General features: G+C 30.1%; 5 protein-coding genes, 1 long non-coding RNA gene and 2 pseudogenes across 13 annotated transcripts; 4 read left to right on the forward strand and 4 right to left on the reverse strand.

The window, feature by feature from the left end:
* The first annotated feature begins 9,905 nt into the window (after window positions 1-9,905).
* Window positions 9,906-14,276, forward strand: LOC114425204. Of its 2 annotated transcripts, none has more exons than XM_028392018.1 (4): window positions 9,906-10,362; window positions 10,447-10,538; window positions 10,683-11,840; window positions 12,806-14,276. In XM_028392018.1, exons 1-4 carry the CDS (start codon window positions 10,131-10,133, stop codon window positions 13,616-13,618), a joined length of 2,295 nt encoding a protein of 764 aa, XP_028247819.1. In that variant the 5' UTR covers window positions 9,906-10,130; the 3' UTR covers window positions 13,619-14,276. The 2 variants fall into 2 exon arrangements, with proteins under 2 accessions (XP_028247819.1, XP_028247818.1); XM_028392017.1 differs by having other exon boundaries at window positions 9,907-10,362; window positions 10,680-11,840.
* Window positions 14,277-23,540: 9,264 nt separating this feature from the next.
* Window positions 23,541-25,694, reverse strand: LOC114368405 (annotated as a pseudogene).
* A 990-nt stretch (window positions 25,695-26,684) lies between these two features.
* Window positions 26,685-31,101, reverse strand: LOC114366818 (probable fructokinase-7). 3 transcript variants are annotated; one of them, XM_028323813.1, is made up of 7 exons: window positions 30,717-31,101; window positions 29,398-29,606; window positions 28,913-29,125; window positions 28,632-28,829; window positions 28,326-28,466; window positions 27,874-27,990; window positions 26,685-26,974 (listed from the first exon to the last, which is right to left on the reverse strand). In XM_028323813.1, exons 1-7 carry the CDS (start codon window positions 30,739-30,741, stop codon window positions 26,837-26,839), a joined length of 1,041 nt encoding a protein of 346 aa, XP_028179614.1. In that variant the 5' UTR covers window positions 30,742-31,101; the 3' UTR covers window positions 26,685-26,836. The 3 variants fall into 3 exon arrangements, with proteins under 3 accessions (XP_028179614.1, XP_028179615.1, XP_028179616.1); XM_028323814.1 differs by lacking the exon at window positions 30,717-31,101 and adding an exon at window positions 30,540-30,642; XM_028323815.1 differs by lacking the exon at window positions 30,717-31,101 and adding an exon at window positions 29,901-30,340.
* A 6,322-nt stretch (window positions 31,102-37,423) lies between these two features.
* LOC114366954 (truncated transcription factor CAULIFLOWER D-like) lies at window positions 37,424-47,513 on the reverse strand. Of its 4 annotated transcripts, none has more exons than XM_028324012.1 (8): window positions 47,126-47,513; window positions 44,379-44,460; window positions 43,962-44,023; window positions 43,598-43,697; window positions 42,914-42,955; window positions 40,360-40,401; window positions 40,140-40,243; window positions 37,424-37,774 (listed from the first exon to the last, which is right to left on the reverse strand). In XM_028324012.1, the coding sequence occupies exons 1-8, from the start codon at window positions 47,305-47,307 to the stop codon at window positions 37,678-37,680; spliced, it is 711 nt and encodes a 236-aa protein (XP_028179813.1). In that variant the 5' UTR covers window positions 47,308-47,513; the 3' UTR covers window positions 37,424-37,677. The 4 variants fall into 4 exon arrangements, with proteins under 4 accessions (XP_028179813.1, XP_028179811.1, XP_028179812.1 ...); XM_028324010.1 differs by having other exon boundaries at window positions 40,339-40,401; window positions 47,126-47,511; XM_028324011.1 differs by having other exon boundaries at window positions 37,485-37,777; window positions 47,126-47,510.
* Window positions 47,514-58,156: 10,643 nt separating this feature from the next.
* LOC114368406 lies at window positions 58,157-64,730 on the forward strand. The gene is made up of 12 exons (XM_028325694.1): window positions 58,157-58,209; window positions 58,540-58,611; window positions 58,679-58,720; window positions 61,716-61,791; window positions 61,999-62,076; window positions 62,160-62,207; window positions 62,291-62,431; window positions 62,586-62,645; window positions 62,812-62,911; window positions 63,500-63,592; window positions 63,676-63,978; window positions 64,628-64,730. Exons 1-11 carry the CDS (start codon window positions 58,157-58,159, stop codon window positions 63,723-63,725), a joined length of 813 nt encoding a protein of 270 aa, XP_028181495.1. The 3' UTR covers window positions 63,726-63,978; window positions 64,628-64,730.
* A 309-nt stretch (window positions 64,731-65,039) lies between these two features.
* On the forward strand, window positions 65,040-67,025 carry LOC114367119. 2 transcript variants are annotated; one of them, XR_003657119.1, is made up of 3 exons: window positions 65,040-65,116; window positions 65,207-65,328; window positions 66,619-67,025. It is a non-coding gene; the product is annotated as an uncharacterized LOC114367119 (long non-coding RNA). The 2 variants fall into 2 exon arrangements; XR_003657118.1 differs by lacking the exon at window positions 66,619-67,025 and adding an exon at window positions 65,605-65,796.
* An 8,100-nt stretch (window positions 67,026-75,125) lies between these two features.
* Window positions 75,126-76,066, reverse strand: LOC114368407 (annotated as a pseudogene).
* A 36,866-nt stretch (window positions 76,067-112,932) lies between these two features.
* Window positions 112,933-115,022, forward strand: LOC114366987 (gibberellin 20 oxidase 1-like). The gene is made up of 3 exons (XM_028324044.1): window positions 112,933-113,751; window positions 113,865-114,186; window positions 114,426-115,022. Exons 1-3 carry the CDS (start codon window positions 113,192-113,194, stop codon window positions 114,690-114,692), a joined length of 1,149 nt encoding a protein of 382 aa, XP_028179845.1. The 5' UTR covers window positions 112,933-113,191; the 3' UTR covers window positions 114,693-115,022.
* Window positions 115,023-144,179: the final 29,157 nt, after the last annotated feature.

Here is a 144,179-nt window from a genome sequence, read left to right on the forward strand (position 1 = left end):
GTGAAGCTAATTTGGCTAATTGCTATCCTAGATTGTATCTAAACTCACATAATTGAGGTAGTAATTTGGAGGATATGGGGAATTGGGTGAATGGGTGATGGTCATGGGATCTTTGGTGGAGACGATGTTGGTTTGAGTGGGAACTTGACTCTTTGAAGCTATTGGAAGATGCTATAAATGGCATTTCTCTTAATCTGGAGGCACATGATTACTGGACGTGGAAGCTTGAATCTAGTGGAACCTTTTCTACTAGCTTTGAATACTCTGCTCTAATAGATATCAATTTTCCTTGCAATGAAAATCCTTTGCTTGAGAAAATTTGGCATCTTGATGTACCACCAAAGGTGTCTTTCCTACCGGGGCACTTACTTCTTAATAGGTTACCTACAGTAGATAACCTCAAGAGATGAAATATTGCTTTAAATAGGGGGATAGATGTGTGTTCTCTATACTTGGAAGAAGAGGAGACAATAGGACATTTGTTTCTCCATTGGAAGGTTATTGTTGAGGTTTGGAACACATGTTTTCGATGGCTACAATACAATTCCAATCTCCTCGAACATGTGACCAAACACTTCGAACATATCATGTAACGCTCTTGATTGGTGACTTCTTGGCAACTCACACACTACGACACTTCACACGGTGGTACTTCACTCAACATCCTTGTTGGTCAGAATCCTCCATTGGTCGGAATCCTTCGTAGGTAGCTCTTTCCGTGACCTCAACAATCAATTTTGTCTGTTTCTAGGATCAATGGCTGAACCCACAAACCAATCAAGACTTTTCAACGTGCTTTCTCCTCACTCACACTCTTCCTGGGAAACTTCCTAGAAGGTTGCTCATCCCATAATTGCTTCAAGCTAAGCACCCTTAACTATGGAGTTCTTAAGTGATAGGCTACCGAAAAGTAGATGCATATTGTTGGTATTAGTAGTACTAATTAATTCTTTTAAGTTATCCTCAATTGTATAATCTCATACCTATATTGTCTCTGGATCTCTCTCATTCTGGTGTGATTCGTTTGGGGTGTTACATGGTCTCTAGCTTCTACCTGGTTCATGCTTGAACCACATTATACTTGGAGAGAGGTTTGTTATGATACCATTTGTAACATCTCACATTATTGACTTCTCAACTGCTTATACACTATGACACTTCACACACTTTCATGTGACACCTTGATGAATCACACCAGAAAGAGAGAGATCCAAAGGTTATACAAGTATGAGACTATACAATTGAGGATGACTTAAAGGAATTAATTGGTACTGCCTATACCAATAAGATGCCTCTATTTTTCGATAATTTGTCACTTAAGAATTCTACAATTAAGCATGCTTAGCTTGGAGTAGTTATGAGATGAGTGACCTTCTAGGAAGTTTCTCAGAAAGTGTGTGAGTGAGGATAAAACATGCTAAAAAGTCTCGTGTTTGTTTGTGGGAGATAATCATTGATCATGAAAGCAACTGAAGCAGATTGTCAAGGTCTCGAAAAGGACTACCCATGGAGGCTTTTGACCGATGGAGGGTTATGACCAATGAGGAGTTGAGTGAAGTATCACCGTGTGAAGTGTCGTAGTGTAAGAGCCACTAAGAAGTCGACAATCAAGGGCGTTAAATATTCTGCTAAATCTATCTTCCAAAATAGAAAAGCATAGATGGATGGCACTGTGGGCTACGGTGGTTTGGTGTGTCTAGAATGAGAGAAACAATATTATATTCAATGGTGGAACACATAATAAGGAGGCTTTACTGCACAAAATTATTTTTCATGCATGGAGTTGGCTTAATACTATACCCGAAGACTTAAACTAATTTTTCTCAGTGGAGTGTGGATCTTGCACTGTGCATTTGCGTTAATATATTTTTTATTCGTTGATAAAAAAACACCTTCGCTGCTCTAATGGTAGTTTTATTGTCCAATTGTTCTCCACACTTAGTGAGGAGTTGATAACTACCAATAACTGGCACAATTTTCATAATTATTTTTAAAGTTACAAGGATGACTTACCAAAAACATTGTTTTTTTACAACATAACTTCCTTTTTGAGGAGGACTTTGTGTGTATAATGGAGGATTTTTGGGAGCACGAAGCCATTCCTAGAGGGGCTAATGCATATTTTATTGCATTAGTACCTAAAAAGGATAACCCCCAAGGGGTTGAATGATTTTAGGCTTATATTTTTAATTGGTTTATAAAGTTATATAAAAAATCCTAGCTAAAAGATTGGCGAAGGGAATAGGAAAGATTATTGATGTGAGGAAAAGTGTTTTTTTGGGAGGAATATTTATGCTTGACAGAGTACGTGTTGCAAATGAGATAGTGAGTGACATGAAGAGATGTCACAAGGATTATTTGATTTTCAAAGTAAATTTTAAGATAGCATACAACTCGATCTCATAGGAATTTCTCTATTACATGATGAGGAGGTTGTGTTTTTGCCAGAAATGGCTTGTTTGGATTAAAGTGGGAGTTGAATCGGCATCTATATCTATCCATGACAATGGTAGCCCTACCGAGGAGTTTAAAGCACAAAGAGGATTATGACATGGGAATCCTATTGCACCACTTTTGTTCCTTATGGTGGCGGAAGGCCTATCCGGATTGATGAGACAAGCAAAGGAGTGTAATCTTTTTTCAAGGTACTTGGTGGGTGAGCAAAAAGTACAAGTATCACTCTTGCAATTTGCAGATGATACTTTATTTTTTGCAAATGATTCAATGCAAAATATTTTTTGTATAAAGTCCATCCTTTGCTTCTCTGAACTTGCTTTGGGACTTAAATCAAAATTTTTCAAGAGTAAATTGGTTAGGTTTGGGGTTGATGAGGTTTCCATGAGAAGATAAGTCTAGGTACTTAATTGTAGGGTGATAGAGATTCCTTTTATCTACCTAGGGATACCCATTAGAGCAAACCCTAGAAAAACATCAACTTGAGAGCCTTTTTTGGATAAATGTAGAAGCAAATTAGCTATGTGGAAGCAAAAAGCTCTATATATTGGTGGAAGGGTAATACTCATTAACTCCTTCCTCTCTTCTTTACCTCTTTTCTTTCTTTCTTTTTTTTAAAATTCCACCTTGTGTTGTGAAAAAACATTGTTTGTTTACAACTTCTTATGGGGATGTGAGGAGGGTAGGAGGAAAATTGCATAGGAAGGGTGGGATTAGATCTTCCTATCAAAGGAGAATGAAAGACTCAGTGTGAAGAATATCAGTTTGTTTAATGAATCTCTTTTAGGAAAATAGAAATGGAGGATGCGCAGCAGTCATGATCGCCTTTGGTATCATGTGCTATGCTCAAAATATAATCATGGCAACTTCCTTCAAGTCAAGAGAAAATCTATGAGGGATTCATTATGGTGGAGAGATCTTGTTGGCATTTGTCGTGAGGGTGTAATAAATGGTTGGTTTGAAAAAATTATTGTGTGGAGGATGGGTAATGGGAGGCTGATTCAATTTTTGGAAGGATCCTTAGGTGGGTAATTATTGCTTATAAGAGAGGCTTGGGAGGGTTTTCTTAAATTCTATCCAAAAGTTGGAGGTGGTAGGAGTTGTAGGATATTAGATCGATGACACATGGACGTGGGATCTCATATGGAGACGCCCTTGGCTCCGATGGGAATTATCCATGGTTAATGACTTTAAAAATGAGTTGGAAATAATGGTGTTGTCAATGGATAGGCTGAATATTATGTTGTGGAAAAGGTCATCAACGAGGATATATATACTATGAAAGATACATATTGTCTTTTAATGAGAAGCTCTATTTTTGTTGATAACATTTTCTATAGAAGTTGTTGGAAGCTACTTATTCCCCACAACGTGGCAGTGTTCATGTGGAAATTAGCTAAGAACAAAGTGGCCACGAGAAGCAACTTGAAGCATAGGAATATCAACAAGGCAGAGCTAGACCATTTGTGTCTAATGTGTCATTTGGAGGAAGAGGACAATAATCATCTCTTATTTGCTTGCTCTTTCTCGCAAAAAATATGGCAAAACTGTTATAACTGGATTGGAGTACAACTAGCTCAACATTGTGAGCCAATACAATACTTCCATATGCATACTTGTTATTGGCTTGGGAAGAGTAAAACAATTATTTGGAGGGTGATGTGGTGTGCGATGGTGTGGTCCATTTGGTGTCACAAAAACAAAATAATTTTTGAAGGGGTAGAACTAGATTTTGATGATACAATGGAACATATAAGATTGAGAGAGTGGTCATGGCTAGCTACTAAAGTGAACAACTTTTCATACTCTTTCTATGAATGGTACATGAATCCAGCTTACTGCATAAAATTGTTGATGTTGTGAACTACTGAGGGTGTTAATATACTATTTGTGTTATTATGGGAAGTTGATTCCCATTATAATTTCTTTTGTATTAATCCTATATATCTTCAATGTTCTTTTACTTGGGAAGGTTTTACACACATGAGATTTGAAATTTGTAAGCCCCACGTGCTCTATGTAATCAACGTATGTACTGTTGGTGCTGCTATTAATGAAATCCTTTTTTTGCTGACCCAAAAATAAAATAAAAATGACTAACAATGAAGCAATGTTCAACAATGATATTAATTATTTCAATGCCAAGTGATGGAGTTATAGCATTGGAAAATGACTTGTCTCTTCCAACCCATAAATACACAATTTATGTCATTTTATGGGACTCATGCGTATGCTTGCATTGCTTTCACCAAATCTTTATATTTTCTTATTTTGTGTGTGTTGTTAGTGTGATAGAGGTTCTTAATTCAGCTTCAATTGCATGCTTTGTGCTTCAATTTTACTTCCTTTTGCTTAATGTTATTGGTGCGATGGAAATTAACTAATGAAACCTAGCTTAGGTTTAATATGAAAAATAAATCTTAATATGAATTAAGATTTTAGACACATGATTTGTATATGTTCTAAGAATGGAGGTGTGTTGGTTGTGTATATTAATTCTTTAATAATCTTGAACTTACCGGTGAAGGTGATAAGTGCGAACAGCTAAAGAATTGGGATTCTTGTTTAGCCATCTAGGACATGTTGTCAAGGAATCGAAATGATAATCTTGAGTGTAATCGAGCAATGAATTGGTGTGTATGTTTGAAATTTGAGAGAGAAAGAATAGGAATTAAGAGTAAGGAGTCATGACTTACATTTGCTTGTGTATAGTTGAGTCTTTGTGTATCAATTTGGTGAGCTTTGACTCCAATTTAGCTAGGTAGATTTTAATTCCCTTATTATTCAGTAACCGTGACAACTCAATCTTCAATTTGATCGAATAATGTAAAAAATTAGTATATGGTACTCAATCAAGTCTATGTGTGATGATACTATGTACTCATCACTCTTATTACTTGTTTATCATACACTTGTGCGTCGAGTTAGTTATTGCATAATCATTTTGAATACTTTTTCATTCTCATCAAACCATTTATTACACCTACACAATAAACCTTTTGTAATCAACCTAGCACAATAAAACCTTAAGTAACATTCTCTATATTCACCTTAAATTGTAGCCAATAATACAAAAATATAGTGACAATTGTATATATGATGATATAATGCATGGTCTAATAGAAAAACTATATATAAAGATGGAGTAAAGTTAATACTCTTTGTCAATATTCTAAATCTATGTGACTTAGCTAAGGGCAAGCCTCTAGTTTTTAGTCAATACCAATTATTTAGTAAGATTTAAGATTATAGCCAAAATCATAGTTTTAAAAGTTGGATCGGCTAGACCAGCTGGTTTGACTGGTCCGAGTCTCTTTTTGGACAGGTCATGTCATTGACCCGGTCGTTTCAATAGTTGAACTGGTAAATTGGTTTGGTTGAACTTATTTAACCAACATTAATTTATTTTAAAAGGTACACCTAAGAATTAAACCAAGAACCTAAAAATTATTGAGATAATCAATTTTTCACCAAACTATCATGATTATTTATTAAACTTATAACACAATTAATGTGCATATTTATATTTTTTTTTTACTTACACTAATTCGTGTGATTCAACTACTTACTCACTAGTTTAACTCGTGATCCATCAACTCGATGCCTTGACCAGATCAACAACCGGGTCAATTTTTGAAATATTGATCAATATTATCATGAAAGTCCAAATAGAAGTCATAGGAAGAGGATGAGACAACAATTGAGAACTTGATGCAAAGTTCATTGCAACATAGCGATGCTAACAATATTAAGGGTCATCAACCAGACACTTTGTCATGTTTATCTTTTTTTTTTCATTTTGATTTTTTTATTGTATATTTGATAATTTATTTTATTAATTAATTTATATTTTTATTTTATCACTTTATGTGACATATGTATTAATATTGTATTCAAATACATTTTCAATATTAATAAAGTATATAAATAATTCATAATACTAAAATAAGAGCAATGCATTTTTTTTAAAAAAAATGTATTGCTTGGTGACTACAATTGTGTTAGCTAACATAAATTTATTTTTTAGAATTATTAATAAAAAATTCATATTTAAAGACCATCATGATGATTGAAAAAGATATCACTAGAATTTTTTTTATTAATTCAAATTACCGGTTATCAATATTGCAAATGAATTGTAAATTGTGAAAGCAATTTAATTTTAATCCTTTCAATTACAATATTACCAAATGATTTAGTAGGTAATTTGATTCTTCTAATAAGAGATGATCAAAATGTTAGCAACTCATAAATATTTATGTTCACATTATTCTCACTAACATTATATTTGGTTGTAAGAAAAGAAAGGAAATGAAACAATAAAAAAAAAAGTAAAGAAATAAAAAGAAGCCAAATAAAGTAGAAAGGCACCGAAGACTAAGGTTGTTTAGTTGAAGTAAAATAGAGTAGAAAATAAAAGAAGTATTTTAATTAAAGTTATTTGGTATTTAAGAAAAAAGAAGAAAAGAATTTAATATTAAATAAAATACTCTTATTATTATTAATTAATTTATTATTATTATTATTATTATTAAACTTAAGGAAGGAGGGGGGGGGGGTGGATTTTACAAATCATGGCCAACAATTGTCGATTTGATCGAGGATTTTAGGGTAACTAATTGGATAAATAGGTAAATAATTCAATTGTATGAACCAGTATTAAATAACATAATGTTTAATTAAATATGTCTATATATATTGTTTGTTTCATACATTTATTGAATAATTTAGTTGGTGTATGTGGTGTAAGTGTAGTGTTGTGATTGTCCAATTTACAAGTTTGAAGCCTTTTAGAGCTAGAGATTTTAACATTTTTTGCACTATAAATATTTAAATGTAGTATAAATATTCCAATCTGATTAATGGCTTGAATTGGTTGTGCTATCAATTTTCTACCAATCAATTTTTAAAACTATGCTTGCATGGAATGGTAGAAGTGTAGGGTTCATTATTTTTTTAAAACTGTCCATGCTAAATCAGCTCAACCAAACAACTTTTTGTTTTCCACTCTTTAATTTCCATGCATTTGACTTTCTTTACATGCTAATTAAGCTAAGCAATACTAGTATGTAAGTGTAACTTATTATTTATTCAATTGCCAAACTAGTTAGCAACTAGATAATTTGCCACCATTGTTATCTAGTAGTCAATTCAATCACTAACATGTTTAACAATCAAATTTTATCATATAACGATAAAAAACTTTAGTTACTAAACATGTGTTAACTGTATTTGATAAAATCGACTTGAAGATAAAACAACTAAAATTTAAATTTTTGATAAAAGTATATTTTCTATTAGATTTTATAAAATAAAAAGAACCTTATATATTAAAAATAATACCACATTTGCTCACAAAAGCCCTCAAAAATAGTTCTCACATATTGAAAAAGTTTTTCTTAAAATTTGTTTTAGGCTTTATTGATTATGGGTCGGCCCTGTGTTCGATAGGTGTGAGTTAATTTATTGAAGACGGAATTTGTTACCATAGTTATTCAGTAGTCAATTCAATCACTAACATGTTTAGCAATCAAATTTTAACATACAACGATAGAAAACTTTAGTTATTAAGCGTGTGTTCGGTTGGTGCAAGCTATGTTACCTTACATTTGTAGTTTGGTCGGAGTGATTTTAGAAAGAATTAAGTTACTTCTTGTGGGCCTAGAATGTTAAATTTCCTATTTCATCTCTATCAAACAACTCTACAAATATTATTTTTACTCTAATTTATACATATTTCTCTTAAATCAAACAATAAAAAAATCATTTTATTTTTATTCTATTTCTTCTTTTTAAAATTATATTTCTTTTATTTTCATCCACTATATATTTATCTCCTCTAAATCAATAACAACCATTGACAAAACTAATAAAAAGAAAGCTTTAAATATTATAAGAATCACAAACAAACAAAAATGTGAAAACATGAAATTAAAAAGTGTTTAAGCCTAAAAGTATCATCTACTCGACGCTCCATTGATGAAAATTAAAATAAAAGTATATAGAAGTTAGTAGTATATCTTTACATGTTCTGCATGATGATAAAAAATAAACAAAGAGAAGTGATATCATTTCGTTTACAACAAGAATATTGCACATTATGGTATCATGTTATTAAAAGACAGGACATGATCGAAATTCAATTCAAGTTACAGAAAAAAGTTGTAATTATGTTACAGATATGAATCCAATAAATGACAGAGTTGTGGGAATCACACAGTGGTACAAAGCACCTGGTATTGGCAAGTGTACCTACACATCAACGTAGGATAATATTTGCTTCATAACAAATTAAGAAAGAGAGAGAGAGGTGCGTGGTCATATCGTCATATCTCTCCATTCTTTAATTCCTTAACCATTTCAGTTCCCAATAACAGAGCAGGCTTGGTTTCTGGTCTTGGTAAGGGCTTGGAAGTGAGTGCTGTAAAGATCAAAAGCCAGGTACACAAAGAAAAATTGTCTATTTCTCCAAATTTAAATAAAAAATGGAAACGAAAACAGATATAGAGGACACATTAATTAGAAATTTCCTTTCAAAAAATAACACCCGAGAGTGAATATATGCAATTAAAAAGAGAAGAGGAAGAAAAAAAAAAAAGAGATGTAAAAATGGGAAAGAAGAAAAATGAGGCGTTTACAAAAACGAAATTTTATGATTTATACTTTACCTACGCTTTGTTTTGTGGAGTAGAAACAGGGTGAAGAAGAAAGATATTTATCTTTTTTCTATATTTTTTTCTTGAAAATAAGATATTCCCACAGGCGTATAAATTATTAAAATAGATTTTTATTTCTTCTAACAAAAATTTCTGCATTTATATAATCAGAAAATTAAATCTCATATTTAAAAATTCAATCATCTACCAACTGTTTTCTATTTTTCTTATAATAAAAAAATTTATATTTATTATACGTTTAATTATTTCTATTCGCATTTCTTATTTTTATTCAGTTTATTTCTCACTTATTTTCTCCCTTTCTACAAATGTACCCTTAATGAAATGTAGTATATATATGTGTACAAGGAAGAAAGCTAAAGAGATAAAAGAAATAATAAATAAATTGATGGTGTGATGAAAAAGACTGAGAATATATGTAGGGATATAAGATAAATTTAACAAATAAGTGTGAAAAAATAAAAAATTATATAAATTTAGATATGAAAAATTAAGTTGAATTTCTTATTGCACACATAACTCAACGTTTAATGTGTTTATTTTTTTGTTTAAAAAAAACTATCTATATGTTTGATCGAGGTAATTTCTTATAAAATACTTTTTTTTCAAAAAAGATGACGTCAGTTTTCCAATGTTTATCATATTATTTATTGTATCTTTCAAACAATAAGACCACACATATTTTAATAAACATTTTGATTTTGTTCCCAAATTTTTTTTAAAAAAAAGTAATAATTTGTTAGAAAGATAGTGTTCTCAGCTCAGTGTACTTAATTCCTTACACTGTGACCGTTTTATGCTTCAAGGATCCGCTTTTCTCGCTTCTTCACTTGCAGATCCCACAAAGTTTTTCCTACTTTTTCTTACTCTCTCTCTCTCTCTGTGGCCACTGTGCTTATTGTGTCATTTTCATTCTGATTTCACCACTTATTTGACAACCCTTTTTCCATATCATTTTTCTTGTTTGTAAAGTTGAGCAAAGGCATAGGCTTGCCAATTATGGGCAAGGAGTGGTATTTTGCTGGAAGATCATCTAAGAGAGGTGTAGTAGGAGTAGGAGGTGAAGCTGAGGCTGAAACACAAGCCCCTTCTGGTTGCATGTGTGCTGTTTTTCAGTTCTTTGATTTCCATCCTTTTCACTTTCCCAACATAAACCAACACCACCAACAAGAACAGACCTCTTTCAAGCCACCCTCATGCACTTCAGAAGACCACACCACAGTCCCAAAAGGTATTATTATTATTGGAATACTAGTTATTATTAGCCTTTTTTTGTTTTCCTTTTTTCTCATATGGTATTTTTTGTGTAATTCAGGCGCTGAAGCACCTAGGAACAGCTTGGAGTCAGAGGATGGTGATGGTACAGTTTCATCTCTCTCATCAAAAGAAGAAGATTTTAAAATTCCTGTAAGTTTGCATTAGCCTGCCAAGGCTTGCTTTTTCACCAATTTTTTTCTTGTGAGTTTCACAAGTTTATTAGTTTATTTTGAAAAGTGAGTAATGATAGCACGATGGTGATTATTTTGACCACTTATTTTGAAAACCCAGAAGAATATTGTACAAATTAAGACAAGTGGAGGCACAAGAGCAAGTGGTGGAAATTTGAATGACTTGTCCTCAGAACTCACCGGCTCTCCAGGGACAAAGACACCAACTTTGGTGGCCAGGTTAATGGGTTTGGATCTTCTTCCAGGGGCAAACTCACCATCTTTTTCTTCATGTCTTTCAACTCCAAACACACAAGGCAATGTGTCACATCTTCACCACCACCTGAGACACAAGCAACATGTCCAAACCAAACACAGAAACAGCATAGACAGTAGTGACATAGCCTCCACAAGATCTTTGCCTGAGACACCAAGAATCTCCTCAGCAAGAAGATCAGATGTTGATCATCACCACAGACTCTCACTCCAAATCAACAAGGAAAACATGAACCTTGGTGAGGATTTGGAGCTCCCTAGGCTCTCATTTTCCAAAAGGAAGAGTGATGAGAACAATGGCAGGAGTCCAAGCTACTATGCCAGACAAATTGTCAAACAGGTTAAGGAAAGTGTGAGCAGAAAAGTTGGTCAAGACATCACCAACACTAGTCTCAAAACCAGAGAAGAAAATGTAGGCCAATTCAGAAGCAAAAAATCTCCCAAAACATCATCACTGAAAGCAATTGATGAAACTGAAACCAACCCTGATAAACAATCAAACCAATCTCCCTATTTCCCAAGGCTTAGATTCATTGACAAACACAAACCAAACACAACAACAACATCAACACCATCATCACTCACAACGAAAGACCAAAACATGCTGAAACTGCCACCACCTCCTCCAGTTAACACTCAACCACATCTTCCAAGAGTTTTAACAAAACCAAAGGCTCAAACATTGGTGCCAGAGCAGCAAGAGTTTCACCAGAACAACAAATCTGTTCCAAAATGCAAAAAGGCTACAAATGAAAAGTTCAACTCAAGGCTCATCAAAAGGCCTCCACAGACATCAGACATCATCAGAAACAAGCAAGAAGAACCATTCATCATTCTTCGTCCCACATCGCCTACTGGAGCCAGTGACATCAAAAACACCAAAAGCAAGAAAAATCATCATCCATTGTCAAGCAATATTCTCCTCAACAACATCAACAATGTACCAAATCTTCTACCTGTCAAGACAGACCCTTCTCCTCCAGCAACCAAAATTCCTTCCAAACAGGTACCTCATTATTGAATTTTCAATTATTTGTTTAGCTTTTTTTGTCAAAAAAATATTTGTATTTCGAAAGTCAGTTTTAAATTTTTATTATTATATGTGTTTAAGTTTTTGAAAGAAAAAAAATAATCTTAAAAAAAACAGATTTCTTATTATTTTGTAAAGTTGTTTTGAATATTTTCTGAAGAAATTTAAATTTATACTTATTTTATAAAATTATTTTCATTATTTTTTATAGTATTTATAATTACCTTTTAAAAGTAAAAAAAATTACTCTTTATAAAAAAAATTTGTTACATAAATACTCCTAACAAAAAAAAACTTGATTTTACATAAAATATTTAAAATATAAATTGCTTTCTTTTAAAATTTAAACAAACAGAATCCTTTAGTTTGAATCTCATTGTTGGTGATTGTACCCGAAAAAAAGTTAAACAAAAGCAGAACGGAGTCAAAACATGTTAATTTTTCTAAAAAAAATTTATACCTTTATATTTAAATTTTAAATATCTTCAATTGTTAAATTTTTCCATTTACTAGTATATTTTTTTCTTCTGTATTTTTAATTTTTTATTTAAGTTATTTAAAAATATATTTTGTTAGATTTTGATTTTTATATACATTATCAGTTTAAAGTTTCTATAAAAGTTAATATTTAATTACCTGCCAATCTATAACAGGAGGAATATGCTGTAGTTTTATTTTATTTTTTACAATGTTATTATAATATTGAAGAAAATGTTTGATGGATACTTAAAAAGATATTCAATGCCCAGAGAGAAAGAGAGAAAAATAGGAAAAAGTATAGTTACATAAACTTTATGATATGATAAAAAAAAAAAAGAAATATAGAAGAAATGCTTAAAATAAATGATGATTTATGTATAATTATTCTTATATTTAAATTAGATTCTTTGATTTTCTATTTTTGAATCACCAAAATGATTAAAAAAGTATATCCGAAACAGTCACAGGTCTGTGATACTTGTCATCAAGAGTCCAAAAGCAGTTCACAGTTATCTAGTTGTGCGCGCCAGAGGTACAAACAAGAAGGAACAACAACCACACTACTCGCTACCCGAGATAGATCAGAGAACAAGCCTAACAACGGTGCTTTCTCCTTCTCCTCCACCACCGTCGTCCAACCTCACACCCCACAAGAGCTTCAGTACATCACAGCAATCCTAGCCCGTACCACTGCCCTAAAGTCACAGGGTATCCCCACAACACTGTCCTTAAACCAAGGGTGGTTCTCTCCGACCAACCCACTCGACCCATCAATCTTCCACCACCTCGAACACCCAGAAAGCGACAAAGATCGCAACTTTTCCCCAAAAGACCAACTGGGTCACCGTTGGAATCGGAGATTGCTGTTCGATTTGGTGGATGAGGTTCTGAGGGAGATTTTGGGGCCTCAAGAGGGAGAGAGAGAAAAGAAGAGACTTTGGTTTTTGAAGGGTGGTGTTTGTAACCAAAAAGGGAGCGTTGTAGGGTTGGTGGAGAGGGTGTGGGAGAGGGTCGAGGAGTTCCCGCGTGCCAAGTGTGAGGTGTTGGAAGACATTGATGAGTTGGTCGACATGCAGAGAGAGAAAGATGGTGAGAAAATGGAAGAAGAAGGGGAAGGGTTGGTGGCAGAGATTGAAGGGAACATATGGGACACGTTAGTGCATGAAACTGTTGTGGTTATGGATTGTTGGGGAAATGCTAAAAAACAAAAATTATTACTATATGATGATGATTCCAAAATACCATCACATGTTTGTAGTCTCAATCAATTTTAACATGATACATAATTGAGTTTTTGATTTATGAGAAAATATAAGTAATAAGAAGATTCAATTATGTATTGTATAAAAATCAATTGTGATTATGAATGTGGGACTGTGGGGGTGATTTTGAATTACTATTATACAATAAGTTTAAATTTCTTGTGGAAAGTGGGTCCATGTTTGTGCTTGAACTAAGTACGGCGTCGTTTAGTAAGGAAGGGTGTCACGTGACTTTGTTGTGAGGGGTCGGTGTGGCCCACGTGCATGGGGTTTGAAGTTTGAACCCTTCGATTGTAGGGTCACATGAAGAATTTGACCCCTCAACAATTGCTCTATTCATTGGTCATTAAAAGACAAGATTTGACAGAGGAATCCATGCCCCACTTTAGTTACCCATTTACCCATTCTCTCTATTCAATTCAAGTGAAGTACATAATAGTATATTATTTTCTTTGAATTTGTTTTGGTGTTTAATTGTGTTTGTAATGAGTTAGGAACCCGGGATAGTTGCAAAAGAGTTTTTTTTATTTTTTTATTTGAGACTCCCACCAAAATAAATTTAGGACGATTGTTGAGAGAGTATTTAGAGAAATTGATGGTTACGATTAAATATTTTGTGAGGCTTGTAAGATATTATTTCTATGTAAGTATTGTTATTGTTAAATATTTATAGTTTGATGTTATTTCATAAATTTGTTGAATTATATGTTATTCTCATAATTATTGCACGAGTGACTCGTATAAGCTGAATCAAATTACAATCTAAAATAAAAATAAAGAACCAATAAAATAATTTAATTAGCCAAAATTTATAAGTCAATATTGTACTACCAGCGCATACTCTGATGGACAAGTTTATTTCTTTGTGTTTGGTGCACAAAGAAAAATAACCGGGTATCACAAATATTTCGGGTCTTTTTAGTTTTTTAACTTCTAAATATTTTATTTAACTGAACAGATAATGATGATTATGTCATCAATGAATTTAAAAGACATTATTGTTTTTCATGAAAGTTAAATGAAGATTATATCAACAAGTGGTTAAGTTGTTTCTTTTATGTAAGGTCAAGTTTAAATTTTGTGGATGAAAAAAAATAATTTTCATAAGTGAGTCATAACTAATTGGTGATACTATGCACTAATGCCATTTTATATATATAAAAAAAAAAACATAGCATGCATATCTCCATCGTTTATGGCACAAGGCCGCCATTGTTCCTCTGCAGGTCCAGCACCACTGGTTTTGTTGTCATGGCTCCTTTCCAGATCTCGAACACCGTAGCTATTGAAAATGCATAGATCAGAGAAGAAGAAGTTGCAGCATATGCGTCAATGGTAGCCATCCACCATTAGAAAACGAAGTGAGTACCAAAGACTCTCCAAAATTAGTTTCCCACATAAAAACGGTGCCGACGACCGACCATTACATCCACCCCTTAATAGACAACCAATACTCCACAAATCATAATTCATTTAAATTAAAAAAAATCTTAATGAAAGGAAAATTTTATCAAACACAATTACATAAATAATAACAACGAAGGATCGATCACACAAGTAAAAATATCTTAAGACTATTAAAAAATATTTAACTGTTTTACACAAGATTCGAAGCAAAGAATCAAAACATTCAATATTTCTTAAATTTAACTATCTAAAAAAATTGGACCATCATATACAAATTTATTTACTTGATCACGGAAGTCTACACCTGTAATTCCATCACCTCATTTTGATGTAACATGTGCTAGAGACATTTAATATACAACAAACGTTTTGAATATCAACTACCTAATAAAAATCATGTTTCGAATATTTAATATTTACATTAATATATATAGCTGTGTTTATTTCTTCACTATTTTTTGAGATAATTTTGTTCAAAATATTAGTAAACACTAAAAATAAGTGTCTTTTCTTAATTTAAACCGTAATTTATCATGTTAGACTAATTAAATAGATTTTCAAATTCAAAACAATCATTTTCTTTCTAAAACTATATTCAAAATTAAGACTAATGCACGTAAATTTTAAAAAAAAAGTAATACAAAATATTTTTATATTCTGATTAAAATATATCCTTATTTGATACTTATTTTTTAAATTTTTTAGCATCTATTCGTATTTAATAGAGATGAGAAATGATAAGTAAAAAAAGAGATGATAAGAATCACACAATTATAATTGATTGAAATAATTATTAAATGAAGGTAAAAGTAGAAAACATTTATCACACCTTAATTCAGGGAGTTTTTTTTTGTTTCCAAAATAACTTGATTGATTATTTTTAGTTGGATTTTGTATCATAGTTGCACTTTTTTACTGGGCTTGAGTTTGAGAGTTGTCTAAGATATTCCGAGTTCATTTTCAATAAAACTAAATGTTTAAAATCTGAGCTTTTTGCCTTTTTTTTTTTCCAATTTTCTTTCTTTAAATCATCATATTAATTAAACAATATTTTGAAGGTGTCTTAAAATAGTTAGATATCGAGGTTTTTTTTGTTGAAGCCATATTTGCTGAAATAATGATTCATAATATATAAAGCATAGTTTTTTGTTTACATAAAATTTTAAGGAAAGAGAAACTTATTTGAAAGTCAAGAAGACATCTAAAATAACTCAAAAAACTTGTAATATGCAGGATTTACGTACCAAGAATATATAGGTAAATGTCAAAATCAAAAAAGTTTTTGGTTGGCACAATTTTTTTTCAACAGTGTACTGTTCGATGTTATCTAATTTACCGAACCCTCGTTGATTACAAGTGTTCTGTATACACACGATAACACACAGGACATAAATGCTTACATCGCTTTTTGAACACAAAGGATAGGATAGAAAGTAGAGAATATATCACATTTGGCTCTTACCTCATGGAAGTTTGAGATTGTAAGGTACGTAGAGCAACCCTACAGCTAAGGTTTTCTCTTTTAATTTTATAATAAGGTGATTATTTTGCATGGAGACATGAACTTTAATGCCACCTTTTTCTTTTCTTTTTCTTTTTGCACAAAAGAGTGTTGAAAATGAAACCCGAGACAACGACTTTTTTCACTTATTTTTCTGTGAAAACTCAACTAACGAAAAAAAATCACATGAATGTTCTCGTCCAAGTTTCAAACGTTCAAAAACTTCGATCCAAAAGCTTGAGTTATATATATATATATATATAACCAAGTTTGATGTTGCTATCTATTACTTTTTTTTATAGTGGATAAGTAAGTGAAAACTTTTTTATTGAGAAGTGTGATAGTTGATGTTACCAGTAATTTTTAATGATTTTATTTATTTATTAATTCCTTAGGGCACGGTTGGTAAAATCCAATCAAATGTAAGATGTATTAGAATTTAGGCTTTTGTTGAATAAATTTTCACCACATAGGAATTGATAATATAAATTTAACTAAAAAAATTATTGAAATAAGTTGAAAAGAAAACTTATTAGCTAGAATGATAATTAATTTTATAAGAATAATAAATACGTTTCATAAACTCATTCAAGAGTCCCTTTTGATGAGTATGTTTATAATAATATACATATTTTGTGCTGTGCAAGAAAAAAAAATACACATTTTGTATTATTGGATCTTGTTAACCAGTTTTTGTTTAAATTTATAATAAATTTTTTTATTAGGAAGTACAGTAACATTGCATTAGAAATGACAAGACATGTGCTGCCGTGCTGGTAATAATTTTTCCATGAAAAATTTCTATATAATACTGGTTAGCATTTTCTTTTTCTTATTCTTATTTTTTTTCTTTTGGTTTTGGATCAACATGTACTTTAACTGTCGACAAAATAGATATGTAAAGAGAATTTTCTTTCATATATAAATTCTTCTGTTTCATCAAATATTTTCATTAATTAACATCAATGATACATACTACTACTAATAAACATGGTATGGCAGCTGAAGGCAAACGTGTTAGTGATTACGACTTCTGAAAGAAAATGAGCGGCAAATTCAAACACCAATACAATAAAAAGCTTAAGTAGTTAATACAGTGACATGTGGATTTAACAATGTCTCAGCAAAAATAGCGGAAACAGGGAAAGAGAGATTGAGATAGCTGTCTCCATTCTAATGATGTTTAGCTGTTAAGGATATGGCTTGCTGCATGTGGGTCTTTCATATATACAAATTATAATTCATCCACATATTTTAATACTTTTTTATTCATACATGTACATATAGGGAAATAGGAGTGGAAAAAAAAAGTGTATGAAAATGAATGTTTATTTATTTTTACATATTATTTTAAAAAACAACATAAAAACAATGTAATGAATTGAATACGCTTACAGATCTGTTTGTTTCTGTGTTTCCTTCTTCAACTATATATAGGGTTTGTGATTTCTTGGGTGCTCTAATTATAAATTTATACCTATTTTTAGAATCTGAACTGAAGTTTGCTGAGATGATATGAATAAATCATTCTATAATAATGAGTTATTGATTGCGAAAAAGGCTCACTTTGGAAAAGCCGACACCCTTTAATTAACGTTAAAAGGACAAAATAGAGTGCAATGGCTCTAACTTTTTTGTTTAGTGTGAATTAATGCAATTAAGTTTATAAGTACTGCTCTCAAATGGGGGATCTTTCCATACTTTATAGGGTAAAACAAAATTGAAAAAGCTCAAAGGCAAATCTTGCTCCGAATTAATTTCAACCTAGTTAAAAGCTGTTCAAATATTTTCTCTGAAAAGATAAACGGATCAACTATCTATTAACGACCTTAAGCAGCCTTGAAAGAAAAACGACAAAAGATTAGAATAGTTTTAGTCCTTTTATGAGATTCAATCTCGAATTTGTCTAACAAATGATAAGTAAGGGCAATGACCAACCAGTGGATCATTGTGTTATATGCATAAATGAGTGGAAGTATAGAGTAACCAAAAAGAAATAATAAACCCTACCTTATATTTTTTTTATCAGTCCTACCTTATATAAAGAAAAGTAAAAAGTAAATGTAATAAATATTTTAAAGGAAAAAGAGAATAAAATATAAGAGGATTGAATGTAAAAGTTAAAATACTACTTGAAGTAACATCTCACAAAATACTACAAATGGAAGTCATTAAAATAAACTTATTTATCAAATATTATCAATATGGTTCCTTTAAAAAAATCAATATGCTCAAACAATTTTTTTTTGCTAATCATAAAAGCAATAAGCTAGTTTAAAATACTTGCTAAAATACTCTAAATATAAAAACTATTAATAAATAATCAATGTGAGTTGAAACAAATGATTAAGAATTTGATATAAATTCTCGAATTTTTTATGGGTGTGAGAGTGAGATCAAATTCTCCTTAAGGCCACTTTCCTCACTTAGTGTGCCAACAACATTTAGTATTTGAAGGTACTTCCTTATTTTACCATTTTTTTTATATATGTACCACTTTTTTTTGTGAATGACAAAAAAAGAGAGGCCTAAAAGCCTCTAGGGAAACGAACATGAGCTACGTTAGCTCTAAGGGCGTTAATACTACACTGAGGAGGAAAGTCAAAAACTTGAAAGGGAATTAAAGCCATTATAGCTTGCTTTGCCAATACATCCGCTACCTGATTTGCTTCACGAAAAATATGATTGCAACATTCCCTTGATATGCATGCACTGCATGATTGATAGTACAAAATAAAAAATTGATAAATATATATTTTTATCAATTATTAATTTAATTGAAAATTGATTTGGATAATTGATACGATAATATCTCACTGTAATTTTGAGATTGATGGAAATCATACTTACAAGGAGCCGTGTAAATTTAGTGTCGTTTTTAATAACTGCTAAATATTAAGTAAAGTATCTTGAATGTTGTAGGTGCAGCTTAATTATCTTCATCTATAAAAGTTGGTTAATTGATAAGGAATTAAGGATATACTCATATCATATAATAAGAAAGTGAGTTTAAGTTTCGTTATTAATATAAGAACTTCATTACACAAATTATAGACACCCCATCTTATCTAAATTTTTTATACACACACAAAAAAGGTGCTGCTTATCATCCGGGTCACTGAGGTACAATAGAGGGACAAGCTACCAGACGATCATAATTGCAAGAAACAGAGTTAAGTAGAAATGAGTAAATTCTTCTGAGAAACGCAATTCAATCAGCAATTTGATGATGAAAACGGCTTGCCCCCACCATCTGCCAGAATTGAAGAGACCCATTTTGAGTACAATCGTGTTTTCATCTTCTTCCTGGATTCCTCGAAAAATTCCAATGACATTTACTTTGAAAAATGTCCACAATTTCAGTTTCGAGACAAAATGGGACCAATCTGAATACTCCCCGCATATTCGCTATGCAAGAGAATAGCCATTTTAATGCTTGATGTAATAAGTAGGGTAGAAGTCTGAATTTTAGACCAAACTTTTAAGTTTGTCATCTAAACTTACTTTAATAGGTTTGTGTGGTCACACCTAGATAGATAGAAAGTGTGTTGAAAGTCCCACATTGTGGATAATCACGAGAAAAATAAAATATGTTAAAATCTCACATCGAATAAATATAGTATCGAGATAAATTATATAAATAGGGAATAATCCTGACCTTACAAAATAATTTACTTTTTAATTTTTTAATTATTCAAATTAGTTTTTAAAAGTACAAACATAGCCATTAAATTTATCTTTTTCATTTGGCTACTTCATTATACATTTATCTTTTGTTCTTATCAATCAAATATGATATGATATTTTATACCATTTTTCTTATTTTTTACCGTTATAATAGTTCTGACTTGATACATGTTATATATGCGAGTATATCAAATGAGAATAGTTCTCATTTAAGAATGCAAATTTTTTAAATTTGAGTCATTCAACTATACATGAATTATAAGATTAAAAGTTATTAAATAGTCACATAACAACTATAAAAATTCATATATATGTATTTTTTCTTTTAATCCTAACTATTCAAATGATAAAGTTTAAGATCTAAAAGTGTATTGTTTTCATTTTTCGTAAGGAGAACTTTTCTAATTTTATATATAGGCATACCTATTGAAAATGGTTTTTATGTAAGAATGAGAAAAATAAATATTAATTTACAAGGTTCAACTTAGTTAATAAATTTATTAAAAAAAACTTAATTAATAAATAGTTGAGTTCTTTAAGTATGTTGGGGATAATGGGATATCTTTGGTGGAAAAAATGAGCGAGAGGGAAGGTGAATAGCTGCAAGAATATCTCATAACTCTGCTTGAATGTCGCAATACTCCAAGAATTTTGAGAAAGGTGAACTAAATTCACTTTGGTTATTTCAAACAACTAAACCGCGAGCTGTTTTTTGGAGGGTATGATTGACTGCACCATTCGAATTATATTTAAACCATTGAATGATTGATAGAAGCTTTACCATGGGCTAAATGATTTATTTGTAACATTACTAGCCTTAGGTTGATTGACTTCTTAAGAAACCGATGTTCGCTAATCTTTTTTAAGTTTTACTTCTCTCATTTTTATCTTTATTGCACAAAAGAACAATCTAAACAAACAAACCCAAATACTTTAAAGTATGTCCACACAATGAATTCCCCTCATGCTTGGTTCAAGATTTCTATCAAAATCAAGTTTATTAGTGTTGGTTCAAGAAATGTGAGTGTGGACTTAAAAGGAAAATTTTGAAAATTTAGGAACCAAATACAATAACAAAATTTTAGAGGACTAAAACGAATATGGGTCAATATTTATTTGTGCACCAAAATCATATTTAACCATTTTTTATCGATTATATTCATAAGTAGAAATTTGGTACAACTTGAATGGGTGTGGTTAAATCACACGTAAAACCCAAATGTTGAAAGGAAATGAACGGATCGGATCCCCCCCTTGAAAAAATATAACTTTTTTTCAAGTTTTCTTCGGAAGCTTTTGAACCAAACACGCACTGCACCTTCTAGAGATGTCTGTGAAGCAAAGGCAGTTGTTTCGTTTAATCAGAAGATTATCATAACATTTGTCAAGAACGAGCGAAAAAAGAGGGCGCGGGTCAATCATCAGTTCAAAACAAAGAAATTAAAATTGAGGTTTCAGCTTGCATACTCAGTAAGTCAGAAGGACGAATCCACCTTGATGAATTTATCTGTTCTTCCATGAAAATATCCTATCCACAAGTTTGTACAAGCAGTCTAGCACAAATAAATCATCAGCTCAGTCATTCTGTGTCAACTGTCAACAAACTGTTACAGAAATTGAGGGGAATTGAAGCTGGAACAGTTTGTTATTACCTTGTGCAGACCCTAATGACTTCTCAGCCAAAAATGTATTTAGTGCAGTAACGTATTACCATAGTACTCTCAGGTTCTTCCATCTGCATTAAAGCTGGAACCATGTCAGGAGTTGAAGACCTAGTTTTGGGCACTGCACCAATCCCTTTTCCTCTTCGAAAGTTAACTTTCTTTTTGTTTCTTCCTTCTCCTTCACTAGGAGGCTGCAGTTTATGCTCATTGGTCACTGGAACTTTCTGACCATTATTTTGGTATGGAACATTCCCAGCCGTTCCTCCATTTGATTCCCTTGTGCTGGAAACAGTGGAGCCATCTTGGATTGCACTATCCTGAGAAGAACTTGATCTCCCATCCTAGCATAATTCACATGCAAGGTTTTAACATTCACCATAAAAATATGAATGATTCATGGGACAAGTACCACGTATAGGACAGAAACAAATGATGCAAGATTATCTACATGTGTAGTCATTAGTCAACAATAAGCTGGAAAGAAAAATATTTTTAGTGGAGAAGTCATGCAACCAGTTCACATTCTCTTGTATATGACAACCCATTTGATGATAAAATCACTACAAAAGTTTTCTGGCAGTGATAAACCGTTATAAAAAACTGTAATGTAAGGACTAAATGTCTAAAACTTATAGTTTTCTTGTATCGAGACTAAAACTTAAAATAAGGATAACTATAGTATAGGGACAAAGTGAATAATTTAAACTAGGTTAAAATATGTTTTTCATTTTTAAAAATATTGAAAAGTTTAAAATTCATTCCTGTAAAAATTTTGATATGTTTTTTGTCTTTATAAAATTGAAATTTATTATTTTTTTGCTTGAAATTAGACTTGGACGAATCCAAAAACCTAAGTGTCATTTTTTAAAATTTAAATTATAAAAAACAATTTTTGAAGGTTAAAAACCGCCAAATATTGTAGTAAAAAGAAATAAAATTGTAGTATTTTTTTTTTTTGCAAAATACCCATTTCTCCTGAACCCATAACAGTCACCTCCCTTTCTTCCGTCGTGCCATCACTTGCACCATCTCCTCCACCGCGTGCCACTACCTGCACCAGCCAAACACCACCATAAAATCTGGTGGCGTTGGGGTCGGCAGCAAAGAGGGTGGCTCATGTGGGTAGTGGTGTGCAGTAGAAGAGGTGGAATAGGTGGTGGCGAGACGCAGAGGAGATGAGTAGGGTGGTGGTTGGTTGCGCGTTCGGAGTTGCAGTGGTTGGTCGCGAATGGTGAGGGGGTGATTTTTGGGTGCAGGTTGGTGACAACTCACATGTCTAATTTTTAGTTGACACACATTAGACACTTAGGCTCGGATTCATCCAAGCCTAATTTCAGCCAAAAAAACAACACATTTCAATTTTATGAGGGTGAAAAATATACAGAAAATTTTGCAAGGACGCATTCTGAATTTTTCGATATTTATAGAGACGAAAAATATATTTTAACTTTTAAAATATTGTTAAATCAATTTTGTTGGATCTGTAATGACTTTGATGTACCTTCTATTTTAATGGTTTGAACAGTACCTTCTATTTTATATGTATTCATGATTTTGATCTTGGAGGTAGGTTTGATAAGACTGAGAATAGACATCCTCATAAGACAGATGCAGACCAGTAAGTATAAAGAAGGTACCTCAGGTCAACTACCAATGTAAAATTCCTTAGGCTATCAGTTACATAATGCCATAGCAGTTAAAAGCTATTGACCATATAGATCTGAGAATGAGGAGTGTCATAAGAATAACATACACTATGAAGACTAGTTGAACATCGATTCGGATTCATAGCTTCCAATCGTCTTTTTAATTCCTCTAGCCTAGACAACTGAGAGTTATTGCTCTCTTTGACCTATAAAAGAATGTTACCATCAAAACACAAGATGAAAATGCAGAATATTATGATTCTGTTTGGATAAATTTTTCCATAAACACTTATTGCAAAAGAAAATAAGGGAAAAAAATGAAACAAGCTTAGTCTATATGATAAAATCAGCTTCTGCATATGTTAAAATCAACTTTCTGAAGAAGCTAAATGAGAAAAGCTTCTCTAAAAGACTGGTTTTAACTTAAGCATAAGTTAATTTTACCTCATGGGAGAAGCTTATTTCATTTAACCTTCTATTTTCTTCTCCTATAAGTACTTAGAAGCTTATCCAAACGGGGCTTATATGTCATTAAGTCTTTGTTTAACAATCTATTTACCAGTTTGCTTAACTCTTCACATAACTTCTACTTTATGGCCTCTTCTTCTTGCACTGCTTTTGATGCTGATTCCCACACCTGCAACACATGCAGTCAACATATACTATAATGGAAAAGGTATTTAATGAAGCTTATCAATGCTTTTGATGATCAATTCTCAACTTTTCCATTAAATTTCCTAGGGCTTAAACCTCTTATCTAAATCATAAGTCATCCATGCTGATTTAAATTTGTAAAATTTATAATTTAAAAATAAGATACCAAGGAGATCAACCGAAAAAGTAAATAATAACTTTATCAAAAAAAAAGTAAAGAAGAACCAATTAATGCATATGCATATGTTGTTGAGACAAAGAATGGTTAAAAAATCTTTATTTTTAATATGCATTTGGTTCAACTTATTTTGAGTAAATAATCACACTTACTTTGGCTTCCTAAGAGAGTTTTTGAAAAGCAAGCTATTATTAAAAAAGTTGTTCCAAACATGTTATTGATCAAGAAAAGGGGAAAACTAGTTAGGTATAAGTAAAAATGTCTTTTGTTTACCATGTAAACTCTCATTTTATCCATAAATCTGTTAATATCTGTTGTTTTAGTCCTTGACCTTGACTTTGCAAAATGGCATTCACTATAGTCTTTTTTTATGCAAAAATAACAGAGGAATATGAAGTGAAAAAAAGACTAAAATGAATGACTTTGTGAAGTCAAGAACTGAAGTGAGAATTTTGTTATGACAAGGACTAAAGTGATACACTCATAGAATTTTAGAGACTAGAATGAGGGTTTATTCTTTATTTACCATTAACAAATGCATTTAGAAACAAGAACAAGTGCACACACTTGTTGAGGTTACATGTTAAAAAACTCAAGTTATTTCCAATTTATGTGATTAAATGAGTTTTCGAGTAAAAATTCATCCAACCCATTTTTCTAATCCCTGATTCTTATTCAGAATGATGAATGCACTGCTGAGGCAACAATTCTGCATTTCTATTAGTCATACTAACTTAAAAGTAAAATAACATTTAAGAAAATCATCCAAGCTATTTACAAGCAGCACAATACTCTGTTAACATTTCTTTGTCCAGCCTCTTTGTTGATCTCATTGTAACCTCAAGAACTAATGTCACGCAGCAAAACGGGAGTTACACAGACATACCATACTACAAGTCACCTATACCTCAAAAATATAGATATCATTAAAGCAGCAGGAAAAAAAGTTTAACATTAGCACATTGAAGTAACATACCTTCCGTGCCTGTTCTTCATTTATCTTTGTCATACGAATTTTCTCGGTTGATGCCTCTATCTTCTCTCTCATATGTTCCAGCGCTTAAAGTAAGCATGGCATATAAAAATGAAGCAAAGTCATTTCACATTTCACTAATTACAACTAGGAGCAGCTCTTAATTTATGCAATGACATGTGAAAACCTGCTTTCTTTGGTCCAGATGTAAGCTTCATCTCCAATCCAAGATTTGCAAGCTCACGCTCCAAATCATGAATTTTAGTATAGTTTTCTTGAATGTACCTAAAAATATTTTAAAAAATGAAGGAAAAAAAGAAGAAGAAGATATTCAGTGATACAAAACAAAGGCCTCTTTAAACACAGAATATAGTTCATTTTCCCTTTTTCAAATACTACATCTGCTTAATGTCTTAGGTCATGTTTGGTTTCCGTCCAACTTGCTGTGCATGAATTCTGTGACCAAATACAATGGTCCACGCAAACTGAACACAAAAGGAAGGGTGAAGATGTTTTTGTAAACTTCAAAACGACGGGTTTGAACCCATTTTTTCTGAATCGGATCCACCAACAAGCCCTCTCTTCCACCACCAACACAACCTCAATATTTTCTTTCTTTCTTTCTTAATTTTCTTTCTAAATTTCTAATTCCTATTTTTTATCCCAAAAGTATATTTACTTATTATTGATTTTTCTAAACATAACATGTTTATTATTTATTAATATGAAAAAGTTTAATAACTTTATGCTTAATTGTCTTGAAAAAAATATGTATTCCTATTTGTAAAAATGAGAAACCTTTATTCTCATTAATTTATAAATTAGCATTTTCAATAATATATTATTCTTCAAATATATTTTTATTCTTTTCTTATTAAATATAGAAAAAAATTATTTTCACTTCTAGTAATATACCAAAAGTTACTTTATTTTTTTAACATATACAATTTTTTCTATTTTTGGATTATTTTTCAAATATTTCTTTTATCTTTTTTTTTTGAAGGATTTCTATTATCGTTTTCCTTCTAGTTACACGAATATAGATGCATACAATTCTTAAATTTCAGTATGCAAAATTTTATTACTTCTTGCCTTTAAAGTGCTATGTATAATACTGGATTTCCTCTTGTCAATATAGACTTAAAGTTACACTGTTAAAATATTAAGTCAAGATCCTGATGAGGTTTTAATCTATATGTTCATTGAATGTTTTCAAAAATAAATGTTAGTAACATTTTTTTAAGCCTCTCTTTGCCATAGACTCTTTTATTGAGTGAAATTCATGTGAGTTTCACTATATATGTAAGTTTCATTCACTATTATTATATGAGAAACTTGAGAGCAAAAGAAAACTTGTGAGCTCAGCTGTTACACATCCCAAAACTTGAGAGCAAAGGAAAACTTGAATTTATATAAGAAAATTACATAGCCAAAAATTTTAATTAAAAAAGGAAAAAAGAATACAGCATCACCTAAGCTATAGCTTAACAACAAATTATAACAAAAATCTGTCAATACTTTTAAATTACAGCTGCTTCTAGTAAGAATTGCAAGATAGCTTCCTTTGTAGGTAGTGCAGGAATTGCACCTCTCTGAGTTACAGTGAGGGCACCACATACATTGGCAAAATATAAAGCCTTTCGAAGACGTTTCTCATCCTGCCAACCAAAAATAAATGCATAAATTCCTATGCAAGAATGATGATAAAAGTATACATATATATAAGTGTGTGTATATAGTTAATTGACTGATCATATTGTTCCAATTCAAGAAACATGGTCTAAAAACAAAAACTATAATATTTTGCAAGGACAAAGAACTAAAATTGCTATATTTGCAGAGATATAAAATATGTTGATAATAGCAAGGACCAAAACCTGTGTGACAAACATTGCAGAGATAAAAAAAAAAGTCAAAATTAGAGACTAAAACATTTGTAGGGACCTTGAACATATTAAATATTTAAACTTTTTTTTTTTTCAAATCTTGCACGGTGCACCTAAACACTATGCCACTTAATTATGAATAAACATCTGGTTTAACGTAAGTAAATCTTCCACCATTGTAAGACTTCTATTTCTATCTAGCACACTTCACCTAAAGAGTATGGCACTAAATAATAAACAAACGTGTGGTTTAAGGACTTCCACCAGAATTCATGTTGCAGCATAAAACATTCTTGAACTGAAGTAATAGAAATCCTGAATAGCAATTAGCAGGAAATAATAATCCAATTCCATTTGCAACTGCTGATTCTCAATAAATAAATGTGATAAAAGTATCTCCAACTTCAGCTTCTTTATTCCTTAGTTATTTCCTTCATCAATTGATTCCAAAAGTAAAAGGATAAAGGACTCTGTCCTAGAACACTTTAGGAAATAAATGGACAACTGGACTGCACAATTATATAGCTTACAAAGTCAACATAAACGGAAATTAAGCCCACAAAGAGCAATATCAGAACATTGCTCCATAAATTTTTATTGTACTGTATGAGATACAGATGGAGCCAGGACAATTTAATCTAAAACCAGAACAAGTCAAAATTAAAAAATACCTGAAAAATAGTTTGGTCAGAAGCTATGCAGTGTAAAATCCCACTAACAAATGCATCGCCAGCTCCAGTTGTGTCTACAGGTTTAACTTTAACACCTGAAACCCTGCCTTTAAATGCCTGCATAGAAATTTTGGCAATCACAATTAGCGTAACAATGATTCACAAGGCACAAAAAAGAAGACATGGGTAAGTCCTAAAAAGAAAACTTCATATTAGTTTTCACTAGCTACTTGTAGTCATTAAGTGTATTGGTATTCATACTCACAAGTCACAACAATTAATTCAGCCCATAACTTATTAGTGTAAGGGACATATGATATTTGTTCATAACTGTACGTACATACAAGCACAGTAGCACACACACACCCACAAAACAAACCAAAGACGAAAAGAGAAATTGTGATTCCAATGAGATGGGTGACATCATAGTCAAATGGTTATGGTAAGCATACCTTGGTGTAATATCTGCAACCCTGTGAACCTTCAGTAACGATTAAAAGCTTGAGATTTGGGTGAAAAAGTTTCTTCAAAACTACATTATCATCATAGGGATCATCACCACCAGTCAAAAATGTAATCTCATCCTCACTTATCTGTACATACATAGGAAGATACCATGTCAGCACTATTAAGGAAAATAGAAAGGAATAACAGGATTCTTATTTTCAAAATTAAACAATATAGTAGAGTAAATTTAAATGGATTAGTCTAGTAGTATTAGAAGATCATTAAGAATATCTTGGTCACATATGTTATACCTTTATGACATCAGCTTGATCCCATATATCCATTATGCCTTTCCGAGCGGCGTCTGCAGAAGGCCATAGAGCCAATCTCAAATTTGGATCATATGATAGAATGCAACCAGAGTTTTTGGCAATGCTCATAGCAGCAAGGTGAGCTGACTTGCATGGCTCATCAATCAAGCTGATGGAGCCATAATGGAATATTCTAGCCTGAAAATAATATGAATATCCTGACTTAGACCAAAGATCTTGGGGGAGACATTTCATAAAATACAAACAGATATTCAAAACACCTTCTTTAGGAGATCTTTATCAAGTTCTGACTCTTGAAGGAGCATATCAGCGCTTGGATTGCGGAAAAACAAGAACTCACGTTCGCCATCCGCTCTAAGTGTAACAAAAGCTAATGCAGTTCTTGCATTAGAGTCAAACCGCATGCCAGAAGTCTCAACATTGTTCTGCTTTAAAATGTCAGCCAACATGTACCCAAATTCATCTGCTCCAACCTAATAAACAGATGACAATGACTTAAGATGTGATTTTCTATACTAGTAGTTCAAGCAAGCATTTTCTTTCCTCCTTTTTTTTCCTTCCAAGAACAGGTGTACAGGAAGAAGGTTTTTCATAACTATTTAGTTTCAAACATAGCATATTACAAATATGTATAAATATTCAGATTTGGCCAAATCATCCAGGACTATGTGCAGATAGATAGTAACAAGAAAGTGAAGAAATCATATAAGCAACAAGACCAATGAACATTGATTGAAAACTACACCTTGCCTATGAAAGCAGATGAACTTCCTAGTCTAGAGATACCAACAGCCACATTGGCAGGAGCACCACCAGGAGCTTTCTTGAAAGCGGGTGCTTCAGCCAGTGACACTCCTCCCACCATTGGAACAAAGTCTATTAACATTTCCCCGAAGCAAACAACCACTGAACTTGTTTCCTTGCAATCTTCTTTTGTGAGATCATTGGATTGACCTGCACGCAAGCAGTATCTTCAGACCAACATGAGCCATGGTTTGTCATAACTTTTCATTAGTAACAAAGTGATTTCAGACTTAAGAGAAAAAAAGTAAAAAAATTGAACACTTCAAGAACTAGAATAATCAACTCAGATGTGTTCTGCTATGTCATGTGCCCTTCCACTCCCATTACCAAAATTCACAAAGACTCAGAACAGATTGTATTTTGAATTTGAATACCACTTGTAAACAGATAGCAAACATGACTTTCAATTCTATTATTAATTCAAATTATGTACTTTCAAAGTACCCATTTAATCTCCCAATATATGCCCTGGACTGAATCACACAGATCCCATGCATACATGACATAAGAAATCTCTTCACCCCAAGGTTTTAAAAAGCGGTCTGTGACCGTGCTTTTCAGCCGCAAAGTTAAGGTCATTGGGCTCTCTGTGACAGCATCGTGACTGCAATTGCAGCCGCATCAGTTGCATTTTTCTACAATTGCCATTTTCTGCAATATCAAGGATTGTGGCAAAAACTACGGCTCTTCGCAACAGCATAGTGACCACAATTCCAGCTGCATTAGCCGCATCTATCTAGAATTTTCCGCAATACCAAGTAACACGATGAAACTGTGACGAGAATCGAAATTTAAAACCTTGCTTCATCCCAAATACAATAAACTGCAGCATAGAACCCCCCATACAAATGCTAACATCAGCAGTGATTACCAGAAAGACCACATCATCATGATTTCGTACCTCTGCATGGAAATCACACCCCAGAGGGGTCATTTCTCATTCACAAAACATGCACAATTGCACACACATTGACAAAAGATAAACAGTCCAATCAGCAGAACAAAACATTCACACCGACACACTCAACAAAGATCTCTCTATTTTGATTCAGTCCAACAAATCTCAAAAAGAGCAAAACCCACCATCCATAAAACCTCAAAAAATCAATCTTTATCTTAAAATTCTAGCTCCAACCCATATAAATAAACAAATAAATAATAACAATAATAATCATAATAGTTACAATTCAAGAACATAAAAAACAAAAAATGTGGGCAAGGGAAGAGAGAGAGAGAGAGAGAGAAGAAAGGTGACAAAACCTGATGATGAGGTGGGGTGAGCCATTTATGAATGATGATGTAATGAAGGTGTGAGATTTTGGTAGCAAGAAGAAAACAGAGGCTATTAAGTATTAACTAATAACTATGTTGTTGTGCTACAAAGAGAGAGGGAAAAAAAACACGAAAGCAGTGAGAAAAGTAGATGAGAAGAAGGAGAGAAATTGGTTGGTGTTTATAACAAGTGATATGGGTTCAAAAAGGAAGTCAATTCAACAACAATCAACGCCCATAGGACCCAGATTTTCACTTTCTCCAATATTTGTTCTCCAACCAGTTGCCAGAACAAAACTTTTCATCATCATCATAGTGTTTTCAACTTTTTTTTTCCCCTTCTTTTCCCGCAAATGTTATACCAGGGGCATGACGTTTTGATACAATTCATGTAGACAATTTATAGAATAGAATTGATAAATTGTGAATTTTTCTTTTGTACCATAATAATAATAATATTAATACGAAGTTGAATTCGAATTTTAGACCTCAGGTAGGTTTTAAGTTGTCGTAAAAAATGGTTTAAGTGGAAAATTATAAATGATCCCTTTTTCTGAAATTATTTATACAATTTGTATGTAAACATTAAAATTTGTACATATATCAGTATTATATGCCCGCTGCTGCAAGAAATTCAATAAATATAACGCTATAGCATATATAGGGGAGAATTCAGAAGAAAAAAATAAACAAAAAAGCGCACATATAGGGGAGTTATATAGCAAGAAAACTTTTTTTTATTAATAATAAAACAAATGTTAATTATTAGATCTTATTATTAATATTTAATATTAAAATATATATAAGTTATTGAGAATTTTAAAACATCTGGACATATAATATTGAAATTTGATTGTCTATTTATAATTATATAACTCAATTTTATTTTTCTTACTTTCGTATCAAAATATATAGTTCTTTCCATCTATATATGTACGGCTTACAAAGAAAGACTTGAATATAATATTTTAAAATAATATATAAACTGTTTTCCGCAAAATATTATTTTTACAAGTCTTACAAAGTATTGGGTTGTAAGAATTTCATTGGAGAGACATACATTACAAAAGTTGTGTCATTTATAGAATAATTTATTCGACAATTTATATAGCAATATTTTTATTATTTTTTGTCATCACCTATCCTATTTTTCTCTGGCTCTCTCTAATCATTGTAAATTTTATTCATTGAGAAATTGAAGGACTACAAATGATAACATTTATTTATTTTTTATGAGGTTACATTTCGTGCCGTTGTCTCTTTCAGAAAAAGCATAAATGTATATATGTTTGACAAATAGTAGGAAGCTCGTGATATAAAGTGGAGCGGTGGAAAATTATCAATTGACACTCTCTCTCTCTCACTTTTTTTTTTTTCTTTTCAAAATTATAGATAGCATCAAATTAATATCATTATTGTAACTTTATCAAAATATATTAACTCAAATACTAACTTTTTTTTTATCAAAATATAGAATCTTTTTTATCGAAGTTTATTTTTAGAGAAACTTTTTTAAAAATATCTCTCAATTGGTTTATGGTTTTTATCTTAATTTAATAGATTTTCATGATATCCAAACAATAAATGCATTCAAAATTGTTATCAATAAATCATTTATTAAAGTTTTCGTAATAATCAAACAAAACAAATTTTTTTGCTCAGCTATAATCAAACAAAATATGTATCAAACCTACTAGAGTTTAGGTGATATGCAAGAAATATAAAGTTCTGATTATTCTCTCAATGTCGTTGTTATAACAAAAATACATCTAAAATAATTATTATCAATAACTTATTTTGTTATTTATAATTTTAAATTTAATATATTTTTACGATAATCAAATAAAAAAATTTTCCAAAAATAATTATAATATATACTACTAGGGCCTAGATATTGAAAAACATGCACTTCTTAATCCTTAATGAACATTTTTTTTTGAAAGAAAATCCTTAATTAACATATATGACCAATAAGTAAAATTAAATCTGATAAAATAATTTAAAGCGCTGATATAGTAAAAAAATACATTGTTATTAAATTATCGATTGTGATATATAATAAATTTATTAACTTTTATTATAATTATTTTAAAAATCATACTCATCATAAATTTTTATTAGTTTATAGTATAAATTTTTATCTTAACATGAAAATTTAAATCATTAATTTTAATTAAAATATAGGATAGAATTAAAAAAAATGAATCCTAAAAGTTGGCCATACAGCCACCGTCAAAGTTAAGAACCTAGGATTATTCATTTCCGCACATAGATTCATGCATATTAGTAGATTCCAAGAATTAAAATAATTGGATGTGGACTCCACTCACATGCACAAAATAATTTAAGCGTCTACTGTATATACACACACTAGAGTGTATGATCTGTGGTAAATATTATTTATGAATGAATATTTTTATAAAATATTTTAAACATATAACCATTTTTTTAATTTTATATTAAAAATTATTTATAATTAAGTTTTTATTTATTTTAATTATGAATTAAAAGTATAATTCGTTTAATTATTATTTATTGTGAAGAGAAACTCATGCCAACTTATACTAAAAGAATGCTCATTTCATTTATGTTCTCTTTGCTTACAAATTTTTCATTCATAATTATTATCTTGCTCATCAACTATATGTATTTTAAAATACTTGAAAATATACTCTCTTGTTTTTACTAAAATATGATATTAAAATTATTTATTCTTTTTGGTACTTAAAATAATTAATTAATAAATTACATATCAGAATTAACAAATTGTCATATCACTACTAATTAGATTTTAATTATTTTAAACTTAATAGTCTTTGTTATATGAAAATTAAATCAAGCTTAATTTAGACCGTGTAACTTGTTGTATACTACATTTCTCTTGTTTTTAAATTCTTTAATTTTTTATTTAAATAAAATATTTTAATTTGCTACTTACTATCAATCAAAATACAAATTAATATATTAAGATTTTTTAATTAACTATTCTGTCAAATATCTTTCATTTTTAAATTATTTTAGTTAACACATTTTTTAGATAAATTTTGTTAACACACAATCATAGTCAAAACTACAATAAATGAAAATATCTAGTAATTATTATAATTATTTTAATTATGTGTTAACTAATATAATTATCACGCAATCAATTCAATTTATACGTTTTTAGTGCGGCCAGTTTTCTTCTTTTTTTTTTTTTTGTTACAAGGCAATCAATTTAAAATGCATATATTTTTAGATCCAATCTCATTTCAATAAATGAGTTTAAAGAATATTATTATCATTCAATGAACTTAAATATGACAATATATAACTTTTTAAAATTCATTTGTCATTATTTTATGATAGGAATTAAATTAAATTTTAGTAATAATAATTTTTTGGGTACAAATTCTAATCATATTAATTTATACGTAATATATAAATTTCATAGAAAATAAAAAATATTAAAATGTGTTATACACTTCAATAAAAATCCTTGCTGGGAAAAATTTATATTATATGATATCCAATTATTTAATGTATTATAATTATTTTTTGGGTACAAATTCTAAGCAAATTAAAAAAGCCTTGCTTGTTGAAATTTTCTGTTTTGCACTTCAATAAAAAAAAAAAGTCGTCCTCAGCAGTATCATACAAAAGTATAATTTTCATTAAAAAAAAAAAGCCTAAAAATGCTATTAATAAAGTACAAAAATGAGATTATTTTGATATCATAAAAATAATTAATATTTGAATATTATTTTTAAATGCTTAAAATCAACCATAAAAAAATATCATCAAAATTACTACATCTAATTATACTAATTCCAACCTTTAAAAAAAATTCCAAGCTCCGCCACAGCCTGCCTACCGCTTTTCCTAATTCCACCAAGTGACCATGTAAAAAATTTATCATATAATAATCATAGTGCATACTACAATAAATGAAAACACCAAGTTTCAGTAAAATAAAATATCAATTTAGCAATTATATTAATTACGTGATAATTAATATAATTATCATGTAATAAATTAAATTCATACTTTTTAAGCGCAATAAATTTTATTTTATTACAACACAATCAATTTAAAATGTATACATGTTTAGATTCAATCACATTGCAATTAAATGAGTTTGAATAATATTATTATTATTCAACAAACTTAAATATGATTATATATATAAAAAATAACAAAAAAATATAATCAATATTCACTAATTTTAGTCAAATTATAATTTAATTAACTTAAAAAGTGAGAAAAATAATACAAAATTAAAACTAACTCATTAAAACGTATATTTTAATAGTTTATTAATAACATTATAATAGGAAAAAATTATATTTTACCACTTCAATAACAGGAAAAAAAACAATTATATTTGATCCAAATTATCATAAAATCAGATTATTATTATTAGTAACATAATGCCCAAGTTATCATATTTATTTTCAAAATAAATTACTTTACCATCTTTTAAGAGAAAATAAATTACCTTAAGAATTAACATTCACTTTAATCACGTTTAAAAATAGTAATGTAGCGGGCATTAAGTAAATTAATTGTAATAATTACAGAATAAATGAATATTTCGATCAAATTAATTTATTTTGAGAATTTTAAATATATATATATATATATATATTTATTTAAAATAATTTATTTTATAGAACTCCCTAAGAAATTCATATGTCAATTTTCATTTTTGAAAATACTTTCGTATGTATATAGTATATATTATTATTACTATTATTATTACTATGAAGTGAGTGAATCATTGTTATATATCAATTATTTTAAACGTAATGCCCAAGTTGTCGTATTTATTTTCAAAATAAATTATTTTTTAAGAGAAAATAAATTACCTTAATAATTTATTTTTTTATTTGACTGAACCTTAAGATCGAATTTATATTCATAATAATCACGTTTAAAAATAGTAATGTAACTACATTTTGGTATTAAGTAGAATAATTGTAAATTTATTATAATTACATAATAAATAAATAATCAAATCAATTTTTTTTAAAAAAATGGGATGTGACTTTATTAATCAAATTAATTGTAAATATATTATAATTACATAAATTAAAACTTAAATCGGATACAAATTTTTAGACGAATGAGATGTCACTTTTTAATATTAGATTCATATGATTATTTGTTCTTTAAATCTTAATATCATATTTAAATTTTAAGAGCAATTTGATAAATATTAATATCGGATACAAATTTTTAGAGCAATGAGATATCATCTTTTTAATATTAGGATGACACGATTATTTTTTGCATTAAAGCTTAATATTATATTAAAAAATTTAGAAAATTTTGATTGCATTTTTTAATATCTGATTGATTTAATTTTTTGTTTGAATTAAATCTTAATATATCGGATACAAAATTTTAGACATTTAAAACTCATTTATTGTTAAGAAGCCAAACATGTTAGCTCATTTTTTAAAATTAAAATTAACGAACACTTAAATTATTAAGAACTTTGGAGAGAATGACATTTGTAAAATTTCCTTTTAGAAATCATTTTTGTGAAAAAAAAATATAAAAAAATATTCTTCTATGTATTGACTATATATAGAGTATAGACTATAGATGGGCTGCCTTCTACTATGGACAAGTATTTGAGTGGTCCTAATTAAGGTAGACCACCTTTGTCATTAGATATATAAATGAATGAATGAATGAATGAGATTATTAACTTACTTGATAATTGTAGATTATTTGGTAATGCGTTTTGCACTTTAATATATAATCCTCCTATTAAAATATTATTTGGATCAATTTGAAAATTTTAGTTAGATAGTTTAGCCACTATAGACCCTAGGAGAGTTTTTTAATTAGCAAAATATTATTGAACGATCATACACTAAAAAAAGGACATAAGCTACTGGTATGCACTATTGTATGAGAAGAATAAAATAACCGTGTTTCAGGGGATGAATGCAACAACCAATAAAGCTTAGAAAACATAACATACAAACAAAGTTTTAAAATGTGTCTTAAAAAAATTAGGCCAAGAGGAATGAATGGGTTGGAAGGGTAGAGAAGAAAAATGTTTTTGAAGCTAAGAAGGGAGAAGGAGACGGAGTGATGTTGAATGAATAAGGAACTATTTTGGGATTTTTGAATTTTTTAAAGATTAAATTAATATTTTATTCTTCTAATTAATTATTTAGGTTTGTTTAGCTTTTTAGTTTTTTTTTGTTTAATTTCATTTTCTTATCTTTAAGATCATTTCATTTAAATTAAACCGACAATATTAGAAAATATATGTTTGTGACATGATAATTTTAAACTATTACAAAGTGTAACTCAATTTTAATGGTAGGTTCAAATTGAATCGTTTTAGAAAATTAAATAATCAAATTAAATTTTAAAAAAATTAAAAAATCAAATTTAATCTAAAAAATAAATTAAAGAAAAAACTAATTTAACCTGTTTTTTTTAATACTGTTAAACATGTGTTTACCTTCTATTACTAGTAATTTTATGATACGTCTTTTATGACAAAGTGTTGTCTTAACTCAACACTTTTAAAAGCATCCTTGTTTAGTTTAATATTGCTAGAAAATTTAGCACTTGTAAACCTTAAGAGGCATGAAAGCACTACTAATAAAGGTCTTTGATGTAGTATATCACAAAATTATAAAATTAGGATAAAATTATTTCTCTCTACTACTAGAAACTGATTACAATGATGACGCCAATAGGTAAAATATCAATATTTAAGAAATTTTTTTAAAATGACAACTTATACAATGATAGATGAAATACACAATTCATCCCCTTTTCTGATGCATAAAATACATAATTTCTTATTAGGAATAATGTGTGTTTAGTAGAAATAACATTTACTTTATATAAACTATTTGTGTGAATACCAATAATGGGCATTATCCCATTAGTTATTGTGATAGGTATTTTTTTAGCATGTAAATTAAATGAATATTCATTACAGCCATCCATTGTTTTTGTTGTGACTGCTTTGACTATGCTCTGTCCTGGTATCAATTGCTTTTTCCTTAGAAACAACTTCTTGATGTTGAAACCTACTGCAACAAATATATATTATTTAATTTAATTAAATGTCAAGAAATTAAAGTTACTATATGATTTACACATAAATGACTCCACAATCTTATAAGAGACATTGAAGAGCCTTCACACAACTTGTATTTTGAAATGACGATGGTAATTTTACAATGAGAATGTAAATAAATCAATGCAGTTAACTGTAAATTATATAAGAGCATTTTGTGTATATAAAATTTGGATTGATTAATTGTGAATCCCTCATAGTATTAGTGATTTTAACATTCATATAGAATCTATTATGTGAGAAAAAGTTACATTATAGGAAGAAAAATATTTTCATATAATTTATCTTTAAGTTATCATGTAAATATGTTATTATAGTAGTTGTTGATTGGGTATTAATTTGTTAGTGTTTTTTTATCCGTGAGAATGGAATCAAATGAGTTAGAATACACATCATTAATCAACAACAATGGTATAAAATATTTATGGTATAAATTTTTTACTTAAATATGTTTTTAGCTTCAAAAATTTAGGATAAATTTATTTTTGGTCTATCAAATTTAAAGTTGATCTTTTTAGTTTTTATAATTTAAAAAATTAAATACTATCAAAATGAATATTTTAAAATAAAAACAAACATGTGGTAGGTGTTTGATGAAAAGAATACAAAATCAAAATAAATTTGCATGTAAACAATTTGAAATACTCCAGCCATATAAGTGAAATTTTTAACGGTTTTTTTAGGGGTGGATAAGCGGGCCGGCCCGCCCCACGTAAGATCCGTCCGCATAAGTTCGCATTGACAACGGACCGGGTCAACTCGCATCGCATTCTTATACGGACCAAATAAATTGGTCCGTCCCCGCCCCGCAGACCCCGCGGGTCAAACAGGCCGGTCCGCGGGCCTAGTTTTAAAAGAATTTCAATTTCAATAAAAATACAACACAATCAAATTAAGTTCAATATAAATGTAAATAAAATCTTAACAATTAGTCAATTACATCAATAAAATAAATAATATCTTAACAAAAGAAAATTCAAACAATAAATCTAAAATATGAAACTTAAACATATTCAACAACAAATGATTTCATATTTGAAGTAATAAAATCTTAATGTGGACAACCCGTGGACCCCGTGGGCCAAACCCGCATAGTCCGCGGGTTAAGCGGAGTGGCCCAAAAATATAACATAATCATAGACCATTTTAAAAAAATTAGTCTGTTACCCGCACGGACCGCGAGCCAGTCCATGGACCTGAACCTGTTTACCCACCCCTAATTTTTTTGGATAAAGGAACTAAAACAAACCTTTTCACATTACAAGACTAAAAATATCAATTTAAAATTTTGGAGATCAAAACAAACTTACCTTAAATTTAAGGACAAAAACATATTTTAACCTAAATATTTATACCAATCAAATTATCTATTAATAATTATAAATTTATTTATTATAGGAAATTAGTGCATATAATTAATCAATGATATAATAGTCATAGACCCAAATTATCAATGCTAAATAAATTAATTTTCATTATGAAAACAACAATATACTAATGATTGTCCGACTAATGACTAATATTTTTCTTTGTTTTGTATTCAAAGTATTTTTTTTAGTATTTTATGCATTATCATATTTATATATAAAAATAGTTATGGAGAAAGAGGAGATAGTCCACCTTGACAACGTTGAGATATATATGTGAAAACAATAGTCACATGCTTTCTAAACTGCAAGGTTGGTGTGATCACCCTTTTTTTTTTCTAAACTTGTTTTGGTTTAGTCTAGATTGGGAGAAGTTGAAAAACTCTCAAAGACTTCAATCTACAAGATACTATTGTCACTAACATAACCATAAAACCATAACCAAGGTAGTGATCATCAACCTATTCTAAACCTAGAAGGCATAAACATCCCCCAACAATGCATTCTAAGCTAAAATGACATCTTTTGTCACAGAAGTTTTTCTTTTGTTTCCTATTATAATGCAATGCTGTTCTAGTATGTCAAAATTGTTTATATCTTCCAAGGTAAATAATTTTTTCAATAGAACAAAAGTTAAAAGGGATGAATTTCAATTTATAATCCCCCTAAAAGATGAGGATGATAAAAAAATGTCATCCAATAATATAATTTAGGATTTTATAGGATCCATCGTAGGTGCAATTAAGCAATTCTTCAAGGCTTGCAAAAAGTTTTTTAGATATGAATTAATCTAACTATCCATTAAGTTTTTTTCCTTTTTTTGTTGTTCTTCGTAATGAGTTTCACAATCTTTAATGAACAAATTCTATACATACCATACATGTGATTATTGATTATTGGAAATTTTTTATATTAGCAAAATAAAATGCTAAGAAAAATAATGCATACCATGTGTTTAGTGCTGTCTCAGACTCAAATTGATCAACTTGTGTAGCATGCATTTGAATGTAATTGTTATTGTCAAGGATGAGACTCGAGAATTCATCTTTTTCCTACAAAATAAGTTTTAAAAATAAAAGTATAAATATATAAAAGGAATTATCATAAAAAACATTGAAATTATATAACTTTTCTCAACTATATTTACATGGTTATTTAAAGAGAAAACCTTGGACTCCAATTGTTTGTTAAGATCCTCCAACTTATGCACCTGCAAATATATATATATATATATATATATATATATATATATAGTTAATAAGAATTAATGACAACTCATACAAAAGTTTTTTTTTTTTTGGTGAGGATGAAGTTTGTTATTACTCAAGTTTCAAATGTTATTAATCTTTCATAATTTACTTTTATTTATGTCGTTAGATGATGAAATAAGGTGTTTGAACATAAAGATGCCTCTAGCTATATATGCATGCAAATTGAACATAAAGATGCATCAAAATTGTTTTAAAAAAAAAAATCTTTAACACTTTTTTTATGCTCATTTTTTTATTGAGTGACATTCACATGAGGCTTGTTAAATATGTAGGTTTATCCCAAAAACTAATGGAACTCACATAAGTTTTAAAGAAATAAAAGAAACCATGTTGGAGAATATGTGGTAAGAAATGTAACTGACACTTTTCTTCTTAAAAAAATTTTATATATTAAATGAAAGAAAATATTTATTTTATATATGTAACACACCTTCTAATTAAAAAAAATAGATACAAAAGAGCCTAAAATTGTTCAGATGTTTAATGTTACAGACTTTGGAGAGAATTCCAAAGTCAATAACTAAAATTATGTTCATTTAAACAATGAGTGAAGTAGTAAAAATATGAATTCTTTGTTTCACAATGGTGACAAGCTCAATTACACTTATACCAAGTTTGATAATTACCTAAGATAAATTACATCTTAGTTCACAATTTTATTTTTTTTTATATATAAACTTGAGGATTTAGAGTTTCGATCTTTGTATGCTTGAAAAGATATTGCAAGCATTTTACGAAAAAAAAAACAACAAAAAAGATAAAATATGTTTTTACTCTCTTTAAATTTTCAAATTTTGATTTTAGTTCCTTTAAGTTTTGTTTCTGTAGTTGACCTAATTTTGCAATGATCAACATTTGGTCCTCTAAGTTATCTAAATCACTTTTCATCCCTCATAAAATGATACGATCTAAATCAGTTAGAGAACAAAAAATGGTGCATTTTAAAATTAGAAGGACAAAAAAAATTAAAGAGACTAAAATTGAATTTCAAAAAATTTAAAAGAACTAAAAATATATTTTATCCCTAAAACAAGGACTAACTAAAAACACACATATGATCTTGAAGGACATATAATTAAGAAACTTCACATATTTGCTCTACATTTTTTTTCCAGAGAATTCCAAATTTAAATATGGTTTTTACTTTTGCTTGGCTAATTATTTTGATTATCATATTGACCACTCTTTGCTATGCCAGTAAAATGCAAAACAAAAATAGAAAAAATTGAACATGTAGAAAGACTAAAAATATGTGGGATCAAGCTAGAAGTGACGTGTGAGAAAAACAAGGAAGGTAAAAGTATCAAAGATTTACATGCTTGTTCATGATTAAAAATTATTCATCATTAAATAAGTTAATAATAAATTGGTAAAAAAAATTCTCTCAATTCGTATACTTTTATAAAATTTCCAACTAAGTCCCTAAAATTTCTTTTTTTTTTTTAAATTGAATTCCTGGATTTTTTTTTCAATTGGATCCTTCCATCTAATTTTAGTTATGATAAAATAATCACATATATTTATGTGGGTTTGGACTTTAACTCAACCCTACAAAATCAACTTGTAAGATAAGAATTGTTCTTCACTTATATAATTTATCTCGATACTATCTTTATTTGATGTTGGACTTTAATATGCCTCATTTTTCTCATGATTACCTGTCATGTGAGACTTTCAACACACTCCTCTATCTAGGTGTAGAAAGTCCCACATGGCGAGGAACCATGAGAAAAATGAAGCATGTTGAGGTCCTACATCGAATAAAGATAATGTCGAGATAAACTATATAAATTAGGAACAATCTTCATCTTATAAGAGAGTTTTGTAGGATTGAGTTAAATTCAAACCCACTTTCTAAATCCTGCACCACACTCATATTCTGTTAATTTCTATTTTTTTCTAACTATTTTAGTTATATAATGTTAGTTTCCATTTTTTTAATTCTATTTTAGTTATATGATATCATTATAATAATTCTAGTTGATTTCTAAAAATGTCTTAACAAGTTGAGTGTTCTCCCTCGCACCGAAAGCAAATAATTTTGTTTAGGTACTATACATAACTCACTTCTTGTAAACTTGTGAATACTTTGGGCATATATTCTTGTTACTTTAAGTATATTTGTTTTGCTGTTAAAAAGCATGGGATACAAGCATAAACAATGCATAAACCTTATTTTCTATTTTATGTTAAAATCTAATTATGAAAGAGAACAAATTATAATGGATGATAGAGACTTGGACGTCTAGCCCCACTTCTTTAAAAAGTATATCAATTTTCTCTCTATAATAAGATAAACAATAACTTTTTTTAAAAAAAAAAAAACAAATAGACAATAACTTCTGCAGCCCCGAGTTGTAAACAAGAAAAAACATAAACATAGAGAGAAATTCACAGAAAAACTTCACACGGAGTAAAATCAAACAAGTTAATTAGCATTTAACAACTTACCTTTTCGCGTAATTCATCCGCTCGTGCCATGAGTTTCTTCGTCTGCAATTTAAAGGTGCACCGAGATAATAATAATTAAAATAAATAAACAAATATGTTTTTAATCTTTATATTTTCATCCTTTAATTTTGTTGTCTGTTTGTGTTCTTCTTCTTATTATTTTTAATTTTTGTTCTTGACGTGACATCCAACTTATTCACTTAATTGTTTTAATCTTTTTAAAATTATAATTTATTTTATGCATCTCTCTTACTTTAAAAGATTTTCATTTTAATCTCTTAGGAAATATCAAGTCTATTTTCCAATCTTTGTTGACCACGTTATCATTTAATAGAAAATCTTAATCGCAGACACTAAAAAGAAACATATAAGATTTTGGATGAGGACAAAAACAAAATATTTTTATAGAGAAAAAACATATTTGTGCCATAAAAAATTGAAGGATAATCAATCAAGACAATTACAGATTACGTATTTATAACCAGAAAAAATGAAACACAAAACAAAAAAACTAACGCATTATCTGAATTTACATAAACATCAATTTGAACATACAAGAAAATATTTTGGCCCTAGAGTGTTTTAAGGTTTTTGTTTATTAAGAACACTACGGTGTTTTACCGGTTTCAATCAGATCATTTATATATTAAAATGCATTAGTGAATACTCATTTAGTGACATTACTTGGTGCTGTCGAGTTAGTGCGAGCGTTATGTCTAGTTGCTTCTCCAGGCTCTGCAAATCTTTAAAGCTAAGTGGCTCAAGGTCTTCTCCTTGAAAATGCCTTCAAACACACACACAGAAAAAAAAAACAATGTAAAGCATTTAGACTTATACAGTACAAAACATATTTATTTGAAGTGTAATACGAGTACTTGTACAGAGGATCAGTTTCTATACCATTAAATATAGGGGTGATGAAAAATTTAAGGGCGATTAGGTTCAATTTTACTTCATTAATGAATATTTTAACCTTCATTTTTAAGGCTACACTAAACTGACTATATAAAATTAATACTCTTAAATATACTATATACATCTCAAGTACCTTTGTGTCCGCTCAAGAGATTCATATTTCGCTCTTAATTTCAAGAATTCATGGTATGCGCTCTGCAATGCACAGTAATACATACTTATGGTAAAATAGTATATTGATATAAGCACAACCTCGTATTTATATAATTAAATTGAGCTTACAACAGTGTTGAACAGCTAGAAATTAAGCGGTTTATGGTTACATTAATTCTAGTCATAGTCACTAACTCGAAAACTTTTAGGGTTGCCTTTTCTTTCCCTTATATTTAAAAGAAATTGTTACACGGGAAAAGGAAGAAGAAACATAGATATAAGTTAAGTTTAATTGTTAAGAGAAGAAGAAAGATGTCAAGAATTTCATCTTCTTTAGTAACAAAACTAATATTCTAATAAATTAACATTTATCAATAAAAAATAAAAAAGAAGAAACCTGTGAATCGTGTTCCAATGAATCACCAGTGTGTGACTTGCTGTAACGACATTGGCGATACCTCTCAATGATTTTGGTAATACTGATAATAAAAAAAAGGTCACTATTAATTGGTTAATTGGAGTAATGCTTGATAAAATAATCAGTTACAATGTACAGGAACGATTGCACTAATTGAGAATCATTTACGCAGAAAAGTAAGTTTATGCCATTTTGAACCAAAAAAGGGTTCATTAAATTGACATTTAGTAGTTGATTCCAATTTTTGAGCCAGTCGAATTCAAGTTCTTAAACATATTCTATAACAAACTAGTCATTTTAAAGATATCAAAATAAACTCTTAAGAATTTAAACTTTAATCTAACTCAATCCTATAAAATTCACTTTAAACTAAGAATTATTTGAATTTTATAAGTCTACGTGACATGTCAACATACTCTCTCACAACAAAGCATATACGAATGTGATCAAAATAGACATTTGTGTAATATGGGTTGAACATACTCCCTCTTACACTTACATAGAAATAGACATCTAAAACATGTAATGGATTGAACTCTCATTTAGTATTTAAATGAGTGGTTCCTATTCACATCTTGTAGCTATAAAATTATTGTCCTATTAGACAATTTAGGGAAAGACACAATGTTGTCGGAAATCCTAGTTGCTAGATAGAGATAAGTTCTCCCTCATTTCCTTGCTCGCAGCTTTCGATCAGAGGTAGTAGTCGTGGAATCAAGGTTCAAACTAATGCTAAATCAAGATTTTGGACAAGGATTAAGAATTCTTTCAAGGCATACACATTATAAATCCTCCCTTGACTAATTTGTGTAATATGGATATGCTATAATTGTACATCATCGTATTTTGTCAATTCCATCAACAAAATCATTATTCTTACTGGGATCATGATTTATTTAAGAATTATTTTGTTAAAAAAATAATGAATAAATTAATTTAAAGTTGAAAAACTAATTTTTTACAAAATGTTGTAAATATAATTTTTAGCTAAAAGATGTTAGCAAAAGGCTGAAGGTTGTCAAACTTACCTATTAAATTAAATATTTTGATTAATTAATTAAATAAATGTTTTTAATATATATGTTTTCGTTCAAATATAACTAATGTCCTTATGTTCTCATATTGATCTATTTGGTCCTCAAACTTTAAAAAACATGTGATTTTTCTCTCTCTCTCTCTTAACCTAAAAAATTATAAATTCTTAGAGAAAATTAATTAAATCCACATGTTTTTCAAAATTTAAAGACTAAATTCATCAATATGAAAATATTGAGACCTTGATTATTTTGATAAAAAAAATATGTGAACTAAAAACCTAATTTTCTTTTAATTAAATTAATTATTAACCTAGTAGACAAAGTAAACCGAATATTAAAATTATTTTTTATATGATTTTTTTAATAAATTGTATTTTTGTTTTGTAGAACAAAAGGTATTTTTCAGTTATTATAGCTATAGGGTTTTTTAGTTGATATGAAAATCTAACTTCATACACACACTAAATATGAAAAATGAACGCCTTTAGCTAAACCTCTAAACGGGTGCCTATCAACATTAGGTACACATGCATGTAAATCATCTGGTATTGAAGATTATCTGTGTATAAAAATTCATTACGTCATTTACATGGCACACTTTTTGTTCAATCAAATTAATTAATTATTCTCTGTACATGTAAGTGTTTATGATGTAACAGTTTACTTCAAAAAATTTATTTTAGCATAGATCGCTATAGCATCTCTGTAAGGTAGAATATGCTGTATGCATATAAAGGTAAGCGTATATAAATCCAATGTATATAGATGCAGTTTTTTTTTTAACCCATAGGTCTAAAGCGTATATCCAATGCTGAATCTGACATGTTCGTTTCTTTCACAATGATTTTTTTGGGAGACTACGCAAACCATTGGGAGTATATGATCTCGACCTCTTTCACAAATCACAAACATAATCTGATGTACTCTCAGCAAGATCTGAAAATTCGAGACCTCTAGCATGAAGCACACGGTGGTGCTTAATGCATGTGTAATTATAAAAGTGAAAATGCAGGAGCAGGACCATATCTTTTTCTCTTTTCATAAAAAGAGAAACAAAATTTGAGAATTATAGTTTGAAAATAAATAAATAGCAAGGTTAGTTATTAATTAACTCAAATTAAGGCAGACCGAGCTTGAAGTTTCTTAATGAAATGCAAATCACACATGCATTCATACCATGTTCACTATATATAATAACCAAAACTGCATAATATTCTTTTGTCTTCACTCTCCAATTTCCTAATTTAGTTGTGTAATTGATTTTTGAATAAAAATTTGGTAGAAAATAAAAACAAACAAGATCAGCATGACCGGAAATTAAGCTGCACCCCAAATATATTTCTTAATAGAAAAATATTAATTATTTTCATATACTTTTAAATTTTAATCAAGTTTAATTCAACTCCAAAAATTAACAATTAAGTAATTAGAATATTCTGAAACTTTATTAATTATACTTTATCAGTAGGAATTAAAAACATATATCAGATAATTCATAATAATACACACATCTTTTTCATTTTCAATCAACTAAGTTGGAACAGTTTAATTTATAAATTAAACTTTAGTACATCTATATAAAATCTTAATTCATATAGACTTTGCATCATCCCCAGTCCCAACCATGTGGGCAAAATAAATCAACAAAGCAAAAGAAAGATGAGAGGGGGAGAAGGAAAGAAAAATTACTCAGTGCTGCTGTACTGAAAAAGCTTGCCACGGCTAGAAAAGATGATAAGGCCAACTTCAGCATCACATAGCACAGAAAGCTCAAAGGCCTTCTTCAGCAACCCACTTCTGCGTTTTGAGAATGTTACTTGACGGTTGATCTTGTTCTCTATTCTTTCCAGAACAACCCTTCCTCTTCCCATGTTTAATTTTCTCTCTCACACAGTAAAATAACTATATATGTGGTTCTAGATATTGCACTTTCTCTTCTCTCTTTATATATTATTCAACTGCATAAGGGGTAATGGATAAGCACATGCATAAGGGGGCAACAAGGATAATAAGATATCAAGATTCCATATTCTACTTCTATCGGCATACTGATGACCACGCTTTTCCCCGCATTATCAGGTCAGAACACTTCGTAAAGCTAAAGTTTTTTGTAATTTACTAACTACTAATTAGTATTCTATTGTTTTTGACGTTGAAATATTGCATTCGTGTAAAACATAAAGGCGATCGAAAATAATAACCACCGAAAACAGGTGAGATAATTAAGTACAATGATAAAATAACTAAAATTTAAATTTTAAATCCACCAACATATGTTATTGGTTTTTTAAAGTACAAAAGGAAGACTTCACATATTATTATTTCTTTAAAATAAAATTTTTTTCTTAATTTTTACTTTAAGTTTCACTTTGTTGTACCGATTCTAACCAAAAATATCTAAATCAATTAATATGAAATTATTTAAATTTAATTAGTGGTTTTCAATTTGATTTTAAGATGTGCAATCCGGTTAAACATTCAAATGAAAGATGTAACCATTTATAATTATCTTGGTCATCTCTATAATAGAATTGTCTCTTAGCTTGCAGAAGATATATGTGGTTCATACAAAACCAAAAGTTAAAAAAAAGAAGAGAAAAGTAGTTATAATTTTTTTAATGGAATATAATATATAGTCAAGATATTAATAATTTTATAAGACATAAATTAGAAAGAATGCAAAGAATACTATGAATCAAGTGCGGAGCACTTTATACATCACTTCCAATAACTTTATTCTGTATAATCAATTGGACTAATGTGCAATCAGAATTTGAATTTAAATGAGAAAGAGATATTGATCAATAAGATTTTTAAATTGCGATCAAAGTCACCGAGTGTTGAAATTGGGTTGTCATGATGATAATTAAAATTGTTAAAAAATATAAATATACACGTATGATTGAGACATTTGACATTATCATTAATTACAATGCGATTATGATTTATGAAGACTCTAAAATCATAATATTATCATTAATAAGAGTGTGTTTAGCCGTTTCAACCTCTATTTTAGGTGACTGAAAAAATTTGTTGGATTCTCATTCATCAGTATTTGAACGTCTTTAGAAACGAAGACTAAAAGTTTAGGTGTATTGTATAGAAGAATATATGCTAGAGAAAAGAAGAGAAGGAGAAATGAAAAAATAATTCATCTGAGGAATGTGCATGCGACAAAATGGTAACCTTGGATTTTCTCTTTTCCACTATGATGCCTTTTCCTTTTTCAAATTATCCACTTTCTCTGGTAGAGACAGCTACGACAGATATTTGTATTTATATTCTTAAAATATTAATATGTTTTTATTTTTTTAATATATTTTTATCATTAAAAAACAAACAAATTTTTGCTTAACTATATCATAAAATATTAGTTTAAATTATTTAATACTATTCACATATTTAACAATAAAAATACCTTAAATTGAAGTGAAAGAGACATTATTAATATTTCCCTTTATATTATATTCACTATTAATTATGACAACAAAATGTGGTTTTGTACCAAAGAAAGGCAATAAAAGGTAGTACAGTAACACGTGTCGATCAACCTGAATAGAACTTTTCACGTTAGCTTCATTTTCAGTCATAATAGCCATTGAAAATGTGTGTGGCTTTTGTTTTCCATTTGGTTAACAATGTTCTCTCAGTGTACAGTGTCACTTCAATCTCATCATCTAATCTATCTATCTATAAGGCAATTTCTACTTTTCTTTGTTTTTTTCCTTTCTTCTTTTTCAACTTTACCCTAGATGTTGTTGGGCCTAGTAAGAGACTTTTATCATTTTGGATTCAATTCCACTGCACTTAGCCACGTTTCAGTGCCCTAATGGCTCTTGTTCTTGCTACAAAAGCTGAGGCTCACTTTACCTTACGTCAATTTCCTATGAAAAGGACGTTCATCCATTGGGAACTCGACACATTGCGGGCTCACAAATTGTGTTACAGAGTAGGGAAGTTCAGTTTTTATTTTTATTTTATTTTTTAAAAATATATGTGTGTATACTTTGTTGTCTCATATGACCATATTTTAGATGAAAGTTGCACAAGAACCCCACACACTAGAAATTTTTTATTCTCTGATTTTTATTCTCATATTTTAAACCTGAAAACTTAAATAGATTAATTAAGTAGTATGCTTATCTAATGTATTAATTTTTATTAATATTTTACGCATTTATCTTTATTATGTATTTTGTTTTAACTATTTTTTATAGAAAATAATTACATGCATGCTTTATACAACTTGAAAAATGAAGTTTAAGATGTACTTGGAACCCATTTAAAGGGTACATAACCTGCCCACTTGGAATATATATTGCTGTTAATTAATTTAATTATTGGTAATATATATACTTTTACCACTAACTAACATGTAACCTGATATAAATTAATAGTCATTATTTAAAATGTCATTTCACTCAAGTTATTATATTTATGAAAGTAGGCAAAGCAAATTTGCTAAGCTCACTCAGTCAGTTGAGCACTCTTGCATTTTTTATATATTACTAAACTTGCCTTTTATTTGATTAATTGCGAACCTTGAGTGTAGTGAAAGAAAGAATAAAAAAACTAGAAATGGGAATCCACTAGATATGAAGTGTACAATGAATAAATACAGAACCGGATCCTCCTACTTCTGTAGCAGAATTCTTTTTCCAGATTTTTTTTTTACTATGGATCACATTTTTCCTTTTCCTTAATTAATGTTATAATAACTAATTAACGAATGAGATTTTATAGGATAGTGATTGAAGAGAAATTCGGCAGGAGAGAATTCCATTAGTAATGGCATTTTACATCACTCTGATTGGCAACAAATTTTCGTTCTGTAAATCAATGGCTGAAGGAAAATCTTATATATAAAAAAAAACGTCGAAAATGTATATCCACTAGATGGCTGTAGTGCCAAGAACTTAAGCTTGACAAACAGAAAAGACATGTTCGCAATATATATCAAAATAATATATGTAGTTTTCTGACCAAAAAAAAAAAAGCTCTAAATTAAAGAAAATTAAGAGAAAACTAAATAAACCACTTCTTTGTCCCTGAAGCTGTTGTCACGTTAGAGCTTGAATTGAAGAAAATAAAATAAAAAGTCTCTGGAATTATAAATTGACAATCATATTAATTAGTTCAGAATTAATAACAGTAGACTAAAATAATAATTTTAACATATGTTTAGATGCTAAAAATAATAATAAGTAATTAAGTTTAAAAACTTATTTTACATCTTAAAAATTATTTAATATTGTTTTAGTTTTAAAGATTAATATGACAGTGTTCACCCCTTTCAAGTGAACGTATACTAAAAAAACATGCAGGTCAACTCAGAATGAAATCATATCAATTAATGTATAAAGTTGAATATTTTGATTATGTTTGATAAAATTAGCTAAAAAGTTAACTTAAGTTGAAAATCTAACTTATTGAATTATAAGTATTTAATAAAATTAGTTATTGAAGTAACGAGAAAATATAAAATGACAAAAAAATAATAAAATCACGGTTTATTTTTAAAAGGTAACAAGAAAAATGAATAAATATATCAAAGATAAAAGTGAAATAAAATGTAGAAAATTAGAAGTTAGAAGCTATTGTTTTAAAAAAGTTAATTCGATTATATTTGACAAGACATTTCAATTATTTTTTTCATTTTTTTTAGTAGCTGAAAAGCTCATTTAGATGTTTGGCAAACAAACTTTGTTAGTAATTTCTCAATAGCTTCTAGTATTTTTTCAAATGCTACTTGAAATATTGTTTTCTAAAGTGTTAACTTCTATTTTCTAGTTGTTTATATTTTTCACTTTTATCCTCAATACATTTATTCATTTTCCTTGTTGTCTTTTTAGATAAATCATGATTTTTTTATCATTTTATATTTTTCAACTAGTTCAATAACTAATTTTTATCAAACATTTATATTTTAATAAGCTAACTTTTTTATTTTCAGCTACCAACTAGCTTTCTAACTTTCAACTAGCTTTGTGTGCTAGTTTTTCTAAACATAACCTTCAGGTAGCATTTCAAAAAATGTTAGAAATTATTAAACAAAATTTACTTACGAAATAATTAAATAAGCTTTTTAGCTATTAAAAAAAATTAAAAATTAACTGAAATGTTTTACCGAACATAATCTTTTATTTGAATAGTGAGTGTGTCCTTTAAAAAAGAAAAGGTAGATAGGGAAAAATGTTTTTGATTTTAGCTAGTTATATTTAAAAGTATTTTACTTTTCTATCCTCTTTAGATAAAATATATTATTTGGCCAAAATGACAATTTCTATTGCTTTGATTATTAAAATATTTTCTTATGTAAATTAATTTTGAGTAATAAAATTATTTAAGTCAATAATTGGTAATATGATAAACTTATATATTAACAAATTAATATTTTTGGAAACCAATTTGTACAATTTACGCTTTCAGGATCAAAACAACACAAACTATTATTTTTCAAGATCAAATTTTATATCAATCCTTTCCAAATTGAATTCATAACTATCTTTATCTTTATATTAGAATTAATTTATTTTGAGTTTTAATTCCTATACATCAAAAGTTTAGTTTGAATTAATTAGTCTGTATAGTTTCAAAACTTTTCATGATTTTCTTGTCAATATGCCAAAATATGTACCTTATAAGATACAATTGGACGAATGTTATATTAGAAGCACCAAAACATAAAATAGGATAAAACTATAAGAACTAGCTAAAAAAAATGAAATAAAATTAAGGATCAAAACCTATAGTTGTAAAACTATAAGAATCATAAACCAAACCTTTAGTATGTAGGATCAAAACTAATTAAAATTACAATGTGTTTAAACCAAAAACATAAATGGACTTGAAAGTTTGATGGGTTGGAAAAGAGAGAATATAGGCTGAATGGATGACGAATAAGATATTTTGCGTAAGGACAAAACTATGCTGACAGATAAAGCATCCTCCACCAGAGAGAAAGGACTTCAAGAGTTTGTGGTTGCGAAGCTACTTCAGGACTGAGTATACAACAAATAAAAAATTCGAACCTAGTATAAACAAGGACTGTTTTAAGGCAAGTGAAAAGTGATCCGATTTAAGGACTGTTTTAATTCTACTGAAGAAAGAAAGAAGACTATTATGAGTTGCACTAAAAACGAGTAAAATTATTTATCGTTTTAAGGAAAAAAACGGGTAAAATTATTATTGCCTATTTATTTCCGTTAGACAATGTTTACAATGGCAAATTTTTTCAGATGGGGTACTTTTAAAAACTAATTCTCCAAATGGAATAATTTTGAAACAATTTTCACGAGGGGCTGTTTTTCACGTACCATGCATGCAATACGAAGCAAACCGCCATTGTCAATGGTGAGTTCACTGCGGAATGGACGCGTAGCGAGTAAATCGCCAGCATGGTTGGCGACTTCGCCTAAGGTGGATCTTGCCACCCCTACTGGCGAGTCAGCCAGTGGTTTCGCAAACCGCTGGTTTGACTGGCGACTCGTAGGTGCAAGAGGTGCAGGTGCCTAGGCTTGCTTTTCAGGTTGTAGGCTCGGTTTTTCAGTGGTAGGGGTTGCTTTTTCAGAGAAAGGGAAGTTGCAACTCCCATTGGCGAGTTAAGGCCAAGTTGCAACTCCCATTGGCGAGTTAGGGCAGAAGGAATAGCCACTTCGGATGGCGATTTAGGGCCTTTATATACGCAAAAATTCTTTCAATGTTGTTGTGTGCTCACAAGTAGATTTGAGTTTTCAAAACTGTGAGTGTTTAGGGATTTATCCGCATATGATTTCAAATTTGCTTCTTGAGGCTTAAATATTTAAATCAGGTTCGTAGTTTCGAAATTAATAATTTGTGTTATAATTTTTTTTAACTAATTTTTTATAGCAGTTTGAATGTATAGTTTTTATTAATTTTGTAATTAAATTAGTTTTATATTTTATTTCGTAATTTCCAGTAAAATAATTTGTATTATAATTTTTTAAGTAATTTTTTGTAGCAGTTTGAATGTATAGTTTTTATGAAATTTTTAATTAAATTAGTTTTATATGGTTGTTTGTATGTATAAAATAGAAGAAATTTGTTATCAAAATTTTAATTAAATTACTTCGTGTTGGTGTGTGTTCAAAACTAGATTTCAACTTTCAAAAACTGAGAGCATTCTTGAGCATTCTAACTAAACCTAACATACCATATATATAACATAAATAATACCATACAAATCTAAAAAATCTAAACCAAATAATAATAACATACCAATTTAAAAAACTTAAACAAATTCATATTAACAAATTAACTACAACTAATGTACCGTATAACACAAATAATTAGATACCAACTAAAATTATAACATATACATATAACACAAATAATTTTATTATTTTAAGGTATTACTTAAATTTTATTATCAAAAACTAACCGAAAGCACAATTAATACTAATTTAACATATCTATACTAACCTAACTAATATTCTTAAAATAATATTTATAAATCAACTAAAACTAACCTAACATATATATATATATATATATATATATATATATATATATATATATATATATATATATATATATATATATATATATATAACACAACTAATAACTTACAACTTACAAAAATCTAACCTAAATAATATTAATATGTCAACTAAAATTAATTTAACATATATGTATATAACACAAAAGTATACGACAAACAAGATAAAAAAAATTAACTTACCTCAAACACGTACTAAGAAAAGCAACCAAACAGTGTAGGGCAAACAAGATAAAAAACTTCACCTATAACATATAAAAAATTTATCAATTAATATTAATATATCAATTATACTTAACATATATATCACACAAAAAAAATTTAAAAGTTTCAGTTAACAAAATGCTTACCAATAACAGAAACGCATAGTAGGAAGACAAGAAACTAGTGCACTGGAAGTATGAATAAGAGGAGAAGAAAGGAATGCAGTGAAGGGAAGGGATCCAAAGAGAAGAAACGAATGCATGCGCATAAGGGAGCAGCTGCCTCGCATTGCTTTATAGCCCAAAATTTTTTTGAACAAGCAAATCGCCAGTACTGGTGGCGAGTTACTTAAAAAAATTATAATACAAATTATTTTACTGGAAATTACGAAATAAAATATAAAACTAATTTAATTACATAATTAATAAAAACCATACATTCAAATTGCTATAAAAAATTAGTTAAAAAAAATTATAACACAAATTATTAATTTCGAAACTACGAACTTGATTCAAATATTTAAGCCTCAAGAAGCAAATTTGAAATCTTATGGGGATAAATCCCTAAACACTCACAGTTTTGAAAACTCAAATCTACTTGTGAGCACACAGCAACATTGAAAGAATTTTTGCATATATAAAGGTCCTAAATCGCCATCCGAAGTGGCTATTTCTTTTGCCCTAACTTGTCAATGGGAGTTGCAACTTGGCCTTAACTCGCCAATGGGAGTTGCAACTTCCTTTTCTTTGAAAAAGCAACCCTACCACTGAAAAACCGAGCCTACAACCTGAAAAGCAAGCCTAGGCACCTGCACCTCCTGCACTTGCGAGTCGCCAGTCAAACCAGCGGTTTGTGAAACCACTGGCTGACTCGCCAGTAGAGGTGGCGAGATCCACCAGAGGCGAAGTCGCCAGCCGTACTAGCGGTTTACCTGTCACGCATCCGTTTCGCACTGAACTCGCCATTAGCAATGACAGTTTGCTTCGTAATGCATGCATGGTACGTGAAAAACAGGCCCTTCCTGAAAATTGTTTCAAAACTACCCCATTTGGGGAATTAGTTTTTAAAACTATCCCATTTGGAGAAATTTGCCGTTTACAAATTTGGAGAGCACGTATTTACAATTTTTTTTTTAAACGCCGAGTGGTTTGTGTTTATACTACATAATGAGTCAAATCTAGTTAATAAATTTAGGGCTAAACATGATTTTGGTCATTAGAAAAATCATCAAATTTAGTTTTAATTCTTAAACTTTTTTGTGATTGATTTTGATTCTCAAATTTTTTAAAATAAGTAAAATTGGTATGCTAACTCTGATGACAATTTTACTTACATGGTTAACAATTAGCACATGTTTATCCTTTGTCACGTGACATAGGGACCAAAAGTAAAATTAAAAAAAAAAAACACACTAAAATCAATTTTGATCAAATTTTTAAGGACCAAAAACATATTTTACTGTAATAATAATAATAATAATAATAATAATAATAATAATAATAATAATAATAATAATAATAATAATAATAATAATAATAATAATAATAATAATAATAATAATAATAATAATAATAATAATAATAATAATAATAATAATTTCTCGATACACTTGTCAATTTTTTTAATATTAAGCAAATGTTCAATAACGAATTTTTTTAATATATTGTCTTGAAGAATTTCTTTGATCTTATGAGAAAATAAAACAAAACACTTACAGTTAAATACATCTAAAGTGTTGAAAATAGTGTATCACACTCTATGAAAGGAAGGAAGATTTTTTCAATGGGGACCCAATGTTGTATGTTGATCATTAGTTCCTACACAGATTCCAATGTAAAAAATTATTGATTTTCAATAAAGAAATTCAGGTTTAATGCAATGTCAAGATCTAACATGTTTATCTTAAACGTCGGAGTCTACTTGCAAAACATGTGACATTCATTGTGGATGTTACATCCAAGCTGTTAGTCATGTGAGTAAAATGTTAACAAAGTTGGAATGAGGGACTAATTTTAATTATTTCAAAAAATTCGAGAATCAAAACCAATGGAAAAAACTTAAGGACTCAAAATGATGAGTTTTTTTTAGGATTAAAATCATATTTAATTCATTAATTTATTTAATAAAACACGGAGTTGGCTCAGGCTCATGCGCTTAAAATTTTCATTTTTTAATTAGTTAACGGGTGATAATAGTTATATTCTATGATATTTAAAAGTATAAAGTATAAATTTAAAATGGTTTTAAAATATATTTAAAATTAAATCCTAAATTCTATACACAATATAAGATTATTGTTAATTGTTGTGTATCACTGCTACTAAGGAATTCGGGTTCGAGGGATGTTTTTAGGAGCTTTGTGTTAGGGGCTGAATGGTTCTATGTTTGTTTTTATTGGTTTTTCTTTCCTACATCCCTCTTTCATTTTTATGAAGGATGTGTATGTACTCTATGTACCTCCCTACCCGTTCATTTAAAATACTTTGTTTATTTCGATTCTTAGGTGTGGATTTTTTTATTTTTTATTTTTATAAACTAAGAATGTGGAGACAAAAATATATATATTCGGATGTTTGTTTGAATATGATATAAAAATATTTACAGACATAATTCATTTTGTACATATTTCTTTATTTTCTTATTCCCTTATAAACGAATGAAAATCTTATATTCTCATCAGATGTTTAAAATAATTTATTATTTAATCTTATTTATTTATTTAATATTTTTTATTTTTAAATTAAAATAAATTTAAAAATATTTTCAGGAATTAAAAATATGTATCAAACATCTTTGATGAAAAACCAGGAATATTATTCCCAAAAATATAATCAAATTCATAAAACATACACCCCTAAAAATATAACGTAACTAATATTTACTTGTTTGGAAAACTAATTGAATGACATATTAATTGTTATATACACTACTGTAAAAAAAATCATTACATACCTTAATTTGTATGCTTTATCCAAAAAAATCTTAATTTTTATGCTTTTAATTTTTAGAAGATATAAGTTAGATTGAAGTATCTTCTTCTACAAAAGATTATCTATGCTTACGTTACCCGTCACATTTCTTTTATAATATAAAAGATGCATGAATTATGTAGGAAAAAATGTGTTCCTTACCTTTTAAAAAATGTCAATATTTTTTTTATAAGTAGAAATTGAACACGGTATCAAATAATTTACAATATTCACATATTTTGTTCAACTAATGGAGCTAAAATCCTTAAAAAATGACAATATGAAATTATTGAAATTTTTCCTTAAAAAATTATCTGCATACACTTCTTTTTGGAAATCTTAACCCACAAACACTACCTCAATTGTTTAAGTAAAATTATTTATTTATTTAATCAATTTTGAAGTAGAAGCAAATTTATTTCACTAATAACTGAAACCCAAAAGGCTTACAGGCCCATACCTAGTGAATACAATTGGTGGGGAGTTTTGGGACAATTACTTAAGTCATTCTATTTTTTGTTTGTTGCACCTATAAATTTTCTAATATCCTTTTTTATCCTTCTTCTTGCAAACAAAATCCTAGTCACATCTCTCTCAAACCTCCATGACCATCACACTCCACCTCCACCCAAACACCACCTTTGTAGCATCCAATGCCTCCACACTACACCATACCCACCACCACCACACGAATCGTTGTAAGCCACGAACCTTCCACTATTAAAAAATGATTTTTTACGACACACCTTTTAAGACGGTTCTCATAAAATCGTCTTAGAATGTTAAGTGGTGATAATTTTGTAAATAAAAAAAGATGTACGACGAAAATTGTATAAAAATCATCTTAAAAATTGAGTGTTCAAAGACGATTTTAATAAAACTGTATTAAGAATCAAGTATCCGTATTTGAAATCACTCTCACTCAGTTCTCTTCACACACACCCTTTAATTTATTTGTGCCCTAACCTCACTCAAAATATCTCCTTCCACTATTTCTGTTTCTGTCTTCTCCTTCCACGAGCGACAGCGATGAAGATGAGCAACAGCGACGAAGACGAGCTCCTCCAGAGCGGCAACGAGATGTTAATGCTCCTATTTCCTAAACCTTAGGTTGGATCTACTTCTTCGTGTTCCCATTTTTCTCTATTTCCCTCTCTTTCTTTCAATCTCAAACCATAACTATGATCCTTTTTCACGGAATACAGAGCCATTGACTCTTGAGAAGAAAACACGTGTTTCCTTGAGTAGTCGAAAGGAAGCAAGATGGGATCCAAAATTCTTACAAAATGGGGAAGCTTGCATAATGGGAATCGATGAAGCTGGAAAAGGCCCCGTTTTAGGTTCATTCCCTTTTTCATTCTCCACTTTCCCCCTTTTTTCTTCCTTTAAACATATTTTCGTCATTATTTCAGGGCCTATGATCTACGGTTGCTTATAGTGCGCTCAATCTTATCTGAAGACCCTATCCACGTTGAGTTTTGCAGGTACCATACAACCTCATTTTCTTTTTATTATTTTTTTGTTCTAAACTTTTTTTGGTTCTTTGATTAGGGTTAATGAGGCTTTTGACACAAAGGAAATGGAGGCAATGATGTAAGTTCTTAATTATGGAAGCTTATATACGAGTTCTTAATTATGGTACCATACCAACCTTTCTTTGCTTTTGGTTTTAACTTTTCAGGCAAGGAATCTTGATACATTAAAACATGGTAGAAGCATGGAAGGAGTATGTGCGGTTAGAGTTTTGAGTAAGCATAGATAGTGCCTAAATGTGTTTTTTATTCTCATAGGCATAATGCATCCTTAGTACTATTTTATGTTGATTGTATATATGAAACATTATTCTGTTAGAGATATGTTTTTAGGACATTTCATTTTTTTGTTAAATTTTTTTTAACAAATAATCTTTTTCACTAATAGTTCTGAAAATCCTTTTATAATTAAGTTTTGAGTAAGCATAGATAGTACTCAGTGTCTTTTATTCGGGATAACTTACTTACTATACTTTTAGGTAGAACAAAGCATGCAAGAACTGATTAAAACAAATCTGAAATTCATTATTGTCAATAATAATCAAGCAAAAAGTTTTCAAGTTCTGAAAAGAGACGTTTTATCCCTCCACACCAATTTATGTACCCCTCTTATCCTTATAAAAAATGTAATACCAAGAATCAAACTGAAAATAAAATGGGACAGTAGTATCCTTAACTGAGAAAACTAAAAATCCCCCATTCATAAACCACAATTAATGAATATAAAATAAAAACCTTGTTCAAAATCATCTTTATTTTGTATCTTACTTGTATCTAGTTCACAAATAATGCAATATTTCAAACTAAACTAAGGCAATCTTATGCGTTGCTCATACATTTTTATCCTAGTTCTCAGTTTACTCGTTCTGTGAGCCAATTTTCCAGGCTCATGCTTGGCTCAAGTTAGAGTCATGAGCTACTTGAGTCGTCACAATAAGCTCAATTGGGTTAAGCCAAGTGTACTCTCAACATTTAATGACCCAAATAAGGAGTTCCGGATTGCATAAAACTCACTCAATGGATAAAAAACTATTATATACTTAGAAAACCATTTATGTAGTTTCTCCCAATGATTTATTTTGGAATAGATGATTCATGACATGTTATCAAATCCTGCATGATCAAGTGGTCATTAGTTTGATCCCTATGTCCATAATCTTTTAAATAAAAAGTTAAATTTTAGCACAATTTATGGTGTGTTTGAGCATTATTAACACTTCAAGCATGGAAGCCCTTACAAGAGGGGGCATGTTAGATATAAAACCATTCACATATTTTTACCTAACAACTTAAGCTTTTGGGATAATAGTGTTCATGACAAATAATTTATATGATAAATGTATATGTTTTGAAGATGTGTATGTTGTGTAGTTCATGAGCAAATGAGTTGAGCACTAAGTGGCTTATGCTTAGCTCATATTTTAAATAAGCCATATATTTTAGCCCATGCTAAATTCATTTGCTCGTGAGCTTAAACTATTGAACCAAAACTAAGTTGAATAACAAGTTGCATGCTAGTGGCTAGGTTTATTTTAACCATTGATTGCTTTAATTTGCACTATTAGGCCCATCATTAATCTTGATTTCCAATTTTACTAGCTAATAACGCGAAATTTGAGTTTAATTGATAGTCAATTTTGATTAAGAATGATTAGAATTCATCCACTTTACTGTTGTTTTTAATGAAATAATGAGGAATTTAATATCATTATAATTTTTTACCAACAGGATTCAAAGGAAGAAAATTTCAAGTGCTTTGGAGGAAAAATGATGTAAAAAATTGAAGAAAAAATTGAAGATTGGAACACTTCGCTTAGCGCACAAGACAGGCCCAGCGGCGTGCGTCTCCATGCTTAGCGGCCAGCTTACACTTAGCGTGAAGAAGGCCCACGAGAAAGTCCAAAGGCGCGCTTAACACGAATCTTGCGCTAAGCGCATGATCACCACCATACTCGCTAAGACCAGAGGTCCACTTAGCGCGAGGTCGTGTGAATTTTAAGCTACCTTAGGCCTATAAAAGGAGTAGGAAGCAAAGGAAAAAGATAGACTGAGACTCAGAGCTCTCTAATGAATAAATCTTAAGCTTGAGTGTCTCAAATAGGGGAAACTTTCTTTCTATGTTCATTATCCCCTTCTCTTCCTTTATTCATCCCTTCTCTTCTTCTATTCACATCAGCCTCTCTAAAGTGTAAAGTCTCTCATGGCAATGAGAGGCTAAATCCCATTGTTGGAAATCTGGCAAGCCAACTCTTGTAATGTAATTCTTTCTTATTATCTATTTAATACAATCTAATTTTTATTGCTCTTTATGTGTTTTATTATTTACTGATTATGGTTTGATCACTCATGCTCATGTATTGTTTGGGAGGTAATGCATTGAAAAAATGGCTATTTTCTAAGAACTGGAAAAGGCATCTAAATGAAATCATTCCTAGAAGTAAAGTGAGATTTGTTTAGCCTATTTATTCATCTTTTGTCTTAATGCAATCTACTGTTTTTATCTTTGCAAAAATATTTGGAAGAGAAAAATAGATAAATTAGATTTTTCATGCGGGAAACCAAAGATAAAATATCATAGTAAACGTGGGTGGAAACTGGGATAACATTAAATAAAGAAAATTTATTACATCACAAGTAGTTTTGACATGTTAGGTCCAACATATTTGTATTCTGAATTCATATTTAAGCATTCAATTATCATCATCTTTATCTTCTACTTTTCTTATCTTTTACATTAAAATATCTTATCTATTTTATCTTCTACTTTTTTTATCTTTAAATCTCTTATCTCTTTAAATTTTTATCTTATCTCCTAATTTTTTATTTTAAATTTCTTGTCTTTCTTATTCTTGACTTTTTCTAAATTTTACATCTAAAAATTCCTTATCCCTTTTACTCTTTCTCTTGCTTAAAGATTGGGATATACACCAACTCAAAAGTATGAATAAAATCCTTATGGATTTGACATTCGAACTTTCGAGTAACTTTACTACTTGTGGCAATTGGGTGCACTTGCCAATGAAACATTGAGATTTGACTCTTTAACATATTGTTAGCAAAATTGCTCACCTCGACATATATGGTTATGCAAGAAACCTCTTATTCACCAGTTTTCTTATGCAAGTTTATGAGGTGCATCACAAATGTATTACAAAATGCAATGGAGAATGACAGAAGAAGCTTCTCGAAAGGTTGTGCAAGAAGAAGAGGAAAAGCTGATCTTGCAGAAAGCTCCATTGCAAAAAAAATTAATTGACATATGTCAGTGTCCTATTTGTGTCATACCTCTTTCCATCAATTTTAGTTCTTTCCTTTTGAGTTGATCTAGATATGTGCTAGGCATACAAAACCTTACTGGCAGTGGCCAAGTATGGCTTCAAGGGTATGAGCAATGATGTGGAGAAATGCTTGTCACTGGTAAGATTCAAGCAATTTTTCACTTTTCATTGCAATTGGTTTACATGTAATCTTATGACTGAGTAAATGTTCGGTGTGCGGAGGAAAGGATGCGTGGGCTGATAAATAACCTGATTAGAATATCAAAACAGGTCAGTTGATTTTCGTAGCTGCTCACACAAATAGTCTTTCATAATTGTATAAAATTTTCTACTTACAAGAACTTTTCTACTAGAGGGTTGATTTTGAGAAAACAAGACATCAAAATGTTGTCACTTCAGATGTTCGGCACCAAATCATGACAATAAATAGGAAAGTAAGGGAAGAGTGGGATAAAAAACAGGCAGAAGCAAAGAAGATTCGAAAACTAAATGATGTTAGTTCCAAATATTGGAATTATAATATTTATTTTTCCTTTTCCCTTTGATCTTAGAGTACTTCAACCAAATTAATATTAAGCAAAATGGATTCTTAAGATGATGATATGAGTTCTGATTATAGTCATTACACTGATTATGTAAAATTGTCAGGGAGCTAAAAAAATTGCAGTTTCTTTAAAGGAAAATTGGTCAATAACAACATTGAATTTGGTAAGAAGAGATCTTTTTTTGTTACCTTTTAGTTTTCACTTTGTACATGTTCTCTGCCATGTTACTATCCCTGCTCTGGCCATTAACAAAAGAGTAAACAAAAAACACCTAGGCAATAATTTAGTTTATCATATTTGTTCTGTTTGTCTTTTCTAAACACCGACAGATTTTATCTCATGGCTCATGCTTAGCTATGATCCCGTTGGACCAAATGGTGCCAAGGCCTTGGCTGAAGTTCTCAAGTTTCATGGGAAAAAGTTCTCCAGGTAAATGCAAATAGCAAGATCTCTGCTCAATTTTTTAGTAACTTATTTAATTATCTATTTACTATATAAAAACTGTCCATCAGTCGGCATGTGTTGGCTGGACAATGCTCCACTTATTTTTTTTAACATTTCACTTTCTTTTTTCTATCTCCCTCTTCTTATACTTTAAAAATTGTGCAATGCATGGCCCCACTCCTAGTTCCATTCTATTGTCATATAGAAGGTAAGCTTTCCCCAACTTCCAGGAGTCTTTTTTTCCTTCGATACTGGTCTTGTCTAGACTTATATTTCTTATCCATATAGAGAGGGGATCAGGAAAATCTTTTTAGTCCTTATTGCAATCCCAGCAACATCTCTCACTAACACTGTTTCAACAAATATATTAGTTATAAATAATGATAGCAAATGCCCTAATACGTATTTTCATTAATACCAACTTAAGAAAGAGGGGAGAAAAAACAAATATGAGATGCATAAGTTGATTAGCGCTGAATCAGAGACAAAAGATGGTGAATTGTTGTTCATATCACTAGTTGTTGTGGTCTCTTTCCAATGTTGTTTATCCCACTATTTATATGTTCATTGTAGCTATTGCAAAGGAAGACAAAAGAAGCTTCCTGGCCACAAAAAGGCTGAAAGAACTTTTGGAATTTAGAAAAGCTTCCTCTAGTGAAACTAAGGGTTAGGAGATTTATTGTATCATGTAGCTTTTTTCTTATTTTGTCAGCTTATTGATAACCAGCAGTGTATTGTTTTATACATAGGTGTTGGAGGTGGGAATGGCCCTGGAGTTCAGTTATTGGTAACTTTATGATGAGTTTGTAAATTGCATACAAGGATTAAATAATTAAATGGTCTTAGACATGCTGGACTTATTAAAAATTGTATAGCTTTTCTTGGAATACTGACTCAGACTTCGCATCAGATTCCATGTATGCTAATAAGTGGATGTTTTGGCATCTAGTACTTGTGTTTTCTCTTTAAATGGCTTTGATGAAGGCAATTGAGCATGAGATTGAAGTAAATGTCCGAGTGCACGAAGTTCGTTCAGAATGTGAACATCAAAAGTAAGTGTATGTTCCCTTCCCCACTTTATGAAAAATCGACATTCTGGGTCTAGTAATGATGTTGATTCATTGTTTGGCAAATTTAAATCAACAATTTCCTCTCCAAATGTTTCTACTGCCTTAACTGTGATTACTTAGCTACATCTAGTTAGATTTGAAATTAAACAAGACATTTGTAAAGCATAAAGGCTTTAATATTACCAACCTACCTAAGAACAATTTTTAAGCGCTTGCAAGAAAATACTCTCAACCTACATTGATTTTATAAAATACAAGATTACACAATAAAATATGTCAAATTGGGATCGATAGCTTGATATTCCTATTTTCAGCAAGTATCTTTGCTAATTATAAAAGGAATCAATGAATATTATTAGCTAATCAAGCTATATCAACACTATGTATAGTTTGTATATCATTCCTCTTATATCAGCTGAATGCAATGCATATAAATTCCTTTACTCTATTTTTTAAAGGCTAAGTGTCAATTTAATATAGATCAATGTCAATTTAATTATGTGTCATGTGGAGATTGTTTGAGACCATGGTAGTCCTAAATCATGTAATAATTTTTCCAATCTAGGAGGTTGTAGGAGTATTAGTATGTTTTCTTTGTCATTTCTTTAGCCATTCTCTCTGTCTTTCACAGGAATTTCCCATCGGCAGCAAGCTAGATCCTATTGTTTATGGCCCTCCTGAATCGACAATAACAAAGGAAATTCTAGAGCAAGAACTTAGTGGAATGAGCTTGGAACAGTTTAGCTCTATATTTTCATGCCATATATCATGTTATATTTTCTTTATTAACAAATTAATACATTGCTTCATAAATTACATATCAGTTTCTTCTCTTTATTGAGTCAAAAAGGATTTATAATGCATTCAGTAATGATTAAAAATTCTATTTTTGATGGCACTATTGTATAAGAAACTCAAGGATGAAGTTTTGGAAGGACTATATCTTTAAGAATTTAAGATATCACTTCTTTAAGTAGTATGGTCATAGATATGATACTCCTATTTAGTGTAAGCACAACTTGTTTTCATTTCATGATGATTTGCAGTCACAAACATTGGATGGTCTAGAAAGTGGAACATAAAGAACATTGACTATTTTTTGTGTTTTGTGCCTATCAAGGTTTTTGCAACACAAAACCCCTAGCTTAACAAACCTTGAAAGTTAAAATGTTTAATGTTAAACTTTCCTCTTTTCTGTTTCTAATTTCAGCATCAATATGCCAATTTCTCTAATCATGGTTACAAGAACACAGAAAAAGGTTCCCTGAATCTTCAGTTGATTAATTAGAGATCTGACTTTTCATTTGCGCTTTTCACGGGTGGCTTAACAATGTATGCTCATACACTCTACTCTTTAATTTTCCTGTTTATCAAATTAATGGATATATGATGATTGTAAAGATTTTCCAATTCATGGAAACTGTTAGTAGTTTGGTTTTTAGTTTTCGAAGCTTTTCTTTTCCCAATTGATTTTATGAGAATATATTATTGACCAATATAGCTTTGTGGTCATCATGAAAGCTTGCAATCATAAACAATATATTATTGACCAATATGACTTTTTAGTTTTTTGGAATTTTAATGTAGTTTTCTTGGCTCCTTTTGTAGGACCTGGTTGCTCCTCTATTGGAGTTAGAAGTTTCACTGATCATGATTCTTTGTCACTAATGATAACTTGTTTCCTGTATATGATTTAGAAGTTATGTTTTAATTATATTTAGTTAGCTGACAATTATGGCACAAATTTTTGTTGTTGGTTTAGATAACTTTTTAATTATATTTAAATAAAGATAAAATAATTTCAACTTTATATTTTATTTTCAATATATTAAAAATAATGGTTAAATTTTTTAATTAGAAATGTTTTATTTTTAAATAATCAATTTATATATAATAAACCTCACTTTCTAAGACAGTTTTTAAAAAAACGTATTAGAAAGTGAATTTTCTAAGATGGTTCCTCACAAGATCGTTTTAGAATCTTCTATTCTTTAATTTTTTTTAAGAAAAGATATTCTAAGACGGTTATACAAAGAATCGTCTTAGAGACTTTCTAAAGTGATTTTTGAAAAATCGTCCTAAAATCTTTGTCTTTATTTTTTTTTTAAAAAAGAAATTTTAAGACGATTTTTCAAAAAAACATCTTAAAAAATTGACTTTCTAAGACGGTTTGGGGATAGTTGTGGAAAGTCTTGACTTTCCACGAAGATAATTTTAAAGATGGTTAAAAACTATTGTAAAAAGCTCCTTAAAATCGTTGTGGAAAGCGTTGTTTTTAGTAGTGCTCATACTAGTCTAAAGTCATCGTTGCGCACACCGCCATAATATAGTTAAAATTGAGTAATTCGTAATACACTTGTATTGCAAGTTACTCAATCCATAATACATTTGTATTACACATTACTCAATTTGTAATGTATTTGTGTGTATTAGGAATTGTGTAATCCAAAATACACATAAAGAATTACAGATTGAGTAATTCATAATACATCTGTGTGTATTATGGATTATTCATTTTATAATGCATTTGTGTCTATTATGGATTACTCAATTTGTAATACACATCATTTCCTACTTTCACATTGTTCCTAACCCTGGCCACTATCTCTCCAAGCTCCTGAGACTCAAGTCGATAGTCAATTGCCTCATGCTCTTCAGCCACAGTTGTCACTATGGTGGAACCATTCTTTGCAAAGCCAAGAGACATTGTCGAGAACAACCTCGATGCATGTGTTCTCACCTTTGTGTGTTGAGACCATGTTTGCTTCCTTTTTGTGCTCCTAGTGTTTGGTGATGGTGCTGCCTACAGTGAGGAGGAAGATGACGAGAAGAAAAGACCGAATGAAGTGAGAAGGGTAAGATGGAGAATTTATAAATTTAGAGGGTGCACCAAGTAAAATTGGGTTGCATCAAGCAATTGTACTGTGACAACTAACAAGAAGATGCAAAGCTACAATGCGCACTTTGATATGGCAATAAAATATAATTAAAAAAAATAAACAGAAAAGAAAAGATGAAACGTACTGTGACAAGAGTTGTTAAGTGTCCTAAAAAATATTGATTAAAAATGTAGTATTAAAATTATAATAACTTTAAATTTTGAATCATTTTAGAGAAAAATAATTATGTATTGATAATTTAAATTTTTTTACAGAATCATCCACTAACAACTTATTATATGTGATAAGTTTGTTGATTTTTAAAATAATTATCTTAAAGTAATTCGGACACTATTAAACTCAATTTTAAATCTTTTTGCAACAATCTCTTATTAATACTTCCATTCTTTTTTTTATATAGGAAGTATTAAATAGTTCTATATTTTCAAAATATTATATTTAGAGGAATAGAAAGGTCAAGCACCCAAGCATAGACAGATAGGATTAGGGTTGTTTGCGGTACAGTTTGATGTAATTTTCTGACATAAAATTAGTCTGAATTAAATAAGAAAATTAAATGTGATACAATTTGGTTTGGTTTAAATTATTTATTAAATTCAATTTGTAGTTTGGTTTTTTGAAAATTTTGTTATTAATTGAATGACATTTTTACCAAGAGGGGACTTTTTTTTTTTGCATTTTTCCAATCGCTTTTAAATAATTTCCCAAAAGGGGTAAGTCGTAACAGGTGTTACAACTTTTGAGCCAGGAGTCGTAACATCTATTATGACTTTTTTTTTTTAATGAAGTCAGTCAATTTTATTTATGACTTTAAAGTTGTAACCTTTTTTTTCGCTTTTACGACTTCAAAGTTGTAAAACATTTTTTTTAAAAAAAATTAAAAATTGTTTTCATAAAAGTTTTGTTTTTTAATAAGTTTTTTTAATTTTTGTACGGTTATTTTATTTTGTTTTCAAATAAATAATTTTTATTTTACTTGTTAATAATTTTATTAAATAACATATAAAATGAAACCATAAAAAATATACATCATATTAAATAAAAGTATTAACAAGTAAAATTAAAATTATTTATTTGACAATTAAATAAATATATTTTTGTATAATTTTTAAAAATTAGAAAACAAAATAAAATGACTGTAAAAAATTTAACTCTTTTATAAAAAAACAAAACTTTTACGAAAATAATTTTAATTTTTTTTTAAAAAAAGAAGGTTTTATGACTTTGAAGTCGTAAAAGCAAAAATAAAAGTTACGACTTTAAAGTCGTACAAAAAAAACCAAATTTTTAAAATTATTTACGATTTTAGTTTAAAAAAAAGTCGTAACAGGTGTTAGGACTTATTCTCTTTTGAGAAATTATTTAAAAGGACCCCCAATTGAAAAAATGCGAAAAAATACCCTCTCTTTATAAAAAAAAGTCTAATTGAACAAAACTTGAATAATAATTAGGTAATCAATCAACATTATAAATGAACAACAAAAGTTTCAACAATTGAATTTTAAAATAAAACAATAATTATTTTTAAGTTGAATAATAACCATTCAATTTAAAAGTAACCATTCAACTTAAAAGTAAAAATAATACATAATACTTGCTTTCAAGTTTCAACCATTGAACTTAAAAAAAATAATAAAATAATATTCATAATACTTACTTTCCACCATGACAACTTAGAAAGTAAATATCTAACAGTAAAACATTGATTACAACAATAATTTTTAGGAGTGTTCGTGGTGCGATTTGGTTTGATTTGATTTTTGTGTGTCAAATTGTAAATTAAAATGAACCAGGTGATTTAGAAAAAGAAAAAAACAACCAATGATCATCATTTTTTATGTGATTTTGGTTTTTTTTTTGTTGATTTTTGATTTTACATATAATTTGGTTTGGTTTTGAACATCCCTAAATAAGATGGGTCTAGAGAGATCCAAATAGGTGATGGTTTAAGCTTTAAACTTTAAAGATTAAATGACCTAGATATCATTTTTTTTAATATTATTCAGTTTTATAATAAATTTTTTTATAATAGTAGATGAGTGATAACCATTAAGTTATATATATTATATTTCTCATTTGTCTACCATCATCATTGAAGAAATATGAAGTTTATTTTATTTTTCTTATAACTTTAATGGTAGAATTTAGAAGTAACGTGACAAAGCTCATTTACCATCCTAACATAGACCAAATGTTAATACCCGTTCATTGACCTCTTCCATCTGACTGCATACTTATCTCTACTGAAATGGTTATCGCCATTGAGCTATCACTCACTAATGGTTAGATTGCCTTCATAGACAAAACATATATTGTAGCTCGAAACTTACACCACTGACTGAGGAGATAAAACCATCATGACTAGAGGCTATGACCCTTTGCAATTTCAATTAGATACGCGTTTAATTAATATCACAGACACTATCTTGTTGGTTGTCCCCACTTCACCTCAGAACAAAATGCATTTACTTTTTATTTAATATAGTATTTTCTTTTAAGTAAGATGATTTGTAGGAAGATATATCAGTTGTCTATTCTGAAAATGTATTATTATACACCTGTTTTATTATAATTTCTACTGTTAATATTTGATTAATTGCTATAATTACGTTTTTAACCACTAAAATAAAATCTCTCTTAATCATAAAGACGTGGAGGAAAGTGTGCGTTAGGACTGTGATGAGGATACGCAAGGGAGAGTGTATGGATAAAAGCAGCATGCATGGAGTTGCACGTGTGAGGGTGTTAGGAACAAAAAAATTGTAGCTGAAATTATACGATTGCAAAATGTGAGGGGTTAGTTTTGTAGGCTCTCAAAGACTCAAACCTTCCAAAATATTGTCGTTTATCTTATAATAAAACTTAAATATGTTTTCATCTTTAATAAATAATTAATTTTTATGTTTGACTTTTAATAAATTTTTGTTTTTTTATTAAATATAAATCTCTAATAAAATAATAATTTTATTTTTGGTTAAAAAGGAACTCCAGATATTTGATATCTTTCTCTTTGAATGACATCTCAATTTCAACAATGGTTTCATTAGATATCTTACAACTGATGGAAATAAATTTATATGCTCACGATCCAAGTCATTATGTAATCAATTTTAATTTTAATAATAAAGTATTATTTTATTTTCATTGTCATATTTTATTATTTGATTAAATGGTTTATTTGATAATGTCATTGATTAAAATTAAAGACTTGTTATTATAATAGAGATTATGATAATGAGAAACAAGTTTGTTCTAATTTTAATCTAAACCGTTCTTGATCATAGGATTATTGTAAATAGGATATCAATAATCTGGATAGATTAATATATGTGATATTATTTATTGGATAAATATTAATAGATCTCATTTATTAATTTGCATATATAGATGAGTCACATGTTGATGTGATCATTGAACTGACTCAATTGAAATTTTTTAATGGTTAAAATTTACCATAAAGTGTCAATAGAAAATTCTCAATAAAAGGTATAATAATTTTCTTTGACCTGAGATTGTCATAATACTTAACATGTTATTTGTTGTATTTTGATTTCGGACACCTAATGCTTTAGAGCACTTGTTGAATGGATATTGTATATGATTAAATACCTGTAGAATTAATGATTAATCAAGATAGAATTCATCAACTCTTGGTAATGAATTTGAGCTCTATGAATAAAATTATATCTTGGACAGGAAAATTAAATGAAAGAAGAAATGAGTTTCTTAAGTCATTATGAGTTAACTCAAAATGGTTTGATAGTAATACCATACTCTAGAGTTAACCCAGAGCTGTAAAGATGGAAGAAATTATAACAGTACTCTTCTAATGATTCTTGAAAGTAAAATGCTACTTCATGCTATTCGGACGTTAAGGAGTGTTGTTAGACGTCTACCTTGATTAGTATATTAATTTGATTAATATATTACTGGCTTAGTATTGAACCTACGGGGTCACACACAAACGAGTGTTCTAATCTATGTTAAAGAAATTATTTTAATATTTGATGATTTATTAAATTAGAGAATTTAATATGATCAAATGATTAATTGATTTCAAAAAGGTGAAATATTATTATATTCTTGTTAAACATGTATGATTTTGTATTTGGAATTTGACTTGAAAAGACAACTAGATACAAGTTTGACTTGGTCAATTATTATTTCAATTTAATTGCTAAAAAGTTAGCAATAAAAGGTAACAAGAAATAATATAGTTTAAAAAAAGGATACTATCAATAGTGATTTTGATTTGATTAGAAATTTGGTATTCTTAGGGTGCTATAAATAGAGCCTTGGGCTACACATTGAAAGAATAATAATATCACTTCTCTACACTTATTTTTTCACTTATCTAAGTTGTTGACGAATATATGTTAGTCTCGGTGTGGATACACGTAGAGTCTTTACACTATTGAATAATTTTTTGCTTCAGGAGCTCATCAATAAGTACACTTTCTGATATATCATTTGTTTATAATATAATTTAAATACAAAATAAATCTTTTTATTCCGCAATGTGTGTTTTTTGAACACCCTTTTTCTTACAACAACTAGAATCACTCTTTTTTCCTTTCCAGTTCCTCCACCACCGTAAACCCCAATTAGATTCAGGCATGATATACTTTTTAGTTATTAGGAGAAACCGACGGATCCAGGAAATAGTTCTTAATGTTTTGTTTTAATTACTAATAAATTAACAAATTTTGTATTTATTTTTTAATATATTAGGTAATTTTGTTTTAGTCTTATGACTAATAACAAATGAAAAAAATTATCATAAAATTTATTAATTTATCTAGGACAAAAAAAAGTGTCGAAGAATTAAAAATAAAATTATTATTTTATTAGATATTAACACAAAACAAAAAATTATTTGACAACAAAGATAAAAATCAAATATTTACTTGAAATAAAAAAAACATATTTAAGTCTGACAATAATTGTTATGTAGTATTTATTTTTTTGCTTTGGCCCAAATTCCTTCAATTGTATCAGATTGGAATTGAATATTTAACAATTTCTTCCTGCACCTCATCTTTGCTTTCTGCACCTAATCTGTAAAATTACATTCACCTAAATTAGCCTTTTTAGAATGTAAAATTTTACATTCTGAAATAGCTAGCATTTCTGGAAGTTTAAGAAGGTGCAGAAAATAAATATGGAGGTGCAGGAAGCAATTGCTTGAATATTTTGATTTACATGGGTGCAAGTCCATTATTGTATTGCCTTAAGCCTTAACTGTATTTTAATGTTTGCTGTATAAAAAACTGTATTTTTATTTTATTTTATTTACTTTTGCATTTATTTACATTGTTATAGTTATTGAATTAGAATCAATTAGGGTTGGTCAAGTGGTAATTTTGAGGTAGTATGCGTAAAATTATAGGTTGAAATCTCAATGGTCGTTGCACTAAAAAAATTATCTATTGGTTTGTGCCACTTTTCAACTTTCTTTGTTCTTTGTTTAATTAAATAAAAATAAAATAAGTAGAAGATTTATACAAAATCAAATATTTATAAATTAAGTTAATTTATATTTGCAATTATGTATGTGAATATTATAAAGGAAATTACATAATATTAAATTATAAAAATAATTTTATCTATGAACATTCATTTTTCTTAGACAAAAATTAGATACAATTCCTTAAATTTTTTATGTTGTCATTCAATTAGAATTAGATTTTTTTATTATAGTAAGCTGCTGAATAAAATTTTATTTTAAAAATCAATATAGGTTATTGAAGTACAACTTCATTTATTAGTGGAAAACAACATTAAAAGCACTCAAAACTGTATTTAAATTGTCTATTTTTCTACGGTTTTCATGCAAAATTTACCCAAACTTCAACTAATTGCTCACAACAATTTCCAAAATACTCAAACAATTTGTGTCGAAAAAGGGACTCGGCTAATGGGTCCTAAGCTACTCCAAAGAATGCTTAATGTCCAAGCGTGAATGAGAGTTTGATCTTCCGTGCGAGTAAAAGATAAAAGCTATAAAGAAAGTGATAAAAATAACATAAAATGATAAAGATAAATGCAGGGTAAAAATAGATATGTTTGATTGATTGGATTGTAGTCCTTGTAAAATTCAATACAAGATCTATTTATACCGCAAGGAACTTAGATACCTAAATCGTGGTTTGGACCTTTGTTATTTGATTTTACAATGATTCAACTAATCCTAGAAATCTTATTCGACTAATTTATGCGAATTCAACTAATTTTTGCTTGTCTGATAATCTAATAACCCTCTTGAACCACATCTCTTGATTGGCATGGTCTCCACTTCCTCTACTAATGCTTATGTAGCTGAATACATTTCCCTCAAATGATACTCCAATTAGGATTTGTTTAAATAAACTTATCTAGAAGTATTTTTAAGAGAAGAAAAAAAATAAATTTCTTTATAAGTTAAAATTAACATACACATGAGTTAATTTGTAAAAATTCTTCTATATAATTTATCTAAAAGATGAAAGAACTTCTACTAAACTAATTGTCTTCCTTTCTTGACCAAGTTCACTCATCTTGCGGCTATTTTAGCTAAATGCCAACATCTTCTTTACAACAAAGCACATCAAATTATTGCTCTTGTTTTGTGGCTTCTTAACAAAATTATGATTTTGATCGATGCGAAAGCAATTACACTTTAAACTTATCAAATATGTTTGATACAAAAGTCCGAAGCACGTTTAAAGGCTCAAATTTGATCGTACATTTTAAAAAGGGCTATAATCATAATGATTTTAGTTAGGGTTTGCAAATGGCTCAAACAGGAATTGTAAAAGGAACATCAATGAAAGATGTCTAACAGCATTTAAAGGATTATTATTGTGTGAATAGGCTGTGTTCTGGGTCATTAATTATCAGGCACTACTATTATGGTCGTTCCTTTAGAAGCATGAACCGCATTGGAAAAGACGTGCGCTATATATGATACCACAAAATTAAATGTGAAGTGCGTCACAATATATATATGAATAGGGTTTCTTTTGTGGTAAAATTACATTTTTGGTCCTCCAGTTTATCTTCAGTTTTGGATTTGGTCCCCCAGTAATTTAATTCACTAATTTAGTCATTCTATTTTGTAAAATCGTGCAATGTTAGTCCCTCAGGCCACAATTGGACGTTGACCGTTAACAAGTGATGTTGACTGTCACGTGTCACGTTCTTATTGGATGATGACTGTCATGTGTCATGTTCTGATTGGTCAATGAAAACAACAATGCATTTCATCTTTCATGGAATTGACATTCAATCAGAACATGACACGTGACAATCATCATTCAATAAGAATGTGACACGTGACAGTCAACATCACTTGTTAATGGTCAACGTCTAATTATGGCCTGGGGACTAACATTGCACGATTTTACAAAATAGAAGAATCAAATTCGTGAATTAAATTACTAGGGACCAAATTCGAGACTAGAGATAAACTGAGGGACCAAATTTACAATTTTGTCTTGTTTTTTAAAGGGCGGTGACTCACTATCTCTCATTGAGTTTTAGTCTCAACTGACAACTTTTGTGAGGATGCCTTTAATGTAAGTTTTTTTATATGAGTTTTTTAATATTTTTTTGTCTCTTTAATAATTTTTGTGATTGCGATTCTCATAGTGTCTTATTATTTTTTAAAAATTTATACAAATTTTACTTCAATGTTAAAAAATCGCAAGAAACTTCAAAAAAATCCACACATTTATATTTTTTTATTATAACTTAACTATTGCTCAAATAAAATAATTAATTTATTTTTTCGGTTTTTATGTATACAAATAGTAAATATTAATAAGTGAAGAAAATTTTAAATATCAATTAAAAAATAAAAATTATATAACATTGAAAGGAAATGCATAATAATAAAAAATACATTTTTACATAATAATAGAGAATTAAACACAATAACATTGAAATAAAAAAAACATAACGATGAAAAATATAAAATATTACATAAAATTAATTATTTTTATTTTCATTTCCGAAATATTCTCAAATATGCTTAATTAAATCTACTTGAAATTGGTGGTTTTTTATTTGTCATGAACCTCTGCTCTTCTTTGGAGGTATTTTGATCTGATATTAGGGTAAACACCTAAAGATACTTTGAATGTTGACGTACTATTACCTACATTATCCTAATCAATATTATTTTGATATGTGTCACGTTCATCCTCAACAATCATGTTATGCAATATGATGCATGCATAGATGATATTCTCATTTTAGCAGCATCCCAAAAACGTGTTGAACCACATATAATTGTGAATCTAGATTAGAGCACTCCAAACGCTGTTCTACATTCTTTCTTGCCGATTATTGTTGTTGTGTAAATAATTTTCGTTTTTCTCCTTGTGGCATTGAGATGGTCTTCACAAATGTAGTAAAGTCTAGATAAATGTCATCCGCTAAATAGTATCCTATATTATATTGAGTTCTATTCATTGTATATTGCACTGCGAGCGCACGTTCTGACAAAACTTCATCAAACACATTAGATCCATTTAACACAATAATGTCATTATTTGAATCCGCGGTGCCAAAATATGCATGTCAAATCCATAAGTCTTGTGATGTCACAGCTTCAAGAATGATTGTTGGGTTGCAATGATCACCTCGACAAAATTGACCTTTCCCAGTGCACCTAATCAATGGAACCTAACATACATGAAAATTTATGTGTCGCTCCATTTGTAGTAGTCGCTCGGTGTCTTCGTTATTTGGTCACCAATTAGAACATATTCATCCACACTGTCAGCAAGTGAGCCATAAGCCAATATACGAAGAGCAATTGTGCACTTCTGCAATGGAGATAAGCCTTTTCGACGTAGTGCATCGACCCTCATTTGAAAGTACTCATCATGATTGTTGAACCTATCTACAATTTAGAGAAACACATGTCTTCACATACAAAACCTTCTTCGAAACTAAATCTTTGTGTACACAAGATTTGCTGAGAAATAGTCATTGAACAATCGATCATGACCTTCCTCACAATTCCAATGTACCACTCTTCTTCTTTGCCTACGCCTAGTGGTGTTGCCATCTAGTTGTTGTTGGCTCTCAAGTATTAACCTAATGATTTCTTCATTGTTGTTGTCTTCCAATTCCTCATCTATCATTTTATCCAAAACTTCATCTAAATCGATGTTTGGATCCATTATATGGTAACTGAAGTGTTTGAAATCAGAGAAAAATATTATGTAATTTGTATGAGTACATGTGAGAATAATGAAACATTGGACATTTATCTAACTTCATTCATAACGGCTAGTTTTCCAACAAAGTTTTACAACATAAAATTTTGAATTTAAGATATAGCAACAACCTACACTGCTAAAATTAAAGATCAAACACAACATTAGCACAACATTTGTACATAAGAACTAAACATTTAATATCCTAGTTTTTTCTTAATGTGGTTACAATACTTTTCATGGTCTTGGCGTTGTTGTTTGGACATTTTGGATGTATACTTTATAAGGATTTCATACTTCGTATGCATTTCCTGTTCTTGCATACACCTTTCCTATGCCTCCTTTAACTGAATAAGTTTTGATGTGTTCACATTTTTGTCCTTCATTACACTTTCTATGCCAAATAAATCGAGAGTGTTAAAAGCTTCTTTTCCTTTGTTTTTCCTTTTTGCTGCTTTTTATCCAATTGAGTGAGACACTGGCGATGGCGTATCATATTCTTTGACTTCAATGGGTATCTCTGGGTTAGAAGACAACGAGTAATTTCCACTAGCAGAAACCTTTGTTCTTTTTTAACACTTCGACATAAATTCTGCATCGAATTTTAGTTGATCTTTCAACAATAATAAGGCATGCTCAACCTCAAATTTTTTACCAGTATCTTGTAAGTAAATCATATGAGCATCAACACTAACATCCTTCTCTGAACTTCCACTTCTCCTATGTTTAACTGCTTTTTTGTAGCTACCGTTAAACTTTTGAACTGGAGGGTGGATCCTGTTCCACTGAGATTTCAATTGAGTTTAGCTTCTTTCATAAAATTGTCCGCTTTAACGCACATCATCATTGTTGTACGCATTTTTCATCCTTACCTAATATTGTTTTGATGTTTGGTCGACTCCTATAATTGAATCCTTTGACACATTGAGCGATGATCAAACGAGAATCACATCTTCTGTCACTAAGAATGTTGTATGAGTTTTTTTTCCACTAGAATTTTGTTCTCACTCATCTAGTTGAATACTATCTAGACTGATTGGTGATTCAACTTCATTGCTAGAGGGCTCAATATTGGATAAAGAAGACCTATAACACGTGTTTGGGTTGGTAGAGGGTGATGGTTGACTACAAAATTATGGATTTTGATAACTATCATTGGTAGGTGGCTCTACATTGGATGAAGGATGCATATACCACATGTGTGGGGGTGGTGGATACATAACATACTGTGGTAGATTTTAAGAATTTTCACTGGTATGAGGTAGTGATGGATACATAACATATTGCGGTGAGTTTTGAGAATTTTCATTGGTATGGGGTGGCCAATACATAATACATTGCAGTGGATTTTGAGAATTTTCACTGGTAGGGAGTAATTGATTTTGTAAATAACCATAGTAACATTGATAAGTATACTGATTGGGATCCATTTTAGAGAGAATAAAAAAGATTGAGGCTTGATAAGAACAAGAAAAACAATAGGAGTAAAAATATCGTGTGCAAAACTTTATCAATAAGACCCAAATTTATAGTGAACATTATGTAACAGTAAAAAAAATTGTTTCTCACAACAGTAATATCTTGTTGATAAGCAATGGTAATATCTCTATCCATAATTTTTTTTAAAAATAAACATAAACATTTTGAGAACAAAAAACATTCCAAATCCTTCCCCACTAAAGTATCGTTCTCTTTTCTCTATTCACAAACCTTTTTCTCCAGAAACTTCCCCACCAACCCTGCATCGACCTTTCTCTATTTTCTGTCTTCACACGTCCAAACCTTTCTCTCCAAAACCTTTTCTCTCTTCACGCATCACCAGCGTCGCTCCTTGCAACTGCAGCCGCTGGTGCTGCTCCAAGTGACTACAACCATTCTCTCGACATCTCTGTCCCTTGCATCGATCCTCTCCACCATCCACCAGCAATGATCCTCTCCACCAGCCACCAGCATTGATTCTCTCCACTACAGCTCATAGAGTCACCAACGCTAGTCATTGTGCACCTTGCGTCGACACCTCCAACCATCATTGCGTCTCCATCGCGCTACCTTCACTAGGATTGGAAGTCGACAAGGTCATCAATGTTGTTGGAGATCTAGTTTTCCCCCTTCCTCCTTTCCTGAAGATCTCTTCAATTTGGTTCATGGAGACCCTTTTCCCCCTTTACTATATTGTTCTGAATTTGGATCTAAATGAGATTTTTTTTTGTTTAACTTTTATGAATTTTGAGATTCATTGTGGTTGTTCTTTGTTCATTTGAGTTCCTATTCTTTTTCTTCTCTTGGGGCGGTTATTTTCCCTCTAATATGTGCATGTGTTGAACCTGCTAGCTTGAAAGAGATCATTTTCTTAATGCTGCAATATCATTTCTTATATAAGAAACGAATATGAAGAGTGAAGGAATGCACCCTGCCACGTGGGTTTTCTCCAGTGACAAAAAAAAATTAGGAATGATTTCTTCACACTAAGCACCCCAAAAGAAACCATGGTTGGAGATGCTTTAATTAGTTTTTTTGACATCCATAATATCTTTTTATTGCTTTTTAGCATCATGCATGATATATCCGATCGAAATTGTTTTTTCAGCGTAGAAAGAATGTCGCAAAATATTGAATTTGGGGCACTTGTCCCATCAACAAAACTACAAAACATAGAAGAATTGTGCAATGTTGACCAAAGATTAATGATCAGATTGGCAATGAAGTGTTTGCATTACCTGACGTGTTTCTAGTGAGTCTAATCCAAATTTGATTTTGCAAGATCACATGTTCACTACAAAAAAGGGTATTTCCAATGGTACAAATCCGTTGGTAATTTAGTATTGCCGACGGACCAAAATTCATCGGTAAAATACTCGTGGGAAATTTTAACCAATGGAAATATCCGTCGAAAAGAGACCGCTGGTATTTTCCGGCAAATATATCCGTTGGTAATTTTCAACGGATAGATCCATTGGTAATTTCCCAAGAATATATCCATCAGAATATGTTAGTGGATGTTGTCTGATTTTGGCTATGTGCTTAGCGCGCATATGTTGTTTTGATAGTTGTGCTAAGCCTGCACGTTGTGTTAAGCCCAAAGAATCCTCTATTGGTGCAATCTCGTTTTTGGGCTAAGTGCACAAGTCCAGGCTAAGCGTGCATGGCCAACTCGCTAAGCCTACATGTTGCGTTAAGCTAAAAAATATCTCTGTTTGGGCTAAGCGCACGGGTGTAGGCTAAGCGAGCCACACATTCTCGCTAAGCGTGCACTAGTCGCTAAGCGAAGTTTGCAGGAAAATTTTTACCTGTAATTCTCACTAAGTCGGGCAGGCGCACTAAGTCCAATGATATCTTTGGAATTCTAATTACGTTAATTGGGCTTAGTGTGCAAGTCCGAGCTTAGCGCGTTCTTCGTATTGTTAAAAAAAAAGACACAAAACAAACATCTTTCCTAGCATAACTCAATTTCCTATGTTTATGTGTGAATTTACACAAATTTTCTACTTAGCATATGAAGCTAAAATAGCTTAAGCCCAACAAAACTATACAATAAAATCCCACTACATCCACTGGTGAACAAATGAACTTAACTGAAGGACAAACTCACATTATTCCTTAAAAACTAGTAATGTGTAAAAATAACCCTTTTTTATTATTCCTACTTTTGATACACTACCATTGTAAGTTGTATAATTATTATTCTTCTCTTATTTATTTATGCATGATATTATTAAATTTTTGTTATGGAGCATAACTTGAAAAGATTCTTGAAGACCAACAAAATCATAAAAGCTTACACTCTCATTCATCTTATCTTGTCTTAGAGTTTTCTTTCCTTAATATGAATGAAACATGCATTAACTTCTAAGGGTCACATACTAATTTTCTCACACTTTCATTCTTTTATTAACTTAATCATCTGACTATCTTTTGTAAGCACATTCCAACTTAGGAAACCAATCAGCCATGTTACTAATCTTCTAGTTTGCATTAGACCATACTTCTAACATTTCAAAATCTTGTTTTGGGACCCATGTAAGTATTAGTGCAAATTACATGTGAAGGACTTCATTTACATATTAGACACCTAAAACTAGCTTAATCCTTAAAAAAATCAAATTTGAACCTTTTGTGTTTAAGCTCATATTTTATTTACTTTTAGTATCCCTTTGAGTTCATAACCATATACTTCATATACTTCATATACATTAATTAAAATCAAAATCAGTATTAAAGTCATTGAAACCTTGTGGCTTACCAATTATTCCTTTTTAATTTTCTAAACCTCTATGCCTAACATATCCTAAGAAACATTTGAGTAATAATTTCTCTCTACATTATGTGTTTCTATGTGTAAACATTTTGAATTTCTAAAGCTTAATACATGAACATTACAGTCATATGTGATTAACAGGAAATTAAAAGGTTAGGGAGTCATGTATTTTAGCTTTTTGGTTGGACATATCAGGCAGTTTAAGTCTGTCAGTGATTTCTAATAGAAAATTCATCAAAATTATCCTATAGAGTACTTATATATCCCAAAACCATCAAAGATACCAAAGAATAGTATGGTTGGTAACTAGAAGTTCTAGCATTTGACAAATTAGACCAGAAAAGACATCAAAAACTCCAATCAAGTTAAAATTAAACTTGGCTAACCAAACTAGGCAATGAGCATGCTTTTCTCTTTTGAAATCGATTTCATTTAAGCCCACGTCAACCATTATTGAACTAACCCCACAATGTCTTCACCAATAAAAATTATTTAAATAAACTAAAAACTATCAAAAACTACAAAATGATGTATAATTATTGAAAATTATTGAAAAAAGAATGTTGATAACTATGGTGGAAAATGATGTATAATATAAAAGCTACCAACAACTGCAAAATGCGGGACAGGGAGGAGATTCTGGAAAGCAAACATTACACGGACAAAGGGTGTATATGGGTAAACAATTTAGTTAAGTAGTCATTCAATAAGCTTTTATTACATGATAACTTATAAATTTGGCCATGAAAATTATTGAAATAAACTAAAAAGAGCTTATTTTGACAAACTATACCAAGAAGTCCATTAACAAGTCAGAAGCCCTTCTAGACTGGAGAAAGAGCGCTTGCATTAATAACGTAAGTGAACAATTGCTATGGCTTACCACTCACAATGATCATTTAAACAAGTAGTAATATTATATTTACACACGGTTACATACATGTAAATTATTAGTTCGCCTCATTTATCGTTTGCTTAATGTTTTATGTTCATTAACATCTCAATTACCAAGAGAAATCCTGGTGTAGATATAACATTACTGTTCAACAAATAGACAGTGGGGAATATGAGCCAGCTTCAAAACCACAAAACGCATAGAACATTCTATCATCAACCCAAACTCAAAATATCATTTCCCCCAAAAGGATGAAGCCTCAAAAGCCCCTTAATAGCCATGCCAATAACACAAGTAACAACATACATGACTGGGTTAAGAAACCACTAAAAATAGAATAGAAAAAAAGAAGTTTTCAATCATAATTCATAAAGCTACTGATTTCATTGAAGAAGGACAAAAATTTATATCACTGGAAATAGGTATTGAAAAACCCTTACAATCATCATTAATCTTAAACAAAAATTAATCTTGACATATTCAGGAGAACGAGCAAAAGGATTTGCATAAAAAAACAAATACGAGATTAAAAATAATGACAAAAACAAAACCCCCCAATAGAACCTACTCCTAAAATCACAGACTCGTTGTTCCACATGCATCTTCAGACAAGGAAGGAGACTCAGACATTGAATCCATTTCAGTTTTTTGAATTCTATGAAAAATATTTTCATGAATAAGTAAATGTAAAAATCGAACAAAAAGAGCATAGACCAACAACTCCGCGAGCACAACAATAACTGCATGACGACGTGTGCGATGGTCGTTTGGGCTCAATGGTGGCGGCACAACCATGTGGATGAGAAGACGCATGCTAACATCAATGATTGAGAAAGGCAGCGATGATGCGACGATGTGGCCATGACAAAGGAGGCGTGGGCCTGATGGCGACGCGGGCGCAAGGGTGAAGTGGGTGTGACAGGTGACTCATGCGACAGCGGTGTTCAGTGGTGGACTGACTGAGACGATGAAAAGCACCATGATGAGTGAAACGTGAGTGACTAAGATGACTAGGGTTGGTTTTTTTTGTTTTGGGTGATTTTTAATTTCTGTCAGAAAATTTCGTCGAAAATAAATCCATGGGTAAAATCCGTAAGTAATTAATACTTTCCGATAGAAAATTTGTCTGTCGGTAATGTTAATATTTTCGACGGATTAGATTCCATCAATAAATTCAGTCAATAATTCATACATTTCTGACGAAATATATTTTGTGGGAAATATTCCATAGGAAATAATGATTTTTAGTGGTTGAAATATTTTGAATTTTGTTGTTTCATCCAAATACATTCACTAAAGAGAAAACATTTACCAACAAATCATAAAATATTAAGCACTAAGACTAAGTTTAATGGCATAATTTTTATGAAGCAGAAATCAAATTGCCAATATAAATATTTTTAGTTAATAGAATAATGATTGTATTGATATTTGAGATGTATATAGAGAAAGAGAGAGCATTTTCTCTATATCACGAATATAATCAAGATTAAGACATATAAATTATGAGAGTTTTTCTTTAAGTGATCTTGTATATAAAACTTGTAAGTTTAATCATATATGTATGATTGTGCAGTTTATATTTGATTTTCCCAACTCTCACAATGCCCCCTGCCAATGGAGGGTTGGATCTACCAAAAGGATTAATCTTCACAATGTAAAAGGATACAATTCGAAGAAATACTCATATATATATATATATATATATATATATATATATATATATATAGTAATTAGAGTGTGAGAGGAATTAATTTTTATATTTAGAAATTTATCTATTAATATGACATTAGGGGTGGCAAAATGGGTTGGTCTGCCCTACCCCGCTATCAACCTATCCCCCTACATTTTATATATAGGTTTCAAGTATTAGTCCATCCCATTTTTGTTGGGTCGGTGAGTTGGCCCGTTGATCCGTCAAAATTAAAATATTAAGAAAAAAATAATTTATAAATATATTTAATTAATTTTATCTTTTATAAATATTAAATAATAAATACTTATTAAAAATTGAATATATTATCTTAAATTTTGAATAATAATTTATTTAGACAAAAATAAAGTAATTAAAAATTAAAAAATATATGTATAAAATACCAAAATAAATACTGAAATTATGTTTTTAATAAAAAACGAATTATGAGTTGATCCTCCTTATTTTCCTCTCAATTCGTCTTTTAGCAAGTTAAAATAAGATGGTTAAAGAGTTGAAAACTTCAACTTGGCCCGCCAAAAAAATAGACCATTATGGGTTGGCCCGACGGTTCAACCTATTTTTCACCCTTATATGACATTATATTATTAAGATAAATCTATTATATTTATACTAACAATATAATTTTTTATTTAAAAATAACATATCTTGATAGATTAATTAAATTTTCTTCAAATACTATATGACAAATTGTTTAAGACAAGACTTACAATTATTTTTTCAGTTTCAGCTAAATTTTCTACTACTCTCTTATCAAAACTAAAATTTTATTTTAGTAATTTACATAAATTTTTATTACATAAATTACCAAAACAATAACCAATTATTTTTATAAGTAAATGTTTTTATTATAGAAATTGAGCACAAGTAGTGCAAAAGTGTGTGATACATATGACCCAAACGTAATACAGGCAGCACTAATTAAGAACACCTTCTAAGGTATACAAAATTATAAGTAAACCTCCCCCACCTAATATAATTGCCACTGGTGTGAAGATAAAAGAAAATCAGAGGAGATACAATTCATGGCTAAGCTCCATAGCCGAAATAATATCGAATTATGTTAACATTACATCACCAAACGACTTGCAATGTTGCACAAATTAAGTTTTGTCCTTTTCTTTTAATAGTCACGGATGACACAAAAGTATGACAATATCGTCATTATTGTTGAGTGACTTGTCTGTGGTCTAGGCCTTAAGTATATCACATTCATGACCACATACAATTTGGTGGTTTTGTCTTTTGAAGACACGAAACTCTGCAAGATCAAGGGGAAAAGGAAGCCCTACTAAGATATTCGATCTAGCTAGCTTCTTTCCCCTTAGGTAACACTATTTTAACTAGTTGGAGAGCATTTTATTCGACAGAGGTTTTAGCAATAAACATTTGCACTGCAGTCTGCAGTCTATTAAATATAAGCAATAAACAATGTTTTTTTTAAAAAAAAAAAAGATTTGAGTCCTGAAATACTTTCTATTGGCAAGAGGCTTTGCCGTTTCAAAATACAAAAAGCATACTTACTCAATATGAAATTGAATTAAAACATTTCCTAAATTTAGTTTAGGTTAAATCATTGTGCATGCAGGTCCTTTGAACTTTTATCAATTTTTTTATTAGATATTTAAGTTTTTAAATTGAGTCTCTGAACTTTATTTTTTTTAATTAGATCCCTGTCCGACCTAATAAAAAACAAATAAAAATTTAGAAACTTAATTAAAAAAACAATAATTCGAAGACCTGTTTAAAAATGAAAAATAGTTTAAAGACCTAATTAAAAAACTGAGTCTATGTGGCTTGTAGGTCAGTTTTTTTTACCCTAAGTGGAAGTTCTAAACTGGTTGAAGAACCTGAAATACCAAGTTTAGAACCCGCGGAAGTAAAAATATTGGCTTCGAGATGAGAGAATATTATTAGCCTGTAGATGTTGGTAATTTTTAATTAGATCCTTAAATTATTTGCCATTTTTAACTAGGTCTTTGAATTATTTTATTTCAACTGAGTTCTTAAACTTGAACTTTTTTTTAATTAGGTCCTTGTTGGCCATTGAGTTCCTATAAGACATAATTAAAAAATAAATACAGTTAAGAGACTCAATTAAAAAATTAATAACCTAATTAAAATTTTGGTAAAAATTCAGGGACGCGGAGTAATTAAACTTTTACTTTACTTTCATTTAAGATGAGTTTTTATGCCTATTTGTTTTACATACTTTTCATTTAAAAAATAAGTATTGCAATTAAGAAAAATTGAGACTAATTGCAAATTAAATATTAGTTTCATATTAATTACAGAATAAAATATATTTTAAATCCCAATGAATATAAAACTAATTTAATTTTAATTTTTAAAAGGTAGTCTTTATTGTTGTCAATGATGTGGCATATATAAAAGTATCATACCCAAGTTAATCTATGATAATTACTAATGTACATCCTTGTAAATGATAATAGAAATTTATTTAAAATGTATGATCATTGAAAGTAACAAATTGCTTTTAAAGAACTAAATTTAAATCAAATAAGTAATTATAAAAGTTAAAAGCGTATCAAATTTATAAATATATCTTAAAAAAATGTTGCAAAAGAAATTAAAAAGTAATAAATTCTGTCGTTGAACTTGATCCATGATCTGATAGTCACACAGCTTTCCATATCTAAACACTAGCCAATTAAAGCTTTCCGACCGGCTTATGTGGGAACTGCGTGTACGACTATGATTATGTCAGCTTATGCTTCACAAAACAAACCCCAATAGGACAAAACTACCCCCTTTACACTATTTTATTCAAAATTAATAAAGTGCATAAATTATCTATAAAAAAAATTAAAATCAAGTCATGCATATATTAAATTATAGAATTTATATATCTCATTTAATTTATCTAAAATATGATTTTAACTTATCTATAAACTAATTTTAATTAACTTATAAAAAAACTTAGTTCGTTTTATCATTTTGTTTTCTTTTTTTTATAAGTCCTTATTTATATTTTCCAAATAGAATTATAATAGCATATGTTTTAAAGACTAATTTAACAACAAAATTAAAAAAATGTAATGACGTGGACCAAACAAAAACCTTTACTCAATTTTTTTTTATGTGAAATTAAATCAAAGTGAGAAGAAATGTTTTTTCATCTCTAGTTCCAATTGTTATTATGACCTCGTAGTCGTTGATAATGACAGTGCATAGTGTACAGTAAACTTGGAAACCACTTTTATTTTGAGAAATATATATATATATATATATATATATATATATATATATATATATATATAAGTGTGTGATATATACTTGTAGAATATACAAAGCATTTCATTATACTAATTCTTCAGTATCTTAAATATTTTCACACTCTTTGGTTAAAAGAATAAAAAAAAATAAAAATTAGGTATTAAGATTGTCTGCATAATATGGAAGAATATAAATTTATACTAACAATATAATATATTATATTGATAATATAATTAATGATAATATATATTAATATTTTACGTCAACCTACTTAATTACATGCTAATCTGATATATCTTATTATTATTACTTTGTAATGCTTACACTAATACTATATATAATATCGGTTACATAAAAAAAAAATAAAGCAACAGAAAGCTTAATGCCAAAAATCATTAATATATATGATATATATTTTATAGAATCGTGAGATTATCAATTTTTCAATACAAAGTAATGTAATATACATTTTACATAAATGACATCTTTAGCTCTCCACTTAATGTTTTTCCAAAAGCGTAGTTCATTTATTATTATAGGTAATTCTTTATAAACACTGTCTACACTAGTTAAATATAAATATCTATTTGTAGAAGAAAAAAAATATAAATCTCAAAGAGAGAGACAAGAAGATAAGAAAGAATATAAAATAAGATGATTGATGTGTGATGGAAAAAAATAATGAATTTTTTTATGAATAATATAATTCAATAACATATACATGTGTTTCCCCTGTGAAAATAGATATATTCCCGTAAATCCTTAGGTGTTAGCATGATGTATTTTTATGAACACTTAATTGTTTTTTGGGATGATATACAGATATGATCAAACTGATCTGGAATTTTAAGCTTTAACATGAATGAGTGTATGGATTGTCCATCTTGATAAGGTATGTGGCATGGGGACTATTGTCTGCAATAAGGATAAAAACAAACAGTTTAATTTCTCTCCTTTTTTAAATATTGGACAGGATAGGATCATGCAATTCATGCTCTTAATTGCTCTCTCCCCTCAGGGTCCAATCATGCATGCCTTTCTTTTCGTGATTTAAACATTAAAGAAATTAAAATATACATTGATACGTAAAAAAGTTTATGTTTTTAGATTCATCCAAACGCTTTGACACACGAGCACGGTGAGAATCAGGGGCGGAGCTAGAATTTTGAATTAAGGGGCCAAGAAAAAATAACTCAATAACGAAAATTATATATATATATATATATATAGCTTTTTTTATTAAAATAAATATATCATTAAATTTGTTTTTGATTTTGATATATAATTAGATTGTGTATAAGAGATATCGATTAATAAATGCAACTGATGACATACAAACATGTATTGACTAGTAGCAAAAACTTAGAAGTTGAAAAAAAAAACTAGTAATACATTTTGATCAAGAGCCTCACATTAACGGTGTGATTTAAATATATATCCCTCGGAGATATGAATGTAGTCCTTTGAACTATTTTTTATGACATTATATATATTTTAGTCGAATAAAGTTAACCAATACTTATGACACATTCACGGGCTTCAACATGTTTGGATATAATGGATAACAAAATTGAATTCTCTTTAATATAACTCCTACATCATTTTGAACAAGATTTAATAATAACAAAAAAAAATTATCACAAAATATAATGACTCATTAGATAGAATTCTCAATACCAGTAAATAAACAACACATATATCAATATTTAACAATTAAACGTTTCTATTTTATTTTTAACTTAAATATGTTTTTATTTTTCATATATATGTTACTTTTTACGTTTGATTTCTGATAAATTTTTTCCTTCATATCTGCTTCCTGGTATTTGAATAGTTTTATTTTAGATCTCTGTTAAGAGTTAAGTGATGATGTATCTATTAAATATTTGATAACATGATTTATGGTGACTCAAAAATCACTAATATTGTTTCAAAATCAAATTAAAAATGAATTTTTCTCTCTCACCTTTTCAATCCTTCTTTTTTGCCTCTCTCTCTTTCACCCTCTTCTCTTTCTTCCTCCTGGATGGAAATTCCAAAAGCCACCTAAAAACTACAACGACCTGTGATTTGTGAGGTCGTTGATCTTGTTCTGTGAAACCTGCTTTAGCAACTGGTTGAATTTTGATCCTAGCAAGAACTTTGACATGGTGGATGGCAATAGGTGGATCCCCTCGCTGTCAAAATCTTCATAGTATAACTCAAAGTTGCTCTCCTTGTCTTCCTCCGGTCCCCGGAGCATAATCACCAGGTTGAATGTTGATGGTGACGGAGTCACGCGTTGTTATGGTTCGAAGGAAGCCGCGCCTAAGTGAAAGATGAAGAGAGCATTCCAACGGCTTCTTCCTTCACGCGCCTTCTCAACTTGCACCCCCCTCGCACTTAACTAAGTCCTAGCCTCCCTTAGAAGGTGAAGTGCTTCCCTGCCACAATTTTCCTCTGTGCCCAAACAGAATCTCACATCGCCCCCTGCCACATCACCCTCACCATCATCATCAATTGCTTCTACCACATGTGCAAGGTTGCTCTTGCCTTCTCAGTCTTCGGGGAAGCTTCTCAAGCGCGGCCTCCCCTATGACATCATCACGCTCAACACCCTCATCAATGACCTCTGCCTCAAAGGCGTCGTTTCCACCACACTCAAATTTCACGACAAAATGGTCATGGATGGCTTTGAATCCAATGAAATCACCTGGTGGAGGAGATGGTTTGGAAGGGTGTTTTTGTTGATGTTTATGTGTTTACTGTTTTGATTGATGCGTTTTGTAACAAGGGGATGGTGGGAGAGACACAGGAGGTGTTTGATGAAATGATTGAGGTTTTTTTTTTTTACTTTAATTGATTCTGACGGTTTTTATTCATAAGAAAATTTAAATTTGATTTTGATACAAATACTGACGATTTTTATGCCACCACAAATCACATTAACATTTAATGGACACAATCTCACTTAACTGAAGACAATAATCCAAAATAAAACTTTTCAAATACTAAGGAACAAATATGAAAAAAAAAAATTATCAGGGATCAAATACAAAAGTTTGGTATATATCAGTAATAAAAAAACATCTAAACCTTTATTTTTTATGAAGTAATGTGGGGACAAAAATAAAATATATTTAACAATATCACTACACTTAAAAAACTTGGGGGTGACCATGGTCTCATTGGGTCACCCCCTCCCTCTGCCAATGGTGACAATAGGCAAAAATACCAAAGTGGGTCACTTTTACAAATTTATTACCAGAGTGGGGCTGTTTTATAATTATTTACCAAGGGGATCACTTTTTTTTACTACAAAGCGTTACCCCTTAAGGCGCTTCCGCGGATTGGTGACACGTGGCAGGGTCGCGATTGGACGCGCCCACGGTTGGCGCCACGTGTCGCGCCCTGCAGGCTGGCGCTCTCGGTCGCGCCTAGCTGGCAAGCGCGAGTCAACGCGCTGTTGCTCGAGGCGCCTTGGGTCGCGCATAGGGCCCAGGCGCCTCGCCTCCCCCCCCTAGCCTCTTCCCACACCCCCCCCCCCACCCCAAAATTTCAATAACATTATTATTAATATTTGTTTATCATTTGTACTTTGTGTTCAATTTTTTATAGACTCTAAATTGTATATTTAATAAAAAAATTTAATTTTTTTCATTTTTATTATTAGTATTATTTTTTATTTTTTTATATTTTATTATTCTCTCTTTTTGAAGTATATATAAGTACATTTTCAATAAAATACATTTTCACTTAAAATACATTTTGAAATCCTAAAATGTTTTAAAATGCTTTTTGATTTGGCCATTAAATTACGTTAGAGATCACTTTTGTTTTATGTTTGCATTATATGCCACCAACTTTTTTGTAACTTAATAATTTAATATTTGGTTATAATTATGTGTCATTGACATTATCGTTATTTATTTTTATTTATTTTAAAAGCATTGCACAATAAGATTGAAACGTTAAAGTGGCAATAATATAAAATTAACATGGAAAAAAACCATACAAAGTACATGACAATATTAAAACATGAAAAAAAAAACAATACAAAGTACACGAAAATGTTAAAACATGCGAAAAAAATGTAAACCCATTATTAATCAATCATCACTATGTCTGTGATGTCACGACGAAGTCCCACATGGTCGGTCCCAATTTCTAGTTGTCCTATCAGGATTTCTTCTTCTACGATTCGCCCTTTCATCCACTTGGTCAGCCTCGGCAGAGAAATCATTACGTAAATCGACCCCTAATAAGTCGTCCATGTCGGGTATATCTCCAGGTACATTCCGAACCAGCAAGTGGGGCATTTGGGGTCGATAGTTCACCACTTTGGGTAAATGAAGGAGTTCCCGTTGAAGGAGGAGAGGACCCAAATATGTCTGCCAAACTATACACTGGTTGAAAATCATGTGGGTATGAATACATCAGCGGCATCTGCGACGGTTCTTGGGTGAATGTCGGCGGTGTGTAATACATTCCATGTTGTCATTCTGGCATCGGAGGCAAATTGTACGTTGCTGCATCAACAGTTTCCTGACGTCTTGCTAAGCCTCGAGTCTCCACACTTCGTTGTAGTATATTAAACTGTTAATGTTCAAATTGTGGCTGAGAAGGGGGAGCATCTTCATGTGCCTCAAGTATCCTATCCTCTTCGTCAGACAAAAGAGTGATCTTCTCGATACATGGTAGTAAATCGTCAAAAGTACAAACCCTTCTCCCAACAGGCGACACCATAAAATGTAGTGTTTCGGCGATTTCACCCTGCATAGAAAATAAAGGAATAGTTATTAAAATAATCTTCAATAAGCGCAACATTGTTTTCTAAATTATAATAAACAATGTATACCAATAGTCATCTTCTTGCATGTTTTGAGTCGACATAAACTTTTGTTTTACGCTTGTACCACCTCATATATTCAGAGTTCAGACTAAGGGTCCCTGTTTGTGGCGGCGTTTGCTCTACTCTCCTTTCATAGCGACTATTCCATTCATTAAGCGCGGGTTGCATTAGTCGCATCCAATTTTTTCCTTCCTTTCCCTTTAATGTCAAGTCATGTATGTTGTTGGGTTGCATTATTGGGCCCAGAATAGGTTGCTACATTCCAAATTGTCTCATGATTCTATCTGGCTGGTGTCATTCCACTTTTTGAAAACAAATAAGTGGTATGATACATGTCCATAATACAGACCCAAAAAAACAAACTTGACTCAAATTCATTTCCACATGTCCAAAATAAGGGACCCAGACAAACTGCATGTAAAAGTTAAATTTAATAAATTAATTAAGAATTACAACATCATTTAATAAACAAACATCAAAATTGTTACCTCGTCGCGTTTCATGGCATCTAATTTACGACGAAAATCAAGTAAATTGTCATTGCCTATGTGATGAAATTCACCTCCCAACCATCTTCACAAAAAATTAAATAACAAAATAAAATGTTACATAAAATAATGATTAACATCAACCAACCATATTTATTAATAATCAATTCAAAACAGTAAAGGAAAGTATACCTGAAGGCAAGTGGTGCATTTTGTTGTTGTGGAGGAATAACCGACGGGACTAACGTTGGGCATCGTTCCCATGCCCATAATTGAATCAAGAGAGTGAAACCGCCTATTGATTTAGCATTATAGTCTGTTGCGATGCACATCTCTCTATAAAGGTTACCCAACAGAGCATCTCCCCATGCATAAATATTGCACTCTCTAAGGTCTCTCAAAAATTACAAATATCTCATTGGCACCCTTTTGCTGCTTTTGTCAACAAACATCACCCCTCCTATGAATCTTAAGATCCAAGCACGAACAAATTTTTCAAGCCCTTCTTGGTTGCCTGTAAAATCATGAATATTTGCAAATTGAGAAGCCAGTCAACTCAATAAAAGTGAGTTCCCATCAACTGCAGCATCGTCAGGCATGACACCCAATAATTCATGACACAACTCAAAAGTCAATATTTGTATTTCCAATTAAAGGTCTTCCATCCACAGAAATACCAAGTAGCACAAAAACATCTTGAAGTGTAATAGTTGCCTCCCCACACTTCAAATGAAATGTATGTGTTTCTGGCCTCCACCTTTCAATAAAAACATTAACTAATGCTCCATTTACTTTCAATTGTGCCAATTTCATTATCGGGTACAAACCCAAAACTTGTAATAGAGAAATAATTTCGTCGGGCGGTGCTTCTCTACAGTGGTGTAGCTCGTCGGATTTTTAACATCCTATCATCAACACCATTCCAAATATGATGTGATATATGATTTTTTTGCATCCACAATAAATCATCCTCTAATGGTCCAGATGCCACATCATAATGATTAGAAAATGACGAACTTGCTATATTAAAACTCCTGTATAGAAAGAAAAAAAGTTAATAATCACACATATCATAAATAATAAATAAAGTCTAAGTACGTACACAAACAATATTCTAAAAAAATACATAATTTAAATTTTAGAAACAAACACATAATTTAAGTAAATGAATTATAATGACAGTAAATTGAAATAAAAAATTTCTTCAAAAATATTTAATGTTGAAGGTAGGTTAAATTTTTAAAGAAATTTGATTTTATGGATACATGAAATAGTAAAAATATATATATATATATATATATATATATATATATATATATATATATATATATATATATATATATATATATAGCAGCAATTTCAGGAAAGTGGAGTGAGACTTCATTATGCTTATAATTGATACTATAAGCCACTTCACATTGAGGAATTTTTTTCTTAATTTTAACTTTTTATTTTAAAAATTATTAATTATAATTTAGAGTTTGATTTTAATTTTAAACTATTGATATATTGTCAAACTCAATATGTCTTTCTTTTTTAAATACGCCCAATAACAATATTATAGTAATATTTATTATCAATCTTAATTAAAATTATGAGGATGATTTATTATCAATATGCCCTTTAATCTGAAAGCGCCTGGGTCCTGGGCGCGACCCAAGGTGTCTCGGACAGCAGCGCTAGTCAACGCGCCTGCCAGCAGGGCGCGACACGTGGCGCCCAGCCGCGGGCGTGTCCAATCCCTTGCTGTCACGTGTCGTCAATAGGAGAAAACAGATCCCCTCGGTAATTAACTTCAAAAGAGACTCATTTTGATAAAAAAAAAAATTTGTAAAAAAGACCGCTTTTGATGTTTTTGCCGGTGACAATAGCTGCGAGTAATTTGCTTTATCCATTTTCTCGTTGATTTTTGAAGACTGATTGTGTGATTAGGTACGTTTACTCATACCGTGGCGTAAATGTTTTGCTCCATTGTAATAAACCAGTTTTTGTGCACGTGACTTTCACAAGTAGTACTCGAGAATTGATAGATGTATCCAAATTCCAAATTCAGGATGTAAATACCTTTTTCGTGCTTGTAATATATCAACTGTTATTTATAATCTCTATAATTGTGTTTTTAGGTTTTTTTTATCAGTCTTCATTATTAAAATGCTTTCATGCCTCCATTTGACCTGGTTATATAAGCGTTTTTGTAATTGTAAGGTGATGTTTCACATGTTAATGCCTAAAAATCACGTAAGAGTTTTTTGTAACAGAGAAAAAAAAATATAGCTATTACAAGAATCATAAATAAAAAAATATATTAAAGATTGTTTTTTTTTTTATCTAAAATACATTTTACTTCACAATGCAACTGATTTTTAAATTTCTGATTAAGGAAAATTATTATATGCTTTACATGATTAAATTTTTTATTTCCAATATTTCCATACTAATATCCCACTGGGATTAGTTTAGTTTAGTAATGATTTGAATAGTTTGCATGAATTTTTGTTTAAGTTGAAACTTTACTGTCATCGTATAAACAAACGTATTTACATACTTATGTTGTCATCTTTTTAAATTTTAATATCTCTTTATTTTATTTTTAAAACTTAACAAAATATTATTATTTTTCATCATTTTATTAAATTTTAAAAAAATTAATACGCTTTTCATGATATTGTTAATGACCTCTCATGCCTTTATTATACGAAAACATATAGGTGTAGATAGATTGCTAAAGTGGATAATTTTTTATTTTGTTAAGAGGTTGTATTTAAACACTCTCATGGAATCACACCAGAAAAAATAGTTTATACAAATTGTAGAATTAAAAATAACTTAATCTATTTTAATAAAATATATTTATTTTTTGATAACCTGACACTTAAGACCTTTACTTTTAAACATGTTTGTCTTAGATTAATTATGAAATGTGTGAAATTTTCTAAAAAGCATGTGACTAAAGACAAAAATACTTAAAATCTTGTATTAATTTATAAGAAAAATCATTAATCTTTAAGTATTATCGCATGAAATATCGTAAAAATATGAGTTGCCAAGATGGTGGCACTAAAAAATGTTACATTAAAGATTAATTTGGTGATAAAAGAAAAAGGAAAAGAGAAATATTACGTGTTCTAATCACTCACTACCAAAAAAAAATTAACAATTAATATATATCCATAAAAAAGAATAATTTAAAAGAATTATATATTATAACATAAAACATAGCCAAGTAATTTTTTTTAAAAAAAGAGTTCTCGACTAAGGTACCTTACTATTTGATATGACTAGCTTAATGCACTGGAGTATATGGCTCATGAATATCAATTCTCTTCATTTTTATAGATGTTATTATCTCTTTAATAGAACTATTTTTTTTAAAGGCACTAGAGCTAAACTATTACACGTTTCGTTATCTTCTGTATCTGGTTTGTATATAGTTTAAGGTAGATATAATGCAGGTATTCAATTATTTGAAGGAATTCGGATAAGATTTTAATATAGGACAAAACTTAATAAAATATAATATGTAAGTAATATTATTAATCTTGAATCAATATTAACACTTCATTTAATAATCTTTATTTTTCTTTCATCTAAAAAAATAATCATTATTTTTATTTTAGAAACTAAAACCTACTGTAATTAGTGAGACAAAATATTAAATTTTATTAAAAAACAACAAGAACAACAACACGAACAGTATATAGTTATAGTGCTGTATGTATCCAAGTTTCGTGGTTTACTGTGTATACAACAAGTGCATTGAATTGAATTCCACTATGGTAATCCCTCTATATGGACTTGACTTTGCTTCAGTTACATTCATTCAAAAAATTAAAGTGGGAAAACTAAGAGTCACTATCTGCTAAAACAAGTTGTAGATTCATGTGGGTGGCTCGTACCTGTATGAATATGATGGAGCTAGCTAGTGCAAAAGCACTAATTGCAGCATTCTACCCTGCCAGAATCTGAAAAAACAAAAGAGAAAAAGGGAAAGGAGGCAGGGAAGGCAAAGAAAACGACACAAAAATTATGGGCATGTGGCTTAGGGTAAGGTCCTAGGCTATGATTGGTTTCCATTGGAATATGGGTGCAAGGTGTTAGTTCCCAAAACTTAACATGCATTATCGTCATTTGTTAAGGTTTCCCTTTGTTAATGGAAATGGATAAACATTATCAAGGTTGAAAGCAACTTCGTCATGTCGTTTCCCCTGAATAACACAACATACTTGGAGTATCATTGCTATCAAGTTGGCCTTTTGTAAACCAATATCAAAATGGGGATTGTCTATGCCCCCCAATTTCAATCTCCCACCAGACCCACCAACAAATTAATAATGCATGATACAGACATGCAAGGAGCAAAACTTGATATATAATCTTATAGTGCTAATCATAATAAGAGGATGGAACTGTGATTGTCTTAATTGTCGCACAACCTCAAAGCATTAACTATAGTTTTTTGGATGAATTAATTCAATAAGAATATTTCTCAGTTGAAAGTCATTAATTTTTCTCTTAAAATACAGAGATCTATACTGATGTTATCAAACACGTTTTTTTTATATATATATAATCCTAATGATCAGATCTCTAATCACATATTTAAGAAATATGATTATCTATCAATCATATCATATTATTTAATCAATTATTGATGTTGCTAATTGCTAAGATCCAAAATTGAATAGTATGCCAATTTCACGGGAATTTGCTCACTAATTTTGCTATCTGCATGATACTGTGACAACTACACCATCATGTTAGTTGCCTCTACAAATGGACCTGAATGTTGTGCCTCCCTATGTCCCTCTTCTCCACTCAATATCATTTGTCCTGTTGTGAGGAATGTGAGATTTCGGGAAGTTTGAAATTCAGGATAAGTTTGAGAATTTTCGGGACCAATGTTGGCTACTAGGAACTTGGATAGACAGTGTGAGAATCTAATTATAAGTTTCAGGGAAAAAATGGATATTTAGGGTTCTTCATCAGTTGACACATGGACCACTAGATTGAGACGCTAAAACGCAACTGCAAATTAGATGAGTTGGTTGCATTTTTGGAACAATTACAAACACCCACCCACATTCTTTGGGATATGAATTTTGTAAAGATAATTTGGGGATCAATACAAAAGATAAGTCTATGAACAAGTGCTAGTGGAAGCATCATAAAAAAATGGGGAGTTGACGGATTGAAAGGGATTTAATACTAGTAGGTAACAAACTAAAAGAGGTTGACCATCATACTTATACTTAAAACTTAAAAGGGATTCAATTGATGCGAAATTAGTTTAATTAATAGTTTTTTTGAGTTTAGAATATAAAATTTTCTCATATACTTAAAAAATATTATTATTTATATTAATTCATATTAGTTCTATTCAATTTAAATAAAATTATCTTTTATAAAAGATAAAAATACATGTCATCTATATAAAAAAAATAAGTTGAGATTGCTCCTTTATTTGTACTCTACTACTAATTGGGACACCATTGCTTTCATCTCCCCAAAAGTTGAGTGACATGATATCGATGAGTGCTATAACCAGATGGAAAGGCAACAGGACTTAAGTGGGAAATTTAATGGATTGATTTGAGCTTGGGGTATGCTATTACTAATTTTTTATTCATAATCTGATGAATTATTATATGATATTTATGAATTAGCCACCATAACCAATTTACTCTCTTTCCCTTTAAGAATTAATACAGAACTAAAACTCCATTTGGGGTGGCATTATTACCAAGTGTTTTATAGATTCCAAAATCTAATATATGACCCACCATGGTACATGTGGAGACAAAAAAAGAAGAAAAAAAACAGGGGAAGCCATATCAATCAGTGGAAAGTGACATTACATGAACCCTGTTGTTTTCTAAATACATCACATCCATTTTCTACTTTTAATAGTAAAACCCAATGTTCTGCTTGTTGTCATCATTCTTAAGAGAGCACTTAGCTTAAAATTGTATCTTCTATATAAGTGCAAAGGGAAGTGTTTGTTTCACCATTAATACCCGTTTAATTGTGCATATAAATGAGATGATCTTTTTGTGAATTATCATCCAATAACCTATCATTAGTTTTCTTGAAAAAAATTATCATCTTCATTATTGAAGATTTCATTTTTTTTTTCCTTTTTTAATATAGATTCATTATTAGAAATAAATTATTTTACGATGTTGGAACAATCACAATTGAATCAAAACCTTTGTTGTTTCAACGGGCGGTCACAATTTTGTAAATATTGGACGTGTAAATGACAGTCTTATGTAAAACCACCGTAAATACATTCAAAATGACCATGGTTTTGGTCAAAATCGTTGTTAACACATCGCCTTTAAAGACAGATTTGGATAACCGTTATTGTATTCAATGTAAATTATTTAAAAAGCCCAAGTGATGTGACCTTACTAGCGTGCTCCTCCTAGGGTTTTTTCAATTCCGAATCTTCCTTTCTCTCGTTGAGCCGTGTTCCGTCTCGGCTCCGAAGCCAAAGTGTCAAGGACCATGATGGCATGCATGTCAAGGACCAGGCCTTGCTCCGCCATGGCCCAACCGTTGATGGAGTGGTCGTTCCCGCGCACCGCTACCGTGAGGCTCGATGACATCGAAATCCTTGCTGGGGACTTCGGTGGGACATAATTCCTCGACACTGGCTTCAAGCTCAAGTGCTTTGGAGAGTCTCGCTATGTCATTGTCTTGTCTCGATTCGGAATTTTTTTCGTGAACAAAGAGTTCCAGGTAAGCTAGCATCGTCAGCGTTGGTGACCGGTAGTTTCTTTTTTTACTACTTAGCAAAAACTTATGAGTGTCCTTCTTCTTCTTCTACCAGGTGAAGTTTGGCGTTACCTCTCTTGCAATTTACACTCAGGTAATTTATCATTCACACATTGCTTGTCAAGCCATCCATCAAATCATTATGAACATTGATATTGCATCATTTAGATTCTTCAATGATTTTTGTTTTGTGTCAATGTATTCGAGGTTCAACAAAACTGTATTAGTTGTGGTGTTTGTATGGGCAAGTACTTATGTGAGACGTGTAAGCTCTTTGATGATGATGTAAGTTATCGATCCTGGAACTATTTTTGTTCTTTTTCGTGTTTTATGCTTTTATTTTATTCAATTTGTGATATGAGCACATAAGCCAATGTTTATTCTCTCTACTATATGGCAAGTAGTTTGGTGATGGATATTATGTTGATTATAAGAACTATTGAACCATCTTGATTACAAATTTTTTGAATTGGTGAAATTGACACAAGTGCACGAAACTTGGTGATTACAGTATTTGTTTGATGTGTTTGCATTTTTTAATTTTTTTTAAAAAGACATTCTAAGACGATTTTGACTGAAAACCGTCTTAGAAACTTCACATTCTAAGACAATTTTCAAACAAAATTGCTTTAGAAATCTTCCACGACGGTGGCTTTAAAGAAGGTTCTAAAACCATTGTCGAATGGATCCTAGAGCCAACGTTGAAAGCCGTTATTCAAATAGTGATTTTATCTTCTCTTTTAATTTGGTAATGCTTGAAGATTTTATATATCTTATGAGCATAAATATATATTTATTTATTTTTATTTTATCATATATTATAAGAAAATTAGTTAGATACTCATTGTTTTCAATTGTATAATCTTTTTTTTTAACATAAAGTTAGTTTTAAGCACAGACAATATGAGTTTATATTAGGCTAAATATAATTTTTTATTATGCTTTAGTGTTTTTTATTTACTTTGATACATTAAATTTTAAGAAAATTATTTTGATCTTTTATGTTTTCAAAAGTTTTATTTTGATACGTATATTAAGTTTAAAAAGATTCATTTTAGATTTTTAAGTTTCTAAAAGTTTTATTTTGAGTTTTTAAATATTTTTTATAAAAACATTAATGATATGTTAATATTTCTACGTATATTAAGTTTTAAAATATTTATTTTAGATTTTTATGTTTTTGAAAGTTTTATTTTAATTTTTTTAATATTTTTTTATAAAAACATCAGTGCTATGTTAATATTTTAAATTTTCAAATAATTAATTATTTTAGTTTCTACTATTTTAAATTTATTATTTTAGTTATATTTAGTATTCAATCAAAATTTTACGAGCGATTAATGAGAGATCAATGATTATTTTTTGCAAGGGATTAGAAATTAGGAAGGGACTATTACAAGGAATAATTAGATGGATTTTGTTGCGAGAGATAAGCGAGGCATATTATCAAAGGTTATAGCGATGAATTTGCAAAGGAATTGCAAGAGTATTTCTATCACTAATGAGAGACTTGAAATTTAACAAACAAAAGGATGGCCCCTAATTAATCCCCTGTGGACACAATTAGCAAGGGATTTATGAGGGAATGTTGCCTTGTTGATCTGCAATTTCCTTAATCCCGTGTTTGGATGGAGTATTTAAATAAGATAATTTATTTTTTTAATGAATTTAAAATACATCTATCATAATTCAGTTGTTTGGATATGAAATTTCAAAGAATTTAAAATGACATCAATTTTTAAAAGAATTTTAATAGACTAAAATGATAGGAATTAAAATTCCACCTAAATGGTAAGAATTTCAAATTCTCTCCTCTCACATAGACCCCTTCTTTCTCTCACACCTAAGCAGTGGTGGTGGTCCGAGTAGCACATCACGACGGAGGAGTTGCTGAGAAAATCCTCTAGCTTCGGCAGTGACGACACATGGCCCACACTCTACATCGAAGATTCAACAAAACTCATGTTGTTGTGGTTCAGATTATGCTCAAACATGAGGCTTTGCGTTAAATTGAACTAGTTAGAACTAAGATGGAAAAAATCTACCGATCGACAATGCCAAGCCTTGAGCGATGCGGAGTCGATTGAGGTAGAGCTCGGCATCATGCTTTCGGGCCTCTTCACGCTTGAGCTGCTTCATCGTCGTGATGAACTGTCTCTCTATTCCATTGCTTTTGGGGGAGAATGTTGAGACCTTTGTGCCTTCCCATTCTTGATTGCTAGCAACTTACCACCACTATAGGGGATTGGGAATGTGCGAATTTATATACTTCGTGAAACCCCAACCTCCGATAGAGAATTAGTGGGGGCGAAAGGTGAGGGTGAAAGGTGAGGAACGCGAGTGTGGTGGACGCAGAAGGTGAGGAGGATGGACAAAGGAGAAGAAGGTGAGGAGGATGGACAAAGGAGATACAAGAATATTGGGTAAGATTTAAAATTTTTTAACATTAAAATTATTTTGATTACTTAATTATTAAATATTAAAAAAATTAATTATTAAATATTTTGTTGCATTAAAATTATTTTGAACATTTTAGTATTTAAAAAATACTAATATTTATTTTTATTCAATATTAAAATTTTATTTTTTTTAAATAAATATTTAAAAATTAAAAAATTTAAATCACGTTGAAATTGAATTACTTTATCTAAATAAAAAAAATTAAAATACAAGAAATTAAATTATTTCATCCAAACAAAATATTTACAAAATAAAAAAATTTAAATCAAAACAATTAAAATGTTATATATTTAAATTTCTTAAAAAAATTTAAATCCTTCATCCAAACTACAATTTGGATTTATCCATGTTTTTCCTTAATAGATTATGCGGGGACTCCTAATTTTATATATTTTTTATGGTCCTGTCTACGTCAAGGTCACATATTTTTTTTTAATAATGAAATGTTGAAATATTATTACTCTTATTTAAAATCTTTATGACTTTGCAATTAGCAATTTAATTTGACTTAGTCAAATGAAAGTTAAGAAGTCTTTAGAAAACTTTCTTAAATTCATGAAGACGTTTCATGATTCATCCCAGGGATTTGAAAAGACTAGAAGATCAGTTATTTCAGATTTAACTTCAGTTCAGATTGTAGGTTGAAAGTATCCATGTACTGTGGAATGACTTTGTATCTATACGTTTATTACATTGTATCTATACTATTTTGTCATCAACTCATCGTGCACATCTTTGACACGTTTTTTCAATTTACGTATTACATTCATTAATACACTAGCTTACAATAAAGAGTATTATTAACTTATCTTCATTTTCATTTTTTAGAAGGACATTAACATATTTTTTAACATACTCTATATATATATATATATATATATATATATATATATATATATATATATATATATATATATATATATTAATTAAAGTTTATTAAAAAAAAAATAAAATAAAAGCTCATTAAATGATCAGAATTAAAATCCATTAAGATTAAAGATCTCTAATAAACTGTAGTCAGTAATAAAAAGTATGCTAAGGGTGTTATTAATAACATTTCTCATCTGCAAGCCTTCTCATTTTTGGGCACTTTGACGATTTTTTTCAATGTTACATATACATATTATATAAAATATTCGGACTTAAATGTTAATTAAGCATTTAATATTATAATTTGGTTATAGTAAGTGAGACATTCTAAAGTTCCAAGTGAAAAAATAAGATGTATTTAATGTATTGTAAAAATTGAATTTTTATCATTAAGATTTAGGTTGTTTAAATACAAAGTAAAAAATTATATTTTACTAAATAAATCTTATTTGAATTGATGCATTGACAATTATTTTTGTTTCAACTTTCAAGAAAACTTATTTATTATAGTTGGTAACAATCTTCATTATAAATAGAGAAGATAATTAATGGAGAAGATACACATGAAGATAAAATGTGTGAGAAGAGAGATTGTAAAACAAAGTCACTTTATTGAGAAAAAAATATCTTTGTGTGAGAGTGCTATCTTTTCTTGTAACTATTGAGTGTAGTACTAGGATTTATAAAGTGACACACAATTTAGAATGAGTTACAATCTTGTAATCATTTTTGTGATAGTGAAATACTCTTGAGACGGTTCCGTAGACGTAGACAAGAGGTGTCGAATCACATTAAATTCTTGTGTTCATTATTACTTTTCCTACATTGTAATCTTTGTTGTGTTCTCACAATCCTTTGTGGGTGTAGGTAATTTTGTTTGTGAAAGCGTTGATTATCCAACAGTGGTATCAGAGTTATTGCCGGAACACACAAAGGTTCGAGATATCGTTGTTTGATGGAAAAATAAATTTTATGATTTGGTAGAGTACTATTCAAGACCTTTTGGTGCAACAAGGTCTTGATCAGAGGTTAGAAGATGAAAGACCGACTTCTATAAATGAAACTAAGTGGAATAAAATCCAAAGGAGGGTTGTGAGTACAATTGGATTAGCCCTTGCTCCCGAGATAAAACACAACATGTTGAAGGAGACAACATCGAAGGCCTTGTGGGAAAAGCACGAGAATATTAATGCGTCAAAGTCGCTAATCAATCACCTTTATTTGAAGATGGAGTTGTATCAACTCAAAATGGAGTGTTAGACCTTGTGGCCTCAATAATCTTAAGAGGGATAGGCTTAGAATGCAGAAGAAGCAACAATAATCAATTTAACAATTTTCTTTAAACATACAAGACACAATTGATTGCAACAAAATAAATTAGACAAGGGAAAAGAGAATGCAAACACAATTTTATACTGGTTCGGCCACTTCCCGTACCTACGTCCAGTACTCAAGCAACCCACTTGAGATTTCCACTATCTTTGTAAAATCCTTTACAAAGTCTGAACCACACAGGGACAACTCATCCCTTGTGTTCAGATGCTTTACAACAAGAGACTCACAGTCTCTTAGCCAATCTCATTGAATAAGAAGAATGGAAGAAGAATTCTCTCTTCAAGAAAAGAATATTACAATGAAGATCATGTAAGAATCCTTATAGATTTTGCAAGTGTTTGGCCAAGGATTTCTTTTGAGAGAGCATTTGACCATGAAACTCTTTTGGAATCTCTCATTGTCTTTTGAGAGGATAAGACATTTTGGACAAAAAAAACTCTAATAAAATTCGTGCCCAAGTCACCTATTTATAGGCCTTTGATGGTCATTCACAAATCTAATGAAAAGATGTGACTGTTGGCAGATTTTCTGAAAACTTTCCACTGGTAATTGATTACAATGTTTGTGTAATCGATTACACAGTTATAATTTGAAGGGTTATGACTTTTGAATTTGAATTTCCAAAGTTTCGTTGCTGGTAATCGATTACAGACATATGGTAATCGATTACATGTTGAAAATTCAAATTCAAAACATTTTTCAACATCTATTTCTCAACCCTGTCTTCTGGTAATCGATTACACTTCCTGGTAATCGATTACCAGAGCCTTGCATGTCTTGAAAGCACTTTGTTTTAAGGCAAGGCTTGGTCTTTAGTGAATCTTGAAATAAGGCTTTGTTTGTTGAAGCAATCTTGAATTATTCTTGAAGCAAATGCTTATCATTTGAAGCAGCCTTGTTAGATTCTTCTTTGACATCATCAAAATCATGTATACATACATTCACATGGAGGTGGAAGGAGATCTCCATGACCACATCAACAAGTTCAATCAGCTAGTAAGCCAATTATTGAATGCAGATATAAACTCTCTGATGAGGAGCATGTGTTGTTGTTGTTGGCCTCACTACCAAGGTCCTTCAAAGCTTTGGTTCAAACATTTCTTGTGGGAAGATCAACTTTGAAGTTGGATAAGGTGACTGTTGCTCTTAGAGAAAAATGAGAGAATGACGAGAATTGAAAATGTTGATGATGAATATCATGCACTAGTCGTGGCGGAGTTTGAGCAAGAGAGGAATCATTTAAGGAGATGATGGGTCAAGAGGAAGATCAAAATCGAAATTGTGTCCACAATGAGATATGAGTAACATACAATGTTACTATTGCGGTGAGAATGGTCATGTGCAAGCGAGGTGCAAACAAATGAAGGAGGACTTAAAGAAATTAAGAGATATGAACAAAGATGACGTCAACTCCCAAAATAATGTAGTAAAAAGGGTTGAAGATGAAGACGACGTATTCTTGGCAACAAACGATGAATTTGCTAAAATAAAATGGGCAATAAATTATGCTGCCTCAAAGCACATATGTAGAGATCGAGAGATGTTTGGAACTTTGAAAATTGATGGAGAATTCAGCCATTTCAAGTTAGGGAATAGTGGAAAAATGAAGGTTGAAGGCATAAGAAGCATGAGGATGAAGATTCATGATGGTGCTATTTGAACTTTCTCAAATGTGATGTTTGTACCTTCTGTTGTTGTCAATATCATTTCTATGGGGGAGATGACATCACAAGGGTACTAGTATGTTGGTTCGAAGTGGGGATGCAAAGTGTACAAGAGGAGACACTTGGTGTTTTGAGGACAAAAAAAAAAAGGTAACCTTTGCTATTTTGATGGACAAGCTTTAAAGAGGAACCATGATGGCAAAGTAAAGAAGAAAGTGAAGTTTTCTAATGTTGTAGAAGTGTTGGGAGATACTTCCATTGGAGGGGGGTTTGTTCACTTTCAAATTGATCCAAAGATATTTGTCTTTTGGCTTAAGGGGGAGAATTGTAGAGTTTCAAGTTAAAAGATAGGGTGCATTTAATGCATAGTGTGAATTGAATTTTTACCACTAAGGCTTAGGTGGTTTAAATGTAAAGTGGAAGATTGTATTTTATTAGGTAAAACTTATTTGAATAGATGCATTAAAAGTTGTTTTTGTTTCAACTTTCAAGAGAATTAATTTATTATAGTTGGTGAAAATATTCACTATAAATAGAGAAAAAAATTAGTGGAGAAGATACACATGAACAGAAAGTATGTGAGAAGAGAAATTGTGAAACAAAGTGACTTTATTGTAAGAAAAGTGTTTTTGTGTGAGAATATTAATGTTATCATTTCTTATAATTATTGAGTGGGGTATTTAGGTTTGTAGAGTAATATACAATTTAGATTGAATTATAATCTTGTAATAATTTTTATGATGGTAAAATACTTTTGAGACGGTACCGTGAATATAGGTAAGATATATCAAATCATGCTAAATTCATGTGTTCATTATTATTTTTTCTACGATGTAATCTTTATTATGTTTTTATGATCTTTTATAGATGTAAATAATTTTATTTATAAAAGTGTTGATTACTCAACCCACTTGATTATGAGATTTGTCTCTTGCTCATCCTTTTTATGAGTACGAGTTTAAGGAATTGAGGAATCAATTAAAGGTACTGTGTGTTTCACATTACCCGTTTTTAAGGAGTTTGAAAATATGGTTTGGTCTCGTGTCAAATATAGGATGCAGTACCAACGACTTCTTTGAAGTGATATGATTGATACTAATAGTCGAGTGTAACGTGTTGATTTTAATTTATGAGTTATACTCTTTTAGAATCATATTTACATTGATATTCAAGTTTTATCATATTTACATTGATATTCAAGTTCAACACTAGAGAGTTGTTTTTAGATACGACTAGGAAATATGGAATTCTTCCCACAGTCCACATATTTTAATATAAAATAGAAACTTAAGATTAGTTTAAATAGATAATTATGCTTACCTGTTAAAAGTTAATACTATTAAAAATAATTTTACCTAATTTTAAAATAACGGACCCTAAGAAAAAGTTCGATAGGAGCATTTTTGGAATCTCATTTTTTTTAATTGTCAGTTACACTTTAGTTTCATGTTAATTTATATAATAAAAATAATTTTCTTACACTTTTTTTCTGTGTACAATCCCTACACTATATCCTCTCATGATAAAAAGAAAAAAAAAAAGATAAACTCAATTTTAAGTTACATTTATTTGAGAGAAAAAAATTAATTTTAATTATAAAAATATCATGTTATTTTATTTTTAAATTTATAAATATTTATTAACAAAACAAGAATTTTTATTATTTTAACTACTTTTTAAAAATAAAACTAAATTAAGTGATTATTTTGTAGTTAAAAATAGGAAGTAAAAATAGAATAAACACATTTTTTTCAAAATAAACAGGCAAATAAATTTCTTCCTCACTCTTTTTACCATAAAAGGAGAGAGTGATTAGGGATAGTATAAAAAAAGTGTCAAGTTATAATTTACCTACATTGAATCTTTATAATACTTTAGATATTTCTTAATTCTTGTTGTGTACTTCAATGAAAAGTGTAAAAAAAAAAAAACATTTTCCTAAAATATTAGTATGGCTTAAATTCTTATGAATTATCTCTAATTTTCTTTTTATGCTTCACGCACAACTGTTGTAAAAAAAAATTATACATTAAAAAAATTAGGTTAAGTATATTTTTAGTCTCTTAAAATAGATAAATTTTCACTTTTGATGCTTCAAATTTAAAATTTATAAATTATGCACGTACTAGACTATATATATTGATTAAGAAATTTATTAATATTATATATATTAATAAGATGTAACTACTTTTTGATAATTTATTATTTAAAATTTTTATAAAAACATGTTTAATTTAAAATAATTTCGAGATGAAGTGACCTTCCAAAAAAAATTTTAGTGTGAGTATTTTTTATAGAGGTTAGCTACTTTAATTGAAAAAAAAATTAAAATATTTAACACAATGGCATAATGAGAACTTCAGATCAAGATGACTATTTAAATTGAAATAATTTAATCTCAATTGATATGTTCTTATTATTGGTTAACATTTTCCTTAACCCTATTTTACATGTCATGATAAAATATATGTCCGAACGTACGTCTACATCATTATTAAAGGTTGGCTGCACGTTAAATTTCAAACAATCTTTGTGAACTATCGTACCAAATGAAGTCCGAATATGTGGATAGCAACATTCTTCAAAATCCTCGTTGTCTCAGCATAGTCTCATATGATGTCTTTACTTAATTTATACAAACATTGAAGTTTGTCATGCAGAGTACCACCATTTTTCAAAAGCTCAAACGACACTGTTCTCAGCATTTCTCAGATGGAACCGTACGTAGCTTGCACTGACAAAATCTTGGACATTAGTTCTTTTTTATTTTTACATCTGAAACCTGATTTCTCCAGTCTCAGAAAAAAAAAACTGTATTTTTAAATTATATATACTAATTCAATTAAAATCTAACATCTTGGCCGTTATAAAATTTGAATTTGTTTTGAAATTGATTTTATGATCTTTTGTAACAAAATTTAAGCACTTAAATATATTATTTATATTGGTTTAATGTCCATATATACATTATTTGTATATAATTTTTTACATTGTGAACCAACCAATTAAAAATTATCCTAGCTATTATTTTTTAACTATTATTACTAATTAAGGTCAATAATTTTATTATATATGATCATTTCTAATTAGATAATAAAGTAAAACACTTTTATAGTACCAGTACATTCTAATCAAAGTCTATTTTCATATAGATTGGAAGTTGTTCTCGTAAATTACTGTGAAAAGTTTTAAAAATAACCTGTCAACAACTTATTAACTTATGCGTAGTGTTGGTTTTGGGCTAATCCCACTTTCCAAAACATGTTGAATGAGATCCTTATCTTGCTGTAAATTCACGTTCAACATGCTCTAATGTGAATACAAACATATACCCTATATCATAGTTTTTGTTTTTTTTTTCAAAAGTTCTTTTGATAATTACAAGTACTTGTGACATAAAATAAGTTCAAATTAATTGTAAATAAGTTATTAAAAACAATATAAGTTTCTAACAAAAAAAAGAAGCTATACAGAAGCTCTTGAGCCTTATTCAACTTATAGAACGAAATAAATATGAATATTTTATTACAATGTTTTTAAAATCTTGAGACTTTTCATATCTCTTATCTTAGGGAAATGCATGATTAATTCTTACAAAATTTTGAAATACTATGCCTCTGTCGACCTTCCCTTTCATTTTCCACCCCTCTAAATTTCCAAACCTTCCCACCTTATAATTTGATTAGTACTATATCTTTGTCAAAATTAATCACCACTCTCTTCTACCCATTAATTATTATGAAAAGAGACATATTTCTCCATTACGTGAATCTACGCTAGATTCAAACCCCTAATCATTTCATGGAACACTTTGAATTCTCTGATTGGAAACTCAGCCAATCTTGAAGGGGAAACCTACCCACCACCACACCGACTCATATTCTGTTCATTGTAATCTGGTGTTTTTGTGACATGAAATCCTCTAACTCTATTAGTCATTTTGGTTCTTTTGTAATCTTTTGCTGATACCAATAAAATAACTTGTCTAACTGCCTCTACTCTCATATTGGATACGATTTTCCTCCTTGTTTTTTTGTACGTAGCCATATTGCAATTGGTTCTCCCCAAAAGCTGCCCCTTGATAGAACTTTTGTCACAACATGCATATTCGAATTGCAAGTACCTTTATGTTTTTAATGTCCCATTTTTTCTTCTTCTCTTTTTCTTCCAGCACTTTAACTTTTTACCCTCTTTTTAAAGAATTAATTTCTTACTTGATCCTGAATTCATTCAATCTCCAAGATATTTTATTGACATGCTAAGGTGATGAAGAAAAATGGGGAACATGGTAATCGATCGGAGACTAGAAACATAGCATAGTGGACAAGACTTTTGTAGTTACTTATGCTTTTGCCTTTCATAATTTGCATTAACTTCTTAATGTTGTTTCCCGTAAAGTGGTTGAAGGGACTTTCACAAACTTATGACGTTGGAGTCGTGGAGATGAGTGGGCACTTAAACTATGTTCGTAAATGAGATAATATATGCTCTCTTTTTTTTTTTTTTTTGGCAAAATACTCTTTACTTATTTAATGCCAAGTGAAAAGAGTCATTTTTTCTTTTATAATGTATAAATGTAACTTGAAGAATACCTAAAGTGTATTTATGTAGAACTCATCCCTTCTAAGTCAAGCATGTGTAAAACAAACTAATGAAGTATCATTTTATTAACATAAATCCGAATGATAATGTAGCATGTAGGGTAATATAGATTTTACTCCGTGCTGTTCATGGATGATGGAACTTTCAATTTTTCGTAAGCGTAAGACTCGTCCTTCGTTCTGTGGAGGGTGACACTAGCAATACTCTCAGCAAGAAAAGCCAAAAACGCCATTGGGAAACGCTTTCTTGGCTCCATGATAAAGGACAAATACCATAAGAATTTGGACCGTTACTTAAATAATTAGGAAATCCGAATTCAAAAATACAAAGTAACTGTAGTATTTTTTTTTTACTTAAACGTGAGTGTATTTGATGGGAAGGAAAAAAAACTTAATCACACATTTTATCATTGGACTTTTATTATTTTATAAATTTTATTATCCAATTTTTTGTGTGAATTGTATCATTTAAATTTATAATTTTGACAAATTTTACCACCTAATGAAGTGTCACTAAAAAAAACTAAAGAAAACACAAAAATGACATTGTTACGTTAATAACATAATGGTACAATTCGTGAAAATTGAAAACTTAAATGATAAAATACATATTTTATAAAAAAAAAAGTGATAAAATATGCAAAAAAAAAAAACTCTGAATGATAAAGTATGTATAAACTAAAAAGTTGGATGATGAAATTGGTGAATAATTAACTTGGATAATTGGATAATAAAATTCATGAAATTTTGTGAGTTGTGTGGTAAAATGTGGGATTAAGAAAGAAAAAAAAAAGTGAAATAAGGTTAATAGAAATAAAGAAGAAAAAAATTGAGTGAATGAAAATAAGTGAGAAATATAGTAAAAATAAGAATGTATGATTCAAGAGGAATAAGAGAAACGTAAAAAGTAAAGGAATATTTTTAAAATCACTTTTTACGTTAAATAATCTATATATTATGAATTCTTCACAATCGATTACTTAAGAAAACAACTTATTTCACGTGTGAAAAATGTTGACAATCAATTCTGTATTGGTTGAAGCAGCATATGATGCTACTAACATAAAAGTGAACTAGTCTATGTCTATGCATGCACATGGTTCTGCAGTTGCTGGCTTGAGTCTAAGTGGAGGGTTCTCTTCTCCTCACTCCATCAACCACTTAATGTATTCTTAGACTTGCTCCCACCACGTGAACCAATGAAACCATTTCAGATCTGCTCAGTTCCTCCAACTTGATTTTCGAATATAGCCTTCACGAATTCAAGTCTTACATTGATAATCAATTATTAGTAATAGAAAATGCCATTATTGTACAATGTCCGCGCTGATTTGTTGAGAAATTTCGATTGAAAGGTATAATTGTCATAAGACCTTCATCTTTCTCCCTTTTTAACACTACTTTTTACATATTCTCTTATTAGGTGAAATTAATCTGGGTTCCACTGAATATATATGTTGCCATGCTGGTCTCTTTCATATTTAGTGAGTCGTATTTTGAAACTAGTGTGATTTATATAAATTTTAATCAATAAAAAAATAGGTTAAAAAAAGTGTTAAAAAATATGTTGTTGGCACACTTTTATTTATCAATGTTGAAATCTTTGTATACAGAAAAGATTTTATGAGAAAAAATAAAACAAATTATTGTTATATCTACACATTAAAATAAGTTAGTTTTCTATTTTCAATTAGGGAATATTATACTAACACTAGTTGACATAAGTAGTAGATTTTAGGTTTGAATTTTAGTTTTGTATATGAAATAAATCACGTTGACAAAAATATATTCATCTTATGTGTGACTATGCATTCATTAATAGAAATTAATTCTTTTTTTTAATGACAAATATTTTATACTAATATCATCGTTAGAAAAAAAAAAGATAAAATCCACACCTAAAGGAAAAGACTGATTTGGTTTAATTGGTAGAAAGTAGAAATAGCTAAATAACTTAAGCATGGGAAGTATTTGATTGAATTCTCTAAAGTATTAAAGATAGACAAAATTTACTTTCACCTTCTTTATATCTCAAAAGAAATTATATTTTAACTACCAATTGGGAAATATTTGTAGGTAATGTCTAATCAGATTAGGAGAAATTGTCATAAACACATTTGGATAAAAAAAACTTTTGAAAAATTAAGGAGCTTAATTTTTATAAAAGAAAATGGGAGAAAATTAACTTCTTTCCTTTTTCTAAAGGAACTAATTGAAATAGCTTTTAAATAAGTTGTACACTCTAACCTCCGTCTTTCTCTCCCTTTCATCTTAAACAACTGACATATGACAATGAAACATAACTTTGACTTAAAAGAAACTTTTTAAGTACAACTGTAAAATTATTTTATTTTTAAACTCTTACTTTAAAGTTTAACTTTAAAATATTTTTTTTTAAAATTGAGCTAAACATAGCCTTTGATCCTAAAAAAAACATAGCCTTTAAAACATAATAGAAAAAAAAGAAGACATATTTCTACATTTGAAAATTTATTGGATGATTTTCAATGAAAAAACTAGCACCGTGAAAATGTGCTTTACACTTGTTTATTATTTTAAAAATATAGAACCCTTATCTATTATAAAGAAAAATATTGGTAATACATTCTTAGTTTAACACATTTTTAATTTTTTATTATTGGTTAAACTTTATATAAAACTCATCTCATTCCTTATTTTATGATTTCGACTTTTAATTTATTGAATCGCACATGAATTTAAGATAAAATAGTTTTTGCAATGTAAAATATTGTTACATTCACATCTAATTACAAATCATTATATACAATAAATTTGTTAACTTTTGTAATGAAAATAAAAGTTACATCTATTATGATTTTTAATTAGTTGATTGTATATTTATTTTTTTCACAGTGACAATTATGGACATTAAACTTTGAATTTAAAATAATAATAAATAATGATTTATGAAGATAATATTAAATATTAAATTATTATCATTAATGTATTTGTATACTTTTGTAATTTGAATATAATTTTCTTTTCAAATAAAATTGTTAAGGCATGAAATGATTTTTAATATGTCCATGCATATTATTTAAAAAAGATTTGACAGGAGAACTAAGGTGACTTCTATCATATTCTCTCTTAATGTAATGCATGACCTTACAAATTGTTAGCTTAAAGATAAAACTTAACTATTTGTTTGATTTGCTAAAAACAATATTGTAATGGATAAGACAATTATAATTGTTTCATGTTTGATTTGAAAAAAAAATACATGAAACAATTCAACTTACAAGGAGATGGACAGTATAAAAATTTCAAATTTTATCACTCAAATATATCTTGAGATGATTTTTTGTCTCAATATTAGTACTATCCATTATTTACCAAACAAGATACAAAATAAAAAAATAAACTATTGGAACTTAAGCGTTTATCATGCAATGCTCTCCTTGTATTGTACTTGGTGCGTATCAAAGACAACTTTGTTAGCGGTTCTCTCTCTCACTCTCTTATAATTGTAAAATTATGTCATAAAAAATGAGCGAAAATACGAAAATATATTCCACTTTTTTTTCTTTGTTTTTAACCAAGTCATGTCAAACACATTGTTCTTGGGATATTAATTCTTAATTCTAACAGTGTGGTGATCATAAAACTCTTTAAAAGATTATCTTTTTCAGATTTTGAACTTTTCTCTTCCACATATACTAGGGGTTCCATTTCCACGGCCACACCCATGTTGGTAATTTAATTTGCATGCCATGAGTTGTGAGTGTAAAGGGCATATAGATAGATAGAGAGACCCTGTGCCTATATAATGCTCCAATTCTTCTCTCTGATTTCTTCAACTAGCACCCTTGGCTTTTCTTTCATCCTCTCTCTCGAACTTATTTATCTCTCTCTGTTTCTCTGTTTTGCTCTGCTTCTCAAAACATAACCTTTTATTATTATAGTATTTTACTATTATAAACTAATTTTGCATTGCTAATGCAATGGCCATAGAGTGCATAACAAATATACAATCAATGTCTCAACCACAAAAGCACCACCAAGAGCACAAAGAAGATGAAGCACCATTGGTTTTTGATGCCTCACTTCTCAGGCACCAACTCAACCTACCAAAACAGTTCATTTGGCCTGATGAGGAAAAGCCATGCATGAATGTGCCTGAGCTTGGTGTCCCTCTCATTGACTTGGGGGGGTTCCTCTCTGGTGACCCTGTTGCAACAATGGAGGCTGCAAGGATAGTTGGTGAGGCATGCCAAAAGCATGGTTTCTTTCTTGTGGTGAACCATGGGATTGATGCCAACTTAATCTCTAATGCTCATAGCTACATGGATGACTTCTTTGAGGTTCCTCTGTCTCAGAAACAGAGGGCTCAGAGGAAAACAGGGGAACACTGTGGTTATGCTAGTAGCTTCACTGGCAGGTTCTCTTCAAAGCTTCCATGGAAAGAGACACTTTCTTTTCAGTACTCGGCTGAGGAAAATTCATCCACTATTGTCAAAGACTACTTGTGCAACACATTGGAGAAAGAGTTTGAGCAATTTGGGTAAGTTGGTAACCAAAACATGTCAACATTTTCTTTTTCTTTCTATTCCTTCCTTCTTGTTTGATATCATTTGCTTTGACTCTATGCTAAATTGTGTTTCTATTGAAAAACAGGAGGGTTTACCAGGACTATTGTGATGCCATGAGCAATCTTTCTTTGGGGATAATGGAACTTTTGGGAATGAGTCTTGGAGTTGGTAAAGCATGTTTTAGAGAGTTCTTTGAAGAGAATAACTCAATAATGAGGCTCAATTACTACCCTCCTTGTCAAAAGCCTGACCTCACTTTGGGCACTGGACCTCACTGTGACCCAACATCTTTGACCATTCTTCACCAAGACCAAGTGGGAGGCCTCCAAGTTTTTGTTGACAATGAGTGGCATTCCATTAGCCCAAATTTCAATGCTTTTGTTGTCAACATAGGTGACACCTTCATGGTATGTTTGATCTCTCTTTGAATGCACCTATCTTAATTTGGCAAACAATGATTTTTCCTCGATGATGTTTGTTTTTATCGGTAAGTGTTTGTTATTAATTTTGTTAGCAGAGAGGATTGAATTTGTGATTTTTCTTCTCTTTCCTTCTTCTTTAACCATTCAACTCATCTTATATATCCTTTTTGTGTAATGTTTTTGTTATTCTTATTCTTATTCAACCTTTTTCTATTATTGTGTAGGCTCTTTCAAATGGAAGGTACAAGAGTTGCTTGCATAGGGCAGTGGTGAACAGCAAGACCACAAGAAAATCTCTTGCTTTCTTTTTGTGTCCAAAAGGTGATAAGGTGGTTAGTCCACCAAGTGAATTGGTGGATGATTTGACACCAAGGATATACCCTGATTTTACATGGCCTATGCTGCTTGAGTTTACTCAGAAACATTATAGAGCTGACATGAAAACCCTTGAGGCATTCACCAACTGGCTTCTTCAACGGAAAATGAGCTGAAATGAAATTTTCAAGCACATATGAATGGCATATTATCTATTAGCCTTTGATAGTCTCCTATGAATGAATAGTGACAAGTGTCAAGTGGAAGAAGTGTAATTGATGGCGGAGAAAAGGGCAGCAGCAAAAAGGCACTGAGTTGGAAAAATTGAAAGAAAATTCATGTTTTCTTCATGAATTGAGTGTTGCACGAGTAGTGATTGGAGTAGTATTGAACAAAACAAGGGAAATGAGATAAAAATATTTATAAGGCGTCAATGAGAAATAATCGCCAGCTAATTTTTGTAATTTTTCTTTGGTGATATAGAAAAGTTATTATTAAACTTTCAATGTTTTTTATTTTTTTGTTTGACGTGCATAACGACGTATGGTATGGTAAATCCAACTAAGTAAATTTTCTTAAAAGCGTGTTTGGATAGAGAATTTTAACTGAGAAAAATAATTTATCAAAAAATTTGAATTTCTATAATCTAAAATTTATTATTTGAATGTTTTTTTTTGAAAAATTTAAAATTTTAGAATTTTAAAACAGAATTTTAAACAATTAAAAATTTGAAATTTTAATTTCCTTCTAAAAAGTGAAAAATTGAAATTCACCGTCTTAACATCGATTAAGTGTGAGCGTTGAGGAACACGTATAACTAACACATCAATCATATCTCTTTTTTTTTCATTCATTTTTTCCACCCTCATAATTTTAATTTTTTTTATCCAACTATCAAATTTTAAAAATAAAAGAATTTCAATTAAAATTTTAAAATTTTTCAAAATTTTAAATTACCCAATTCAAACACACCCTACAAAATTTAGAACTATTAAGAAGATAGACTAACACTTACTTTATAACTTAATGGCCCTTAACCCTTAACTTCTCTATGATTCGGAGAAGGACTTGATACTCTGTCTAATCCCAGTTACTCCCAATGTAGATATTTCACTCACTTTTTCCTCATTCCTTCCATCAAATTTTTATTATGTCTTTTGTATAATAATAATAATAATAATAATAATAGCATTTAATTGTCTTTAATTCATAAAATTGTGTAGAATTTTGTGTACCTGTATATTACAGCCTTAACCTTCTTTTATTTATCAAGGGCGCCAATTAAATTTTTATAACGGTTCTGCTATATACTTTTATCCCATCATTATTCGTTTTTGATGCATAGAAAAGAGAAGTGAAAATCACAAGCTAAATTCAAGATTCTGCGTTCATTTTGCAAGATGGATTGGAATTGAACTATTATTAACTTCTCTGTAAAAAATTATGAAACAGTTTTCATAAATACTTATTCAATTGCTCAATAATAACTGAGATTCCGCATTTTGGAACCTCCATTTGAATTAATTTCCAGAATTATTCATTGTTTTTTGTTTTGTAAGGTCCAATTGACTTATTCGAAGAAAACGAAGGTTAACACCTAATGGATCCAAATTGGTACTTAAATTAATAAAAACGATGCTATATATGCTACTGCTACGGCATAAGGCACACAACCAATAATCTTTGTTTATCTTGAAGGTCTTATAAATTGGAACACTATGAGAGAGTAAGGTTAAAAAATCCCAGCAAATACATCCAACAAAACATGTGGCCCACAATTTGAATGATTCGGAGGAATAGGGAGCTAAAATCCATTAAGGATTGGCATAGATCTCTTTTGCAATTTATGCAATATATATATATATATATATATATATATATATATATTTCATTTTCTGCAACTGCAAGCACTTGTTTTTTGGTTTTATTATCCTGATTTTTCATACCTGGAAATTTGGAGGGTTGTGTTAATTTAGAAATGCAAGGGAATACTCACTATAATCCTCCCAGCACCTGTCTTGAGATGCTGCAACATTCTCCTCACCATATTTTAATCATTTCATTACCCTTTAAAAATAAAATGAATGAATTGAGAATGTAAAACCAAAACAAAGATGATTGATAAATAAAGGGATCTCTCGAGTTCCAATATGATTACTGTAGTAGGTTTGTCTAATTCAAGTTGTAGTGTTTGCAAAATTTGTTATCGCATCTTTTGGGCTTTCTCATCTTTTCTCAAAACCAAACACGGTTTTAGGGTGAAATTTGCAGTTTGTGCATAGTCAAAACCCGTTGGTCACCGATTTATTTGGACCGGTTCAATTGGTCAAGTCCTATTTCTACAAAACTAATCCGATCACACTGGATCCTATTAATTTAATGATTATATCAACGTATAAACTAATTTTATACTATTATAATTATATATTGATATAATTTTTAAAATAATTATTATAAAAATTAATTATATATGTTAAGTTGTAATTAAATGATCATTACACTATTAATGTATAGTTTATTTTGTATTATAATACTTTCAATTCAACAACCAACTCAAACATACATAAATTGATCCTTGAACATGTAGTTACTTTAATTTCCAAAACTAATAAAATTAAAAAAAATGTTTTTAAATTTTTAGTTCGTCATTTATTTTAGTCTAAAATAAAAAAATTATGTAACTTAAAGTGATAATATTAATATACTTTTTGAAGTGATAAACTAGAAATTTATTTTGAATACCTTTATTTGGAAAACTAATGTGTCAATGATTTACCCTTTTAGACATCAAAATAATATGCTGGCCTAAATTTTATTGCTACGAATCAGTTTTGATAAAGTAGACCAAAAGTCTAGGAAATGGAATTTATATTAATATATATTAAAATATAATAATAACTTTTTATTAAACATTATACACTATGATAGTATTCTTCTATTTACAAGATGGCTTATTTATTATGTGTAATGTTAAAAAAAATTAATTTTAAATTGTTATTTAATAATAATAATAATAATAATAATAATAATTATAATGATATCATTATAATTAAGTTAAATTACACGGTTTGTCTCTGAACCATTTAAAAATTATGATGTAGATCCCTAAACTATAAAAAGAAGATAAATTGAGTCCCTAAATTAAAAACAAAAAAGAGTATGTTATTGGGATTAGTTAATGACAACTTGAAACCGTAATAAAAAAGTCAATTTATGATGATTTAAAAACTTTTGAAACTCAATTGAAAAAAATTACATGATCAATATCTAATTAAAATAGAGAGTTACTTAAAAATTCCTAAATAATTAGGGGACTAACTGAATAATTCGATCTTATATTTTAAATGTGACTTTAATATTTTTATAATATTTAACATGAGAATATTTATAATTAGTTTTATTTTAAACTTCCAAATCTTATTGAAGCATTTGATTCATTGGCATCTTCATACCGGTATCTGACAGTTGAAATGTTAAATCGTTCGAACTATACACATGAGAGTGAGACATCCAAGAAGGTCAATATATTCTTTCAAAGATATATGTCCTTTTTTTAAAAAAAAATTGACGCTCTCATTCCAAACACCAAACATTCAAGAAAATGACATATCATAAGAAAAAAATAAAATTATCTTGAAGCAAATTTATTCTGAAATTACTTAAGGCAGATAAGTGAATTTACGAGTGAGTCCTTTGCACTAAAATGAAAAAACAGAGAAAAATCATTTTTTTCCTCACTAGTGTGTGTTTGGTTTTTGGTTATGAAAAGGCACAGCCGCCACAAGTAAGGACAATGACAGTCCCATTCCCGTACTCTCTTCCAAAAGGCCCGCATCACGTGGAAACCATCTGTTGTTTGTTCTGGCATCGCTTCTAATCCAACTCTCTGCATTATATGGTTATGATTTGATAAAACAAAAGAAAAAAAACACCAAACATTTGTGTATGCAACACAACTATGCTCTCTAGAAAAACGACACTTCTTAGGATTTCTGTCACAGATACCTCCTATGCTCACCTATCTGTACCATTCTTGTTCTCTAGTTCTTTTCATAGTTCTTTTGTTTTCTTCTTCATGTTCTGCTTTTTATTTTATTTTTTAAAAAGATAACAATCCACTGATTATGCTCTGGATTCAGTTTGGATCTCCCACGGATTTGGACCATCATATTAACAAATGACTTATGTGGTATATGATCATGTTATGAAAAAAAAGTATAATCATCTATCTAATTTGTTCGAGTGAAACTCAATTTAGTTATTTTAAATAAAATGTTAATTTTAATTTGTTAATAAAACTAATAAATATTTTATATCAAATATCATGTTGATCTAAAAGTCATTTGCGTAAATGAAATTTTTTTATTCATCTGTCCTTTTTAGAACTAACTGCTATACTCATAAGTCATCAAATATATTCCCTGAATTGACTATAAGAAATAAATAAAGGGCAGGACTCCACTCAAACTCTTAATAAGATTAAATCCTTAATTACATTTATGTCTTCATGCCAAATGAGTATAGGGTTATAGGGTATAGTGTTAAGTCGAGTTAACAAGATTTGGCTAGTTATGTTTGAAAAGATATTTTAGTTAATTTTTAATTTTTATTAGTTAAAAAAATTATTTGATTATTTAATAAATGAGTTTTTTATATGTATTTGAGAAGATATTTTAGGTAATTTTTAATTTTTTATTAGTTAAAAAATTTATTTAATTATTTAATAAACGAGTTTTTTAAATATTTTTTAATATTTTTTAAAATATTTCTTCGAGTAATATTTTTTAAGATAATAGTTTCTAAATTTTTATATTTGTTTCATTTTTATCCTTAAACATATGTATTAGATTTTTTTAATATTTTTATTAAAGATAAAATTTTATTATTTTTATTTTTTATATAATTTTAATTTTCCAACTATTTAACATATAATTTTATCAAACACTTATAATTCAATAAAATATTTTTTTAATTTTCAATTATAAGTTAATTCTACCAAACATAATGACAATTGAGTTTAAATATGTAACAATATAAAAATTATCTAATCCCATTGTATGATATTCCTACTGATTAAAGTTAGTGGTCTTTTTTAATCTTTAATAAGGACAAACCCGGTCCTAATCTAAATCCTGGTTTTAGAAAATGGTAGGTAATAATCACTAACCATGCTTCCATTTTCATTTAAATTCGTAACCTTTGAAGTGGCACAAAAATGGCAACGAGTCTCAATCTTGTGTTTTCCACACATCAATGCCTTTTTCTTTTTATATGTTTATCTCATTAATAATTTTTATTATCTATAGACAAGGACAAAACTTTGCTAGCTTTTATTGGTAATAGTGTATTCGTGTTCTAATTTATGAAGATAACACACCAAAGAAAAAAGAAAAACTAAATCAACAATAACAACTGTAATAGACACAATTTAAACTCTTTGCAAGATGACAATCTCAATCTCATTGATTCTCAAAAAATCATCTTTATCTGCTAGCTACCTAGAGCTCTAGGGATACTGCATTTTTGTTGCAGCAGCTGTGCTGATTGAAATAAATGTTTTTGTCCTATCTGATAATTTCCATTGCATGCAAACGACAACTGTACAATTCAATAATTTTTCCATTGCCATCTAGCAGTAGTAAATAAAATAGTATAGATTTTGAGCATGGAAAATAGGAGTACCACTGCAACCTCTTACTCCTGTTGATTGTTGAGATTAATAATTATATATTTAATATGATTAATAGACACAACGAGGGATATAATTATACTTTAATAAGCCAACATCACTTACAAGATTAGCTCACTCTTGCGTTGCTAAGTTGGCCATTTGAGCACCAATAGGACCACAAAACGACAAAAAAACATGATCTGATTCAAGCTCTTGCCCCCCACCAAAATTAAATAGTTAAAAGAGGTTTTATTGATTTTTAACTTGAAATCTCATTCCATAATTACGTGCCAGGATGTCCAACACACAACGGTTTAATCAAACGCACAAAATCTTGTTTCTTCTATGGTTTTGTCGTTTCTTTTGTTAGATTGTGTGGAAGGAGAGTGAAATATGCAACAAGAAAAAAAAAGGTTAGGATATATATATATATATATATATATATATGAATTTCCAAGATATACATCGTGTGGGTGAGCTTGCGAGAATGGCTTCCATTCGTTGGTTTTGTTTCTTTTCTTGTTTTTAAGATAAATGGAAATTGACTACACGAAAAAGATACCAGTGCAATTACCTATCGCATGATAAGCGAGGAACGTTTATAGATATACAAGTATCTATACAAAATGGTAAAATACGTAATCTCGAAATATTTCATCTTGGGTTTTCTTATATACCTTCCTTTTTTTAAGAAAAGGAAATCAATTATAGTTAAAATACAAGAGATATTCTAACACATCATATTAGAATTATTATCACATGTGTGTATCACAATTTTAAGATGAAAATAATCATAGAAAATGAGAGGGGTGGAGGGGATACGAAGTTGTTTATGGAAACAAGTAGTTTTCTTTATTAAACATATATCGATTAATTATTAGGGTTACTCCCATACGTGCTGCTTTTATGTTTTGAGTTTTGATATATATGATAGAGATGATCAATTCACACCAAATCCTTATTGTTTAATTAACACGCACGTAATTATCACTAATTAACACGCACGTACACTTCTTGATAGAATTAATTTCATATTTTCGATGCTTCTTCTACATCAAAACCCTCAAGAGCAGTATTTTTTTTTTTCACAGGCTCCATGTGCAAGAGATAGATCAATCACTTCTAGAAAACAAGAAGTAATAAACTAATTATACTGTGTTTATACAGTGAATTTAGTCAGAATGACAAAGTTGTTTGGAGACACACGTGATTCTACGCCAATAATAAGACGCAGTAGATGATAAGGCCCGGCTTCAAATAAAAACGAAGTTTTAGTTTGTTTCAAGGCATGAAAAATTATATTTTCTCTGCTGATATTCAATGATATGTTTCATCTTCTTTTGAAAGGGTGATAAATAGACACATGGTTTGTTTGTGTATTAATTGATATCATCATGATAGTGCCATGTTTAGGATACTTAGCTTGTTAAACGCATTAGAAATCTTAATTTATACGCAGCTTGACTAGTTTGTCCGATTTTAGAAAAAAAAACTTGTGGCATTAACAATTTTTTAGTGAGTTTTTAATTACTCATGATGTAAAAGCACTTTTGTTTGTGGGTGAAGTCGACAAAGATATATAAGTTAGAAGAACTTTTGAGGATGCTTGGATCAGTGCAAATGAAAATGCAAGTAATAAAGCATGCTTCACGTCTTAATATCATAATCATTTTGAGTGTTGTTTCTCTTTTATGTAACTATTGCTTTTAACTTACTTCCAAGAGCTCTAACGTAATCCTTAAATGTGTTGGATAATCACGCTTCTATAAATAAAATTATCACACCTGCAAAGGATCGTGATAATACAATAAAGATTACATCGTAAAAAAATAATAACAAACACAAGAATTTAACGTGATTCAACACTTCTTGCTTACGTTTACAGAATCGTCTCAAAAAGTATTTCACTGTCAAAAAATGATTATAAGATTGTAACCCACCCCAAATAGTGTATCACTTTACAAACCCGAGTACTCTACTCAATGGTTACAAGAAATTATAACACTCTCACACAAAAACATTTCTCTTTCAATAAAGTGATTTTGTTTTACAATCTCTCTTCTCACACACTCTCTCTACATGTGTTGTATTTTTTCACTAATTCTCTTCTCTATTTATAGGAAAGATTATCACCAACTATAATAAATAAGTTCACTTAAAAATTGAAACAAAAACAACTTTCAATGTATCAATTCAATTAATATTCATCTAGTAAAATATAATTTTTTTTCATTTTACATTTAAGTCACCTAAACTTTAATGATAAAAATCGAATTCTTAATATGGATGTACTTTATCTTTTGGGTTGAAACTCTAGAGAATATGATAGGCCTCTTAGAGTTGGTTTCTTTATCGATGGTTTTATCAACCAGCTACACGGCTTGACATTGAAAGGAGGATAATGATGAATTATAACATGAATTTTGTTGATCATACACATTCAACTAAAGGTTTTTTTCTTCTTTCTTTTAGCCAATTCCCGTTTGTGGTGGATAAAATCTGAAACAAATTAATAACGATTATAAGTATTATAGTACATTATTCCAACATTTTAGGCAATCTTTATTTATTAATTTGATAGAAAATTTTATCGGCAAATCAAATTATGTATTAATATAGGTACAAGAAGTACCAGAAACTATTACAAGCAGAGAGAGCTGAAATAAGAACTCGCTCATACAGATATCCCTCCCAAAATGAAATGGTTCTGTTCTATTGATGTCAACACAATGACATAAATAAAGCACAACAACTCTTAGGCCACACCAACCACATGTACATATTTATCTATCAACGGCAATATTACATATCCTGCAGAGATTAAAGCACAAAGCATTCTAATTACACCACCACATGCACGTATCACGTTAGCCTTCCCAAACCACACCAAAGCTGTTCCAAATCCAAGCCACACAACTGTTGGAGCTAAAGTTGATCGATTTTTTATGCAGGCTCCAGGATTGGATGACCACTGGGAGAATGAATAAAGGAAGCTAGAATTGTACGTTCTAAGCCACTCCCATGCATGAAACATGATCTTTTGCAAAGCTTCATCTTTATTGAAAGCTTTCCCTCTAAAAACTTTGTTGTTTCCAACGTTCCACAAGGACCAGGCAATACCACACCAAGTTGTTTTCCATCTTAAGTTCACTTCCTTACCAGCAAAAATGTGATGTTGCAAGTATTAATGCATTACAGGGGAGCTTGGAAAGACTGTAACCATGTTAACCCATTCTTTGTTGCATGCATGCATTCTTTATTAAATGCACATGAAATTAAGAATAAAATTAAATTATATAAACCTTATTTAGCAAACAATACTGATACATATTAGTGTGTGTGTGCCACTTATTCTATTTTTTTAACTCACTTATTCTAAAATTAAGTATTGGATGCCTAAACTATTAACAAAGTTAAAAAATATAAATTTAACAAATTTAACTGTTAAATTATATATGAATTGCATGGATGATGATTATATGTACAAAATATTTTATAAAAGTTACACAGTAATAAGCTTATCATTTTATAATTCACATATTACTCTACTATATATGAAAACAAAGTGATTCGATGAAAAATTGACTAGTTTATAAATTATAAAACTTTTTTAAATTCAATTATTAGCTTAACAAAACTTTCAATTCAATAATTACAAATTTTAATCTCCCAAAAGAAACAAAGCTCGTAATACATGAATTTCCCATACTCATGCGCAGTATGTGTATAAGCCGTAATATTGTTATAATCTTTAATAACTATATAAAATACAATATTATGGATAAATTTTTAATAATTATTATTTATTACGCTAATCATTTGTGTTATTTATTGTATAATAAAGAATACTCAATTACTGATCACATACTCTGAACAATTATAAAATAGAATAAAATGCTGTTATTTTTATATTATATATGTATATAATATAAATTTATAACTTATTGAGCTTGATTACAAATACACATTCATTTTCCACATGATGTCGTGATAAAGTTTTTCTTCGCAATCATTACGTACCCATAGAATTTCACAGATCTGAGGATAAAAAAATGCTTAAAAGATATCTTTGATTTATGCACTAGTATCTCGTGGCATACTTTTGTTCATTTGGAGAAATACCTTTCTTCGGTCGGTGAAGAATACTCAAATTTAGTTCCGCTAGATTAATGACTAAATCATATTTTTAATTTACTTTTCTAAGCATGATTATTTTTCTTTTTCTTTTTTATTTATTTTTATCCTTCTAAAAGTAAAAAAGTTATTTAGCCAAGCTTACTTCATGCAGAAGCATTCCGACTTCGTTTTGGGTCAAATCAGGCCCAAAATTTAAATAATTCCGAGGATAGTCCATTATTTTTCTACATTAATCCAATATATTTTTGCCACTTATATGGGCCAATATATAGGAAACTATTATTCTCATAGTGCTTTTGGCACTACCAACACCTGTGCAATCTCTCTTCTTCGTGTGGCCCTGCCCACCCACCCCAAGCCATTTTGTCGTGCCACCACACCCTAGCACGGTCAAGACCAAACTTGTTGCGTTTGGCATGGAGGAAGCGACATCGAAGAAGGCTCTCCATCTTAGAGGAAGCAACATGGCTCGCACTCTCTCTCCTTGATCCCTTTCCTCCTCCCTCCCTCCCTCACCAATGGTGATGGCCTTGACCGTGATTGGTTGGGTTTTTAGGTTTGGAATTTGTGGGGACTATTGATGGGGATGGTCATTGGGGGTTTGCATTTATGGGGTGTTGGGGTGGTTTGGGTTGAATGTGTTTGGGTTTGGAATGATGGGGTTTGCACACTAGTGAGATTGTTGTTGTCAATGGGTTTGAGATGGTGGGTTTAGTTGGAATGGTGGAGAATATGTGTTAATGTTCAACCAACAATAGAAATATGGTTCTCTTGTTGTACAATGCATAATGAAAATATCATTTTAGTCTAATAGAATCATATTTTCATTTTCTTCACCCCAATATGTATTATAGAAACACAATTATATTGTACAAGTATGCAACAAAATCGTGTTTTCCTTGGAAGCGTAATTTCGGAAAAATACAAAAGCTACCCACGTGGGTAGTGCCATTAGCACTTCTAGTAGGGCCAATAGGTTTTCCAATATATATCATTGTTTATAGGCTTAAATACATTTTAGTCCTACAATTTAATGTTTTTTTCATTTTCATCCCTGCAAAAAAAAAAAAAATCGTTCAAATCCTTGCAAATATATTTGTTTTCTTTTTCGTCCTTAAAGTTTTAAATAACATTTTTTCACTATTCAAAGTATTTTCTAAAGAACTTTATGGACGAAAAATAAAACAAACATATTTTGTAAGCAATAAAACGAAATAAAAAAAATTAAAAGAATGAAATCGAAAAAGACACTAAATTACAAGGACCAAAAATATATTTAAGCCTTGTAAATAACACAATCTGATTTGCAATACTGACTTTAACACAATATATCTTTTCCAATGTTGGTCCAAAATAGTCTTGACCGACTTCAGCTGAAAAATCCTAGTCGACTTCTGCTAAAAAAATAGTCTTGGCTTACCTAGGCTTAAAAAAAACTAATTAGCTTCAGCCAAAAACATGTATGGTTGATGTCGGTCGAGAAACATCATTGTCTGACATTAGCAAAAGAACCTAGTCGACCTTGCCTGAAAAATAGTCATGGTCGACATTGGTTGGGAAAAAAACTTTATCAATGTTGGTCGAAAAACATCATTCACCGATGTTAACCAAAAAAACTTGGGTCGATGTTGACTGGAAAAAAAACTAGTCAACATTGGCCAAAAAACAACCTCGGCTAATGTTGGTGGAAAAATTTGACCAACATCGGCCAAAAAACATCATTAATCGATGTGGGTAAAAAACTTCATTTGCAGACATTGATAAAAAAAAACTCTTGGCCAAAATCAGTTAAAAACAATTATATTTTGTGTGGGATGGATTGAATTAATATTCATCTATGAAAAAAGTGTCTCATCCCCAAAATTGCTAGGGTAGTTTTTTACTACTCCCTCCGATCCTTTTTATAAGAAACAAATAAGTCTATTGTTTTGTTTACAATTATAAGAAACAAATGATCAACTTTATGATGTATTACTTGCTAAATTTCTTTTATATCCTTAATTTATTGTAAAATATGCTCATTCATTCTTCATACAAGTAGATGCATTTTTTGACCTATTAACAATATAAACACATTCATTGGTGGAAAACAAATTATAACAAATCACACTAGAAGGGGGGGAGGGGGGGGGGGTTAAATGGTGTGTTAATAAAAATATAAAACATTTTCGAAATGGAAAATGTTATAATAAACAAGTTTATAAAACCCTCGTCCAGTGACAAACGGTGGATTATTGTCCAATGAGATGTAAAACTTGTCTTCAGTAAAAACCTTGTGTGCAGAGTGTAACAGTAATGGATAATGAAATACTTTAATAAGTTAAGAAGAGTAGTAAAAATACTTTATTTTATATTGGTCTACTCAACTTGAGCCACATTCAGTTCTCTTTTACCAACCAATAAAGGGTTTCACTAATCAACCTTGATTACAACAATTATTCTTTCCAGACACTTTTGACTTACAAGTATACCCAAGGTCACTCCTAGCACAACCCTTAGGCTCCCTTTGAATCTAAAAACACTCAAGTATTATTTTATCACTAAGTCACAACTGAATTTCATAAACAAAAGTTTGATATAGAATCAAATATTCTTTACAACACTCAGAGACTGGATTTACAATGAGGTTCTTATCTCTCACTAATACTTTGTATATAACAAATGATGGACTCTCAACAAGTGTTTTTCTTTTCTCTCATTTCTTGATCCATGACTCTTGTCTTTCTATGTATGTTTATCAATGTTCTTCAATTTTTGATTTCATATTTATAGGTAGAGAGACACTTGTAATTACGGAGAGTATCTTCGGAATTGAATGTTATGATCATTGTATGAATTGATCTTGTTTCCTGAATTAAGTGAATATTTTGCTTTTTTTGTCTAATAGGATCATAACTTTCCATATCTGTCATTTATAACTCAATATGACCGTTAAACATATAAAAGAAAATAAAAGTTAGTTTCACATATATGTTCCTTTTAAACAGAATCCTATAAGTTAGAATAAATAGATAATTCAAATAAAGTGCTTATTCTACTTGTTGTTTGGATGCATTAGACGAGTACTTTGAGCTTCCAGTAGATGAGTTATCCAGTAATGGATAGGTCTCTCCTGGTATTGTTTCCCGTCATTAAACCCATTGACTTACATGCAAAAAAGTGATTTCATCAAAATCGTAAGAGATGTCAGGATCGTCCAGTGTCTAACAGAAAAAACACCATCCCTTGCATTATGTGTAATGTCATTAAATATTACCACTACTTTCTATAGTTACTTTTGGAATAAGATATAAATTTATGATATTACTAAGTAAATTAACTAACTTACCTACTTTTACTGATCTTGATGAATTAACTATTTCTTTCTTATATAAAGGATCATAGAAAGTAATTTCCAAAAATATTGTTCTCATGAAAAAACAATTATGTTGTACATTTGTAGAAAAAAATTGTGTTTGCACTATATATGTTTTTCTACACGAAATATATATCACGTAAAGACAATTTTGTTTGTAATTTTATCAACAAAATCATATTTTCATTAAGTAAATTATTTGCACCACCACTTAAACCAACGAAAGTATAATTTCATTGTGGTCAAACAACACAAACAAAATTATATTTTTGTTACATTTGCCTTTTGTCCTTGTCCCTCTTCCTCCTTAAATTCCCTTTTCTCATTGCTATTCCTCTTCCTCATTCATGTATTTTGTAATCACCTCCCTACATGTTTTTTTGGTAACCATGGTATTGATACGACGTTGTCATCGTCGAAAGCAATGACAAATCTTCGTCGGTGACCTTAAGTGCACACAAGGTGATTATTCCCTCCCAACACGATTTATTCCATACGCAAGGACCAATCAAGATTTGAACCCTAGAACACTTGGTTAAGTGACACAAGCCATTACCACTTATGTCAACCATAGTCACAAAATTTCAGCCAAACAAGAGTGTAACAAATAAAGGTGGGTATACATACCTAGATCCGTGGACCAGTTCGTTAAGCTTGTGGACCATGTGGATAACGAACCTAAATTTTTTGAACCCGCATAGTAATCCTAGATTTTAGGCTTGGCCCATTTAGTCTGCGGACTTCACGAGCTTAATTCGCAAAGGCCACAAACTTATCTGTATCCGCTTTAGTTGAAGGTAAGCCAAAGAGACCAGACCATTCTTCCATTCCCATTAGCTAACGCAAACCTAATTTGGTGGAGTTTCATTTTTCTTCTCCTTTGAGAACACATAGTCATCATCGCCCCTCCTCCTCCCTCCCCCCCCTCCCCCCCCCCCCACCCCCCGCGAGCCACGACTACAAGTCTGACCACCTTACTACCCCAAGAGCTGCACCTCTTCCCCCGCAAGTCGTGCCTCCTCTCTTGTGAGTCACGCCAAACCTCCATGACCGCATCAGCCCCACCTTGAGTTGACCTCGAGTCCTCAACCTTGCAGGCCTGCACCACTCGCTCATGCTTCTCGCATGACTTGACCATACCCTTTTTCTCTCTTTCATTCTCAAACTTATCAACGATCATCTTCAATCTCTTCATTCATGTACTCTTTTTGAACACCACACACCCTAACCCTCTTCTCAATTTCTTCTCTTTTATTTCACGTTTCACGATGAAAGAAGAAAAAATTGCTCCAATTTTACATTTTTTTTAAAAAAAATCAAAAAGAATAATTTAGGCCTGCAAACGTGTTCGATTACAGACTTTAAAAAAGTTCATTTATTTCACAGATTAGATTTATTTGGCTTGTATAAAACGCAGGCCAAACTTTAAACGGACCGAACCAATGCATATACCCACCCTTAATTACACATATCCGACCAACAAAGGCTTCTCAATGATCCATGATCCACTCAAAGAGACATACGAAACCCTCTCCAAGAGTTGTGCATGATTGAGGACCTCTTCTATGACTCTCTCTTTGTTGATTAAGGAACCAGAATCCAACACCATTGTTGCCTCGATTAGGTGAGGAATTCGTTCATGTTATTGTGTGATGATGTAGCTACCTCCATGTCGTATTGTCTCCTTCTTCCAATGTTGATATTGATGTCTTTTCCTCTGCATCGAACACACTGAAGGATTCAAGCTTTGTCCAACCAAGCTCTCGTCACTGCTCATGTCTCTTGGGCATGATGACGTGATGCTACTTTGATCTTAATTAGTGGTGCACCGCAACAGAGAGGGAATGAGTTGGGCTGGAGTGGTGCGACACGACTTGGATCTTGATGGGGTGGGTGGGGTTGCGTATTGCAACCCATAGGGGAAGGGAAAGATGTAAGGGAAAGGGGTGCAAGAATTTGGTTAGTGGGAAAAAGAAAAATTCCATATAATGTCTGGGTAAGAATAGAAAAGAGTGTGGTGAGAATAACAATGCACTTAGCTTGGTTTGTAATGGATTAAGTTTGAAATGAGTTAACTCAACTTAATTGTGAGTTGAAAAATAATCAATTTAGTTCAATCTACTTAAGGTAGTGGGTACACTGATTTTTTTAAAAGAAAATCATTGAAATACAAAGTAGAGGGATATATATATATATATACAATCTTTGACAAAATAGGGGAGGGGAGGATATATAATTAAGCTTAAGATATTCCATTTAGAATTTTTATATTAGATGTAAATATAATTTTATTGTCATAAGTAACTTTTTAGTATTCAACATACAAAAAATTATATTATTATGATCTTAGATAACCTATTTTTCAATAATATTATAATTTGCAACTTCTTAAGGGGGTTTAGAAGACTTATCTAAATCCACAATGCAGATTAGAAATTTTCACTTGCAAAGAGATTTGATTAAATGAGTGGAGACCAAGAAAAGGAAGTCATACAAGAGAGAAACACCACATGAAAATTTCTTCCTAAATGTGTTTGTCAAGAACAATATGCTTTTTTTGAAGGAAGATCTATTCTGGATAATGTACGTGTTGCCATTGAAATAATTCACCATATGAATTGTAAAGCTAGAGGAAAGTTTGGTTTAAAGATCAACACTATTAAAGCTTTTGAAGTTATAAATGGTGGTACACGACTACTCTTTTATCAAAAATGTGTTTTCGTAACAAATGGAGAGGTTGGATGAGGATGTGTATGGAGACTATTGATTATAATGTCATGGATAATGGTGAAAGAATTGCCCCTATTACTCTAGGGAGTGGTTTGAGGCAAGGTGATCCACTATGTACCTTATCTTTTCATTCTTTGTATTAAGGGCCTAACATCTCTATTGAAAAAATTTGAAGGGAGAAGTGACATTCATGGTAACAAAGTATGTCGAGGAGCCCTTCTCCTCACAAAATTGTTATTTGTTGGATTTATTTTTGGTTTTGCTGGGCCATTGAAAAGGAGGTTGAAACTCTGAAGGATATCCTTGTTTCTTTTAAAATAAAAAATATTTTGGATAAGCATATAATATTTTGTAGGAGTTAATGAATATTTTGGCACAAAGAAATATATGGACATGCGCTCAATGATTGAAGGAGAAAAGAAAGTTGTTTTCAATTATCTAAGGGATCGAAAATGAAAGAAAATCTAGCATTAATGATGTAGCATTAAGAGATTTGATTCAATGGGTTTTAAACTACAAAATTAATTGGAAAAAATGGTCTTAAAATAAAATATTCTCCAATAGAATTCAGTAATAATGAAATGAGTTGACAAATTTTTCATTTCTGTTTAATTTTCAAATGATTGTAAAATCACTGGTTAAGGAAAAAAAAAGGTATTTTAGAATACCTCTTTTATGATTATTTGTTTCGAGCTTCTGCCGTAGTCGAACCCTGGATTCGATGATTTAAGAAATTATCAACGAACCACAAAGCTAAGACAATAATTAGGGTTATTTTGTCAGGAAAAATTACTAATATGAAATAATAATTATTTATTCACACAATATTTTTCATTATTATTTCTAGAAAATACTTACAAATATACACTTCTTCCGTTCCAAAACTATAAATATTTTAACCTTTTCTTCTTATTCTAAAACTATTTATATTTTATAATTTTCAAGTCTTATTATTTTTTTCCACATATATCTCTATTTAAAATAACTATAGTTATTTATGAGGAACATTACACTTGCATCCTATTAAAAGAAAGTTGTTTTCAATTATCTGAGGAATTTAAATTGGAAGAAGATCCAACATTAATGATGTAGCATGGAGAGATGTGATTTAGTGAATTTTAAATTATAAAACCAAATAGAAAAAAAATGTCTTAAAATAAAATATTCCCTGGTAGAATTTAGTAATAATGAAATGGGTTGACATTTTTTCCTTTCTCTTTAATTTTCAAATTATTATAAAATCATTGGTTAACAAAAAAAAAAGGTATTTTAGAATACCTCTATTGTGATGAATCTTTTGGACTTATGTCATAGTCAAACACTGTGTTGATGATTTTAAAAAATATCAATGAACCACAGAGTTAAGACAACTATTGGCGATATTATGTTAGAATAAATTTCTAATATAAAATAATAGTTATTTTTTCACACAATATTTTTCACTATTATTAATATTATTATATCTTAAAAACGCATACTAATATATACTTATTCCTTTCCAAAACTATAAATGTTTTAACCTTTTATTCTTATTCCAAAACTATTTTTTTTTATAGTTTTCAAGTCTCATTAATTTATTTTCCACATATATTCCTATTTAAAATAACTATATTTGATCTTTAAGAGTAACATTACAGTTGCATTCTATTAAAAAAAGGTTAAATTATAATTTTGCTCTTTCATTGATTATTGACAACGCTTATGTAACAATGAGTTAAATAAAATAAAAATTAAAAAAATGTCTTGATAGGAATGAACCCCTAACATGTTAGACAATGACAACACAATAAACCATTATCCTACTTGATTTGTTTGAGTAATTTTATAAACAACATTTTTCTATGTATCATTACGTCAATTGTTATTAATTTTTTTCTAATTATAAAATTTTATAAATTAAACAAATTTATTTAATATAAAATTATTTTTACTTTTATTTTATATAATTTTACATATTTGTCTATCAAATAGTTTATATATTTTATATTTTAATTTTACCAATTTATAATTGAATTTCATAAATTATTATGAAATTTTTTTACATAAATCATTAATATAAAATCTGAAATTAATGCACTTTTGGTATCCTATTTAAATAATCTAAAAAATTAAATACTAAATTTTATTAATTTTTATAATTAGAATAAAAATTATATAATTTAATTGTTTAAATAAATTTACATAATTTGTATAAATTACATAAAATAATTTTTATAAATATCAAATATTAATGTATTTAATTTTCTTAATTTATATAATTGTAATAAAAATTTATTTATTAAATAAATTTTTATAATTAAAACATATATTAACGTGTAACATTTCTATAAAAATAAGCACTAATTTTTTTTAATTTATACAATTATATTAAAAATAATTTGCATATTAAAATTAATTTATTTAATTTGTTAAATTACATAGACTAATTTACATATTAATTTTTGCAATTATATTGATTTATATTATTGGGTTAAAAATAATTTATATATTAAATTCAATTTGCAATTTTTTTATAAATAATATAAAATAATGAATGCAAATTATTTACATATTAATTTATGAAATTCAATATAAATTGGTAAAAATTAAATTAAAATATTTAATGCATACAAAATAAATTTAAAATGATATAAAATAAAATTAAAATGATTTATATATTAAATATTTTTTTTAATTTATGATTTTTTATTTGTAAAAAATTAATAATTTTTACCTAATGATACATAAAAGTATTATTTTTAAAATTTATCAAGAAAAATAAATGATATAGTGATTTATTGTATAACAAGTGACGAAAATTATGGATTCAAAATTATAGGATACTAAAATTGTAATCTAACCTAAAAAAACACAAACAAACAATAAACCACATTTATTTTATATTAAATAAGGATATTTTAGACTAACTGCATTACTATTTAATACTTATTAAATGGTCATTAATTGGTGTACACCAACCTTAAACATCAATGATTTTGAAACAAAGAGAGTATCTAATTAAAATAAAATTCAATTCAATTAAACAAGATCAATTTAACTAGTTTATAAATAATAATGAAAAAAACACCTTTTGTATGGAACTAGTGTCGATTTGTCATTATTTCCAAACAAAATTTATATTTAATTATGTAACTATTTTTTGTTATTCATGTTCTATTTGACTAATGCAATATGACACTAAATCATGTCATTATTTTCCTTTGATGGGGTGAGACATATATAAATATTTTGAGTTTAAGCATCATTAAATTTGTGCGGTTTTTTATATTTTTATATAAAAAAAATCAATCTACAAATTCTTGAACTATTTTAGAATTTTTTATGAATAGGTCCATATATATATATATATATATATATATATATATATATATATATATATATATATATTTGTTAACAAATATTATTTTGGCAGCAGAAGTAGGTCCTATATTTTGAAAGTTTATAATTAAGTCTCAAAAGTCATGAATATTTATTTTTATTGAATTCTTGACTAGACTTGTGTTGAGGTTCCATTACATAAACAAATTTAATTTATCAAATGTGTGAATGCATAGGTAAATATTTGGATTCATGCACCCTGTATAAGCACGACGTTAGCCAAGTTAGTCCCATCTAGACTCAAGTTTAACACTATGTTTGGTACGTATGTAAGAGGATGGGCTAAAAGTGATAAGGGGTGAAATTAATGAAAATGAAAATGGGAATGAAACATGATTGTTAAACATGAAAGTGAACAAGAAGTTTTGAAAGGAAAAAAAGCGGGTCCCATGATACAAAATTTACACACAAAAAACGAGTGGAAGTATGTGAAAGAAACAAAAAAAAAAGAGAGAGAGAGAATAATGTATAAAAGTAGATAGACAAACATAATTATCCCGTGTTCCTCGGTTACACATATATGTAAGCTTTGCTTATTTTCAAACCCGTGAGCTTTGCATTCTCTTGGAATAGATGACACAACTACACATGATGGAATGGACTGCATGTGTTTTACAAAAGAAATTGTTTACAAAGGCACATAATTCGATTATATGAATTTCTATTTTTTAAGAAAATAAATTCTAGAACCTTTCATCGTGTTTCTCATGTACACACATATGTAAGTTTTGCTTTTTCATTTTCAAACCCGTAAGCTTTGTATTCTCTTGGAATAGATGACACAACTACATGTTGTGAAGTGATTTTACAAAACAAATTGTTTACAAAGATTTGTAATTGATTATATGCCTTCTATTTTAAAAAAATAAATACCAAGACATCTAATCGATTATGCTTTAGCATAATTTATTATATTCCTTTTATTTATTTATTTTAAAAATGTTTTTGTATAAAAAAATATTTTTTTGGTGAGGTTAAAACGAGAATTGATTAGCAATAATGCTTATTTTCTTTATCTACCTGACGACTTCAATTCATATATTTTATCTATTTTTTACTTTAATTTCTTTCATCTAAACTAAAACAATTTTACTTTTCACTTTTTTCATGTGTTTTTACTTATTTTCTTTCTTCACTTTTATTCATTTTCTTTCTACTCTATAAAACACAATATAAAATGGTATACAATTAATAAGTTTACATAATCTTGTAGGCTAAATGGGTCCGGTAAAAAAAAAAAAAAGATAAATGGGTCGGTATGCACTTATGTTGGAATATTTCCTTGTTAGATATTTGCTCTGTTTAAAATTTTGGATCTATGTGGTAACATCATAAAACATTTGAATTATACAAGTTAAGCTAATAAAAGTTCACATGTTAACCCATAGTCAAAAACAGAATTTTTTAAATAGTTTATACTATTCCAATTAGTTTAATGTATAAAAATAAAGAGAAATGCTGCAACAAAACATATTTTTTAAAATTGATATGTATAAATTGCTAGTGAAACATATAATCATAATTGTGTCTAACTTAATTGATTAAATAATGTGTGGGAGTTGTTATAAGTTTAATTTTTATAAATAAAAAAATGACATATTTTTTTAAATTGATTTTCTACAAATTTTATTTTATATCTTTCCATTACATCACTCACTTTTCGCACAACTTCTCTATTTTTTTTTCTCGTGCTTCAAAAGAAAGAAAAGTACTACTAGCATGATCAAGGCTAAGGTGGACAAGTCTATTAAATGATTCGTGGTGAAACATTTTTATTGACGGTTGATTCATCTCATGCATATAGGATTGTAATCAATGTTGGAGTATGAATTCATCAAAGAAAAAAAGAATCACGCACATACACGCATATACTTTTCCAAGAACAAGAGAGAGAAAGGGGAAAACAGTTACAACTAATTTTTATTTCTGTTTGCACACAGCTGATACTCCAAGTGGTTCAGCATATAAGAGAGTACTTATTAGCAAAACTCTATATCAATCAATAACTAGCTTATTTTTTCTATTGAATTTTAACACACCTCCTTAAGCTAGTTTCCTGCTATCAACAATATTCAGCATGCTTCTCTGTTTCTTGAAGGTTTCAGATTTCAAGGACTTGGTAAATATACCTGCAAGCTGATCTTCTGATCTGCAAAACTTCAACTTGAATTTCCCCTTCGCAACTTGGTCTCTTATGAAATGAAATTTGGTTTCAATGTGCTTTGATCTTCCATGTGCAATTGGATGTTTGGCTAACTTGATTGTAGATTTGTTATCTACATATAGCTCAACTGGACCTTCTTCTTTGATCTTCAGTTCCTGCATCAAAGTATCAAGCCACACTGCTTGACAAGCTCCCATTGCAGCAGCAATGTATTCAGCCTCGCACGATGAAAGTGCAACCACAGATTCCTTCTTCGAGCTCCAAGAAATTGGTGCTGAATCAATTAGAAAAACAAACCCAGCAGTGCTCTTCCTATCACTTTTGTCTCCACACCAATCAGCATCTGTATAGCCATATAGATTTCTTGTATTTTCACTATGGTTAATGGGCATCAAAATTCCATAACCAATTGTTCCTTTCACATATCTCAATATTCGTTTTGCTGCATTGAGATGTGATACTCTAGGCCTGTCCATAACTCTGCTAATCAGACCAACACTGAAAACCAGATCAGGTCTGGTGTTGCAGAGATATCTCAATGCCACAACAATCCTTCTAAACTCAGTAGCATCTACTAAGTCCTCTTCACTATCTCTATCGAGCCACAATCCAGCTTCTGCAGGTGTTTCAGCACTATTACAGTGTTGCATATTGAATCTATGCAGAATATCAGTAGCATATTTTTGTTGTGTGAGAACAATTCCTTCACTACACTTCTTGAATTCAATTCCAAGGAAATATGACAACTCACCCAGGTCAGTCATGTCAAACTCATCCATTAGATTTTTCTTAAATTCATTCACTTTTGCTTCATTGTTTCCTGTCAATAACAGATCATCAACATAAAGGCATAGCATCATAATGTCTTCACCCCCTGACTTCACATACACTCCATACTCAGACCTACATTTCACAAAACCCAAATTGGTCAAGCTCTTATCTATTTTCATGTTCCAAGCACGTGGTGCTTGTTTCAACCCATATAGAGCCTTCCTCAATTTGAACACCTTTCTCTCATTGCCTTTCACTACAAACCCAGGTGGTTGATCAATGTACACTTCTTCTTGTAAATCACCATTCAAAAATGCTGATTTTACATCAAGTTGATGTAGTTTCCACCCTCTCAAACTTGCATGTGCCACCACCACTCTCACTGTCTCTAATCTGGCCACAGGTGCAAATACTTCTTCATAGTCAATGCCTTGCCTTTGGAGAAATCCCCTTGCTACTAATCTCGCCTTATACCTCACCACTTCTCCTTTGGGATTTACTTTCACCTTATACACCCACTTCACTCCAATGGCTTTCTTATTCTTTGGTAATTCCACTAACTCCCAAGTATTATTCTTTTCTATGGAATTAAGCTCTTCATTCATAGCTTTAATCCATTTCTTATTCTGCATTGCTTCTTCCACTGTGAGTGGCTCAGATTCAGCTAGTAGTGCAAAATGCACTATCTCACCTTCATCATTAATTGCACCATCATTCAACATTTCAAAATCATTTAATCTTTGAGGGACTTGTCTCTGTCTCAAAGATCTTCTTGGCCCCTCAGCACTGCCTTCTCCAGTTTCATTTTCTTGCACAGTCACAGTGTCACTGTCTTCAAGTTGCAATTCAACTTGATTCTGTTTTTCTATCTCTGGTGTGACATTCCACTCCCAATCCTTGCTTTCATCCACCACTACATCCCTGCTTATCACTATCTTGTTGTTCACTGGATTCAACAATTTATAACCTCCAGTTGAGTGATATCCAATCAATATCATCATTTCTCCTTTATCATCAAGTTTAGTTCTCAGTTGGTCAGGTACATGTCTATAACAAATAGATCCAAACACTCTGAGGTGAGACACACTTGGTTTCACTCCTGTCCAAGCTTCCTCAGGTGTTATATTTTCCAATTTCCTAGTTGGGCTTCTGTTCAAGATGTATGCAGCAGTGTTCACAGCTTCTCCCCACAAATATTTTGGTAGTTTCTTGCTCTTTAACATGCTCCTCACCATGTTTAACAAAGTTCTATTCTTCCTCTCAGCTACTCCATTATGTTGAGGAGTGTATGGAGGTGTTACTTCATGTGTGATGCCTTCTTTCTCACAAAATTCAGCAAACTCAGCAGATACATATTCACCCCCACCATCCGTTCTTAATATCTCTAAATTTTTTCCACACTGTTTCTCCACTGAAACTTTGAATTTCTTGAATACTTCAATCACATCACTCTTCCTCTTAATCAAGTAAATCCAAAGTTTTCTACTAAACTCATCTATAAATGTAACAAAGTATTTGTTACCTCTAGGAGTCGTATGTTGAATTGGTCCACATACATCAGAAAAAACAACTTGCAGCTTCCTCTTAGATCTTGTGGATACATTTTGATTGAATGAGTTTCTGGACATCTTGCTTTTTATACATTCTCCACATACATCATTTGGCACCTTGATATGAGGAATTCCTTTCACTATTCCCTTACTCTGTAACCTATTCAGATCAGTGAAGTTTAAGTGACCATAACGAAAATGCCATAGCCATTCTTCCTTGTCAATTGTTGATGCTAAACACTGTTGCACTAGAACATCTAGCTCAGCTTTAAATGTTCTATTCTTTGACAAATTTGCTTTAATCAACCATCTCCTCTCATTGTCATACACCTTCATGGCACAATCCTCCAACACCATCTTGTACCCTTTCTCCAGTAACTGTCCAATGCTCAGAAGATTGCTCTTCATTCCTGGAACATACAACACTCCAGAAATAAAGCATTTAGATCCATCTCTCTTCTTGATCATCACCTTTCCTACACCTTCAACCTTCATAGTCCTGTCATCAGCAAACCTCACCCTGCTTTTGACAGTGAAATCTATCTCAACAAACCATTCCTTCTTTCCTGACATGTGTGTTGAACACCCAGTGTCAAGAAACCAGTTATCACCATGATCACTCTCATCCTTCATAGTCACCATATATAACACTTCTTCTATATCTACCTTCTCCTTTCTCACTTCTTCCACTCCATCATCACCAATTTCCTCCTCTACTGCCATTAACAGAATTTCCTCCTTCTCATCTTCTTCTTGAGCCAATCTTGCATTAGTGTGGCTTGGATTACTATAGCATTCATCGGCAAAATGACCGTATTTCTCACAATTATAGCATTGAATGTGACTCTTATCAGTTTTTCTTCCTCCTCTTCCACCTCTTCCTCTACCACCTCTTCCACCTCTTCTTCTATAATTTTCACTGCTATTGTTCTTTTGTTCACTATTGTAATTATTACTAGAGTTTCTTCTACCAGAGTTTGAGTTACAATTGTTACCTCTGCCTTTTCCTCCTCTGTAATTGTTTCTACTTTTGCCACGTCCTCCTTGACTGTCACGACTTTTGTTTCCACTTTCTGCCATGAGTGCTTGTTCAGTGCTAGGCTTCACAGACTTCCTCTCATTCATTCGTTGTTCATGTGCTTCAAGTGATCCTTGCAGCTCCTCCAATTTTAGCGTTGATAGATCCTTCGATTCTTCAATCGCTACCGTGACATGATCAAATCGTGAATGCACCGATCGTAATATCTTCTCAACAATCTTCTCATCAGACAGAGTTTCACCACACGATTGCATTTGATTTGTCATGGTTTGAACACGAGTGAAATAGGTAGCAATTGTCTCACTCTCTTCCATGCCTAGCAATTCATACTGTCGCCTTAGAGTTTGAAGCCGTACTTTCTTCAATTTCTGATCACCGGCATAGGAGCTCGCGACAACATCCTACGCCGCTTTGCTCGTCTCCGATCTCGCAATTTTCTCGAAAATTGCTTGATTCACACACTGATGCAGAATGCACAAACCTTTGCAATCCTTCTTCTTAGCATCTTTGTATATCGCTTGTTGCGCAGCGGTTGGATTCACTGGCAACGGATCAAGTCCGTTCACCACCAGATCCCACACATCTTGATAACCGAGGATCGCCTTCATCTTCATACTCCACTGGTCGTAATTTCTCCCATCAAGAACAGGAAAGTTCGCCGGAAAGTTTCCGTTCGTCGTTGCCATTGATAAGGTTCCTCACCGCCTCTCGTGTTTTCACTCGCTTACCGTCTCTCGTGTTTAGGTTTCACTCACCTCACTTTCAATCGATGAACACACTTCAACAACCTGCTCTGGATACCATTTGTTGGAGTATGAATTCATCAAAGAAAAAAAGAATCACGCACATACACGCACATACTTTTCCAAGAACAAGAGAGAGAAAGGGGAAAACAGTTACAACTAATTTTTATTTCTGTTTGCACACAGCTGATACTCCAAGTGGTTCAGCATATAAGAGAGTACTTATTACACGTGGCAAAACTCTATATCAATCAATAACTAGCTTATTTTTTCTATTGAATTTTAACAATCAACACTATCGCAATGGACGATTTTTCTCCCCAACTCTTTCTCTCTCCATCCTCCATTGGGTAACACCATTTGTTTACTCTTCTCTCTTCTTCTTTGTGATTCTCATCATCACCATGGTCAATGGCCTTGGTTTTGCATATAGGTGTGAGCCAAGGAAATCCCAACATTAGGCATATGCACATTTGGGGATGTCTAGCCGAAACAATGTCTTATAGGCTGCATGAAGGTAAACTGGACTTAAAAATAATTAGTCACAATTTTTTTGTTACATTTAAAGCTCTCACATGTATAAGTTTTAAAATCCCACTTTAAGATCAAGTTTGAGGCGTCCAAGACTCCTTGAGGAAATTGAGTTTAGAGAGAAAGGAAACATAATAAGTGTTGTATTTAAAGAATAACCTGTTATTGACAATAGATAAGTCTTTGTACTTATCATTGTTCAAGAAACGAATATGGTAATTAAATAATGATGTTACTCCTAATATTATTAAAAGACAAGACAACACTGAGATTCTCTCTCAAGCACCATTTAAAGTTCAAATTTAATAGCCTCAAGAAGTGTCATTAAGAAAATTCACTAGAGAAAGGGAAAATGTAATTTGATATGATTATGTCATATTTCTTGAAGAACATGAATATGATATTAGGTTGATTGAGAAGGTCTAATTGACCTTAGTCAAGTCATGTTGTTCTCTAACTCTTAAGTGAATTAATGTCATAAATGATGTAATAAAACCGATGGTTGAACATGACATTTGAAATATCGTCAAATTGCTTGAAAGTGTGAAACCCATAAGTTATAGATAAATGTCTATAATTGAAAGGGATTGAATGTGTAATAATAAGATATATAAAGTTTATCTTGTCGCCAAAAGTTTTACAAGAAGGAAGATTTTGATCACAAAGATATTTTTTTATTTCTTAGAAAGACTCTCTTAGAACTATAATGACATTGTAGATCATGTTGATAATTGTTTTGCATAGATGGATATAAAGATTAGGTTTCTAAATGGAAACATTGATGAAACAATTTATACGGTGAAACCAGAAAACCTTGTTTAAGATGATCTAAAGTCTATGGTATGCAAACTAAAGAAATTCATTTATGCTTTTAAACAAGTCTCTCGTCTATGGTATTACAAAATTTATCAAGATTGTCTCTTATGGTGTTGAGGTAAATTTGGTTGATGATTGTGTATGTTAAAAGTTCACTGGGAGTAAATTTATTATTTTGGTATTATATGTTGATGACATCCTACTATCATCATACAATTTATTGTCGCAAAACATTTATATTGTAATTTATCATATATGCTTAAGTTTATGTTTTATTGCCCTGAAATAATTTTTAGTGGGAGTCCTAAGGTGATATATGAATAATCTTGGTATGTAGCACTAGGAAGTAGTAAAGTGCATTATGCGTTAATTGAAGAGAACAAGAAACTACATGTTTTTGTATCAAAAGTCTAGAAGTTTACAGATTATTGGGTATTCTGACTTCGATTTTTTCGAAATATTTTAATAGCAATCACTCCACATAAGGATCCACATTTAATCGTGTTAGTGGAGTTAATATTTTGATATGAGTATTATACTAAAATTTATGATTGCTAAATTATTGTAACTAGCTTTCCTGTTGTTGTCAACATTAAGTAGTCATTGGGTGTTTATTGGGACAATATCTTAGAAGTATTATTAAGGATTCAACCGAGTAAAAGTTTGTTGACATAAAGTATTTGGTTGTTAAATAAAGAATTCAAAAAATACAGATTTGTATAGAACATATAAGAACTCATTGCATGTTAACTGATCCACTTACTAAAGGTATGACACTTAAATTTTTTCATGAGCACACTGCTCATATGATTGTAATTCTTGATAGTACCTTAGTTTAGTGGGAGTCTTATTTATGTTCTATATCTTAGGGTTTACGAACATTTGTTGTTTGGATTTTCTCTAGAAATAAAGTTGAAGTTTATCATTTCGCTATAAGTTTATTTTGTTTGCAATATTTATGTTGTGTTTGGATAAATCTCTATAAAGAATAAAGTTTGAACCAGTTGAAAATAGGCATGACTAAGATCACATTGCATGTAATTTTTATGTTGTTTATCCATATTGACCTATGTCATTGAGTGTATTGATGCAATGGTCATTGAGGTCTAGTTACATTTGTTATAGTGACGAAAACCTCAATGATTCCATTATTGATATATGAGATGGACCAAGTTGTTAAGGTGAAAATCTAAAGGTAAATAGCATATAGATATGCTCTTAATTAAGGATTTTTGATATAACTGTTACAATATGTAGTCCAAGTGGGAGATTGTTGGAATTTTCTATTCCAATAATTAATATGGACTAATATTATAAGACAATTATATTAGCTAGTTATCATTAGTGAGTTTTATTTTATGTGGTCAAATTAAGTGAACCCGTTAGACAATTAAATCAGATGATATGGACTTAAATGAGCATATGTCAGCTGGTCTATTAAGGGATAATGGGAACCCTATTAGGTTAACACACTATGAGAAGGTTGTGATCCTCAATATACCGAGTCATCACATATAATTTTTCTTTTCTCCATTTGAAGAGTTACGAATGTCCTATTAACGAATAAAGAGGTTCCGATTGAGGAAGAACCATAAAGTCACCTGTTAGCCAGTTATCTGTTCCATAACAAATCCTAAGAAAAGTAAATAGATCAGAAATCACCTACAAATTTAGATTTCATTGGGTTTGTTTGATTAATCATTATGGATCCATGTATTCCTAAAACTCTTCTTAATCAATTAACGTAATGTGTTCCTGATAGTTATATTGATATTTTATAAGGATCCCCTCAAATACCAACATTATGGTCACCACCATCTTCACCTACCAGATCAATTATGGCAAGTGCATCTTCCACCATCAACTTTCATGTCAAAATCGAAACCTTTGGGCCGGGACCTCCCTGTGATCAAGATCTTTAGGGCGCATAATGAGAATAGTGTGCATCTTCAACTTCGACAATAGTTGTGTACCTTGCCAATAGCTCTTGGATATCGTCAAAGTTGCACACTTACACATTGACGACGTTGTCACCCTAAGAATGGTAAGCTATTTGAAGTCCTCCCCCAAACATGGCACAATTTTAACCTTGTTCCATTGTTGGCCGCTTAAGAGAGTGCTCCCCTCCACCCAATCATGTTCCTCTTTCCAGTGCTATAGTGGCCTTGCACATTCGCAGTTTCAAACCATTAAAAAAAGAAAAGTTTGGGTTTGATCAATTTGAGGGGATTTGTGATAAAAATTGAAACTTTTGTTTTGTGTGTGATATTTTTAGGGATGACTCATATGCATGGTTGTTAAAAATTGAAACCTTCAATGAGTGCTTAAGGTTGGAAGCAACTCATATGTACTCTTGTTAACACAAACCTTCAACTCATGTGATTGCTTTCAGTAATACGTATCAACTTTCATGTTTATGTTGCTTTCATCAATTTGTAAAAGAGACTATTGCATAGAGGAAAAGGCGATGATGGCGAGGAAAGATTATTAAAAGAAATCACCGTTAAAAATGGTCTCTGGGGATGGTGAATGATGATTGGCTAGATAGCGGTGAGGGAGGAATAAATCCAATGTGTATAGCGTAGATTGCAAATGTATGGAACAAATAAATCTAACGGTTAATAAAATTTATTCACCATGAGTCATTTTAAAAACTTGTCCACCTTAGCCTTGGCCCTACTAGCATTTCCCTAGGCTAACTCTATCAACCATATCACAACAAAAAGAAAAGATAAGCATAACACACCAACTAAGATAACGTTCATACTAGGATCTAAA

The sequence above is a fragment of the Glycine soja genome, chromosome 9 (assembly GCF_004193775.1).
Source record: "Glycine soja cultivar W05 chromosome 9, ASM419377v2, whole genome shotgun sequence".
In the NCBI taxonomy this organism is placed as follows: Eukaryota; Viridiplantae; Streptophyta; class Magnoliopsida; order Fabales; family Fabaceae; genus Glycine; species Glycine soja.

Coding starts and splice junctions, on each gene's coding strand:
- LOC114425204 (XM_028392017.1), top strand. CDS start 10,131: ATGGGCAAGGAGTGGTATTTTGCTGGAAGATCATCTAAGAGAGGTGTA. Junction 10,363..10,446: donor CCACACCACAGTCCCAAAAG/GTATTATTATTA, acceptor TGTGTAATTCAG/GCGCTGAAGCACCTAGGAAC. Junction 11,841..12,805: donor CCAAAATTCCTTCCAAACAG/GTACCTCATTAT, acceptor TATCCGAAACAG/TCACAGGTCTGTGATACTTG.
- LOC114366818 (XM_028323813.1), bottom strand. CDS start 30,741: ATGGCTCACCCCACCTCATCATCAG. Junction 29,607..30,716: donor TCACCCCACCTCATCATCAG/GTTTTGTCACCT, acceptor GCTTGCGTGCAG/GTCAATCCAATGATCTCACA. Junction 27,991..28,325: donor GTTGCAGATATTACACCAAG/GTATGCTTACCA, acceptor ATTTCTATGCAG/GCATTTAAAGGCAGGGTTTC.
- LOC114366954 (XM_028324009.1), bottom strand. CDS start 47,307: ATGGGAAGAGGAAGGGTTGTTCTGGAAAGAATAGAGAACAAGATCAAC. Junction 44,461..47,125: donor TTTCAGTACAGCAGCACTGA/GTAATTTTTCTT, acceptor TTTTATTATCAG/TATTACCAAAATCATTGAGA. Junction 37,778..40,139: donor GAGACAGCACTAAACACATG/GTATGCATTATT, acceptor TATTTGTTGCAG/TAGGTTTCAACATCAAGAAG.
- LOC114368406 (XM_028325694.1), top strand. CDS start 58,157: ATGAAGATGAGCAACAGCGACGAAGACGAGCTCCTCCAGAGCGGCAAC. Junction 61,792..61,998: donor TTCTTATGCAAGTTTATGAG/GTGCATCACAAA, acceptor GATATGTGCTAG/GCATACAAAACCTTACTGGC. Junction 62,432..62,585: donor AGATTCGAAAACTAAATGAT/GTTAGTTCCAAA, acceptor TAAAATTGTCAG/GGAGCTAAAAAAATTGCAGT.
- LOC114366987 (XM_028324044.1), top strand. CDS start 113,192: ATGGCCATAGAGTGCATAACAAATATACAATCAATGTCTCAACCACAA. Junction 113,752..113,864: donor AAAGAGTTTGAGCAATTTGG/GTAAGTTGGTAA, acceptor ATTGAAAAACAG/GAGGGTTTACCAGGACTATT. Junction 114,187..114,425: donor ACATAGGTGACACCTTCATG/GTATGTTTGATC, acceptor ATTATTGTGTAG/GCTCTTTCAAATGGAAGGTA.